The sequence below is a fragment of the Aedes albopictus genome, chromosome 2 (assembly GCF_035046485.1).
Source record: "Aedes albopictus strain Foshan chromosome 2, AalbF5, whole genome shotgun sequence".
NCBI classification, from domain to species: domain Eukaryota; kingdom Metazoa; phylum Arthropoda; class Insecta; order Diptera; family Culicidae; genus Aedes; species Aedes albopictus.
The window spans coordinates 330,022,597-330,166,775 of record NC_085137.1 but is presented as its reverse complement, the minus strand read 5'-3'; the positions used below and the strand labels follow the sequence as shown (position 1 = coordinate 330,166,775).

At 39.8% G+C, this 144,179-nt stretch overlaps 2 protein-coding genes across 4 annotated transcripts; one reads left to right on the top strand and one right to left on the bottom strand.

Moving 5' to 3' along the window:
- Window positions 1–35,354: 35,354 nt before the first annotated feature.
- LOC109398042 (transcriptional activator GLI3) lies at window positions 35,355–128,173 on the bottom strand. 2 transcript variants are annotated; one of them, XM_029874699.2, is made up of 4 exons: window positions 127,961–128,173; window positions 39,284–39,952; window positions 36,707–36,980; window positions 35,355–36,587 (listed from the first exon to the last, which is right to left on the bottom strand). In XM_029874699.2, the coding sequence occupies exons 2-4, from the start codon at window positions 39,949–39,951 to the stop codon at window positions 35,784–35,786; spliced, it is 1,746 nt and encodes a 581-aa protein (XP_029730559.2). In that variant the 5' UTR covers window position 39,952; window positions 127,961–128,173; the 3' UTR covers window positions 35,355–35,783. The 2 variants fall into 2 exon arrangements, with proteins under 2 accessions (XP_029730559.2, XP_019525944.3); XM_019670399.3 differs by lacking the exon at window positions 127,961–128,173 and having other exon boundaries at window positions 39,284–40,130.
- On the top strand, window positions 87,206–111,709 carry LOC109398043 (cilia- and flagella-associated protein 44). Of its 2 annotated transcripts, XM_029874673.2 has the most exons (9): window positions 87,206–87,497; window positions 87,557–88,029; window positions 88,423–89,920; window positions 89,980–90,618; window positions 90,677–90,784; window positions 106,848–106,883; window positions 107,518–107,701; window positions 107,769–109,070; window positions 109,129–111,709. In XM_029874673.2, exons 1-9 carry the CDS (start codon window positions 87,391–87,393, stop codon window positions 110,563–110,565), a joined length of 5,784 nt encoding a protein of 1,927 aa, XP_029730533.2. In that variant the 5' UTR covers window positions 87,206–87,390; the 3' UTR covers window positions 110,566–111,709. The 2 variants fall into 2 exon arrangements, with proteins under 2 accessions (XP_029730533.2, XP_062708509.1); XM_062852525.1 differs by lacking the exon at window positions 106,848–106,883 and having other exon boundaries at window positions 87,207–87,497; window positions 109,129–111,707.
- Window positions 128,174–144,179: the final 16,006 nt, after the last annotated feature.

The following is a 144,179-nucleotide window of genomic DNA, read 5'->3' as shown; positions in this document are numbered from 1 at the left end:
GAAATAAATCAGAAAAGAATCTCTTCAAGAATCGCCGAGGAAATTCCTTAAAATATTCCTATTGGAACTTTCTATGGAATTCCTGTAGAAATTCCTGAGGGAGCTTCTTGAAGGGTTTATGATTACTTGTTTGTGGATTTTCCGAAGAAAATTTGGTTAAATTTTTAAAGAAATCCATTGAAAAATTTTAAGAAATAATTACTGGAGGAATCTCTGGAATAACTTTCAGGGGAAACTTTGGGGATTTATAAAGGTTGCAATGGAGTATTTTTTAAAAGAATCTCTGAAAGCAGTCCCTTGGTGAATTTCTTTAAAAATCATGGGAGGATTTTTTCTAGGATCTCTTGAAAAATTTCGCAAGGGAATGCGGAGGTTTTTTTTCGGTACTCACTGGGGAGTTGATAAGGAAATCTATGGATAGTTGGACAAATTTCAGAAGCAAACCGTGGAGAAAATTTTCAAATTCCTGGAAGATTTTTTTTTCGAGGAACACCTGAGGAAATTACTGTAAAAATCTCTGAAGGAAATTCTTAAAGAATCCATAGAAGATTTTGTAAGGTTTGACTAGAAGAAATTTCTGAAGGAATCTTAAGACTATTTTTCTCTTTTGAAAAACTTCCCGAAGACCTCTTTCAACAAACCGGTTGAATTTCCTAAAGAACTTTCTGAAAAAAAAACAGGGATGACTTTTTGAAGCAATCTATGTGAGTTTTTCTTAAAGAAAATTTTAAGAAATTTCAGGAGGGTGTTCACGATAATGGAATTCCTGAAGGAACCCCTGTAGGAATATCTTAAGCAATCTCTGAAGGAAATCTGCCAATGAATCCGAGGAGAAAAGTCTCTGGATTATTTTAGGAATCCCTGGTGAAATTGCTGAAGGAATCCCTGTACTTGTTATTCCTGAAAAAGTTCTAATAGAATCTTTGGAGGGTTTTCTAATTGCCGAAGCAATTCTTAAAAAAAATCAAATTCAATTTCTGCCAGTTTTTTTTCCAAGATTTTTTTGTAAAACTATCACACAAATTTTGTGTCCTTGATAGTGGACTTTCTGGAGAAATCCCTGGAGGAATTTCTAAAGCGATTCTCGCAAAAATTCCCACATATATGAATCTTTTGAGGATTTTAGGAAGAATCTGTAAAGGATTTCCTGCGAGTTTGTGGAAGAATTCTAATGGAATTTTTTGAAGAAATCGATGAAACGATTTCTAATAGATATTTTAGTAGAATCCCAGGAAATATTACTTAATCTATATATATAAAAATGAATTTCCGTCTGTCTGTCTGTCTGTCTGTCTGTCTGTCTGTCTGTCTGTCTGTCTGTCTGTCTGTCTGACCGCTATGGATTCGGAAACTACTGAACCGATCGGTGTGAAATTTTGTTTGTGGGTATTTTTGGGACCGGGGAAGGTTCTTAGCTTGGTGCGAGACCTCTCCGGTCTCTGGAACGGGGGGCTCCCATACAGATGACTTCACCGGGGACGTCCATATGAAGCTATATGTAAAAAACACAGTAAGCAGGCAGAACGACGTTTGCCGGGACAGCTAGTCTATATATATAAAAATGAATTTCTGTCTGTCTGTCTGTCTGTCTGTCTGTCTGTCTGTCTGTCTGACCGCTATGCATTCGGAAACTACTGAACCGATCGGTGTGAAATTTTGTGTGAGGGTATTTTGGGGACCGGGGAAGGTTCTTAGCTTGGTGTGAGATCTCTCCGGTCGCGGGGGCCTCCGATACAAATGACTTCGCCGGGGACGTCCCTATGGAGCTGCATGTCAAAAAACACAGTAGGCAGGCAGTACGACGTTTGCCGGGACAGCTAGTATATATATAAAAATGTAGTGACATACGTGAGACCACGCATAACTTGCGAACGGAGGGTCCGATTTGGGTCGTCTTAGTATTGTTCTGTAAGTTTTCACTCAAGGAAGGTTTATGAGGCATAAAACATGGACAAATTGAGAGTTTTTGGAAATCGAATTTTTATACAGGCTAGGGACTTGATACGTCAAAAAACGCAGTAGGCAAGACAAAGTTTGCCGGATACAGCTAGTTACTTAATAAATATCTAGAGGTATAGGGTTTGACGACTGGGAACTCGATGGAAAGGGGGATGGCTCTCTCAGTCTTCGAATCAAGAACGATTTTTACCTACATTCCCGACGTATCGGCCTAGGGATTTGGCCATTTTCAAGGGTCGTTTTTTGGCTTTTGAAAAAGGCTAAAACCGTAGGCACAGACAAATAGACGTATCACTTGAAACAAATTGCGATAAAAATCATCGTCACGAAAAGATAATCGCCCAATGCTAACCAGGCTGTGTTACGCAAACCACTCAGTAGGTGGTGGTAGTGGGCAAACGTGAAGCAGGAGCAGGATTTGCGAACTACAAAATATTTGAACTAACCGTTAAATAGGGTAACGATGAGAAGTGAGTAGAGTGAGACGTCTGTTTGTCTGTGCTCTAGGCCAAAACGTCGGGAATGTAGTTGAAAATCGGTCTTGAATTAAAGACTGAGATAACCATCACCCTTTCTATCTGGAGGTATTCTTAAGCAATTTCTGGACTAAATTTTTGAAATAAAATTGTATGTTTCAGGGGCTTCATGGAATTCTTGGAGCTTCAGAGAACTCAGAGAAGTTTGAGAGAGTTTCAAGAATTTTCTGGGTTGTTTATGAATGTTTCAGGTGCCTTTCTGGGGCATTTCATGGATGATGCGTTTTAGGATGTTCTAGGGGGATTCAGGCAGTTCCAGGCCGCTTCAATGAAATTTCAGAGAAGTTTCATAATGTTTTGTAGAAGTTTAACCTTCCGTAACTCGCGCGGTTGGTCAACACCGCCAGCACCACGCTGATGCTGAATACAAAAAGCGAGATTGTTTCAACGTGTTGTACAAAATACAACAGCGCGATCACTCGAGGGTTAAGGAGATTCATGGGACTGCAGAGTTGTTTAAGGTTGTTCCAAATGGGTTTAGGACAGGTTTCAGGGGTGTTCTAAGTTTTATAGGATTCATTTTGGTTTCAGGTTGGGATGTCAAACAATTCCAGAAGCGTTTCAAAGGGTTCCAAGGGGATTGAAGGGCCTTTCAATTGCATTTCAGGGCCATTTTAGGGGATAAGAGGAAATGCGAAGAAGGCCCCAAAACTCCCCTCAAACCATATAAAACCCCTACAAATACCTCAAGCAGTAATCAATAACAAACCAAAAATTCATTAAGGTATATTGTTGTCGGTTGGTATCACAATAGCTGCACAATATCAAAACAAGCTAATTTCAATACCAGGATATCCACCCAATACTTTGTCTTGTTATTATACCTGACATTAGAATGCTTCAGATAGATGATCGGGTAGCCCCTCGGTGAAAAAGTTCATGAAGTCAATTCTAATCCGACCGCCATACTGGTGACGTCGCGTGTGTGCGATGTAGTATATTTTTTTTTGAATAACGTTGCAATTTCGATATTCTCTCAACTCTAAACCCTTTCGTCTTACATGTATAAGTTTTACGTTCCAGCTCGTGTAGACAACAGACCACATATAACGCCCAGCGGAGAATATTCCGTTTACTCCGACAAGAGAAGGAACTCCGGCCCACCCTGAGGGGCTTACAAAACGCCTAAGCAGCTGACGCCACTAACCACTAACGGCCACGAAGCCCATATGATCAAGTTTTTTTTTTCACGAAAGACACATCCAGAATAAGATCTGCGTATTTGGAGATTTGGATCCCAATCTGCAAAACTTATGACCAGACGAATTTTTCGACAATTATTCTTCTCTCACATTCATAATTTTACTATCGGAGATGAACCAGCCTCGGGCTGAAAATCCCCTTAATAAAGATATTGTGCATTTTATTCGCAAAGACCATTGTAGCAGTGTATGGAACGCGCAATGTACATATTCCCATTTGGCCTTGCTGTTTGATGAGTTAGTCCCAAAATGCTGTTTGACGCTGTTTCTCAGCTCTTCTGTGGCTATCTGCAAGCACCCGGTCGATCCATGTCTGGAAAATGGGATCTACATACTATATAGCAGTCAAGTTGGCTGCTGCGACCAGGGATTTCAACAACTTGCACCAAGTTACAAATAAAGGTAAAAAAAATCGAAGCCCATATGATTCAGAGGTTTTTTTTTTTATAATTATTCGAAACTTGTATTTGAACATTAAATAAATGATAGTTAACTACTGCAAAATAAATCCCATTTTTGTTTCCATGATAAAAATAAAAAATTTCATTAACTCCGAAGATTTATTAAGATTAATTTTTCAAAACACCGCAGCTGTTTTTCAAGAAACCGTGTTGTATTTTTCCACACAGGAAATTCATTCGATCCGTCAGCGAAAGTACATGCAAACTCAGTGTCTAGTGGATACTCCCCTACCACTACGAGACCGAACAGACATGGCATGAAAAATGATTGAGACGACCTTGAAAGTGAGTGGAAATGTTAAAATCACAGGTAAACTTCGTTATGTCGGGGGCGGCAGGCTCGTACCTCCGCTGTTCTGCAGACACCCGAATGAAACGAATAATGGTGCTCGTCGAGTCGGAGCTTGCAGACAGACGCAGGATATTGAAGCGGAAGCACACCATCGCACCCGAGCCCGTCGTCGTCGCACCGGCGAAGAGTGAAATTGAAAAGGGTCATCCAAGTGGATGGGGGTGGTGGCGCACAGTCATATCCTTTCCGCTGCCCTTACGTTCGTGTCTAGTATGCATGTCTGACTTGGTTCGGCGTGTCCGTCGCTGTCAGCCTATAGAAATTGGGGAGGGTTTAGTGAAATGACTTCTCCGGGATAGTATAAAATCGTCAAAAGTACACTTTTTCACTTAAACGTATTTCAAGTTTTCTTACATGCCATTTATCTAGTAAAAGTGCTTAAAAATTAAAATGATTTGTTGATAATGAGTAATCTGTAGAAGTATGTATTACGTTAGTCCGTATGTATTTTGTGCACTACTACCTCCAACCCAGACGACCTAGCGGATGTGGATGTAGAATGGGTGGAGCCAAGAGATCGTCTGAAGGGGAAACGAGTTGAAGGTTAACATTTCATCGGTTGGTGCTATTTATCGTTGGATCATTATTTCTATGACGACATCGAGACACGTCTACCAGTCTGTCAGAAAAGGAGGCACCAACGACAGACTTTGGATGTCATAAAAGTTGATCGTGATACGATGCTCTTTGATGGGTGTCCAGGCGAAAAACTATAACGATGTGCTGAAATGACTGTCGATAAGCGGTATTAATCATTGAACTGTGTAATTTATTGCATTCATTGGCGAAAGTGAAGAACAGTCCCTGTTGGATGCACATTTATAAGAATTCGCCAGACAGTGAACATTCTCTGCAAATGTGGAAAACATCAATCACACTTATCGCTATTAAAATGTTTAGGTAGGTTGATTTATTGTTCATTATCATAGTCATGAACGCACAGATTGATTGAATAAACTAGGTTTCTAATTCTATTCTTAAGCTTTTAATTAGAGATATCAAAATCGAATTCTGAACTAACTACATTAAGGGGCTGTCCATAAACCACGTGGTCATTTTTTTGGGACTTCTCAACCAACCCCCCCCCCCCCCTTGGTAATTTGTCCATACAATTTTTTTTAATCGTCCATACAAAATGCTCATAGGCCGAACCCCCCCCCCCCCCCCCTCATGACCACGTGCTTTATGGACAGCCCCTAAAACGATTCTAACACGCACAAAAAGGACTATTTTGGTCTTATTTGGTTCAATAAAGTGGGATTGCTGGAAGCGCTGAGCTACGGAATCGTCGTGGAGGAACGTTTAAAGGAACTTCACATATAAGAGTAGGACAATCGATGTTACTATTGAGGAGATTAAAGACGAACAATCACTGAAATTAAACTCTTCTTACCGCCAAGGGTTCCAAATTGAAGAATTAGAAATGGATAACTTGAAAGATTTGCTGGATCCGACCGTGGAAAGTGTCGCAACGCAAACCGCAAATACGTTGTACACGTTCAATTCATAACGTTTGCGTTAGATTCTACGGTGTCCAGACGGGAGCAGCATTTGCTCCGAACTAGTACGCAGAACAGTGTTTTCAATGCGTAGACATCGGTGAAATTCAAAGCGTGTCGATGAATAAACCTAAAGCTGATTACGCGTTGGCAATAACAAAAAAACATGCTCGTTGAACCGGACTTTTGAGTCGATGAATACTCCAAAGTAGCCAAAAGACTGGACACGCACTACAGCCTACCGGAAAAAAAATATTCTTCAATCACTTAACCTAATTTACAGCTCTATTGTCCACTAGGGCACTGCGTGAGCGATTCCAATTGGAAGCTGTACATTAGTATGGGACAAACATCAAATTCTTGCTCCAGTCGACTTTTTTGATTCCATTTAGGTCCCATATGAACTGTGCAAAATTTCAGCGCAATCGGTGAAACTATAATTTAGCGCAAGCGGTTCAAAGTTTTCATAGGATTTACTATGGTAAAAGTTACACTTTCAGATAAAAAATCCCAGAGGGCGTCCCTCGACTCCTTAATTCAAATCGATCAATGTTTCTTGTAGAAAAATCAATTATGAAACTTTCCTTCGAAGACCGCAAAACAATTGGATGCTTGTGGAAAAAGTTATTGATTTATTATCGATTAGTGATCCAATGAACGGCTTTTTGTTTTGTTTTATTAGCAGCACTGTAGCTGCTGCCTTGGCTGCTGCTGTTTCTGGGGGTGGTGATGCCTCCCGCCACCCCATGCAACAACGGCAGCAGCAGTGCTGCTGATAAAACAAAACAAAAAGCCGTTCGTTGGATCACTAATCGGTAATAAATCAATAACTTTTTCCACAAGCATCCTATCGTTTTGCGGTCTTCGAAGGAAAGTTTCAGAAATGATTTTTCTACAAGAAACGTTGATCGATTTTAATTATGGAGACAAAGGGCGACCTTTGGGATTTTTTGATTGAAAGTGTAACTTTTCCCATAGTAAATCCTATGAAAACTTTGAGCTGCTTGCGCTAAATTATAGTTTCACCGATTGCGCTGAAATTTTGTACAGATCATATGGGACCTAAATGGGATCTAAAAAGTCGACTGGAGCGAGGATCTATTTTTTCCATACAAGCGTGTCCCATACTACTGTACATACCCTTTGTACAGCGCCTAAATGTATTCTATTTTAATTGTACTATATCGAACTGGGTGCCGCTGCACTACTTTCACGTTCTACCCTACCATGGTAGAATGATGAGCACGAGGATGTTGATGTGTGACTGTTGTTCCTGTTTCCAGTCCGATGTGGGGTCCATTATGGGTTGCCGTTCGCCAATGTCCAACTATCCGGGTTCATTTGAGCCATGGGCTCAGAAGAGGGTCCAGTGTCAGCTGCTCTCAGGGGGAAAGAGCAACTGACGAAAGTGCCGAGGCTGGGATCGAACCCATGACCATCTGCTTATAAAGCAAACGTGTAGCCACTGAGTACGTCACGGGCCCCGCCTTACCGGAAATAATGTAGTGTTGATTGATATCCGAAGTGTTGCGGTGAGTGGAAGATTGAACCTTGCACTTAAATACTTTCATTGATGAGCATCCTGTGTCAGCGCGCCACACCAGCGTGTCTAAATCCCCTTACGTTGCCACGCAGTCTAACGTTGAGGTAATAATACGCGGTATGTTTACAGTTTCAAATCGTCAGCAAAAGCCAGCTTACAACATGCAAGCAGATGGTACAGGTCGTTCACAAAAATGATAAAAAGTAAAGGACCTAAAACACTGCCTTGAAGTACTCCCGAGGGAATTCCGAGGTTGCACGAATACGCTGAATTAACTGAAACGCATGCTGAACGGTTCGAGAGATACGAAAACAGCCATTTTGTCACCCAGTTTTGAATTCCACGCGGTCATCTCTTCAACGATTGTAAAATAGGGGGCTGTATCGAAAGCCTACGCAAAATCAATGTAGATCATATTGACCAGGCGATATGATTGCACCTCGCGTGATAGTTCAATGGCATATCACATCAAATTTGTTGTGGGCTAGTTGTTCCGTATACGATTCTGTGCAGGAATTCGTATATGACCGGCAAGGCGGTAGTTTACAGCGCATTGTGGACCAGCTTCTTAAGAACTTTGTTCAACCAGCATAATAGTGTGACTCCACAAAAAATTTTCACACGATTGAAATTCCTAGATTTGCGAACACTATATCATCGCTTTTTTTTAAGGGCCCATATAGCCGAGGCGGCAAACGCACGGGTATTCAGCATGACCATGCTGAGGGTGACGGGTTCGATTCCCGGTCGGTCCAGGATCTTTTCGTAAAGGAAATTTCCTTGACTTCCTTGGGCCTGCCACACGATATACACATGCAAAATGGTCATTGGCAGAGGAAGCTCTCAGTTAATAAGCTGAGAAGCAGGCTTGGTCCCAGTGAGGACGTTACGCCAAGAAGAGAGAGAGAGATATCATCGCTTTTCCACGCAGACAGAAATTTCCTTTGTGTAAGCGAGCGGTTGAATATGTCCGTTGGGGTCACAAGTCAAGTGCAATAGTGCAGTTCCTAAACAGCGCAGTGCACGTGGGAGACCGTCAGCTCCTGGTTCTTCTTCGGCGTCAAAATCTTCGAAAGTCCTGACCACTTCCTCCACAGACAGCTGAATGCTTGGAATGCAGATATCAAATATCGGTATATCTATAGGTATACCTATGGCGAGATTACAGCCGCTGTGAAGCTCCAGAAGGAGGAGAGATCATTTTTCACACGGGATTGGATACTAAACCGGAACCTATCTTAAGTAAAGTGCACCCATTTCGTCATATAGAAAACAAAGCTAATAACCGCTATTTATTTTGTTTTTTATTCATGTATTTTTTTGTTAGGAGTGAACATTCATGGTAACAAAAGAAACGGAAACAATCGGAGCTTAAGGACAAGATTTTTAGAATCCCAAAATGGCTACCAGAATGGCCGACTTTTGCACCTACTCACTATTTTAAGCGCACAAACCTCTAGAAAACCCAGACCAGTGCACTAGATCTTCTTATTTTAAGCTGATGCCAAGTGAACAAGACTAAAATAAAAATTATATGTACGTTCTCTCTCGTTTGTCGGGTGAAGATCACTGCGTCCAGATTTTAGAACTATTGTGATATACCCTTTTGCTGTGAGGTACGCAAGTTATCTTAGTAACATGTTTGTCACTGAGATACCTTGGAATCAACTGAACTCAAGACCATCTATTATTGATGAATAGAGGTCCTGAGTTACAGTATGTGACTACCCCATTCTGGCGAGACTAGCTTTATGAAGCCAACTACGTCCTTGGGAGATAAGATCCATATGTCAGCAGGCCCTAAAAAGGGCTTGCTGAGAACTTTGAACCTACGTTGGGTGAGTGCACTGCAATAGCAGAGGATGTGTTCTGATGTTTCCCACTCCTCGTCACAGAAGCGGCAATTTGAGGTTTGGATTGCTCCGATCTTTTGTAGATGGTATCTGCAGGGGCAGTGTCTAGTAGCGTGGGTCATCGGAACCGTTTCCTCCTTCTATGCCCAAGGTAGTCGAGGAAATTTCCTTTACGAAAAGATCCTGGACCGACCGGGAATCGAACCCGTCACCCTCAGCATGGTCATGCTGAATACCCGTGCGTTTACCGCCTCGGCTATATGGGCCCTTACACTTTGCGTATTGCAATTGAAATTTGTATGGGATTTTGTATGGGAAAACATACTTTTTTGCATTTTTGTCATAAGTTGAAAAAGTTTGTCTGAAACTTTTTAACCGATACTGTAAAATGATAGCCTAGGATGTTTTGAAAAACTTTGTCGAAGACCGCAAAGCGATCCGATGCTTGTGAAAATAGTTACAACCAACGAACCGCATGCATATGTTTATGTTTTAACCTTCCAGGACGCGCGCCATCAAGCAACCGAAACTTCACCGCGCTCGCGCTGCATACGAAAAGCGAGGTTTTTTGGTAGTGTTGCACTTTTTACAACAGCGCGCGCGCTGAAGGGTTAACATGTAAAGGAATAACAATAGCAACAAAATCATGGTGTTTCGGCAAGCAATGCCAACGCTATAACTTTCTGCATAAACATCAGATCAATTCGCAGTCTTCGACAAAGTTTTTCACCCAAGTAACACACTTGTCACAGAAGAGTCACGGCGGCGCAGGTTTTTGTTGCGCAGAAGTTACTGTGACTTACTTCTACCAAGTAAGTGTTTATTTGTTAGAAGAAAGTCACAGTGACTTATGCGCAACAAAAACCTGCGCCGTCGTGACTCTTCGGTGACAAGTGTGTTACTTGGGCAAGACACCCTACACTGAGGATACTGTTCGTATGCTTTTCATAGTTTGCATCTTATGAATCAGTAATTTTTATTTTTTTCATCATTTCATAGTTCTCGTATGCTTTTCATACATTGAAAAACGAAATCCATAAGACTTGTCGTATGAAAAATCTCATAAGAGGAATCGTATGAAAATCATAAGATGTGTTATGAAACACCATTGCTAAAAAACAACAAAACCTTTTATTGGCTTCTAACCACTTCAACTTCCGAAGCGTCGATGGGCGTATGAGTAAAGCACGCACTCGCCAACCTTGACGTTCCTGGTTCGATTCCAGGTTGCGATTTTTTTTAATTTGTGTAAAATATTTCATAAAAGTATGTATGATAGTCATACGACATACTTTCAGATTTTATACGTTATCGGTATGGTTTTCATATGTGAGTGTTATGAAATTTATACAGTAACAGTATGACAATAATAGTTGGCGCTTTGAATCCAAAATCATAGTTCGTAACTATGATTTTCACAAGAAATTCTTGTGGCAAAAAAACATAGTTGATTCGTATGATTTTCGGAGTTGCAGTATCCTCAGTGTAGGCTATGTTTTCACTTTATCGGTTACATGGTTTTAGAAAAATTCGAGCTTGTCATGAGAGAAATGCATAAAAGTGTGTTTTCCCATGTAAAATCCCAGACAAACTTCAAACGCGATGCGCAAAACGTAGACATAACCGATCGTGCCCAAATTTTGCACACTTATTTGGGTCCTGAAATGGGACCAAAAAAGCTTTGATCTGATGGGATACCATTGTTTTTTTTTTCATATAAACGATGACCCACTCTAGGTCCAGTTATTAGACCGGTGTAGATGTTGAGATCCCTTTTGTTGAGACCTAACAGTTGTTGGGTTTTCTTGGGGTTAATTGTTACGAGTTTTTTGGATTGGCTCGTAGGGGACTGCATTCCAGTTTGATGTGATTTGATTGATCATATATATGATCAGTTCCATTTTTACAGAGCAATCTGAGATCCCGCAGAAGGGCTCAGGGCCAATGAACCTTTCATTAGATCCATTCCTGGCTAGCTCATCAGCAATCTCGTACGTTATATGTACGTTCGAGAAACGCAGACGAGAACTGTACTTATTTTCCACGTCACGGAGGAAGCTTCTGTCGTCAGTAGATTTTGAGGAGAAAAAGCGAGTACGAGCCTTCCGTGATGCGATGTTTCAGACAACGCAGCTCGAAGTCCCTCACGTGTTGTTGGGAACTGATCGAGTAACGTGTCGTGAGGGTACACCGTAATTACCGAGAGTCTCATGGTGCTTGTCGTAAAAAGTCATAAGAGTTTCGTAATCTTAGCTGTCCATGTTAATCTCCCATCTGTCAAAGGATAACGAAGCATGCAGCTTAACAAAGTCACATCGCTGGAAGTTTAAGCTGGCATCGATGATTACGTCATCAATTACTGTAGATAAATCGCGTGTTGACACCAAGTAGAACAACAAACGGCTTGTGATATTTATCAACACTCATGAGTGGAACAGGCATGCTTGATATAATTTGGTAGAATAAAAAACACTAAGTCCAGGAGGTGACCATGAACTTTGACTATGTTGTTGATTTGCTGCAGACCGGGAGCGAATACCGTTTCGACAAGTGTCATTTTTTGTTCGGACGATTCGTTCGAAGGGGCATATGCATTGATATCTTCATTTAGCTGTCAGATGAGGTTAGGAAGGTAATAGCGTAATAGTCACCTAGCACGCCTGACATGGCATCAGCGATATGCTGAATAGGGCACGTACGAACTAGATTTGTAATATGTAATGTGCTAAATTTTAGCATGATGATAAGGTTCCATTTCTGCAGTAAAATGGTTCAAAAAGCGTGAGTATTATGAAGACTACTAGAAATATCCTGGACCCCTTGGCTTATCTTGGTAAAGTTAACTGAGGTGCGTAGAAGACTCAAAGCCATTGCATGCTCCTACCACCTCTCAGGGTTCATTCAAATATTACGTAACGCAAAAGTTGCTAATTTTAGACCCCCTCCCTCCCCCACGTAACAACTTTTGTATGGAAATTTTTGAAATTTTGTATGAAGCGTAACGCAGTGCTGGACCCCCTCCCTCCCCCCTTAGCGTTACGTAATATTTGAACGAACCCTCATGTAACCGCTGTTCTCGACCAGTACACTTTGAACTGCAGAAGCAGGGTGGCAAAGCCCATCAAAGAGCATTTCCGGCTCAACGCATGAATCGCGTAGACGCATTTTTTTTCAATTCAAATAAAATTTAGCGTATGGATGAGATTCTATCTAAAAATGTTTTACATACTTTTTATTTTGCAATATTATTCACCTAACTTTTCAAAATGGCGTGTGAAAAAAAAACCTAATAATTTTCTTTAAAAAAATATAGCTCTAAAATAGTTTGTTGGTTTGAAATTATGTCTTCGAATATGTTTGTGGATATTTGAGGGACTTTTGGCACAGAGAACAGACATTTAGGCTCGAACAAAAATACGTCGAAATCGTGTGTAAAGGATTTAAGTGTACCTCAACGCCATCAACGGAGACTGCCCCACTTATAAACTCGATTTGACCACACGATAGTAGTGTTTATCGTTAAAACACGCTAGCCCACAAAGCAATACGAGCGCTCAAATGCTATAAACGGTGAACACTGAAAACAAAAATGACAATACGACAGTGTAAGTGATGAGATGCTAGCGCCACGCAACGGTAGCATAACCACATACTCTGATATGACTGTTACAAAGTTTTACACAAGGCAGAAAGCAAAGATACACGTCTGTTCTCTGTACTTTTAGAAAAAAAAAAATCAGAATGCAATATTCATCGCGGATCTATGTTATGTGTCATATAATTTCAATTTTTCAGCACCCTTCGATTTTTTTTCATTTTTCTATCTAAAGAAATCTGATTTTCAGTCACAAATTTGCCCAGTAGCCCAGAATGGTCAAATACTTTCAACATTTTTTCGCAAATTTTAATTTTTCATCAATTTTTAAAACGAGAAAAAACTTAACAATTTATCGGATTTTTTATACCTAAAATAGACTCTACGTACGTGGGAAACTTTATCCCACGTGGCCAGGTGGTTGTAGTCATGGCTAGTAGCTTCCAACGGTTAGCCAACATAATCTTAAATCACGCATACCAGAAACCTAAATATTATCGAACATGCATGAACCTAAAATCTTTTTTCATTGGGTTTCAGCTTATGGTCTAACCTTTCCGAATAGCCTTTGTTCAAAATATTCTATCGGTGGAAATTGAAATAAATCAAGTTTGAAGATTTTCAATCAAATGAGGTATATTCAGAGCATAATTTTGTTGATCATCCCGAACTGCAAACAACAAGGCATCGTGCGTAACCTGTCACATACCCGATGGTCTCTTCTTAGTTTTATGAACATTATATTCACTTGTCATTTCTCCGGCATCTGTGTTATATGATCAGCCCAAGGGGGTATGCCGTGGTTAATTAGTTCTTTTTTTTATTTTCTGGGCTTCGTGGTCATGCGGTTAGTGGAGTTAAACGTTTAGGTGTATGTGTAGTAAGTCATGGAGTACAAATCGTAGTAAACTGTGGTGGCGAGCGGACGTGTTCCAAACTCCTGACGTTTGTTTTTTTTCGCTTAACAAAATCCAGCTGAAGAACAAAGTGTTTCAAGATTACCGGCCTGATGGAAGCCATAAACTCTACCCGAAACTCGATGGTGAGAAAGATGGCGTTCGTTAGCATACGTGAGTTCTTGCTGCATTCCTGGCGTGGAGAAATGGAAATTTGCAGCTCTACGACTCAAGGAAAGGACGTATCAACAAGCGAATCTTCTTTGATGCATTTGTAGGAGAAGGAATGGTAAGACGCAATCCTCCAATTTGAGAGCGCGAGTGGTAAGTGATCGACCATCGGAACAGTAAGAAGAATGTGCATGATGTGAGGACATGAGTCCTGTTCAACGATGTAGGTGGGCATTGCTCGGAGTTGCTGCATCCTGCCCTTACCTATTTCTCAACAAACGGGTAAGAGCAGGATGTAGCAGTCTTGAGCGGATTCAGCCTGCGTCGTTGAATAGGACTCTGATTTCGCGCTCGTAAGGTGAATTTGCTGCTTCGTAGTACTAGTATTTTACAAATTCACAAGCCACAGAATCCATTGCAAAACCTGTGAACGAATATCTTCATTGGTGTATAGCAGCAGAAGTAAGTGATAATTGAACAACCAAATATTGATATAATTTAGTGATACATATCAATCTAATTATACCTCATTCCCTATGTTTTATTGTTTAGATATTTGTTATAACATTGTACGATTTCCATTTTTAAATTGCGGGTTTACACACATACACACGGAGGGGTAGCCTAAGGGAGTTAAATGAACTGATGACCGGACTCAAGTTCGTGGAGTAGCCAGTCTTTTGTCATGAGTTAGCAACTCTATGTTGACTACCGAAGGAATTCAGGAATTTTAACTCACCCTGCTACATCAAACCATCAGGCAGATAATTCCCTCCCGGAATGATTCTGCAGTCATAGGTAATCCTTGCGCTGATGGTGGGTACACTTTTATCATAATCATAATCATAATAATCATAATAATGTGTAGTAAGTCATGGAGTAAGACTCTGAATAAACTTTTCGTGAAATGAAAAATTCCTAACTAGCTTCTGTCTGTGATGATAGTAATATTCAGTCTGTTCGGCGTCTGGCTGAAGACGGTGTGAATTTCCATATTTGTTTAATATTTTAAGTAACATAAACATTCGCCGGTACGATTTCCACACCAGCCATCTTCTTTACCCCTACCACAATATCGCTGCTTTTTCCATCAGACTTTATTTACGTGGTTAGCTTAAGGGCTGTTCATAAACCACGTAGACCAAAATTTGGCCATTTCAGAACCCCGCTCCCCCCTCGTAGACTTTTGTCCACACAAAAAAAAAAAATGAAGTTTGTATGGAGCGTAGACTTTGGCCAGACAACTAACCACCCCCCTCCCCAAGTCTACGTGGTTTATGAACGACCCCTTAACTGCCGTAATTCTGCAAAGTGACGTAAGCGACATTTATAGTTTTGGCCCATTTTTTGGGTATCATGCATGAAACTCTTGCTCATCCTCTAAGTTTCTTTCCATAGATGATAGATTACGACTAGATCTTGCATTCTAATACAGCAGGCATACCACAGTGTTATTTTTACACCAGATGTTATATATAATTTACCAAAAAATATCGACATTTTGAATGGCGCTTACGTCACTTTGCAGAATTACGGCAGTTAAGTTATGCCATCGTCCTGCTTACAATTGGGTGGAAAACAACTAAGAAGCATTACCGAGGGCAGCAATGTGTGTGTGTGGTGAGGCACACAGTATACCAGAAGACAAGGCATGCTATTCAGCAATGTCAATTCTGGACGTCAACTTGTGACGTCATTCTTATCGTCCTTTTACTTGGATGAAATTGATGAGGAGCAATCGATCGTTCAAAAAGTCATTTTTGAACATATTATTTTCAAGAACCCAAATTTTAGTGAAAAATTGAAGTTGCTTTATGAAAAATTTCACTGCAACGTCAGAAAATATAGGGAATGATGTAGTCGAAATTTGAATAATTATAATCCAGTCATTTGGGCCACAACCATCATCAAGGTTGAAGTACTTATTTGGATGCCCACAGTTTTCACTCTGTATTGACCATAATGAAGCACCGGTGCAGCAGAAAAGCCATTATTTCGTTCCATTAATGTTTGGTTCTAAGTTTTTAATAAACAATTGGTATTGTATGACGCGTTTACTAAAGGAGAAACATCAGAGAATACAAATATGGCTGCCATAATGGCCGACTTGGACTCCTACTCACGATTTAACCTTGGATTTAACGTCACTACAATAATGGTGTTATATATGATCAGGGTGCGAAATAGAATCAAGGTGTTACACACAATATGAATTCCCAATATGGGGTTTCAACATGCTGTGGTGCTAACATCACCAAGTACTTAACATTGGGATTCTGGAGGAGGCTTTGATAAACGTATCGTATAACTGGAAGTTGGAGTGTTCGACTCTTTGGATGCACTGAATGTTGAATTTTTCGGCTAAGCAGTCAACAAACTCTTTCAACCATTTGGTTAGTTCAACAGACACAGAACAAACATTTTTTTTTCCTTTGAGATGACAAGAAACGTTGGCGAATCGTAAAGAAACGCATAACAGGAACCTAAGTATTATCAAACTTGCATGAACCTCAACTCTTTTTTTGGCATTTCACACCGTCTTCTGTCAGACGCTGAACAGACTGAATGCCACCATATAACCACCATATAACAGACGACACACAGAAGCTAGTTAGGAATTTTTCGTTTCACGAAAAGTTTCTTCAGAGTCTTACTCCATGACTTACTACATATACACCTAAACGTTTAACTCCACTTACCGCATGACCACGAAGCCCACAAAATGAAAAAAATGAACTAATTAACCACGGCAGACCCCCTTGGGCTGATCATACACTCTTAGAAAAAATCATGTAAATTTAAGTTCTCTTGGATGCACATAAAAGGAGCGGCCCGTTTGACACAAATTTACATCTTCTATCACAAATAAAGAGTCGTGCTAGCAATCGCTAAAACCGAATCGACAGATGCAACATATGAAAGTAAAATATTGAACTGGATTCGAACACTGGTCCGCTGATTGAGAGGCACGGACTATACCTCTCGGCCATATCACCGAGTTGAAGGGCAAGCGATAAATGTAAAACTGTTTCTACCTACCTGGTCAGATAGGTTTGTTGACATCTTGTGCAATCAACTCGAACTTACATGATGGATGTAAAATTCAGTCAAATTTGCCATTCAGTCATGAAATGCTTACGTACGTTGATGGTTTACATCACGTGTAAATTCCTAATTTTTTAAGAGTGTATAACACAGATGCCGGAGAAATGACAAGTGAATATAATGTTTATAAAACTAAGAAGAGACCATCGCACGGTGTCAAAATTTCGATTATTATCGAACATTCATAAACCTCGGATTTTTCTTCGAAAATGATAAGTATTTGGGCTATATATTCATAATCGGAAAACTAGAAAATATTTCATCGGCGAAAATTTTTCCATACATTTTGTATGGGACGTTTTTTGGGCTAAAATAGTAATGATTGATTTTTAGTATGGAAAATAGCGAAAAACTCATCTAACTCAAATTTTCCCCGATAGAATATTTTCAAATTTTGCATTTATAAATTATAGTCGAAATTCTAACATTCTATGAAGAAAAATCCGAGGTACATGAAAGTTCGATAATAATCAAAATTTTGACACCGTGCATCGGGTATGTGACAGGTTACGCACGATGCCTTGTTGTTTGCAGTTCGGGATGATCAACAAAATTATGCTCTGAATGTACCTCATTTGATAGAAAATCTTCAAACTTGATTTATTTCAATTTTCACCGATAGAATATTTTGAACAAAGGCTTTTCTGAAAGGTTAGACCATAAGCTGAAAACCAATGAAAAAAGATTTTAGGTTCATGCAAGTTCGATAATATCTAGGTTCCTGGTATGCGTGAAATGAGATGTAATCCAGATCATCGCAACTCTTCCAACGAGGTACTAATTTCGTTACTTCCAAACACTCGGGTTCCGCATGTAACTATGCAAACATTTTTCTTTTTTTTATTCTTCAATCACTTAACCTAATTTACTTTGTACAGCGCCTAAATGTATTCTATTCTAATTGTACTATATCGAACTGGGTGCCGTTGCGCTGCTTTCACTTTCTACCCTATCATGGCAGAATGATGAGCACGAGGATGTTGATGTGTGGCTGTTGGTTTTTCCTGTTTCCAGTCCGATTGGTGATCCATTGGGCTGCCGTTCGCCGATGTCCAAGTATCCGTGTTCATTTGAGCCATGGGCTCAGAAGAGTGTCAGTGTCAGCTGCTCTGAGGGGGAAAGAGCATCTGACGAAAGTGTCGGGGCTGGGATCGAACCCATTACCATCTGCTTATGAAGCAAACGTGTGGATCACTGCGCCACGGGCCCCGACAAACATTTTTCTTAATATTTTTGATTTTTCAAGTTCGCTGTAACCTAAGAATGGTTGGTGTAGAAAAAAATGCAAATTTTTCATTTGAATCTGTACGTAGAATCAATTTTGGATATAAAAAGTCTCAAAATAGTTTGCTTTTGCTTGTTTTCAAAAAAGTTAGAATCATCCTGAGCTATTTGAAAAATTCTGATGCTGGCAGTCAGATTTCAATAGAAAAATAATAATAAAATCGAAAGGTAAGGTTTTTGGAAAATGGATAATATAAGGCATCTCACATAGATTTGCGATAAATATTTCGGACGGTGTATTTTTTTTCTATAAGTGCTTCAAATATCCTCAAACACACCCCGTAACGTGGGTAGATCACCTTAGAATGGTGCGTTGCGGTGTAAGATCTACCAAATCAAATTTTGATCTTGATATTTACCGTATTTTTAAATATTCCAAGATCAAAGATGCTCTTTTCCTTGTGTTTTGTAGTATTTGTGTTTCAATGTACTGCTAATTAACATTTTATTTCAGCAGGATTCAGGTAAATGTATCGTACGATATAAATAATATTTTAAAAATATGTAACTGTGGCGTACTTACCTTACCGGTCAGGCTAAGGCCGGGGTGGCCTCTGCTGTACATAGTAGGCGCCTCCATTCCACTCGGTCCATGACTGTTTGTCTCCATTTCCGCACTCTGCGTAGGGTCCGCAGATCGTCCTCCACTTGGTCGACCCACCTAGCTCGCTGCGCTCCACGTCTTCTTGTACCGGTCGGATGACTCTCGAGAACCATTTTAGTCGGGTTGCTATCCGACATCCTGATGACGTGACCCGCCCACCGTAGCCTCCCGATTTTCGCGGTATGGACGATGGTTGGTTCTCTTAGCAGCTGATGCAGCTCGTGGTTCATTCGCTTTCTCCAAGTCCCGTCTTCCATCTGCACTCCGCCGTAGATGGTACGCAACACCTTCCGTTCGAAAACTCCAAGGGCGCGTTGGTCCTCTGCACGTAGGGTCCATGTTTCGTGCCCATAGAGGACGACCGGTCTAATCAGCGTTTTGTAGATGGTTAACTTCGTGTTACGGCGAACTATGTTCGATCGTGGAGTTCTGCGGAGTCCAAAGTAAGCACGATTTCCTGCCACAATGCGCCTCTGAATTTCTCTGCTGGTGTCTTTGTCGTCGGTCACCAGTGAGCCCAAGTACACGAATTCTTCAACCGCCTCGATTTCATCACCGTCGATATGAATTCGGGGTGGCGGGCGCGGTGATTCCTCCCTGGAGCCCTTTGCCATCATGTACTTTGTCTTCGACACATTAATGACTAATCCGATTCGCTTGGCTTCACTCTTTAGTCGGATGTACGTTTCCGCCATCGTCTCAAATTTACGAGCAATAATATCAATATCATCGGCGAAACCAAGCAGCTGAACGGACTTCGTGAAAATCGTCCCACTCGTGTTTATCCCCGCTCTTCTTATTACACCCTCCAAAGCAATGTTGAACGGCAAGCATGAAAGACCATCACCTTGCCGTAACCCTCTGCGAGATTCGAAGGGACTCGAGAGTGTCCCTGATACTCGAACTACGCACATCACTCGATCCATCGTCGCCTTGATCAACCGTATCATTTTATCCGGGAATCCGTATTCGTGCATAATCTGCCATAGCTTTTCTCGATCGATTGTATCATACGCCGATTTGAAATCGATGAACAAGTGATGTGTGGGCACGTTGTATTCGCGGCATTTCTGCAACACCTGGCGGATGGCGAACATCTGGTCCGTTGTAGCGCGTTCACCCATAAATCCAGCCTGATATTGCCCCACGAACTCTCTTGCAATCGGTGATAGACGGCGGCATAAAATTTGAGAGAGTATCTTGTAGGCAGCGCTCAGTAGTGTGATCGCGCGGTAGTTCCCGCAATCCAACTTGTCGCCCTTTTTGTAGATGGGACACACGATACCTTCCATCCATTCCTCCGGTAATACTTCCTCCTCCCAAATCTTGGTAATGACCCAGTGTAGTGCTGTCACCAGTGCTTCTCCACCGTATTTTAGAAGCTCGCTTGGTAGTTGATCTGCTTGTAACTGTGGCGTACGTATCACTAATATGTAGCTTATTTCACGTACGATGTTAATATTATTTTATATTTCAGATTATCAACCGAAGAATCTAGTAATTCAACCAAGTGCCAACAAGATTACGAGGAATCCAGGATGAATTGGGCAGACAACTGATTCGAAGCAGTCTAACAATGGTGTGCCTGAACGTTAACCAAGCGTATCCTTTGGAGTTTACCCTTCCACTAACAACACCCAAATTCCCGTGACACCTAGGCCTGAGAGATCGTAGAGTTGTCTACTTTTTTCATAGGTGTCCAAAGCTAACCATCCTTTCCCATTCCTCAACAGTCGCAAGGACGTGGCCAGGACAGTGCTCGACCATTGGAGGATTGCGCCAGTCTTGTCTAAGAGTCAGAGATTAGTCCCAAATCTTTGTGCTTTGGTTCGGACGGGAAGGAGGCAACCCTCATAACAGCGGTCTAGGACTGTACCACCTACGAATTTGTGCGACTCGCTTAATGCTAATGCTAAGTGCTTCAAATATCCTCAAACACCTTCGAAGACATCATTTCAATTCAACAAACCGTTTTCGAGTTATTTTTTAAGAAGAAAATTAGGAAAATTTTTCTTACGTTTTTTTTTAAGTTAGGTAAGAAATATGATTATGTGTTGATGCGATAGTAAGTGATTCACGAAATCCACCGCCTGGAAAAAAAATAACTGAATTGGAAACTATCGAGTCAAACTAACTGCTCGTTCTGTTGTTGTATTTATTCATATAAATTAAAACAACAAATAATGAAACACATTTAAAAATGTGGTTCACAAATGAAATAAAATTTAAAATTCTTCACTTCTAGTCACTGTGGTCGTTGAATTTTTGCATCTAATTATTGAACAACTTCTTCGACACCTTCTCCCCTGCAAAAATATGCAAACGAAGAGGCACAATGTTTCAATTTTCGTCTGCCTTTGCCACAGACACATTTATCGTCTTTCGGAACTGAAAGCAAGAATTTGGCTTATTAAATCAGTAACAAATTTTGAAAACGACGTATAATCAATGGTGTAGCATTGATTATACGTCGTTTTCAAAATTTGTTACTGAAATCATCATTATCAGCAGAACAAACGTCAGCAACGAACCGTACCACCACAGACAGACAATACCGTGGAAAGCTGAGAGCCTCCGTGTGCCAGACTGGCAAGGATTGCAAAATTGCTGCCATAGCCAGACGGAAAATAACTCAGTAAAGTAGCTACTACTACTGAAGTCGGGATTGCTTTTGGGGCAGTGTTCCAAATGAAGGGGTTGTTGTGGAAAAAGTGGTGGGTTCGTTTTCCATCGAATCGAGACAGTTTCCTAACGTTTTGAACTTAGAGCATAATTCAATTCACGACAGCAGATTTTTTTAAATGACACTATGTTGAAAACATGTCAAGTTCCAATGGAAACGATTATTATGTGAAAGAAGAATCTACTAGTGTCATCGCCGGTTAGTTTTCCCAGACATACAGAAGGATCACTCGTATATAAGTCTGCACCCAGTACATAGACACAGTATAATCTGCAGATAGTTGCACTTTTCAATTTTCCTCGGTGCATTTGCCAACCATCCGGTCTGATCCGCTAGACATCCACGAAGGACAACGATGTGCAAATGCAAAAGTTGAGCTCAGCTCTGTACCGATGTATGTAGCAGTAGCAGGTCTAGCGATGGAGTTGGCAGAGTCAGAAACAGTTCCAGATGAAGCATCCCGTTCCAACACTCGTGTCGTTATGCCACAAACAGGGTCGAAACTTTAGTAGTTGGGTAGGGTATCTTGCGGAATAACAGCAACGGCAGAAGCTTGGTGACAATGCGAGCACTTGATTAGGTTACTTTAACGTCCAAAACAACTGTACAGAATTTGGGTGCAATTGATAGCGTTCTGCGTTCCGCATTGCGTTTCAAATTCGTATGGGATTTTGCATGGGAAAGCATAGGTGCATTTTAGCATTTTTTTTTCGCTAGGGGCTGCAATTTTTCAGGGTACATGTAATCAATTGTATTAAAACACTACCTATGATTTACTAGAAAACTTTGTTGAAGATCGCAAAGCGATCCGACATTTGTGAAAAAAAGTTATTAGGTTAGTACACCCGATTCTTTTTTTTTTGCACGGGTCTAGTTTTTGCTATAACTCAGTCAATTTTCAACCGATTCTTATGAAATGTAGGCATGTAGGCACGATTAGTATTATCCGTGTATAAAATTTCATGAGAATCGGTTGAAAATTGACTGAGTTATAGCAAAAACTAGACCCGTGCAAAAAAAAAAAAAGAATCGGCTTATTACATATTATAATTACTTTAATTTTTTGCAACTCGACACTATAATTTCTATGTTTATACTAGCCATTTCATTAACGAAACGGCCTACTTTTCTGCACTATACCAAATAATTGCATTGTGCTAGTCGCAAGCACCATTCATTGGTTGTCTGTACAACCTCGATTGTTCTGGTAAATCACGGAGAAGCAACTACGATGTGTACGGTTATCTTTGGTTTGCTTGCTTTGCTTGCTTTGCTTGCTTTGCTTGCTTTGCTTGCTTCGCTTGCTTTGCTTGCTTCGCTTGCTTTGCTTGCTTCGCTTGCTTCGCTTGCTTCGCTTGCTTCGCTTGCTTCGCTTGCTTCGCTTGCTTCGCTTGCTTCGCTTGCTTCGCTTGCTTCGCTTGCTTCGCTTGCTTCGCTTGCTTCGCTTGCTTCGCTTGCTTCGCTTGCTTCGCTTGCTTCGCTTGCTTCGCTTGCTTCGCTTGCTTCGCTTGCTTCGCTTGCTTCGCTTGCTTCGCTTGCTTCGCTTGCTTCGCTTGCTTCGCTTGCTTCGCTTGCTTCGCTTGCTTCGCTTGCTTCGCTTGCTTCGCTTGCTTCGCTTGCTTCGCTTGCTTCGCTTGCTTCGCTTGCTTCGCTTGCTTCGCTTGCTTCGCTTGCTTCGCTTGCTTCGCTTGCTTCGCTTGCTTCGCTTGCTTCGCTTGCTTCGCTTGCTTCGCTTGCTTCGCTTGCTTCGCTTGCTTCGCTTGCTTCGCTGGCTTCGCTTGCTTTGCTTGCTTTGCTTGCTTGCAAAATCGGTTTTCGTACACATGTAGAGGATGGATCAAGGTATCTTCAGATTTTTTTTTTCGTAGTGGAAAATGTTTTTCGTTTTTGCAGAAACCATTTTTGAACGAAATTTCACAAAAAAATGGTTTTAGAAAAAAGCAAACTTTTTCAACACCAAAAAAATTCAGAAGATACATTGATTCATACTCTACATGTGTACGAAAACCGTTTTTGGAAATATGGCTTCGAAATTTAAAAAAAAATCAAAAACTGAAAAAATGAGGAAACGCTTTCAGTTTTGCCTTAACCCAAATTTCGTGTCTCGTATGATGCAGCACGAGGTCGTTTCCATTGAATCACCACGACTCGTGCTGTAAAAATCATCATTTTGCAACTCGTTGCTTAAATAACTATTAACTAAGTATCACCTAATGACCAATCGATGAAGTTTTGATCACAACCTGATCGATGTTTGGTTCGCTCCATTTGAGTTCATGAAATTTGAAAGTATGGCTTTGTTATACACGGTGTACAATAAGTTCGGATACACAATAAAAATGAATTTATTTGCCATCTGTAATTCAGATTTGCCGAGTGAATGTATTAATTGAAAGCTCACATAATACTGATCAAATACAGTATATGTTTTGAAATAAACTGTCCTTTATCCTTTTGTCATAATTGTAAATGTGTCTCAAGTTCCTTTCGGCCGGCACAAACGTCTTCCAATGGTATTTCGTCCAGTTTTTATTGAGTAATGGTGTTAAGTTAAATCAAATTAGGTTGTCGTCCTAAGCATAAGTGTTAGCAACTATGACCATACGGAATCCATCTATATATATAAAAATGCAGTGGCATACGTGGGACCGCGCATAACTTGTGAACGGATGGTCCGATTTGGGTCGTCTAAGTTTTGTTCTGTTAGTTTTCACCCAAGGAAGGTTTATGAGGCATAAAACATGGAAATATTGAGAGTTTTTGAAAATCGATCTTCCATACATTTGGTAACCGGGGATTTGGTCTTAGATAGAAACTTGAAACGTCAAAAACCCAGTAGGCAGCGAGCTATTAGTTTGATCTTGTAATATCAAATTTTGATATTGTTCAGATATTCCACGAACATTTTTTAGATATTATTTTCAGATCTTTTATCTCTTATGTCAATCAAACCAATATCACGTTTTGATCGTCAGTATTTCACCTCTACCCGGGTAGTAATCTATAAGATTCAGATTGGGTGAAATACGGAGTTATTTTATCTTGATCCTTAAAATTGCTAAAATTTTCGCTGTACCTGATTTAATGGTTTTTGTTTTGTAAAAAAGCAAGGCTGCGTTATATCTCAGTTTAACCCATAATTATCTTTTCCAAAACTTGAATATATCCCTATAATGGCAAATTTTAACCAAAATTGGCTTTATATAATGTATTTATACCTTTTTCATAGATTTAAGCTCATTTTGACTAAACTTGCACATTTATCGCCATATCATCACTGAAACAGCAGTGTGAAACTTTTGTCTATTAATTTAGTTATTTTAATTTAGTATAGTGAGATGTAAACTCAAAATTCAACGTTTAAGACTTCTGTAGCTTGAGCAACTTTTCGAAAATTATTCCAGCGTGCCGGAGCTAACAAACTTTAGACGCTTATACAAAAAAGTATAAAAAGACGTTATTCAAAACCATATACTGCATTGGATTAGTGCTATATGACCTTTCAATAAATACATTTTCTTTAAAATCTGAATTACATATGTGAAATTAATTCAAGTTATACGGTGTATCCGAACTTATTGAACACTGTGTACATATATTACCATTATTGTAAAACCATCTGCCCTACAAAACTCGGGACAATAAAAAAAAATCAACCGTCGGGATAAAAAAATAATCTTATATTGGTTGTCCTCGGTGTTTCAGGGCGAAAAACTCATCTATGTAAGTAGCGCTAAGTTTTACTTGTATAAAAAACCCAGCACTAAACGATCTGTGTAAATTCATGTAGGTATGTAGCAATAAGTTATGCTTTTCGATCGCTACTTCTCCCACAGCAATCGTCATCGTCTCAACTGTACGTTTAGTGTCGTGGCCATCATTGGCACATTTCGGCTGCTATCCTTCTAAGGATTAGATTCGAGACGAAAGCCATTGCGACACCTTCCCTTTGAACAAATCGTATGTCAATACTGCTTTGACACATTGGGAAAACCTACCGATTAAAAAAAATCGTAGTTCAATACTAGACATCTTTTAAGTGAAATTTCCACAACTTGGTATTCAGGCTTAAACAAATCCTACTGTAGCAATTACATCAACCTATTTTGGCCATAACTTATTTAACCGTTCCACTGTGCCTCTCTAGCACACTATTATTTATGGTACGCTCATAAATACACGACTCCTGTGAGTTTTCGATTTTATACGCTTACAGTCACTCTTGCTCAATTTTCCACCAGACACCGCACCGGGTGAAAACCTGCGGTGGAAATAAGGTGGAGAGGTTTATCGTTCCCGGGTGAAAATCCGTCAAAGGCGATTATCGAGAGCATAAAATACGGTGAATAGCTTTTTTGACTTTTCCAGTGTGCTTTGGTAGTGCTGGGGCAAAGTTACACACCATCGGGGTCACCGAGAAGTTTCATTGGATCTTTGCTAACTAGATACAGGGGGTGGCCAAAATGTTTGGGAAAGGCAACTTTTTTTCTCCCACAAAAAAAAATCAACATACTGTAACTTTTCATAAAGTGCATCAAATAATCACAAATGTTGACTATTTGTTAACCTGTTATATGTGTATTATTGGTACAAATTTGGGCTCGATTAATTAATTTTTCGCTAAGTTAGAACCGTTAGGGTAAAACGCTATTATTAAAACAACTAATTTTTGAACTGTCATATCTCGGAAACCAGTGAATCGAATTGAATGAAATTTTTATCGTTTATTAACAATAGGGGTGCTCACTAAACAGATTAAATAGCTGCGTAAGCCATGATTTTCTGCTTATTTGAAATGTTTCATGATTTCGCGAATTAAATAATCAAAGATTGCCATGGTGATCGCGATGTTTAATTAGTTCAATAAGTTTACGCTGTTAAGTGAATCCCCCTAATATATTGATACTTGATACGACGTTATAAAATGTAATATTTTCTCACGGCGACTTAAGTTATACCATATAAAGGAAAATAAGTCAAATTTACAATTCTACTAAAAAATTACTGAATGTGTTCTTCCTTCAATCTAAATAGGCTGTAATATATCTGATTATAGATATTTTGAAAACAGAAGTAGAAAATCTTTGTATATCAACACTAAAATTTATTGACATTGATGTAAAAAAATCACATTTTGTTTTGAGAAAAATCCAAAAAGTGTCAATCCAGGAATTCTTTTTTCAACATTCAAAAAGTATCTATTTTTAAATATTTGTGAAGCATTGATATATTGTTCATGTACGCTCAAAATTTCATTGAATTCGGTTCACTGGTTTCCGAGATATGACAGTTCAAAAATTAGTGATTTAAATATTAGTATTTTACCCGAACGGTTCTAACTTAGCGAAAGATTAATCAATCAAGCCCAAATTTGTAGCAATGATGCACATATAACAGGTTGGCAAACAGTCAAAATTTGAGATTTTTTATGCACTCTTTGAAAAATTATAGCATATTGTGAGAGAAAAAAAAGTTGCCTATCCCAAACATTTTGGCCACCCCCTGTACATAGGTACTGCGCTTGATGATGGAGAGCGTTTGTTGGTAGCTTAGTGAAATCGAAAGTTTACGTGACTCGAAAACAAAACTGTGAATAGCTTTGTTCAAAAAGTATGAATTTCTATCGAAAGCAGAATAAATTTAAGATGTATTTCACAAACCTAGTGATTCAATGCTTTTATCATACTAAACTAAATTATGAGAAACTTTGCAACACACGCCGAGTATTGTAGTATTAATATCATTATTTACAAAGAAAAACACTCTTATATGAATAAAAATTTAATAATATTTATCTTTTAATTACACTGCACTTCAATTCATTCATTTTCTTCCATTTCCACCACCACCTACAGGAAAGCTGGGAAGCGAAGGCAAACCTCCGGATCCTCCCAATGCTCCTACCAGCGTTCCCAACATGCTGGGATCGAATGGTGTGATAATCGCCTGGAAAGCTCCCAAAACCAGTGCCGGACGTATGCTCTGGCCGTCGGAAGATGAACCGCCGGGAAGTGAAGGGAAACCCCCTCCGATACCTCCGGTACCGCCGCTGCCTCCAATAATCCCCGGAGCGGACGCTGGTGGTTCAGTGCTGGCGTTTGGTTTCTCAGTGGTGAATGATGGTGGTTTTATATCCGGTAGTGGTCCAGCGCGTTCCATTCCATCGTGCTCTCGGGGCTCACCATCAGGCTCTGAATGACTTTCCACGTCTTCTGAATGTTTTATTTCGGAAGCAGAACAGATCGATGAAGCAAACAACACGATGACTATACATTTAATTTGCAAAGCAAACATTTTCTACTTTCTATGCACTCTTTACGGTTCCTATGGCAAATGTGTACTAACTCCAACGGTATTTTAGAAGGTTTTATGTAGACACTGAAACGAAAGTAACCTTACCTATACAGACTGCATGTGGCGCTATCAATTGTGCGGGAAGATAAAAATGCATTCATCGTATGCAGAATGAATAAAATACAGTAGCCATAAAATAAGCATAATGACGGTAATTATTTAGTTAAGGTAAATAGTAACATATGAAGGAGCAGATAAAAATACTGTGAGGCTATTACCCTATCATTATCACAATTATATGATGGTACCAGTGAATGTTCAGTTTCAAGACATTCTTTTAATTCAATAATTGAAAGGCGTTCATTTAGCGATTTCCGATTTTCCTTCCATTTCAAAATTATTTTTTAATAGTTTTTAATTATAAATTATGATTAAATCAACTGAAAAGCTTTTTGTGTAGCAAGGAAAGGCAAATTTCAATCGAAAATCAATATAGATAATTATTGCAAATGTGAAAGTCAATACATTTCAAATATTATGAATTGCAATATATCCTTTGTACATTAGTTGAATAACGAGAATATTCGTGAAAAAATATATCTAATTCATTCATTTTTATTGCTTAAGAAACGAAATCTAAATATTTCCAGGCATCTTAAAATATCAAACTGCTGTACCCAAATGCTCTGGCGATAACGTTCATGTTATCCGTGAAGCACATAATCTGATGTTACGTTACTACTGTTTTAGGTGTTACAACTGGCAGAAGGAGTGAAGCACATAAATTAGCCGGATTTAATTAAAATTGTACCCCGGTTGTTGAGTTCGGTTTGTCGCATTACATATTCTAGAGCGATGTTGAAGAGTAGGCATTGCACAGTGGTCCACGAACCAGATTTACGAGGATTTACGAGATGCATTCAGAGTTTTTAGACAAATATAGTCTTCTACAAAAACGTCCCTAATAATAAGGCCCTCTTTAAAATGTGCATGAAAATTAGGGTGGTCCATATTTTCAAAGAAATTTGAAACCAAACTTTTTTATTTGCAAGAATAGATATTTATTTAGAAAATATAGGCACATTTCAAGTATTTTTTTTCTTGAGTTACAAAAATATCAACCCTTTATGATATGTTTTATATCAACATTTTTTTTTTGAGTGACCCTCCGCTCTCCCCCACACCAAAAAGCTCGCATTGGAGCCCCCTGGTAGTGGACACTCAATTCTCAGCCATGGCATCACATTACAAAATTAAACAAATTATACTAAAGTAGTTAACATTGGCGTAACTAGGATTTTTTCCTGGAGAGGGCCCAGGGGGGGCCTGACTTGAGATGAATTTTAAGCGGGATGGGCGCCCGATATGTGAATATGCAAATCAGTATTGTAGTTTTGAGTAATCAAAATGACTGTTTTAGATTTGTTCATAGTTTTGTAAACTATATGAGTACGAACAATTCCTCCAAGATTTTTTTTTCCATAGCTTAATTCAGTGATTCCATCTTGGCTTCTTCCAGAAATTCAATCAAGAAATCATCTAGGGATTCCATTAGACATTTTTTCGGGGATTTGTCCTGTCTTTAGAGGTTCCTCCAGTAATTGTTCCAGTGCTTTTTTCGAAGTTTCCATCAGGAATTTCTCCAGAGATCCTTTAAGGTATTTCTGCAGGTATTCAGAGATTTCTACAGGGATATCTCCATATATGCCTTCCAAAATTCCACTAGAGATTGCTCCAATAATTACACCCGGAATGATTCGAAGTATTTCTGCAGGAATGTATTCCAGAAATTCTTTTAGAAAATTTTGCTTAATGATTCTTAAAAAACACTCCAAGAATTACTTGAAAAATTTGTACAAAAAAACTTTAGGGATCCTAGTTTTTTTTTATGTGTATTAACGAGATTTTTAGTCCTAGGCTAGTTCATCTCGGGACCCACGCTTTACTTCCCTTCCGAAGGAAGAACTCACATTTTGCGAGTTTGTCGGGAGTGGGATTCGATCCCAGGTCCTCGGCGTGATAGTCAAGTGTTCTAACCATCCCACCAGGTCCGCTCCACTAGGGATCCTAGTATTCCTTCAATAAATACTGCAGACATTGGTTTCATCATTTTTTTATCCAGGAATATTCCTACAAAAATTCTTCCAGATATTCGCTAAGAAAGCTCTCCTGAGATTCCATAAAGAGTTCCTAATGGGGCTTGCTTCCGGGATTTCTCATCGGGTTTCTTCAGAAATTACTACTACTAGTTAAGGCTGAGAAATAAATCCAAAGATGAAAAACATATTTGAGAGAACAAAACAACAATAAAAAATTTAAAAAGTGCTTCTGGTGGATGCAGTATCCTTTTAAAGAAGCACATTATGAACAAGAAAAACATTTGAACTAATTTAAGAATATGATTTAACAATATCATATTAACATTTCTTTTTTTGAATGCGAGCAAAAGATATTTTTATATTTGCCCCAACCCGTCATATTACTTTTTCAAAAAAAAGCTATGTTTTTTAGACAAGCACCTGTAACTATTGAACCAAAAGAGGTAACGACCATCTCATCGCACGAAACGACGCGTCTTCAAATGCTCTACAAGTGTTTCTTGGGAGATTTTGATGAAAAATCAAAACTGAAAAACTTAATACCAGAAAACCGGTTTTTTTGAACCACCCTAAGCTTATTCAGAAAAATATCTCTAGATCGGTCAATTTTAAAGTTAGATAAAAACTGTTTTCAGCAAACTTTATCAAAATTGATAGATCTACAACTTTCCCGAATAATGTATATCTTGCAAATAAAAAAGTTTGATTTCCAATTTCTTTAAAAATATGGGCCACCCTAATTTTCATGTACATTGGAAAGAGGGCCTTATTCTTAGGAACAACTTTGTAGAAGACCATATGTGTCTAAAAATTATTTGAAGGCGCTGAATGCATCTTTCCTCGTAAATCTGTTTCGTGGACCATTGTGCATTGGCATGAGTGTCACCCACTCTGAAAAGCCGTTCTCGTCATTTTTTTTTTTAAATTTCTTTGTATTTGTGAATTTTAACTTAATGCAAATTCTTCACACCGTTCTCGTCTATGATTTTTTATAATTATTTGTCTTACACAGTTTTTTACCGATTTTGGCAACACGAGGTGAATTTTATGTTGCCAAATTGGGGTGTTGCCAAATACGGTATTTTTTTGCGGATTATTTTCAACTTTTATACATCAATTTGGCTTGTATTTTAAAAACGGACTATTCACAAGTTATAAAACGATCCCTGTTGGCGACGTTCAAATATTACGTCATGATTTGTAAAATGGTTGATTTTGGAAAATTTAATGAATTTAGATTTTTTGAAAAAGAGTAAGGCTAAAATATTAATACATTAATAATAATTAATACAAACGGTTTTTCGGTCAAAATTTTTTGTTGCCGAAATCGGTAAAAAATTGTTACCAAAAACGGGTGTTGCCAAAATCGGTGAGAAACTGTACTGCCATAAAGTCTATAAACAGGTGATGCGTTCAGAACAGATTCACGGCTTTTAGGAGGATTTACCGTATGTGTAAATATGGTCTGGTCGACTGACCATTTATGAAGCCGGATTGATATCATCTTCACGAACTAATTCGTTTTAGGTGACAGACGACGATAGATGATCTGGGATAGCATTTTATATGCCATGCATTCTATCTGGAATTTCTCTAGCAATCTCTTCCAGGATTCCTCAGGGATTATTCTTCCAGAAGTTTTTTCAGGGAATCCTCACAGAGCTATTCCAGCGATTCCTTAACTGGCTCCATCAAGGATAGGATTCCTCCAGGTACTTCTTCATAGATTTCTTCCGAAATTTCTCCAAGAATTTCATCTGTGATTTTCCGGAAATGCCAGGATTCCTCAAAGCGTTCGTTCTAAATTCGTTCGAGTTTTTGGAATTTCTTCTGAGATTCCCCCAAAAAAATCCTGGAATTCCTGTAGGAATTTCGAAATCCCAGATGGAAAAAAGGAATTCCAGAAGTAGCTCCTTGAGAAATCTTTGAAAACACTGTTCGAAGAATTTCAGAAGGAATTCCAAATGTAATTACTGAAGGATTCTCAGAAATAACTATTGGAATAATCTCAGAAGTTATGATTGGAGGAATTCTCGAATTTAAGTATTGTAAAAAAACTTCATGAGAACCCCCAGAAGTTCCCAGGTTTCATCCAGGGTTTTATCCTGATTCCTTCAGATTTCTTCTTCTTTTCTTCTGGGATTTCTTCAGGAATTCCATGTAGATTCCATCCAGTAAATCCCTTCGAGATTCTTTCAGATATCTCTTCAGGAGTTCTTCTTAGCAAGGTCGCTGCTAGCATTCCACAAGAACTTCCTTCTGGAGTTTCTCAAGGAACTCATTATATTAAGGATTCCTTCTACTGACATTCCTACAAGAGCTCTTCCGAAGATTCCTTTAGAAATTACTCCTCCATTTTCTCCCGGAATTACTTTTTCTTCTATTTTCCACTCCTTTCTCTTTTAATATTAACCAGGTGTTGCTTCTGAAATTTCTCAAGGAATTCTGTCTTAGATTAATCCAAGTTCCTTCAGTAATTCATCGAGAGGTTTCTTCTGAGATTCGTCCAGGAGCTTCCTCTGGGATTCCTACAGGAATTTTTAAGGCCTGGATTTGTATAAATGTACCATTTATAATTCCTCTAGAAGTTACTTCTATATGTCTGCTAGATTTTTCTTCAGGGAATCTTTCCGGTATTCCTTCTATAACTTCTTCCAAAATTTCTCTATTTAATTCTTCCTGAAATTCTCCAGCACCTCTTTCTAGGATTGCTCAAGAAGATCCTATATAACTTCTTCTGGAATTCCTACAGGGTTTTCACCTGAGATTACTCGTGATTTTCTCAACGATTCTTTTGGAAGATCGTTCTAAAAATTGCTTAATCAACTAATCCGGATATTCCTTTCCCGATAGTACTTACCAGGATTTCTTTCGAAATTCCTGCAGGATTTGTCCAGGAATTCCATTTGAGAGTCCCCCAGCAGTTCTTTTTGGGATTTCAAAACAATTAATTCACCGAATGATTCCGTTCTTTTTATAATAATACGTGCTCACTTCTAAAAAGAATACAAAAATAAGAAACAAAACAATTAAATGTTTGATGCTTCTTTGAGATGCTTGGTTTGAGTAGAATGGAATATGTAGTGTCCTGCTTCCTGCTGAACTGCCCGTGTAGCTGTTGGCTTAGAATAGCACTACGGACCACCTGTTCCGGGGGTAAAAGTACACCAAACAGGTAACCCCAATCCAAGGTGTCAGGCGACCCGTGCTGAGGGATGAATGGTTCAGTGGGTTTAAAATATGCTCGATCTTTAACGGAGCCCGTAGCGTGGGTAGATCACCTTTTTGGGTTGCGTTGCGGAGAAAGATCTACCAAACCGAACCCTAGTCCTAACTGCTTCCAACTAGTGGAACAGCATAACTTAGTAATCAAAGGAAAACACTTTGGTCCTTATTACATTTCACACCTTGTTGAAAGTGATAGGTCTCGGTTTTAGGTGTGGCCGAGATAGATCTTGAAACAAGGACAAATGGATTAGTATTCCTAATCTTTCATTCAATATCGGTATCATTTCTTGACTTTATCGTTAGGGGATCCGATTTTGACTGAAAAATGAATGTGTTCGAAGCGGAACCTATCAATCAGAATCCTCCATTGCGATTAAGTTGAAAATGACTAATGTAACAAAACCGAATACTTTAACTTCTCAATGGCGATAAAGTAATACGACATGCACTATACAAAGGACACGGGATATACCACAATAGATCAAATTTTGGTCGCAGTGGTTAATGTTCCAAACAGAGAAAAAAATGCTGCTTAACAGATGGATCGGTTCTCTTGGGTGTGTTTAGAATTATTGAATTGTCGATGTTTGGCCAGTCACGCTAGCTTCTAAAATATTGAAATGAGGTAGCAATATATGTACTAGCGTGGGTCAGAGAGGTCGTTTATTCAGATCAAGGTTTTTTTTAATTCCATTTCGGGTACTGAGTGACTGTACGAAATTTGATCGCGATCAGTTATGCGCATCGCGATTAAAATTTGTATGGTTTTAATATGGTAAAACATACTTTTTCTCATTTTCTTAATAAAAGAATAAAACTATTCTGAAATTACGTAACCGATTATGTAAAAGTATAGCCTCGTGTGTCCTGAAAAACTTCGTCGAAGACCGCAAAGCGATCCAAGGCTTGTGACAAAAGTTATAACCTACTGATCGCCTGAGAGTGCTAAACATTTAACATGTATAGGAATAACATCATCAATAAAATCTCATTTTTTGGCCAGAATTGAAAAAAAGTATTTTTTTTTGGGCCTGGGTTTGTATAAGTGTGCCATTTATGATTCCTCTAGAAGTTACTTCTACATGTCTGCTAGATTTTTCTCCAGGAAATCTTTCCGATATTTCTTCTATAACTTCTTCCAAAATTGCTCCATTTAATTCTTCCAGAAATTCTCCTCTTTCTAGGATTGCTCAAGAAGATCCTATATAACTTCTTCTGGAATTCCTACAGGGTTCTCACCTGAGATTACCCGGGATATTCTCAACGATTCCTTTGGAAGTTCTTTTTTAAATTGCTTTATCAATTAATCCCAATATTCCTTTCCCGATAGTACTTTCCAGGATTTCTTTCGGAATTCCTGCAGAATTCGTCCAGGAATCCCATTTGAGAGTCCCCCAGCAGTTCTTTCTGGGATTTCTCTGGGAAGTCGCTTTGGTATTCAATCAATAAATCCTTCTGGGATTCCTCCAAAAAATTCTAACATTCTTCTAAGAACTTCTTCTGGGAATTCCAGCACATTATTCTGCAATTTTTTCTGAAATTTCCTTAGATGTTTCTAATTGATATCTTTCACGAATTTATCTCATGATATTACTCCAGGAATTCTAAATGGAATTCTGGAGATTTTCTTACAAGATTCATACAAGAATTCCTCGAGGAATTCCTTCAACAGTTTTTCAAAGAGTACTTTCAGCAGAATAAATCTTTTGTAAGGAATTCCTCTAGGAGCTACTTCTGGGTTTCCTCCAAATGTCGTAACAATAATTCTTTAAGTTATAGTGACATGTATTCTTAGAATACCATTATAATTTCCTTAACCAGGCTAACATAAATTCTTACCGGAATCCCAGTTAATTTCAAAACTGAATTTTCCTCAAAGTTATATCAAAGCTTGTCATCAGTATGCTATTTAGAATTCACATGATTTTCCAGATCATCTATATGGGCATAGAGCTCATGCATGAGTGATATAGAAGCAAACAACAAAATATTCAATAGATTTGTATATTTATCATAAGAACAAACTCTGCAATCATCACATGCTTTTAATTTATAATCTCATGTGTTACGCAAAATTTCCCAATAGGTTTGAACTAACCAGATTAAATTTCAACGACACAAGGTATTTATTGATTGGTTGTGAAAATGCTTACACAGTCAACTTTCGTTCATTTCACTAAACTCGTGGCTCACTTGGGGACTTGTAGTTACCTACCGGGAATCGATTTCAACTGTCACAACAGAAGCTAGTGACTTACAATGTTTCAATGTTTCACCTTAAGAAGCGGCATTTTTGTAAGATTTCCATTTGATGAGAGCACCTAAACGTAGCCTAAACAAGCTAGTTCAATGAACTATATATTTAGCTGCATGAAGAACACAAATGTATCGATCCAAGGCCAAAACATATCCCTCAATGTTATCGATGATGTATACTGAGATCCATTGGTCCATCAACCTCCATGGCATGTACTCCGGTAATGCGAGTGTTGTTCAATCGGCGTATAGCACTGCACAAATCATCGTCTTCTACGGCCGTTGGTAACAAACCCTCATCGTCTCCCTTTCCACAATGTATAGAGGTGGATCCAGACTCTAGGAAGCCTTTCGAGATGCTACTACCTGGCTGATGGCGATATTCCGGTCCAGGTTCATAAAGGAACTGCCCATCGTATCGGTCCTCTAGGAATCTATCGGTTACGTTCAGCAGAGGGGACAGCGATGCTCTTCCCCGATATCCCGACGGCCAGTCATCGGCAGGGCCCGTGGGCTTTCGGCTCGGGAAGAAACGATAGTCATTGAAGATTAATTTTTCATCACACTTGTCGACGTTGACGACATCAATTAGCACATTATTATCTTCGCTGTCGCCCAGCTCCGGACTGCTGGCGGTTGTGGTCGTACTAGATGCTCGGCTGTCGTCGGTATATGAGTTATCGCTTGCCATCTTGCAGGGACTTCCAGAGCTTTGACTGCGGTATCGTACCGAAGGATAGCTAGCCGGATGAGGGTGAATGAGATGGAAATTAGAATCTGTGGGCTCTGGCGGCAGGGATACTAGCAGGTTGATATGTTTGAAGGTTTTCACGTGCTTTCGCAACGATGATGGATCGGTGTAGCGCTTGAGGCATCCAGCGACTTTGCACATGTATGGCTTATCGTTTGAATGGGTGCGTGTGTGTTTGAACCGGTCTGAAGAATTAGAATAAGCTTTGAAGCATCCCTGCAAATGGAGAATAACGATTCAGTTAGACTTAGTATTAAAATGAAAGTTTCAATTCCAAAATAATCCAGAATTCCTAATAAATTCAGACAATCAAATCGCAAGAATATGAAACCTACCTCAACCGGGCAAACGTATGGTTTTTCGCCTGAGTGAGAACGAAGGTGGATTTTCAGGTTCTCCGCTCGCGAAAAGCATTTTCCGCACTTTCCACATTGGTGCGGTTTTTCTTTGGTGTGGGTACGAACGTGCACCAGCATCTTGTAGCGGGCATTGAAGCCCCGATCCTGGCGTAAACAGTTTTCCCATCGGCAGTAGTACAAACCGCCGAGCCCGACGACGGCATGCTTGGCCGTGACATGACTTGCCAGATCTTCCAGTTTGAAGAACACGCTGTAAATGGAAACGAGAACAGAAACACAAAACCGTGATTAGCTTGCTTATCGTGTTGGCGAGGGGGGAAATCTGTCTTCGTGGGTTATAAAACGTATCATGCATCACGGAGAAACACATTCGCACGTATGTATGATAACTTTACATGAGGGACGAAAGATAGTGAAGATAAGTGAGTCACAGATGGAGAAGTGACAGGCTTGGGAACCCAAGATCTTCTAGATTTTCTACTGTTCAGCAGAGTGCTCCTAGTCTAGTTCTATTCTTTTCCAAACAAAGGACTATTATTTCTGATTTAGATTTTTTCTTGATAGAACAAAACATAGATCAATTGATGCTTGCTTTCTAATATAGTGAATTTAAGAGTACATTACTTGCGGTTCTGTGACACCATTATTTTCAATCTGCAAGCAGTAAAGTAATAAACCATTAAGGTCTTAACATATTCGTCTGAATAAAAAAAAGAAAATCGCATTTCGTTCCCAGTGCACTTCCCGAAAAATACGACGCAAAACATGTGTCGGCCATTTTGTATTTGAGACTCATCTACAAACTAGTGATTATCTTGAATTTTCGCGTTATTTTATATAGGGGATTGAACACGAATGCCAACTTATTTGGTAAAGTGTCTTTAATAAAATATAATAAAAATAATATAGGAGAAATTACCTATTCTCGGCCGTATTGATCTCTTCGTCTTTGGGTTTTTTTTAAACCTATTGAACTCAGAGTTGGTCTCAAATCCTTCCCAACTAAGCTGAATTATATAGCCAAGTTTCAGGCAATTTGGCTGAAAAGTACCCCGCATGACGAAGAGAACAAACCTGTCGATAATACCCATTGTCACCATAGTACTCTTTTTTAGACTATGCCCCTATGTTCATCTTATATCAAAGATAAAAAGGTGATATCAGAAAATCTCTTAGAAATTAATTTTAGGTATCAAAAAAAAAATGCTAAAATAAAAAATATAGTGATTCAGAAAAAGGTGCTCTTTCATATGAAAACAAAAATCAGTAAATTTTTCAAAATTCCAAAAAAAAATTGTTTCAAAAATAGTAAGTTATGAACCATTATGTAGAAATATATATTCTAGGAGCCATCTGGTAATCTTACACCCCTTAATTCATTCTATTCAAAATCAAAACGATTAATTTGCCGAATGATTTCTTGTTCTTTTTATTATAATACGCGCTCACTTCTAAAAAGTATATAAAAATAAGAAACAAAACAAACACTTCTTCAAATGCTTGATTTGAGTAAAATGGAATATGAAGTATGCTGCTGAACAGATAAAACGGTTCTCCTAGGTTTGTTCAGAATTATTAAATTGTCGATGTTTGGCCAGCCAAACAAATATGAGTACACTAGTTTCTGAAATAATGATCACAAAAATCTTATGAAATCGACACACAATGCACCGGATCTTCTCATTTTAAACTTATTACAAGTGAGCAAGGATAGAATAAAAATAACACTATTGTTAGACGTTTACTTTTTGAGGTTTGTGAGTTTGAGGCTCTGATACAGTGTTGAACTTGGATTCCAAGACGTTTGTCCTTAATATGGCATTGGTACCACCGACGAACCGACGTGACAGTGGCGATTCAAAACTGTCCCCCTCAAATTTAACGGTCGACCAGCAAAGCGAGCGATCGCTTCTGTCAAATCAGCGCAGACGCGAACCGTTTCCTATATGAACACACGGGGGTTTGGTGTCGAGCTATGCAATCATCGCGAGCCGTTATAGAGGTGGCGATAGTGTTCGGCTATTTTTCATCATGGCGTCGCGGACAACAAATTTGAATTTATTTGTTCTAGCTGTCACGTCGGTTCGTCGGTGTTGGTACTCTAATACTGAATGAATTGAGAGTTATTCATAAGCCACATTATTAAGTTATTAACATCTTCAACTGTCTCCGAATTTGCCTTCATTCCTGTCTTTAGCGTTTTGAACGATAATGTACTCAGTGTAGTATTGTCCTTCAGGTACACCTAATCATCATTTCTCAGGTCATCGACTGCGTTGCATTCAACCAACTTTACATCTAATTTCAAAGCTATTTTCGATCTTCCATAGCACTTCCCACGTCATGTTAGTCCAATATTATTACAACGCTTCTCCGGACAGTCTATTCCTATCACCACCACTATCAGTGCCCGCGCTTCCCAGTTCCAATTAAACTGGTTCGCACAGGTTACACACCCACTTCCGTCGACTGACTGTTATCACACCACACTTTAGCACACCATGCAAACAGTAGCGCCCCGTCTAGCGCTAGGCAAAGGCAAAAGGTACTCACCAATAGCAGTTCTCCCACTTGCACACGAACCGGTCGATTGCACGGGAACCCTCCTCTCCGAGCAGGGGCACCACTTGCTGGTTTTCCACCTTCATGATAACGGAATTTCGTGCTGGGAATAAGCGCCCCTCATTACTGTCACTGGCATGGCCGTCACCAGCATCGTCATTGTTACGATTATTGCTCCACCGGCTATTTCCGCCAGCCAAATTATAGTTGGCGCCACCGTTGTCCCCGTTCAGGTCCGATGGTAATCCGTATTGATCGGCGACCGCATCGGTTGCAGCGCTGGTGTCATTTCCGGCTAGAAAGTTGCTGCCTCCCTCGCCGGGCGTCGTGTACAATAGTGGTGGCGTGTGCGGTGGCGATAATGGCACTGATGTAATTTCCTCCTTCCCAGCTGCATTCATGTAAAAATACAACGACTGGCCATGGTCGATGGGCCCCAGCATTCCGGACGAGGATGCTGATCCGGCAGATGAAGCCGTCGTTGGGGATGAAGAACCCGTTGAAGTCTTTCTTGTTGGGGACTGCATTGCTCCAAGACCCGATGGGGGTACGTAATCGTACTGGTGATGATACGGCGGAGTTATTGGAAAGTATCCGAGTCGATCATTTGTCACGTTCACCGACTGCGATGGCAGGAAGTACAACGGCGATAATCCCATTCTGTAGGGAAAGGTTTCTTTATTTATTAACATTTCACTGTCTTTTGCACACGCGAGTTAGTAATTTTGTTTGATGTAACTGTTTGATCGCGGATTGAACTGGTTAGGCTTAGAAGTCAATCAAATCAACTAAACATGACGAACTGCACCGCGTAATGTCTATAGTATTACTAAAATGGGAGCGTTTGGATGAGTCCCGTTATAAGTTCATCCAGGCCTTCGAGGCGGTTTACTCAGCGAGAGCTCGCGAGGCGCTCGAGAATAGATAAGGATTGCAAGCCACCTAGTGAGAAACACATTGGTTCAAGCTGTTTTGTAGCTGTTTTAATGTGTGAAATATTTAGTTTTTTTAGTCAAAATTTTGAAGGAATGATGAATGAAAACAAGTAAATAAAATCCTTGTATGAAGAATAGTATATCAGGGAAGCTTTAAGTACTACAAACTGAACTATATTTTCGACCACAGTAGAGTTCCTTCAGCATGGTTTACTTAATACATTTTATCACGAACACCGCTGTGTAACAAATATCGTCAGAAATACGACACAGACGTATTTCATGAAATTTCATAAAATACAGCATTTAACCCAACGTGAATATGTACCACTTCTCGAAATCGAATTATCCCGCATAGTACTCGCCGGACGAATTTTACTAAGAAATCCCCCGCGGCTTATCAGCACCTACAGTTCTTTCGGAATGAGCGGGCAAAGTATTCGACTGTATGTATTGTACACTGACGAAGTTTGCAACCTGCCCGCCCATCTAGTCCTTCTCCCATGGTGGGCCACCATAATGATGTCATTCACGTCTGGAAACTGAATGATCAAGGCGTGGGTGAAACAATTCGGGAATGGCGGGTAAGCCGCGACATCCTAGAACTTTGTAGGGAATGCTGTAGAATATGCGGCGCCATGTGACGGAATTACTTTTCGAGGAGAATGGAATGGAAATAAGGAAGACATGTTTGTGAGGTACCCCAAAGTAAAAATCTTCAATTTGTCCCATGGATCAAAGTTAAACGATCTTTTCTTTACACTCGCATTAAAATCTTTAGACTTACTCCGTGAAATGTATGATTGACAGCTTTTGAAGATTATTACCATGGGTCACAGAGGTTGTTTTTTTTTTCAGATCAAGTTTTTCTTGTTTCCATTTCGGGAGCTGTGCAAAATTTGATGGCAATCATTTATGCCTACACATTTGTATGGGATTTTATATGAAAAAAATAACATTTTAATTTTTCTTATAAAACATTAAAACTATTCTGAAAGTTTGTAACTGATTACACTAGTTTACAAAATAAAACGAAAGTCGTGAAGTTCTGTCAACGACCAAAATTTTTGAAGCAAAATTTAGCGCTGATCTTGAAACCGACCTTCAAAAAATTTTATGTAGAACAGCTTTTGAGTTTTAGCTCAATATCGAGCTTTACAACTTTTCAAAATATGTAGTTTACTAAAATTCAAATACATTGCGTTTTGTTCAACCAATTTGAAAACTTTTTCCATAAATTAAAAGCTGAATACAATACCATTCGATCATCTGAATACAGGTTTTGCGTCAGATCGATGAAATTCAAGATATGGGCGAGTTTTTGGGAAGATATCCTTAAATATTAGCAAAATTCCCAAATGTATTTTTTTAATATGAAAAAAAAAAACAATTTAAAAATTATTTCTCGACGTTTATTTGACATATCAGACATCTACGTTACAGTTACAGTAAAAATTTCAGCTCAATCGGAGCATTGATTACGGAGAATAAGATGTTTGAAGTGAGCAACTTTGCTTAAAAAAAGAAAAAAATCGATTTCAAATCATTAACCTTGGAAAGTTGAAAAAAATCCGCTCTACTGTGTTTTTTTCTCTTTCGCGTTTTCGAACTCAGGGCATGATTCTACACCAAAAATGATCATCAGCTTACCGAGTTCAAATATGCTGTAACCTAGTGTTATGTAACAGTATAGCCTCAGATGTCCTGAAAAACTTTGCAAAGCGATCCGAGTCCTGTGACAACAGTTATCACCTGCTGATCGTCTAAAGGTGCTAAACATTTAACCCTTCTAAGATGTTAGGGTTTTTGCCCCACGATAGCGTAGTGCACGATCAGCGTGCCAGTCTGGGTCATATTGACCCCAACATCCTACGTGGGTTAAGATGTAAAGGAATAACATCAATACACTTAATCCTGTTTTTACACGACTTTTTTACGCGATTTTTTTACACAAACTTTCGTGTAAAAACAGAATTGGGTTTGATCTTGTACCGACTTTTCGAATCCTCTAGGCAGAATACCCTCTTCGAATGTGTGTAATCAGTTTCATACCTTTTAGTAAGCAAAATAATTATCATTTGACCGATACGCGTATTTCGACTACAAAGATTACTAGTGATAGTCGAAATACGCGTATCTGTCAAAGGATAAGCAAAATAGGGCGGAATTGAAAGGTACGAAACTGATAACAATCATTCGAAGAATTGGGTTTATAAATTTACAAAAAATCATTGATATTTTGATTTTATACGAAAAAACATCTTTATCTGAGCCATTATGATTTTTTTCAGATTTTTTAAACTTTGTTTTGATACTAAATCAAATTCAAGTAGATTTTTTGAAATCACCTTTTGACAGCTGGGCAACTGCTTGACAGCTCCACCCAGTACAAAATACAATGTGGGTTGCTTCGACAATAGCTCCCATATAAACTTCGAAGTGATTTTTAAATAAATTTCCGAGCTCCAAAATTCATGAAAATTTGGATTCTCTAAGAACATCACTTCAATATTATCATAGAATTTTACCAAAATAACAAGCTTGGTTGAATGGCCAAATTTTGTGATTCAAAGAATACAAAAAAGGTACTGGTTGGGCAAGGGAAGAACTTTCTAGAATCATATACTGCTCAAAATTGTAGCATAGTAGCTCAAAATTCACGAATTTTTACTAGTATTTAATTCTAACAAAAGTCATACTAAGAACAACAACTTGGAATTTCTTTATGAATTCCTCCAGGGACACCTTCAGAAATTCTCCCAGGTATTTTGTCAAGGACTTCTCAGGGATTCCTTCCGGAATTCCTCAAGGGACTCCAGTAATTTTTCCTTCGTGATCGTCTTGCGGGGCTCCGAAAGTGGTTGTTTCTGTATTTGTCCCATGAAATTCTCCAGGAATTCCTCCCATAAACTTCATAAACTTTTTGCAGATACTTCTGCAAGGATGCATCATTCTTCCAGAAATGTGTCCAGGAAGTTTCCGACAGCTTCCTTCAGTGATTCCATCATGAATTCCTCCAGAGATTCCAGCAAGGATTCCTCTAGGGATTTTGCCAGACATTCCTCCGGGAATTGGTCCTGGGATATCTTTAGAGGTTTCTCCAGTGATCGTTCCAGTTCTCATTTGTTTTCTTCAGGAATTTCTCCAAGAATTCTAAAAGGAATTTCATTAGAGTTCCTTATAAGTATTTCTGCAGGTATTCTTTCATAGATTTTTTCAGGAATTTCTCCATATATTTCTTCAAAAATTCCACGAGAGATTATACTAATAATTCCATCTGAAAAAATTCGAAGTATTTCTGCAGAAATTTCTTCCAGGAATTCTTTCAGAAAGTTTTACCAGAGATTATTCAAAAATTAATCCAGGAGTTCCGTATAAATGATGTACATAAAATTATTTAGGAAGTCATTCAAGAATTCCTTCAATAATTCGTTCAGAAATTACTGGAGACATGGATTCCATCAGGTTTTTTACAGGGATTCCTACAGAAATTATTTGAGGAATTCATTGAGAAAGCTAACTGGTGATTTCCCAAGGAATTCTTCATGGTATTGCTTTTGTGATTCCTCATTTTTTTAAGATATTTTCCCGGTTTTCAGGATTTTTTCAGGAATTCTTTCTGAGATTCCTCCAGGAAATCCTTAAAGGATTCCTACAGGAATTATTCCGGGAATTCGCTAAAAAATTCCTTTAAGAATTTCTCCGGAAATTCTTCTAGGAATTCCTCCAGAGATTATTCCAGATATTCCTCCATAGATTCCTTCACGAGTTCCTACATGCATCCCTCCAGGATTCCTCTTGGAAGTCTTTTAGTGATCCTGGAATTCCTTCAGGGATTCCACCAAGAATTTCTCTAGAGACTCACCCAGGAATTCCTAAAGGCATGGCTCCAAGAACTTTTTCAGAAATTCCTCCAATCATTTCTCCAAGCATTCATTTCAGGAATTCCTCCTGGATGACGACTGAGCCCCAAACAAATGAACTGGATAAAAAAAATCTCTCCAGGAGAGTTCTTCCAGGAGTTCCTCCAGGAATTCCTCCAGAAATTTCTCCAGGAAATCCTCAAGGCACTCCTCCAAGGATATCTCTATGGATTCCTCCAAGCATTCCTCCAACATTTCATACAGGAATTTCTTCATGGACTCCTACAGGAATTACCCCAGCAATTAATCAAGGAATTCCTTCAGGACTTCCTTCATAAATTCCTACAGCAATTCCTCCAGAAAATCTTTCGAAAATTCTTCCAGAAAATTTTCCTCGAATTCTTCTAGGAATTTTTCCAGGAATTCCTCCACGGTTTCCTCCCATCGTTCCTGGATTGCATGCGTCTGAGCTGATAAAATAGTAAGTGAACCCATCCCTGACCTCCAGGAATTCCTGCATGAACTCTTCCAGTGATTGCTCCAGGATTGCATCCAGGAATTTTTCCAGAGATTCCTCCAGGAATTCTTCCAGGTATACTTTCAGAAAATCCTTTAGGATTTCCTCCAGGGATTTATCCGGGAATTCTTCCGCAGATTTCTCCAGGAATTTCTCCAGGGATTTCTCTAGGAATTCCTCCAGAGATTACTCCGGGAATTCTTCCAGGGATTGCTTCCAGAACTCCTCCCAGGATCTCTTCAAAAATTCATTCAGGAATACCTTCAGAAATTTCATCATCTTTTCCAGGAATACACCCATGAATTTCTCCAGGGTTACCTGAAGATTTTTTTTTATTACTTAATTACTTAAATTTCTAAAAGAATACCTCCAGCGATTTGTACTGGAATTCTTTAAGGACAGACTTGTTAGAATCCCAAAATAACCGCCACAATGACCGACTTCGGCACCTACTCACGATTTTGAGCGCACAAATCTCTTCGTAAACAAAACCAGTGCACCTCATCTTCTGAATTTAAGCTTATTACAAGTGAGCAAGAACAGAATAAAAAAATTCACAGTTGTTTGAAGCTTGCTTCATGAGATTTGTGCGTCTGAAGTTCCAATGCATTGCTGAAGCGGGATTTCAAGACGTTTGTCCTTAAGATAGTTTCAAAAGGATGCATACATGATCCTGGAAATTCTCCAAAAAGTCATCCAGAAACTATTTCACAATTATCTCTAAGAAATCTGTTAGCAGATCATCCATGGATTTGTTCGGGGCACCTTCCATGAATTCCTTCAAGAATACCCCATGAATCCTGGAACGCTTTATTTTCTTCAAGAAACCCTTCAAAAAGTTATTCATTTTTTATTTTTCAGGAACTCCTCCAGAAACTCATGTAGGAGCTTTTCCAGGGTTGTTTTGAGGGTTTTCCGTTAGAAGATCCTTCAGAAACTTTCAGAATTTCTAAAAGAAGTTGCGTTCAAATTTTCCAGGAATCCCTACAACAGTTTCTTCAGAAGCTTATTCTGTGATTTCATCAAAAAATTCTTAGAAAAAGCCCTCCAAATTCATCTTTGGGCAACCTTTAGTATACTGTTTGCTGGTTTTCATAAGAAACACGGTAATATGTATGTATTATCGTTAGGCATCAAAACTCGATGTCTATACCTAGCTAACACAAAATCTTATATGATGTTCAGACGCGCCAACTTAGTCAAATTATTAGAGGGGGGCAAAACCTGATTTTTCTGATTTTTTGTATGGGAAAATCGAAAAAGCGTCAAATATTGGGGGGCGAGAACATGCTTGCCCCATCCCCCCCTAAGTTGGCGCCTATAATGATGTTGCATAGGATACTAAAGTGGAGGCCATATGCGTACATGCTTCCAAAGTGTGCGTATATCGCCTCCACTTTTGCATCCTAGGCAGCATCATATACGATCATGTGTTTGCTGAATATGACTTAGTTTAATTCTCTCATCCAATGCCAACAAAAGAGCCCAAGTTTCTCTCAAAGTAGTTGTCACCTGAGCCAACATCATCAGCTCTAGATAGATTGCCTCTCCGCTCCATAACCGACCCGAAAGTCAACAAACAATAAAACTAGAATTGCGTCTGCAAAAATCCGACATTTCCAGTTTACAATACAAACAATTGCAATTACACACGGCGCGTTACAGTTTGCCTTATCAAGATTATGACGACTATGTACTTGCAACTGTCTCAGTCCAGCGGAGCGGTTTGCCCTCTATTTACTAATGAAGAGCAGACAGGATGATTGTTTTAGTAATCAAACATTACCCTGTACGCTTGCTTACACTTAATGCCGGCCAGACAGTCGCACCCCTTGCACTAGCCCCTCTCTGAAGCAATACCTTCTTGGTGGTTCCGGAGAGACGTAGGGTTTGGCGACCATAGGAATGGTTTAGTGGGTACGAGGAGAGAGTAGTCCTGGATTTTACTTTTGTTGTAGAAGACGGCCTGTCAGACCTACACTACCCTAACCTTCTGTTAGGGTGTCTGTTGAGCAGATTATCCCCCTATGGTTTAGAAGGAAAAAAAAAAAAAAAAAAAAGACAGTCGCACCCCGGCCAAGTTTATGGCGCAGTACGCAAGCCACCCAGCGAGGATGTAAGGCTCGAGTGCATCACAGCTTTCCTGTGAAGTTTCGTTGGTTGGTCGTCGGCTGTTCATTCAGGAAATGCAACTTCTCCAACCAACGTGGATCGGTACGACATGAGAGATTTACGATCTTAAGTCGTCCGAGGGACAGTACAGTATACTTAGTTACATTTGAATGGTTCCCAGAACCGAGATGTTCAGAAACATGTGAACGCCTTGTGATTAGTTAGACCGTAAATGCGTAATTGCATTGAAGCAATTAATATACTCTGTGCCGGTGCCCATTGCCTTCGCCCCATTATTAGTTAAATATTCTGATGCGGCACCGACAAATGATGCGCCTGTGGTTTACCCAACAGACGAAGTCCCTTGATAGAACCGGATTTTGTTTGGGTTTTCGGACAGTTGCGGTTATCAGGACTTTGCGCTTATGTACACATATGCGCGAGTGCTTGATGCTTGTTGTTTACATTACGATGTGGCCTATGAGTGACTGACACTTTTCGCGTAAGTCTTGTTCTGGCGCAGATTTTTAATCAGTAGGAGCGGCACTTCCACGAGCTAGCCGACTGTCGATAGAGTAAATTAGTAGAATTAAATAGAAACTTGTATGAAAGCAATAGCTATTTTTTAAATAATATTTTAGGCACATAAAAAAATCCACACTGTGGATTTTTATTTTGCTTCTACACCTTTGTTTTAAACATTCAACAAATTATCGAAGTGCTCATTCTAACTGGCTGTTACCATTTTATTGTTTATCAACAAATGTCCTTCCGAGTTATTGCACACAGCGAGTACAAGCGTAGCCTTATGCCGCGAACTAATAACAGTTGCATGAAACCTCCGCATATCGTTCTGATCCATGCTCTCCTGTACTTTAGCAATCACATACACTTCGCGCTGCAGTTTCTTGCTGTGGTGAATTCGTTCCTCCTCTATTCTCCAATCCTATCTTTATCCAGGTTCTGATGATGCTGTGCACCAATCATTGGATATTGAAACGCACCGTTCTGTTGCTTATTGAACCAGTAACGCTACGACCATAACGTGGTCTATCTGGGAACAAGTACCACGTGGTACTTCACTTGGGTGTCGTAAAAGGTCTCTGGTATCAAGATTTCTCTTATTTTTTATATTTTTGATCAAATTATGTATTTTACGTAATTATTAGTTGAGGTACCATCTTCTAATAATAAACACAATTTCTATTGGATAAACTCCAACTTCTTACATTTAAATCGGAAATATTTAATGAACGAATGGTAGTTATGATTTCATTTCGTGATTTGTCATTTTGTAGAGGAAGCAAACGCATGTTTTGAGAACGCTAAAGCGTTTAGAAAATATTTCTTGAATTGGATGAATATTGCGTCATTCCAAAAAGCAGTTGAACAAAATGGCTTCGTATACTTGAACAACAATGGGGATAATACTCGAGCGGTATAAGAATGTGCATACCATGTAACATTGTTGATCGTCATTAATGAAGCAGTTTACAATCGATCAAAGTCTAATCAATACTCCAATAAGAAAAAAAAACCGCGCCACTGAAAGCGCTTATAACCGACTTTCACACAACGGACTGCGAGTGCCTTATCAGGGGGTATGTCCACTGTCCAGACAAAAGCAGAGAGTCATTGCAGTGCCGTGTCCAAACGAGCATCGGCTCTGTCTGTGTGGATCAGAGTTTCCGAACAATCCAGTTCGAACCAGTTCGATTTCTATGAGCCACACTCGGCTTATCACGACGAGCTGTATGCGGTTCGCCGTAATTAGAATGTAGAGCTCAATAAATTCCATTTCTGGTGTCATGATTGTGCATCTAGCTCAAGTTAGTGTCTCAGACTTAAGTAAAACCCACCTAATTTTTTTTTAATAAAATGAAGCATTGAGAAAATGCGCTCGGCACATTACACCTTTTTCAGAGCGATGTTGGAAAGTAGCCATAAGAGATCGTCACTTTGTCGCAGCCTGTATAGTCAGGTTCCCAGGAAAGCCGTTTTCTTCCAATTTTCCGTAGTTCTGTGCGATCGATACTCTCGTATGCCGCTTTGAAGTTGATAAACTGTTGGGCTCTAGCATTCACGGCATTTCTGGAGGATTCTCCATACCGGTCATATAGTCGAGACCGGCCGTCAATGAAGCCTGCTTGATAACTTCCCACGAACTCATTCGTTTTCGATGCGTCTGTTTCACATGTTAGGGACGGCTGATCAACGTCCGATGGCCAGTGAAGGAATCTAGACTCAACAGTGCATCATGGTCCTTTAGAAAGCTGAGGGGATGGTGTTCGGCTCTATGAGCGAGCCACAAAAATGGCGTGGAGAACGTAGGAACGGGAGACGTCGTCGGCAATGGTAGAAAGTAGAAACAACTATACCAGCGCAGCAGAGTATGGAAATAGTCCAACTCCCACACTGACAATACCAACAAAGCAGCAGTATAAGGATGGTATCGCAGCTAAACTCATTAAGATGGGCTAAGAAAAGTTGGCCGGCTGATAGCCAGGATCTGGGAAAACGAACAGCTACCGGAGGAGCGAAAGGAATTTTCAAGAAAAAAGACCATTTGGAATGTGAGAATTTCATAGCGATCTCCATTTTGAATGCTGCTTACCAAGTGCAATCCCAGATCATGTTCCATTGTCTGGCACCTTGAACTAATGAGCTCGTGGGAAGTTATCAAGTCGGCTTCATCGACGGCCGGTTGTCAATGGACCAGATCTTCACCGTACGGCAAATTCTCCAGAAATGCCGCGAATACCAGATTCAAACGCATCATCTGCTAATTGGCTTTCTTGGAAAGCTGACAAGACTGATCAAAGCAACGATGGACGCTGTGCAAAACTGCGTAAGGGTTTCGAGTGAGCTATGCAGTTCATTTGAATCTCGCCGGGATTGCGACAAGGTGACGGATTCCTCATGCATACTCTTCAACATCGCTCCAGAAGGAGTAATGCGACGAGCCGGGCACAACAGCCGGGGTACGATTTTCACAAACTCCTGTCAATTTATGTGCTTTGCGGACGACATGGACATTATCAGCAGAGCATTTGAAACAGGGCCGAACTGTACACCTGCCTGAAACGCGAAGCAGCAAAGAACGATCTTTGACGGTGTGCAGTATAATAGTGTGTGGCGAAGAAGGATAAACCATGAGCTCGCTGAACGCCAGCCAACATCCACAAGATCGCCAAAGTCGGAAAGATGCCGAGAACAGGTATGCTGTTTCAAGAATTCTGGATAACAACCCTGCAATGTTGGTGTGCACTACTTATCTGGTTGGTACAAGAAGGCGTGGAGCGCAGAGATCACGATGGGTGAACCTGGTGGAGCATAGCCTGGAGAGCATTGGGCGTGACCGAGTATGGAGAGCGACAACCACCGAACCGAGTGATTTCGCCTTATATTAACACTGCTTATAGTAGGGTGGGGCGGGGCAAGATGGGTCGCGGGGCAAGATGGGTCAGTGCCATTTTCAGGCGCATTACTCATGTTTTGATTATGTTAATAATTTTGTTAGATGACCAGCATGAATATACAAAAGTTTGGAGCATTAATTGAAAAATTATTCACTCTCATTGGAAATAAAAAATAAAATGGTTTTTAGCCATTTTTCTTATGCGATACATTCCATATAATCTCCATATAAACGGCCGCGGGGCAAGATGGGTCACCTTCAATTTTGAACGTATTTTTGGGACATTCAAAAGTTATTTATTTTTTATTACAAGACTATCTCATAAATGACTTCAATCAAGCGAAATGAACGCTCAAAATTATAACATAAAATTATGATAATTTTTTAGTGAAAACATCGATTTTCAAGTCGCCTTAGGACCACTCAAATCCTAAAGTTGTTTATATTCCAAATAAATTTATAAAATGTTTACTAGTACCTCTTGTTTACTCAGTATGGATATGGAGCATATATGAATGTGGAACAAATCTTATATTTTGACGTTTTTCGTTGAGAAAATGTGAATTACTTAAAAAGTGACCCATCTTGCCCCGCCTTCACGGCGCAAAATCGATCACTTTTTAAAATTGCTTGTTTTACATCATATTTTGTATTTAATGAACTTTTTATCGACTTTTAGCATAGCTAACTAGTGTATTAAAGAGTAGCGGACAAATACAAACCAATAAGATTTGTATTTACAAAGTTATGGTGATCCATCCTTAGGTGACCCATCTTGCCCCGCCCCACCCTATGTACCAACAGGGTTTTTGTAACGTAAAGTACCGACAGGCAGAAAAACGTGGAACTAATTTTTTTGCACATCCATATCTCAGCAGTTAGTGAACCAAATTTCAATCTTTTTGCGTTAACGGAATGCTACACTATCCTAGAGAGGTGTAGTGAAAGCCGATTGGAATTTCATGCAGCTTCCGGTGAGAATCAGGCGAAAACATTAGTTCCACATTTTTAACTTCTTCCGGTTTCGTTTTGTTCCCAGATCGGTTGTGAGTACCATGTCTTTGTAGCGAGTTCTTTCGGAACCTTGACAAGATAGCAACGTTCTGTCTTCGGCAAAGTTGTTCAGAACAACAACCACTTTCTGGTGATGGATTTCATAGTTCCGAATTTCCCCACCACGTGGCGCTAGTGTACATAGTGAGTTCCAGTACGACTTTGGTGGGATATAGCACGAGATTGAAGCCAGATAGGGAGGTACGATCTTCGGCAAAGTTGTTCAGGACTACGAGTACTTCCAGGTCATGAAGAGCATAGTTCGGAATTTCACCACCACGTGGCGCTGGTGTACATAGCTACTTCCGGTATGACTTTGGAGGGATATAGCACGAGATTGAAGTCAGATAGGAAGGTACGATCTTCGGCAAAGTTGTTCAGGACTACGAGTACTTCCAGGTCATGAAGAGCATAGCTCGGAATTTCACCACCACGTGGCGCTAGTGTACATAGCTACTTCCGGTATGACTTTGAAGGGATATAGCACGAGATTGAAGCCAGATAGGAAGGTGCGATCTTCAGCAAAGTTGTTCAAGACTACGAGTACTTCCAGGTCATAAAGAGCATAGTTCAGAATATCACCACCACGTGGCGCTAGTGTACATAGTGACTTCCGGTATGACTTTGGTGGGATATATCACGAAATTGAAGCCAGATAGGGAGGTGCGATCTTCGACAAAGTTGTTTAGGACTACGAGTACTTCCAGGTCATGAAGAGCATAGTTCAGAATATCACCACCACGTGGCGCTAGTGTACATAGTGACTTCCGGTATGACTTTGGTGGGATATATCACGAAATTGAAGCCAGATAGGGAGGTACGATCTTCAGCAAAGTTGTTCAGGACTACGAGTACTTCCAGGTCATGAAGAGCATAGTTCGGAATTTCACCACCACGTGGCGCTAGTGTACATAGCTACTTCCGGTATGACTTTGAAGGGATATAGCACGAGATTGAAGCCAGATAGGAAGGTACGATCTTTGGCAAAGTTGTTCAAGACTACGAGTACTTCCAGGTCATGAAGAGCATAGTTCAGAATATCACCACCACGTGGCGCTAGTGTACATAGTGACTTCCGGTACGACTTTGGTGGGATATAGCACGAGATTGAAGCCAGATAGGGAGGTACGATCTTCGGCAAAGTTGTTCAGGACTACGAGTACTTCCAGGTCATGAAGAGCATAGTTCAGAATATCACCACCACGTGGTGCTAGTGTACATAGTGACTTCCGGTACGACTTTGGTGGGATATAGCACGAGATTGAAGCCAGATAGGGAGGTGCGATCTTCGACAAAGTTGTTTAGGACTACGAGTACGTTCGGTTCATGAAGAGTATAGTCAGAATTTCACCACCACCAATTCATGACTACGAGTACTTCCAGGTCATGCAGAGCATAGTTCCGAAATCCACCACCACGTGACACTAGTGTACATAGCGACTTCCAATACGTCTTTAGTGAGATGTATCGCAAGATTGAAGCCAGATAGAAAGGTACGAGTCTATCTCCCACGTTCAAGGATCAAGGATCATTTCAGGAATACTTGGAGAGTATTCTCCAAGAATATCTACAGAAATACTTTCCGCGAATGTCCAAGGCGTTCGTCTAAGAGATTCAGTTCTAGTAGAATAAAGGTTTCAGTTTAATTATTGCAAAAGTTTTGATCTCATGGCAGATTTTTGTTTTCGTGAAAAATGTAAACTTCAGAAAGATTTTCTCATAATGATGATTCACATAAGTTTTAGCAAAGATATTCAAATAAATTTCTGGCTCCAACTTAATATTTATTATCCAGAATAATATATTAAACCAATGATCATCCGCAAATAAAGGGGGACATGTGATCAACTGCGCCACTCACTCGGGCACTCTGGAGAGGAATTTCCGAATAAATCACTGCATAAATTTCTGAAGGAATCTTTCGAGGACTTCGCGAACGAACTCTAGGAAAAAAATACTTAGCGATCCCTGCAAAACATATTCCGAAAGGATCACTAAAAACTTTCCAAAATACTCAATTGGGGAGTTTCATCATGAATCTCTGAAAGAATCGCTAAAATTTATTGTAAATGAATCGCAGAAAGAAGCTCCAGAGTGTTTTGAAATTAAATCGCTAAAGTTTTCGAGTTCCGGAAGAATTTCTGAAGAAATCCTTGGGGAAAGAAAGCGCTAGAGGGTGGGTTCATGAATGAAAATACAAAGGGGCATCTAGAGGAACTCCAGAATCCCTGTTAAAAATTCCCTGTAGAAAATATTGAAGGTATGCTTGGATGAATTTTTGAAGATATCTCTGGAAAATCTCCTGAATCCCTGAAAAGATTTGCAAAACAATACTCAAGGATCCCAAATGGAATCACCCAGATGATTTCCCGAAAGAAATCTTGGAAATACAGTATTGTTTCGATTTTATCACGTCCCTTTTCAAAAACACTTTTAAATATTCTACAAAATCTATACGCATTTTTATAATTTTGAACGTTGTACAACACGCCTTCATCATTCATCTTGAAGAAGAGGGGAAACACTTGTTCTTCAATGTAACAGTAAATTAATGAAAAATAAAGGACTGATGTGTGGAGGGCGTGATAAAATTGGAACATTACTGTAATCCAGAAAGAGCCGCTAAAGGAATTTTCAAAAAAAAATCATTAGAGGAATCCCTGGAATAATTTGGCAAAGAAATCGCAGGAGAATGAATATTCGAAGGAATCTTTGGTGGCATTTCCGAAGCAATCTCTAAAAAAATCCTAAAGAATTTTTGGTGAAATTTTGAAGAATTTTTTGAATACATGGAACAATTTTTGTATGAATTATTTAACTATTTCTTGGAGAATTCCTGGAAGAATATTTCAAGAAATTCCAGAAGCAATTCCTTTACTGGAAGAAATTCAGCTGGAACCTCTGGAGGGATATCCGAAGGGTGTCCGTTTGGAATTTTAGCAATAACGACTGCATAAATTCCTTTGGGAATTCCACGAATGAATATTCACAGGAATCCTTGGAGTAGGAATTTCTTGAAAAATATTATGAGGAATTCCTAGAGGAATTCTTTGAAAAATATCCTTGAATTCCTGGAGACATAATGAATAGGCGGGTTAATTCCAGAAGGAATCACTGGAGAAATGCTTGAATAAATTTCTAAAGAAATTCCGGTAGGAATCTGTGGAACAAAAATCCCTTATAAAATTCTCGAATACATCATTGAAAAAAAAATCCCATGACAAACCCTGAGGAAATTCCTTGTCGGTTTTCCTTGAGGAATTCTCATACAAATAGCTAGATAAATTGTCAGAACAATCCTCCGAGTGAGTCAGAGAAGTCCCAATCTGGCATAATTTCTCTTGCAAAGCTCTTAAAAATCGTGTCTGAAGTTCTTTGTACATTATCACAACGTGGTGGTGAAATTCCAAACCCGGTAGTGCTCGTAGTCCTGAACAATTTTGCCTTCCCATCATACTTGAAGATCGTGCAATACCTCATTAAATTCGTACCGGAGGTAAGTATGTACACTAGCGTCACGTGGTGGTGACGTTCGGAACTGGAAGTGCTTGTAGTCCTGAACAACTTTTCCGAAGATCGTACCTTCCTGACGGGCTTCAATCTCGTGCTATATCCCACCAAAGTCGTACCGGAAGTAACTATGTACACTAGCGTCCGTGGTGGTGGAATTTGGAACTATGCTCTTTATGACCTAGAAGTATTCGTGGTCCTGAACAACTTTGTCGAAGATCGCACCTTCCTACCTGGCTTCGATCTTGTGACATACAGGTACTCTTCGATATAACGTACAAAAAAAGTTTTCTCTTTGTACGTTATATCGAAGTGTACGTTATATCGAAGCAGAGGAAAATTTAATATGTTTTATGCTAGTATTGATGTATTCGACGTGAAATTAATCCTAAATAATGATTTCGGTGAAACTCACAAACCCAATAATGAAAAACTTGAGTTTTGACGAAAAAGTCATTTCGTTTTTTGTGCTTCGATATAACGTACATTTTGCTTCGATATAACGTACACTAAATTTTTCCCTAAATTTCGCTAATTCTGGGTAACAAGGCTAATGCTGCAACAAAACATTGATTTGAGTGATTTCGTAGTTTATCTAAGGGTTATTCGTGGGAAAAATAACATGTTTCAATGTTGTACGTTATATCGAAGCAAAATGTACGTTATATCGAATTCGCTATATCGAGGGTACGCTATATCGAGGGTACGTTATATCGAAGAATGCCTGTATTTGTTTCTCTAAAGCTATACTATCTGTCTTCAATCTCGTGCTATATCCCAACAAAATCGTACCGAAACTAGCTATGTACACTAGCACCATGTGGTGGTGAAATTCGAAAATATGCTCTTCATGACATAAAAGTACTCGTAGTCTTGAACACCTTTCCTGAAGATCGTACCTTCCTGTCTGGCTTCAATCTTGTGATACATCTTACCAAAGTCGTACAGGAAGTGAACATGTACACTAGCACCACGTGGTGGTGAAATTCCGAAACAAGTTCTTCATCACCTAGAAGTACTTATAGTTCTGAACAACTTTGCCGAAGATCGTACATTCCTATCAGGCTTCAATCTCGGGCTATATCCCATCAAAGTCGTACCGCAAGTCACTTTGTACACTAGCGCCACGTGGTTTTGAAATTTGAAACTATGCTCTTCATGACCTAGAAGTACTCGTAGTCCTGAACAACTTTGCCGAAGATCCACCTTCCTATCTGGCTTCGATTTCGTGCTGTATCCCACCAAAGTTGTACCTGAAGTAGCTGTGTACACTAGTGCCAGGTGGTGGAGAAATTTAGAACTATGTTCTTCATGACCTAGAAGTACTCATAGTTCTAAACAACTTTGCCAAAGATCATACCTTCCTATCTGGCTTCAATCTCGTGCTATATCTCACAAAAGTTGTACCGGAAGTCACTATGTACACTAGCGCCACGTGGTGGTGAAATTCTAAACTATGCTTTTCATGGCGTAGAAGTACTCGTAGTCCTGAACAACTTTGCCGAAGATCGCACCTCCCTATCTGGCTTCAATCTCGTGCTATATCCCACCAATGTCGTATCGGAAGTCACTATATACACTAGCGCCACATGGTGATGAAATTTGGAACTATGCTCTTCATGACCTGGAAGTACTCGTAGTCCTGAACAATTTTGTCGAAGATGGTACCTTCCTATCTGGCTTCAATCATGTGATATATCTCACTAAAGTCGCACCGGAAGTAACTATGTACACTAGCGCCACGTGGTGGTGAAATTCTGAACTATACTCTTCATGAACTGAAAGTACTCGTAGTCCTAAACAGCTTTGTCGAAGATCGCACCTCCCTATCTGGCTTCAATCTCAAGCTATATCCCTCCAAAGTCATACCGGAAGTAGCTATGTACACTAGCGCCACGTGGTGGTGAAATTCCGAGCTATGCTCTTCATGACCTGGAAGTACTCGTAGTCCTGAACAACTTTGCCGAAGATCGTACCTTCCTATCTGGCTTCAATCTCGTGCTATATCCCACTAAAGTCATACCGGAAGTAGCTATGTACACTAGCGCCACGTGGTGGTGAAATTCTAAACTATGCTCTTCATGACCTGAAAGTACTCGTAGTCCTGAACAACTTTGCCGAAGATCGTACCTCCCTATCTGGCTTCAATCTCGTGCTATATCCCACCAAAGTCGTACCGGAAGTCACTATGTACACTAGCGCCACGTGGTGGGGAAATTCGGAACTATGAAATCCATCACCAGAAAGTGGTTGTTGTTCTGAACAACTTTGCCGAAGACAGAACGTTGCTATCTTGTCGAGGTTCCGAAAGAACTCGCTACAAAGACATGGTACTCACAACCGATCTGGGAGCAAAACGGAACCGGAAGAAGTTAAAAATGTGGAACTAATGTTTTCGCCTGATTCTCATCGGAAGCTGCATGAAATTCCAATCGGCTTTCACTACACCTCTCTAGGATAGTGTAGGATTCCGTTAACGCAAAAAGATTGAAATTTGGTTCACTAACTGCTGAGATATGGATGTGCAAAAAAACAGTTCCACGTTTTTTTGCCTGTCGGTACTTAGCGTGTTAAAGGTGATGTTGGGCAAATAAATGTCTATTTTTCTGTATGCGTAATCTGCAAACTCTACCAGACAGAGTAAGTACTCCTCTTCCTGATATTGGTGGTGTATTGTGTAAACGAATGAAGGTTTGGAAGAAGTTGTTTCAAAAGGAAGTTACGCCCTTTTGAAATGTTGGTGCTCAATCGATTGCAAGATCTGTGATCACTGTGGTCCTACGTGGAACTGCAGAGATACTGCTTGGATTTCTGAAGACTTTCAGTGAAGTTTTTGAAAATGCATTGCCTATTCATTTATTGGTGTTGTGAATATTCTTGATAAGTTCGCAAGAAGATCGTCTCAATATTACTGACAAGAATTTTGAATGGTTTCTTCCATCATTCTTCGTCCCCCGTAACGTGAGTAGATCACCTTGAAATGGTGCGCTACGGCGTAAGATCTACCACATTAAATTTTGATCTTGCAATTTTTTAACAAATGTAGCCATGCTCCTGTAGGAACATTCCAGGATCAAGATTTGTCGTACTTTTTTCTGTGTTTGTGTGTTAAGTGTTTACTGATAATGAACATTTTGTGTCGGGAGTTAAAATATGGTGCAGGATCGTAATATATCGTAATAATTATCGTAATAATTATCGTAAGGTATATATCCGTTGCAAGCGTATCACAAAAAGCTTATTCAATGAAAAATGTTAATACCATTTTCTATTCCAGATTTTCGGTCACCTGCAGCGACTAAAACGGAAAAACAAACCAGATGAATAATGCAGGCAGCTGTCACAACACAACTAAGTGCACCTGAACGTTTACCAAACGTATCCTTTAGAGATTACCCTTCCACTAACAACACCCAAATTCCTGTGACACCTTGGCCTGAAAGATCGTAGAGCTGTCTACATCTTTCATAGGTGTCCAAAACGAACCACCCTTTCCCATCTCTCAGAAGTCGCAAGGACCTGGCCAGAGCAGTTCTTGACCATTGAAGGATTGCACCAGTCTTGTCTTAGAGTCAGATATTACCTAGTCCCAAATCTTTGTGCTTTGGTTTGGACGGGAAAAAGGCAACCGGGCAACCCTCATAACAGCGGTCTAGGGCTGTACCACCTACGAAGTTGTGTGACTCGTTTAATGCTAATGCTGATTCCTTCCATCATTCTTCGCAATTGTCTGAGAGAGTCCTTGTTGTTTCTTTTCAACTCAAATTTGATTCCTAATAAGAATTATGGTATCAGTCTTGCCATAGATTACGTTTTAATTTTCGATATAGTTTTTATTGTACATAAAGTATGTTCAAAAATAATTGACGAGCTTAGTGGTTTAGTGGCTGCCACTTCGGATTCATTTACAGAAGATTCTGGGTTCAATACCTGGCACGTCCCTTTCCACTTACTTTGTACAAAAGATAGACAAAATGATCGGGACAGGCAAAATTTTCACTTTTCAAAAAATATTCAACTAGCTGTAACTTTTCGAAAAGTGCATCAAATATTTTCAAATTGTTACTGTAAGTTCATCAACTAGTTGTGTATCAGTGGTTCAAGTTTGGAAAACGTCGGACCATTCTTCACAAGTTATAAAGGTTCTTGTAAAAGGCAAAATTATCCTATAGCCAACTTTGAGCTGTTATATCTCCGGATTCAATTAACCGAATGCAATGAAATTTTGACCATTTATGACTTATATAATGAGCAATGAAAAACCATTGACTTAACTTAATATTTTTAACACGAAAGAAAATTATAACGATTAAATTATTTTTCTAATAAAACACCAAATTAGGGTAAAAGCTCCCTTAGTGGAGGTAGTACCAATAGTGGTGGTAGTGACAATTTAGCACTATTTCGACCAAAAAGCTTGTAAATGACATTTTTCATAGATGTATCATACCTAATTAATAACATTAATTCAGTTTTGTGTTCAGAATTTGTCGAAAAACCTATTTTAAACAATTGCTTTCCTTAATTTTTTTGCTCCTTTGCACCTATAGTGGTGGGTTCCATAAGAATTCAATGGGATGCGCCACTATAGGAACCAATGTTAAATTTTACCTCCATAATAGGAACCGTGTACCTATAGTTGGTGCAAGTGATTTATTAGCAGAAACTGAAATAAACAATGGTTTTCACATTTTTCCTAGCAAATTTAAGTGGAAAACTACCGATTAACGTTTTCAGACTTTTTATTTTGTGGTATTATCAATTTTATTCAATTTTTTTACTACAAGGAGCTACTAATAGCACCACTATTGGTACATTTACCCTATCCAAAATATCAACATCGTATCAAAATTCAAGATGCAAATTATAGTTCATTCAATTTCCCACTTATTGACTTATACAGGGTGTTTGGTTCCGGGTTTTGGATATTTTCAGGACTGATAGGTCTTGATGAGAGATGAAAAAGTTCCCATGGAACATAGGGTCGGAAATCACTGCTAAGTGAGTTAATCACATTTTAAGTTTTTAATTTTTGGTTATCTTTGAAGTCCTATATCTACTAAACTATCAATCGTACAAACTTTCTCAGCGCACGAATTGAAAGCTAATTACTTCTACTTTCTTAGTCTCTTGGACGTAAACTTTGTAAAAATAGTTTAAAAGGCCTTAAATTGAAAAATAATGCAAAATTGGTCGAAAAAATCGACTCTTTTTTGGACATTTTTGATGATTTGAATATGAAAATAAAGCTTTTGTTAAAAAAGTTCTTCTACAAAACATGCACGAACTTGTTCCCTAAAAATGTTTCTTTGACACCAAAACTTTATCTTTTGTAGTTAAGCCAAAAAATGTTTTTGAAAATAACGTTCCAAATTGCATTAACTTCATGCCAAAACAATGGTCATCACCCTATCCGTCGTGCGTTCGTGTGCTGTTGCTCCACGGCATGAGGACGACTACTGCTGCTGGCTTGGCTGCTGGTGATGTCATCGCATACAGAAAACGAGCTCGCTCTTTGTCGCGTCACATCTCCGCCTGTGGAATCATTCGAGGCGGAGTTTGGATTTGCGCATACTAAGTGGGACATGCAGTTAACTTGTTTTTCGACGGAGCGAAAGGAAAGCGCCGACGAAAGTGTATTTACAAGAGCAACCATTTAAATCCTTCGCACTCGTAGCTCTGCTGCGGTGCTGTTCAGATGGGGTGTCTGTGCGTGCGGCAATTTAGAGCATGCACTTATTTGATGCATTTCATTTTTTTTGTATGATGAGCAAGGATAATGATTCTTCTTATTTCTTGTATAACATTCTCACTGGGACAGAGCCTGTTTCTCAGCTCAGTTGTGAAACATACAGCAATAAATTCCTTTGGAACCAATCATGGGGGATCCTTGGGAAATGATACCTTTGGGGAATCTAATCAACAAGTTGGTAATTTTAGGAGAAGTTGGGGATTCTTAATGGACATCGGGGATTTTTTGGAGATATTGGGGATTTTTAAGGAACGTTGGGGATTTTTAGGAGATATTGGGGATTTTTAAGGAACATTGGGGATTTTTAAGGAACGTTGGAGATTTTTAGGAGATATTGGGGAGGATAAAGGGAACTTTGAAATCATGGAGGTCCTTGGGAAATGATACCTTTGGGGAATCTTATCAACATGTTGGACATTTTAGGAGATATTGTGGATTCTTAAGGGACATTGGGGATTTTTAGGAGATATTGGGAATTTTTAAGAAACATTGGGGATTTTTAGGAGATATTGGGGTATCTAATCAACAAGTTGGATATTTTAGAAGAAGTTGTGGATTTTTAAGGAACATTGGGGATTTTTAGGAGATATTGGGGCGGGTGAAGGGAACTTAGGAACCATAAGGGTCCTTGGGAAATGATACCTTTGGCGAATGTAATCAACAAGTTGGACATTTAAGGAGAAGTTGGGGATTCCTAAGGGACATTGGGGATTTTTAGGAGAAATTGGGGCGGGTAAAGGGGACTTAGGAACCATGGGGGTCCTTGGGAAATGATACCTTTGGGGAATCTAATCGACAAGTCGGACATTTTAGGAGAAGTTGGGGATTCTTAAGGAACATTGGGGATTTTTAGGAGATATTGGGGATTTTTAAGGAACGTTGGAGATTTTTAGGAGATATTTTGGAGGGTAAAGGGAACTTAGGAATCATGGCGGTCCTCGGGAAATGATACCTTTGGCGAATCTAATCAACAAGTTGGACATTTAAGGAGAAGTTGGGGATTCTTAATGGACACTGGGGATTTTTAGGAGAAATTGGGGATTTTTAAGGAACATTGGGGATTTTTAGGAGATATTGGGGCGGGTAAAGGGAACTTAGGAACCATAAGGGTCCTTGGGAAATGATACCTTTGGCGAATGTAATCAACAAGTTGGACATTTAAGGAGAAGTTGGGGATTCCTAAGGGACATTGGGGATTTTTAGGAGATATTGGGGCGGGTAAAGGGGACTTAGGAACCATGGGGGTCCTTGGGAAATGATACCTTTGGGGAATCTAATCGACAAGTCGGACATTTTAGGAGAAGTTGGGGATTCTTAAGGAACATTGGGGATTTTTAGGAGATATTGGGGATTTTTAAGGAACGTTGGAGATTTTTAGGAGATATTTTGGAGGGTAAAGGGAACTTAGGAATCATGGCGGTCCTCGGGAAATGATACCTTTGGCGAATCTAATCAACAAGTTGGACATTTAAGGAGAAGTTAGGGATTCTTAATGGACACTGGGGATTTTTAGGAGAAATTGGGGATTTTTAAGGAACATTGGGGATTTTTAGGAGATATTGGGGCGGGTAAAGGGAACTAAGGAATCATGGCGGTCCTCGGGAAATGATACCTTTGGGGAATCTAATCAACAAGTTGGACATTTTAGGAGAAGTTGGGGATTCTTAATGGACATTGGGGATTTTTAGGAGAAATTGGGGCGGGTAAAGGGGACTTAGGAACCATGGGGGTCCTTGGGAAATGATACCTTTGGGGAATCTAATCGACAAGTCGGACATTTTAGGAGAAGTTGGGGATTCTTAAGGAACATTGGGGATTTTTAGGAGATATTGGGGATTTTTAAGGAACGTTGGAGATTTTTAGGAGATATTTTGGAGGGTAAAGGGAACTTAGGAATCATGGCGGTCCTCGGGAAATGATACCTTTGGCGAATCTAATCAACAAGTTGGACATTTAAGGAGAAGTTGGGGATTCTTAATGGACACTGGGGATTTTTAGGAGATATTGGGAATTTTTAAGGAACATTGGGGATTTTTAGGAGATATTGGGGAGGGTTAAGGGAACTTAGGAACCATGGCGGTCCTTGAGAATAGATACCTTTGGGGAATCTGATCAACAAGTTGGTAATTTTAGGAGAAGTTGGGGATTCTTAATGGACATCGGGGATTTTTTGGAGATATTGGGGATTTTTAAGGAACGTTTGGGATTTTTAGGAGATATTGGGGATTTTTAAGGAACATTGGGGATTTTTAAGGAACGTTGGAGATTTTTAGGAGATATTGGGGAGGATAAAGGGAACTTTGAAATCATGGAGGTCCTTGGGAAATGATACCTTTGGGGAATCTTATCAACATGTTGGACATTTTAGGAGATATTGGGGATTCTTAAGGGACATTGGAGATTTTTAGGAGATATTGGGAATTTTTAAGAAACATTGGGGACTTTTAGGAGATATTGGGGTATCTAATCAACAAGTTGGATATTTTAGAAGAAGTTGTGGATTTTTAAGGGACATTGGGGATTTTTAGGAGATATTGGGGAAGGTAAAGGGAACTTAGGAATCATGGGGGTCCTCTTAGGAAAAGTTGGGGATTCTTAAGCGACATTGGGGACTTTTAGGCGATATTGGGGATTTTTAAGGAACATTGGGGATTTTTAGGAGATATTGGGGCGGGTAAAGGGAACTTAGGAATCATGGGGGTCCTCTTAGGAAAAGTTGGGGATTCCTAAGGGACATTGGGGATTTTAAGGAGATATTGGGGATTTTTAAGGAACATTGGGGATTTATAGGAGATATTGGGGCGGGTAAAGGTTACTTAGGAATCTTGGCGGTCCTTGAGAAATGATACCTTTGGGGAATCTAATCAACAAGTTGGACATTTTAGGAGAAGTTGGGGATTCTTAAGGGACATTGTGGATTTTAAGGAGCTATTGGGAATTTTTAGGAGATATTGGGGCGGGTAAAGGGAACTTAGGAACCATGGGGGTCCTCTTAGGAAAAGTTGGGGATTCTTAAGGGACATTGGGGATTTTTAGGCGATATTGAGGAGGTTAAAGGGAACTTTGAAATCATGGAGGTCCTTGGAAAATGATACCTTTGGGGCATCTTATCAACATGTTGGCCATTTTAGAAGATATTGCGGATTTTTAAGGAACATTGGGGATTTTTACGAGATATTGGGTAGGGTAAAGAGAACTTAGGAATCATGGCGGTGCTTGAGAAATGATACCTTTGGGGAATCTGATCAACAAGTTGGTAATTTTAGGAGAAGTTGGGGATTCTTAATGGACATTGGGGATTTTTAAGGAACATTGGGGATTTTTAGGAGATATTGGGGCGGGTAAAGGGAACTTAGGAACCATGGGGGTCCTTTAAAAATGATACCTTTGGGGAATCTAATCAACAAGTTGGACATTTTAGGAGAAGTTGGGAATTCTTAAGGGACATTGGGGATTTTTAGGATATATTGGGGATTTTTAAGGAACATTGGGGATTTTTAGGAGATATTATGAAGGGGAAGAGGGAATTTAGGAATCATGGGGGTCCTCTTAGGAGAAGTTGGGTATTCATAAGGATCATTGGGGATTTTAAGGAGATATTGGGGAGGGTAAAGGGAACTTAGGAATCATGGGGATCCTTGAGAAATGATACCTTTGAGGAATCTAATAAACAAGTTGGACATTTTAGGAGAAGTTTGGGATTCTTAAGGGACATTGGGGATTTTCAGGAGATATTGAGGAACACTGGGGATTTTAAGGAACATTAGGGAATTTTAGGCGATATTGGGAAGGAGAAAAGGGAACGTAGGAATCATGGGGGTCCTTGGGAAATGATACCTTTGTGGAATCTTATCGACAAGTCGGACATTTTAAAAGAAGTTGGGGATTCTTAAGGAACACTGGGGATTTTTAGGAGATATTGAGGGTTTCTAAGAAACATTGGGGATTTTTAGGAGATATTGGGGAGGGGAAAAGGGAACTTGGGAATCATGGGGGTCCTCTTAGGAGAAATTGGGGATTCTTACGGGACATTGGGGATTTTTAGGCGATATTGGGGAGGGTAAAGGGAACTTAGGAATCATGGGGGTCCTTGGGAAATGATACTTTTGCGGAATCTAAACAACAAGTTGGACCAGAGATGCCAGATTATTTCCACCAAAAATCTGTATCAATACAGATTTTTCTGTATCGCCGTTTTCAAGGGTATAGCAGATACCTAGATTTCAAAAGAAACTAATAAAAATGTACTACATTTTGACGGTTTAACATTTTTACGGGTTTTTATTTTTCTAAAATATGTGTGAAAATGTACAATTTTTTAATCATTTTTAAAGAATAATCAGAAATTTATAAAGTTTCCATTGAATTTATCGAAAATAACTTCAATTTTTATGCTTTCTGGAGAAATCTTTATCTAATTTCAAATATCTGTATCTTTCTGTACTCTGTATCTTGTCTGTACATAATGTAAAAAATCTGTTTAATACAGAAAAATCTGTATATCTGGCATCTCTGAGTTGGGCATTTTAGGAGAAGTTGGGGATTCTTAAGGGAGAATGGGGATTTTCAGGTTATATTGGAAATTTTTAAGGAACATTGGGGATTTTTAGGAGATGTTGGGGAGGGTAAAAAGAACTTAGAAATCATGGGGGTCCTTGGGAAATCTAATGAACAAGTTGGACATTTTAGGAGATATTGGGGATTTTTAAGGAACATTAGGGATTTTTAAGGAACATTGGGGGATTTTAGGAGATATTGTGGAGGGTAAAGGATACTTAGAATCATGGGGGTCCTTGGCAAATGATACCTTTGGGGAATCTAATCGACAAGTCGGACATTTTAGGAGAAGTTGGGGATTCCTAAGGCACATTGGGGATTATAAGGCGATATTGGTGAGGGTAAAGAGAACTTAGGAATCATGGCGGTCCTCGGGAAATGATTCCTTTGGGGAATCTAATCATCAAGTTGGGCATTTTAGGAGAAGTTGGGGATTCTTAGGAAACATAGGGGATTTTTAGGAGATATTGGGGATTTCTAAGGAACATTGGGGATTTTAAGGAGATTTTGGGGAGGGGAAAGGGAACTTAGGAACCATTGGGGTCCTTGGGAAATGATACCTTTGGGGAATCTAATCAACAAGTTGGACATTTTAGGAGATTTTGGGGATTTTTAAGGAACGTTGGGGATTTTGAGGAGATATTGGGGATTTTTAGGGAACATTGGGGATTTTTAGGAGATATTGGAGATTTTTAACAAACTTTGGAGATTTTCAGGAGATATTGGAGATTTTTCATGACGTTGGGGATTTTTAGGAGATATTGGGAACTTTTCAAGGAGCGTTGGGAATTGTGAGAGATTGGGAAGGGTTATCGGAACTTAGGAATCATGGGGGTCCTTGGGAAATGATACCTTTGGGATTCGTTAGATTTAGTTGGACATTTTAGGAGAAGTGTGGGATGCTTCAAGAACATTGGAAATTTTGAGGAGATATTGGAGATTTTTAAGGAATGTTGGGGCTTTTTAGAAGATATAGGGGATTTTTTAAGGAATTTTGGGACTTTTGAGAAGATATTGGAGATTTTTTGAGGAACGATTGGGATTTAAGGAGATATTGGGGAGGGTAAGGGGAACTTAGGAATCATGGGGGTCTGCATGGGAAATGATACCTTTGGGGAACTTTAGCAACAAGTCGATCATTTTAGCAGAAGAAGGGGATTTTTTAAGAATAATTGGTAATTTTAAGGAGATATTGGAGAGGGTGAAGGAAACATAGGAATCATCATCCCCAATGTCCCTTAAGAATCCCCAACTTCTCCTTAAATGTCCAACTTGTTGATTAGATTGGCCAAAGGTATCATTTCCCGAGGACCGCCATGATTCCTAAGTTCCCTTTACCCTCCAAAATATCTCCTAAAAATCTCCAACGTTCCTTAAAAATCCCCAATATCTCCTAAAAATCCCCAATGTTCCTTAAGAATCCCCAACTTCTCCTAAAATGTCCGACTTGTCGATTAGATTCCCCAAAGGTATCATTTCCCAAGGACCCCCATGGTTCCTAAGTCCCCTTTACCCGCCCCAATTTCTCCTAAAAATCCCCAATGTCCCTTAGGAATCCCCAACTTCTCCTTAAATGTCCAACTTGTTGATTACATTCGCCAAAGGTATCATTTCCCAAGGACCCTTATGGTTCCTAAGTTCCCTTCACCCGCCCCAATATCTCCTAAAAATCCCCAATGTTCCTTAAAAATCCACAACTTCTTCTAAAATATCCAACTTGTTGATTAGATACCCCAATATCTCCTAAAAATCCCCAATGTTTCTTAAAAATTCCCAATATCTCCTAAAAATCCCCAATGTCCCTTAAGAATCCACAATATCTCCTAAAATGTCCAACATGTTAATAAGATTCCCCAAAGGTATCATTTCCCAAGGACCTCCATGATTTCAAAGTTCCCTTTATCCTCCCCAATATCTCCTAAAAATCTCCAACGTTCCTTAAAAATCCCCAATGTTCCTTAAAAATCCCCAATATCTCCTAAAAATCCCCAATGTCCATTAAGAATCCCCAACTTCTCCTAAAATTACCAACTTGTTGATCAGATTCCCCAAAGGTATCATTTCTCAAGGACCGCCATGATTCCTAAGTTCCCTTTAACCTCCCCAATATCGCCTAAAAATCCCCAATGTCCCTTGAGAATCTCCAACTTTTCCTATGAGGACCCCCATGATTCCTAAGTTCCCTTTTACTTCCCCAATATCGCCTAAAAATCCCCAATAACCCTGAGGAATCCCCAACTTTTCCTAAGAGGACCCCCATGGTTCCTAGGTTCCCTTCACCCGCCCCAATATCTCCTAAAAATTCCCAATAGCTCCTGAAAATCCACAATGTCCCTTAAGAATCCCCAACTTCTCCTAAAATGTCCAACTTGTTGATTAGATTCCCCAAAAGGTATCATTTCCCAAGGACCCCCATGATTCCTAAGTTCCCTTTACCCTCCCCAATTTCGCCAAAAAATCCCCAATGTCCCTTAAAAATCCCCAACTTCTTCTAAAATATCCAACTTGTTGATTAGATACCCCAAAGGTATCATTTCTCAAGGACCGAAATGATTTCTAAGATCCCTTTACCCTCCCCAATATCTCCTAAAAATCCCCAATGTTTCTTAAAAATTCCCAATATCTCCTTAAAATCCCCAATATCTCCTAAAATGTCCAACATGTTGATAAGATTCCCCAAAGGTATCATTTCCCAAGGACCTCCATGATTTCAAAGTTCCCTTTATCCTCCCCAATATCTCCTAAAAATCTCCAACGTTCCTTAAAAATCCCCAATGTTCCTTAAAAATCCCCAATATCTCCTAAAAATCCAAAATGTTCCTTAAAAATCCCCAATATCTCCTAAAAATCCCCGATGTCCATTAAGAATCCCCAACTTCTCCTAAAATTACCAACTTGCTGATCACATTCCCCAAAGGTATCATTTCTCAAGGACCGCCATGGTTCCTAAGTTCCCTTTACCCTCCCCAATATCTCCTAAAAATCCCCAATGTTCCTTAAAAATTCCCAATATCTCCTAAAAATCCCCAATGTCCCTTAAGAATCCCCAACTTCTCCTTAAATGTCCAACTTGTTGATTAGATTCGCCAAAGGTATAATTTCCCGAGGACCGCCATGATTCCTTAGTTCCCTTTACCCTCCCCAATATCTCCTAAAAATCTCCAACGTTCCTTAAAAATCCTCAATATCTCCTAAAAATCCCCAATGTTCCTTAAGAATCCCCAACTTCTCCTAAAATGTCCGACTTGTCGATTAGATTCCCCAAAGGTATCATTTCCCAAGGACCCCCATGGTTCCTAAGTTCCCTTTACCCGCCCCAATATCTCCTAAAAATCCCCAATGTTCCTTAAAAATCCCCAATTTCTCCTGAAAATCCCCAGTGTCCATTAAGAATCCCCAACTTCTCCTTAAATGTCCAACTTGTTGATTAGATTCGCCAAAGGTATCATTTCCCGAGGACCGCCATGATTCCTAAGTTCTCTTTACCCTCCAAAATATCTCCTAAAAATCTCCAACGTTCCTTAAAAATCCCCAATGTTCTTTAAAAATCCCCAGTATCTCCTAAAAATCCCCAATGTTCCTTAAGAATCCCCAACTTCTCCTAAAATGTCCGACTTGTCGATTAGATTCCCCAAAGGTATCATTTCCCAAGGACCCCCATGGTTCCTAAGTCCCCTTTACCCGCCCCAATCTCTCCTAAAAATCCCCAATGTCCATTAAGAATCCCCAACTTCTCCTAAAATGTCCAACTTGTTGATTAGATTCCCCAAAGGTATCATTTCCCGAGGACCGCCATGATTCCTTAGTTCCCTTTACCCTACCCAATATCTCGTAAAAATCCCCATTGTTCCTTAAAAATCCCCAGTATCTCCTAAAATGGCCAACTTGTTGTTTAGATTCCCCAAGGGTATTATTTCCCAAGGACCCCCATGATTCCTAAGTTCCCTTAACCCTCCCCAATATCTCCTAAAAATCCCCAATGTTCCTTAAAATTCCTCAACTTCTCCTAAAATATCCAACTTGTTGATTAGATTCCCCAAAGGTATCATTTCCCAAGGACCCCCATGGTTCCTAAGTTCCCTTTACCCGCCCCAATATCTCCTAAAAATCCCCAATGTTCCATAAAAATCCCCAATGTCCATTAAGAATCCCCAACTTCTCCTAAAATGTCCAACTTGTTGATTAGATTCCCCAAAGGTATCATTTCCCAAGGACCCCCATGGTTCCTAAGTCCCCTTTACCCGCCCCAATTTCTCCTAAAAATCCCCAATGTCCATTAAGAATCCCCAACTTCTCCTAAAATGTCCAACTTGTTGATTAGATTCCCCAAAGGTATCATTTCCCGAGGACCGCCATGATTCCTTAGTTCCCTTTACCCTACCCAATATCGTAAAAATCCCCATTGTTCCTTAAAAATCCCCAGTATCTCCTAAAATGGCCAACTTGTTGTTTAGATTCCCCAAAGGTATTATTTCCCAAGGACCCCCATGATTCCTAATTTCCCTTTACCCTCCCCAATATCGCCTAAAAGTCCCCAATGTCCCTTAAGAATCCCCAACTTCTCCTAAAATGTCCAACTTGTTCATAAGATTCCCCAAAGGTATCATTTTCAAAGGACCTCCATGATTTCTAAGTTCCCTTTACCCTCCCCAATATCTCCTAAAAATCCCCAATGTTCTTTAAAATTCCTCAACTTCTCCTAAAATGTCCAACTTGTTGATTAGACTCCCCAAAGGTATCATTTCTCAAGGACCGCCAAGATTCCTAAGTAACCTTTACCCGCCCCAATATCTCCTATAAATCCCCAATGTTCCTTAAAAATCCCCAATATTTCCTAAAAATCCCCAACTTCTCCTATAATGTCCGACTTGTCGATTAGATTCCCCAAAGGTATCATTTCCCAAGGACCCCCATGGTTCCTCAGTTCCCTTTTACCCGCCCCAATATCTCCTAAAAATCCCCAATGTTCCTTAAAAATCCCCAATGTCCATTAAGAATCCCCAACTTCTCCTAAAATTACCAACTTGTTGATCAGATTCCCCAAAGGTATCATTTCTCAAGGACCGCCATGATTCCTAAGTTCCCTTTAACCTCCCCAATATATCCTAAAAATCCCCAATGTTTCTTAGGAATCCCCAACTTTTCCTAAGAGGACCCCCATGATTCCTTAGTTCCCTTTACCCGTCCCAATATCTCCTAAAAATCCCCAATGTTCCTTAAAAATCCCCAATATCGCCTAAAAGTCCCCAATGTCGCTTAAGAATCCCCAACTTTTCCTAAGAGGACCCCCATGATTCCTAAGTTCCCTTTACCTTCCCCAATATCGCCTAGAAATCCCCAATAACCCTTAAGAATCCCCAACTTTTCCTAAGAGGACCCCCATGGTTCCTAAGTTCCCTTCACCCGCCCCAATATCTAATAAAAATCCCCAATGTTTCTTAAAAATTCCCAATATCTCCTAAAAATCCCCAATGTCCCTTAAGAATCCACAATATCTCCTAAAATGTCCAACATGTTGATAAGATTCCCCAAAGGTATCATTTCCCAAGGACCTCCATGATTTCAAAGTTCCCTTTATCCTCCCCAATATCTCCTAAAAATCTCCAACGTTCCTTAAAAATCCCCAATGTTCCTTAAAAATCCCCAATATCTCCTAAAAATCCCCAACGTTCCTTAAAAATCCCCAATATCTCCAAAAAATCCCCGATGTCCATTAAGAATCCCCAACTTCTCCTAAAATTACCAACTTGTTGATCAGATTCCTCAAAGGTATCTATTCTCAAGGACCGCCATGGTTCCTAAGTTCCCTTAACCCTCCCCAATATCTCCTAAAAATCCCCAATGTTCCTTAAAAATTCCCAATATCTCCTAAAAATCCCCAATGTCCCTTAAGAATCCCCAACTTCTCCTTAAATGTCCAACTTGTTGATTAGATTCGCCAAAGGTATAATTTCCCGAGGACCGCCATGATTCCTTAGTTCCCTTTACCCTCCCCAATATCTCCTAAAAATCTCCAACGTTCCTTAAAAATCCCCAATGTTCCTTAAAAATCCCCAATATCTCCTAAAAATCCCCAATGTCCCTTAGGAATCCCCAACTTCTCCTTTAATGTCCAACTTGTTGATTAGATTCGCCAAAGGTATCATTTCCCAAGGACCCTTATGGTTCCTAAGTTCCCTTTACCCGCCCCAATATCTCCTAAAAATCCCCAATGTTCCTTAAAAATCCCCAATTTCTCCTAAAAATCCCCAGTGTCCATTAAGAATCCCCAACTTCTCCTTAAATGTCCAACTTGTTGATTAGATTCGCCAAAGGTATCATTTCCCAAGGACCCTTATGGTTCCTAAGTTCCCTTTACCCGCCCCAATATCTCCTAAAAATCCCCAATGTTCCTTAAAAATCCCCAATTTCTCCTAAAAATCCCCAGTGTCCATTAAGAATCCCCAACTTCTCCTTAAATGTCCAACTTGTTGATTAGATTCGCCAAAGGTATCATTTCCCGAGGACCGCCATGATTTCTTAGTTCCCTTTACCCTACCCAATATCTCGTAAAAATCCCCATTGTTCCTTAAAAATCCCCAGTATCTCCTAAAATGGCCAACTTGTTGTTTAGATTCCCCAAAGGTATTATTTCCCAAGGACCCCCATGATTCCTAAGTTCCCTTTACCCTCCCCAATATCGCCTAAAAATCCCCAATGTCCCTTAAGAATCCCCAACTTCTCCTAAAATGTCCAACTTGTTGATAAGATTCCCCAAAGGTATCATTTTCAAAGGACCTCCATGATTTCTAAGTTCCCTTTACCCTCCCCAATATCTCCTAAAAATCCCCAATGTTCCTTAAAATTCCTCAACTTCTCCTAAAATATCAAACTTGTTGATTAGATTCCCCAAAGGTATCATTTCCCAAGGACCCCCGTGGTTCCTAAGTTCCCTTTAACCTCCCCAATATTTCCTAAAAATCCCCAATGTTTCTTAGGAATCCCCAACTTTTCCTAAGAGGACCCCCATGATTCCTTAGTTCCCTTTACCCGTCCCAATATCTCCTAAAAATCCCCAATGTTCCTTAAAAATCCCCAATATCGCCTAAAAGTCCCCAATGTCGCTTAAGAATCCCCAACTTTTCCTAAGAGGACCCCCATGATTCCTAAGTTCCCTTTACCTTCCCCAATATCGCCTAAAATTCCCCAATAACCCTTAAGAATCCCCAACTTTTCCTAAGAGGACCCCCATGGTTCCTAAGTTCCCTTCACCCGCCCCAATATCTCCTAAAAATCCCCAATGTTCCTTAAAAATCCACAACTTCTTCTAAAATATCCAACTTGTTGATTAGATACCCCAATATCTCCTAAAAATCCCCAATGTTTCTTAAAAATTCCCAATATCTCCTAAAAATCCCCAATGTCCCTTAAGAATCCACAATATCTCCTAAAATGTCCAACATGTTGATAAGATTCCCCAAAGGTATCATTTCCCAAGGACCTCCATGATTTCAAAGTTCCCTTTATCCTCCCCAATATCTCCTAAAAATCTCCAACGTTCCTTAAAAATCCCCAATGTTCCTTAAAAATCCCCAATATCTCCTAAAAATCCCCAACGTTCCTTAAAAATCCCCAATATCTCCAAAAAATCCCCGATGTCCATTAAGAATCCCCAACTTCTCCTAAAATTACCAACTTGTTGATCAGATTCCTCAAAGGTATCTATTCTCAAGGACCGCCATGGTTCCTAAGTTCCCTTAACCCTCCCCAATATCTCCTAAAAATCCCCAATGTTCCTTAAAAATCCCCAATTTCTCCTAATAATCCCCAATGTTCCTTAAAATTCCTCAACTTCTCCTAAAATATCCAACTTGTTGATTAGATTCCCCAAAGGTATCATTTCCCAAGGACCCCCATGGTTCCTAAGTTCCCTTTACCCGCCCCAATATCTCCTAAAAATCCCCAATGTTCCTTAAAAATCCCCAATGTCCATTAAGAATCCCCAACTTCTCCTAAAATGTCCAACTTGTTGATTAGATTCCCCAAAGGTATCATTTCCCAAGGATCCCCCATGATTGGTTCCAAAGGAATTTATTGCTGTATGTTTCACAACTGAGCTGAGAAACAGGCTCTGTCCCAGTGAGAATGTTATACAAGAAATAAGAAGAATCATTATCCTTGCTCATCATACAAAAAAAATGAAATGCATCAAATAAGTGCATGCTCTAAATTGCCGCACGCACAGACACCCCATCTGAACAGCACCGCAGCAGAGCTACGAGTGCGAAGGATTTAAATGGTTGCTCTTGTAAATACACTTTCGTCGGCGCTTTCCTTTCGCTCCGTCGAAAAACAAGTTAACTGCATGTCCCACTTAGTATGCGCAAATCCAAACTCCGCCTCGAATGATTCCACAGGCGGAGATGTGACGCGACAAAGAGCGAGCTCGTTTTCTGTATGCGATGACATCACCAGCAGCCAAGCCAGCAGCAGTAGTCGTCCTCATGCCGTGGAGCAACAGCACACGAACGCACGACGGATAGGGTGATGACCATTGTTTTGGCATGAAGTTAATGCAATTTGGAACGTTATTTTCAAAAACATTTTTTGGCTTAACTACAAAAGATAAAGTTTTGGTGTCAAAGAAACATTTTTAGGGAACAAGTTCGTGCATGTTTTGTAGAAGAACTTTTTTAACAAAAGCTTTATTTTCATATTCAAATCATCAAAAATGTCCAAAAAAGAGTCGATTTTTTCGACCAATTTTGCATTATTTTTCAATTTAAGGCCTTTTAAACTATTTTTACAAAGTTTACGTCCAAGAGACTAAGAAAGTAGAAGTAATTAGCTTTCAATTCGTGCGCTGAGAAAGTTTGTACGATTGATAGTTTAGTAGATATAGGACTTCAAAGATAACCAAAAATTAAAAACTTAAAATGTGATTAACTCACTTAGCAGTGATTTCCGACCCTATGTTCCATGGGAACTTTTTCATCTCTCATCAAGACCTATCAGCCCTGAAAATATCCAAAACCCGGAACCAAACACCCTGTATATACTTGTGTTTTGAAGGAAAGTAACTACATAGCCGTCGATAAATTGAAAAAGTAATGGAATGCATATTAAAAAAAGACCAATTTACTAAAAAAATCGTGAAAAAACTGGAATCGCTATAACTTTTTCTCTTGTTAAAAATTTCAAGTTTTGTCAAATGTTTTCCAGAGCTCATTATATAAGTCATGAATGGTCAAAACTCCATTGCAATCGGTTCATTGAATCCGGAGATACAACAGCTCAAAGTTGTCTATCGGATAGTTTTACCTTATTCAAGAATCTTTATAACTTCGTGGAGAATGGCCCGATCTTTTCCAAATTTGAACCACTGATACACAACTAGTTGATAAACTTACAGTAAAAATTTGAGAAAAATTGATGCACTTTTCGAAAAGTTACAGCTAGTTGAACAATTTTTGAAAAGTGAAAATTTTGCCTGTCCCTATCATTTTGTCTATCCCCTGTATCTTCCTATCAACTTTCTCTATACTTTCTTCTCTACATATACATCTCATACACACACGTATATTCACAGCCATCGCTACAACTAAAAGCAGATTGAAAAAAAAACCACTTCCTTCCCTTCCAACTGTCACAGCAGAGTGTAAATCTATTATACACACTCAGTTTTATTTCACGAGCTCGGCTGTGCAAATCTCGGTTTCTGAATTTTAACCGAGACTCAGCTAACAAGATGGTAGGTTGCTTAGCAACAGGGGTTGTTATACTTATTCTCGGCATTTTTAAGCTGAGATCTCACTAAAACATTTAGCTGAATAGTCAGGCTGTGCAAATCTCGGCATTCATAAACCGTGATTCGACATTCTAAATTAAGTGTGTATAACGCGTACAAGTTATGCAACCAAGCGAACCGTGCCGCTTCACAGTAATCTTCACACAATCTATCACTTTACGTCTGGCATCCAGGCATCAATGCGTGAACCCACATTCGCATGACCTTGTGCAGAAACAGAGAACTAGGCTTGACAGTAACTCCCTCGCGAGAAAAAGAGGAAGCGATCGAAGCGATCTCGGCGATTTTCTAAGGAGTGAAAATAAAACTCAGAAATCACAATGCAAATCCTCAACAGCACCGAGCGCGCGCTTGTCGCGCAGCGAAGAGTTCGTCCGACACTCATAATTGCTTGTTGTGTTTCTCACGCCAACTCCCACTCAAAAAGCTCTCGGGAGTTCCACTCCCATACAAAGAAAGACTCTCGAGGCAAAAATCGCACTCCGATACCCGAAATAATCATCGGCTCTTTTATCGTTTCCATCATCCTCTTTCCGTTTTTATTGCCTTTCTGTTTGAGGTTCGTTCACTCCCTCGTGATGAGGCAGAGGCAAAACACAGCTCTAGAGCATGCTGCAAAACTCTTTTGATTTCTAGGCGGATTTTCAAGCCTGCAGAGAACTCAACGGCTTGTTGGCAACAAGGGGTTGCAATCATCATTTCTCTCTATCCGCTCATTGTCCTGCAACCTGACGTAGCAGGCGCCATGAACCTCTGCACGAATTTGCCCTGTCCTGCTCACTCCCACAGAAAATTTGAAAACAGCGCGCACAGTAAAAGTCACATTTGACTTTTACTGTGCGAACTGTTTTCAAGTTTTCTGTGGGAGTGAGCAGTACGCCAGATTCGTGAAGAGGCTCATTGTCGCCTAAACATAGAAGATAATCAATACTGGTCCCCAGCAGCTATCTCACTGATTCCTTGTATCAGTGTAGATGGCTGGTCTGTCGGTACTGGAGTAGCAATTACGAGTGTCAATCAATTTTCATTTCTTTGTTTTTTTTTGCATAAAGTGTGTTCATACTTAAGGTGAATTTTCAAAAGCACAGATCTTAAGAACCAAGTATCGCATCGAGCTGAACAGTTGATCGATTGACCATCATCAGCGGGTGACCAATCGATCAACTTTTCAGCTCGATGTAATGTTTGTTTCTTAAAATTTATGCTTTTGAAAATTCGAGGTGTGGCTTCGTACTAAGTATAATCACATTAACTTAAAAATAATGCGAAAGCAGAATTTAAAAATGATTTTTTAAAGTGTACTGGTCATGGCTTCGTGGTGCAAAGCTTGTCATATGGAACTGAGTGGGACAGGGCAACTTCAGCTACGATAGACGGATACTTTTTAGATAGTCGAGGAATTCGTCTACCCCAAAATAAATTTGCTGAAGAAACCAACATGATTTGACTTCAACAATTTTTTCTATAACATTTTTCGTCTTGGTGCATTTTTATTGTCAAAATTCAACCTATTTGTAAATTTTGTAACAATACTTATCGCCGAACTTTTTCAGTATTTTTTTTATTGAAATGTTTTGTAGTTTGTCACAGAAAAATTAAAACAATCGGTTGAGAAGTAACTGAGATATGGCTATCTAAATTTGACTAATTTGTATGGGAAAACGGCTTTGATGCATTTTGATTGGCGATACTGTTGATGTTCGTGGTCAGTACAAAATATTTGTAATAAGGTGTAAGGGGCTGTCCATAAACCACGTGGTCATGAGGGGGGGGGGTTCGGCCAATGACCATTTTGTATGGACGAATAAAAAATTTTGTATGGATTAATGACCACGGGGGGGGGGGGGGGGGTTGAGAAGTCCCAAAAAAATGACCACGTGGTTTATGGACAGCACCTATGCTTTAAATTAGTGTTTTTTAATACTACAACATAACATCATGTTTTTATTCACAGATATTTGCCTTCTTCAAAATGTGACAAGGTTTAATTGATTTGTCTTTATTAGAGAGACTTTCAGCCCTTGGCTGGTTCGTCTCTGTGACAAGGTTTACAAGACTTCAATTATTTTTGTTTGCAATAATTACACCCAATTAATGATACGTACAATAATGTAGGCTACCATTGTTATTGGAAGCTCCGAACAATAAATCAATCACCTCAGTGGCTTATATGTATCATAAAATAAATTATCGAAGAAAATATAAATCCACATCAGCATTGAAATTTTGCTCCATCGACTGACCATTCACAAAGTTCATGATCAGAGCATAATAATTGTGCACGACAAAATTCAGTCAAGTAGAAAAAAAATAACTTCGCCTCCATGGGAACGCTGCAAACTGTTATTTATATTACTGATAAATGAAGATCCCATTTCAATTTAAATGAAACCGGAATCTTAAATTTCCTCAGTATTTTTGGTCTGATATCACAAGAAAACTACCAGAATATGCTTCTACATAGGCAGCAAAATATTGTGAATTCCAGCCAGATTAGATTTGGATAACTAATTGAGAAATGTCATAGAGTTCTAAGAACTTAAATAAGACTTATTAAAGCTATTGTTGGATCGGTAAATAAAAAAGGGAATAAAAAATGCAAAGACCAACATTTTAAGTGTCCAATCTCATGAATGAACCCCGACAACGACGTACCTACCTACATACCTCCGAAGCACAGTTCTTATCAAATTTCACTCAAAGGAGGTCGCCTTGCTAGATGAACAATTGCGTGTGATTATAGTAAAGCCAGTCCAGCAAGCGGTGTGGCGGGTGCATCGAAAACTTCCATCCAGTCTGTGAACCGGATTGAGGCAGTTCCCCACGAATGGATTGCGCGCGATAACACTTCATCCGCCTGATAATTCACAACATAAACAATTCCATTCCGTTCCAGACAATCGCTTTGAACCTTTGGGCTGTGCCTATTCTGTACTTCTACTGCTGCAGAACACCCAGCGCTGATAAGGTGAGCGAACCAGCTGGGAATCACGTATTGATGGGGTGATGATGCCAAACTGCTGGTGCTTATTTCCAGCAAAACCGAAAATATTCTATTTTGAGTTTTTTGCCAAGTCAGGTTCGGATCGCACAAGCCTGACCCTGACGGTATACCCAATAAACTGCTTCTTCTCCAGAATGCTTCTCCAACAAAACGTATGACTTTCACGCCACACAGTGGAGTGTGTGTACTTTGGGTCTCCGTAGCTGATAAGACTGTATATAAAAAAAACTGACGCGAACCGGATCGCAGACGGATCTTATTGGGGGGTAAACCGACGTTGCCAGCTAGGAAAAATACCTATCTCGGTTCGTATTGTTTGCTTGTAGGGAACCACTACACATGTCATGTAATTAATAAAAAAAACAGTATCCACATACTATTCCGCTCGACCATCTGTACATGATTGAATTGCTTGATACAAAGTGTAGTGTGAATACGTATAGCTCTCTCTCTCTATAGAATCGATTGAGTGGGCTCTTAATAGCTTTGCTCCTTTCAAATCTCCTGGGGCAGATGGGATTTATCCTATTTTGCTTCAGAAGGGATTTGATTATTTCAAACATGTTTTGAAAAAACTACTTGTTTGCAGTTTTGCTACAGGGTATATTCCCAAATCCTGGAGGGATATTACTGTAAAGTTTATTCCGAAAGTGGGTCGTGCGTCGTATGAAGAAGCAAAGAGTTTCAGACCTATCAGTTTGACCTCTTTTCTTCTGAAATGCTTAGAACGCATTGTGGATCATCATATCCGTGATGTTCATCTGGCCAACGTGCCTCTTCATGTGAACCAACATGCCTACCAATCTGGTAAGTCCACTGTGACTCTTTTACACAAGGTTGTTTACGATATCGAGAAAGCATTCGCTCAAAAGCAATCTTGTTTGGGTGTTTTCTTAGATATCGAGGGTGCCTTTGACAACGTGCCTTTCGATGCCATATTGGAAGCCGCACGGAGTCATGGTATATCTCCAATGATTTCCAATTGGATTCACCAAATGCTCAAAAACCGATATCTCTTCTCGACATTGCGTCTAGCAGGGATTAGGAAATTGAGTGTTTGTGGATGCCCCCAAGGGGGAGTCTTATCACCGCTTTTGTGGAATCTCGTAGCAGATACGCTATTGAGGCAACTCAATAATCGCGGTTTTCCTACTTATGGTTTTGCCGACGACTACCTAACATTGTTAGTTGGTATGTGCATCAGCACCCTTTTCGACCTGATGCAAAACGCCCTTCAGGTAGTTGAGGGTTGGTGTCGCCAATATGGCCTTTCGGTTAATCCGAGTAAAACATCTATTGTTCTTTTCACGGAAAGGCGAAACCGTAATGGCGTTCGACCTTTGCGTCTCTTTGATTCTGAAATCGATGTGACTGAACAGGTAAAGTACGTTGGAGTCATTCTTGATTCCAAGCTTTCCTGGACACCTCACATTGAGTTCAGAATCAAGAAAGCTTGTATGGCCTTCGGGCAATGCCGGCGTACTTTTGGTACAACTTGGGGTCTAAAACCCAAGTATATCAAATGGATTTACACAACTGTGGTTCGGCCAATATTGGCTTATGGATGTCTTGTGTGGTGGCAAAAGGGTGAAGTGAGAACGGTCCAATCAAAATTAGGCCATCTCCAAAGGATGTGCTTAATGGCGATGTCTGGAGCGTTCTCTTCAACTCCTACGGCAGCGCTAGAAGTTCTCTTTGACGTTGCCCCACTACACATTCATCTCAAACAAGAAGCCCTTTCTTGCACTTACCGGTTACGGGTACTCGGTCTACTAGAGGAAACTCCTGTGAACCGCAGTTCAACACACACCTCGTTGTTTCCACTTTTGGTGAATTGGGACAAAATTGTCCTTGCTCCAAGTGATCTTACAATTGCTTGTAATTTTCCATATAGGACATTTTCCACGAAATTCCCTTCCCGGGAAGAGTGGACATCTGGTTATCTGGAAAGAAGTATTTCAGACGGCATCGTATGTTACACTGATGGCTCCCTTCTCGAAGGTCGAGCAGGTGCTGGTGTTTATTCTCGTGAGCTAAGGCTGTATCAGTCTTATTCACTTGGTAGACACTGTACCGTTTTTCAGGCCGAAATCTTTGCTCTTATGTGCGGAGTGCAATCAGCACTTCAGCAGCACGTAATGGGCAAAGTAATATACTTCTGTTCAGATAGCCAGGCTGCTATTAAAGCACTTGCTTCGGCCAACTCCAGGTCGAAGATAGTTATCGCTTGTCGAACTCAAATCGAGGAGCTGAATTCAGCAAACGCTGTTCACCTTCTATGGGTACCTGGTCATTCTTCCATCGCTGGAAATGAATTGGCTGATGAGTTAGCTCGCTCTGGAGCATCACATGACTTCATTGGCCCTGAGCCAGCTATTCCAATATCGAAGTGTTGGATTAAGCTTCAGATTCACACCTGGGCTGTCACTCAACACAGACAATATTGGAATAGTTTGGAGTCATGTCGTCAAACCAAATTGTATAGTGCTGAGCCATCTCTACGGGTGGCGAAGTATCTAACTAATCTGTCTAAGCAGAATTGCAGCATGCTGGTCAAAGCATTGACTGGCCACTGCCGACTCAGCTATCACATGGCGAATATTCAGCAAGCTGATTCATTTGCCTGTGATAGCTGTGAATCCGATTATGGAACTTCGTATCATTTGATATGTAACTGTCCAGTTTTCGCGCAACTGCGTTTCCGAGTATTCGGTAAACACTTATTAAGTGAAACTGACTTCAGAAACCTGAATCTTCAGGATATTCTGTTGTTCTTAACCCGCTGTGGTAAAGAGCTATAAGCTCTCTTTCGCTTTATGCGTTATTACAGTGCCCTTTTCAGGGCGCTGTTTGAACCCATTGTGGTACGCTTGTGCGTTAGTACCCTCTTCCAGGGTATTTTTCCTATTTCCCTACCTGTCCCTATCCCCATCCAAATCCTTTTTCCTTCCTTTTCCCTCAGGTAGATGATGAAATAGGCTGTTATTTTGGCGATGGCACAAATGTCCCAAATGGAGGATAACGTGCCTCTGGAGCCGGCCTTCTGATACCTGATACCTGGGTCTCCGTAGCTGATAAGACTGTATATAAAAAAAACTGACGCGAACCGGATCGCAGACGGATCTTATTGGGGGGTAAACCGACGTTGCCAGCTAGGAAAAATACCTATCTCGGTTCGTATTGTTTGCTTGTAGGGAACCACTACACATGTCATGTAATTAATAAAAAAACAGTATCCACATACTATTCCGCTCGACCATCTGTACATGATTGAATTGCTTGATACAAAGTGTAGTGTGAATACGTATAGCTCTCTCTTTATCTGACTGATTGAATAGAATAATCAAAATTCCGCTATTGATGCAGCCGATGTATCCTGAGAGAGGCCATCTCAATAAAAATAAAAGCTAAAACAATTAAGAAGGAATAGATGAAATGTTACTCTTTTGATAAAATGCTTAAACAAAATAGTAGCTCTACAGTAGGCAATGTGACAAATATTGTTTTCAAACTATGGTTAAAATATATTAAATAGCATGAAACGAACTCACCAAATCACATGCATCCGCGCATCGCTCCGGCGCTGACAAGATGCAAGTTGTACATCAATCGCTTTTCGAAAAGAGCCAATCCGCTAAAATGAGTCAGATTCCGCGGTGGCTAATTCCGAGCAGATCAGAGCTACACTCAGGCAAATAAACCCAAGATTATCATAAGGTCTAACTTATGAAATGGCATTTAAACAATTCATAACGGCTAGAATGAATTTCATAATGTCGGTTTATGGCGCAAAATCGACTCACAGTTTGGCTTTTATGCACATTTAGCAACGCGAAATTCTCAAGCGTCGATAGCCGCGTGGGTTAGGCTCGAGCTCAGTGATCTCGACGTTCATGGATCGATTCCAGTCTTGCATCATTTTACGATTTTTCTGCTCTTTTCATAAGTTTATCTTATGTAATTAGGTCATAATAAGCATGTTCAATCTTCATAAGGCATTCTTATCCTAAGTAACAATTTTGATTTTATCGAAGTTTTTTAGCGATTCAAAAACCCTAAACATAAAACCATTGATGCCGACTTTAAAGTCATCTCGAGTTCTAATATGCCTCCATAAGCCCACGTTCTGACTAGTTGGCCCAGTCTTATTACGATCTACAGGACTTTCGTATGCAAACCGGCTTAGGATTTCAGGTTGTATCATAAGTTCTATCGTATCCCCGATACAACCTTCTAAATAAAACCAACTTCTGACTTGTCAAACATTTGTTTTGTTTATTTCTCACTAATGTTCGATCTTCAGAATAAATGCTTGGTTTTTTTTATACAGCCATCAATTGGAAAGATGTCGATCCGGAATTCAGATTTGTTTTCCCATTTAATACGTGTAAGGAGACATGCCACGGGAAATTTGTGGTGAATGTGACTGTGATAATGACAAAAAATAAGTGCGCCACACAAACTATGCATTAATTGGAAGTTAAATGCATTTAATTTACTCGATGGACTTGAGTGCTTAAAAGGGTTTTTCAACATAGTGGAGTTTCAAAGACATTATGTAATTTTTCTGAAAATAAGCATGATGGAAACATGTTCAATCGTTAAGTTTGATCTCAAGCTGTACGTAAAATCATAATATTTAGTAGTGATTTTTCTGTATTTACATAAAATATCCCAGCTAGGCGACATATTTTTCTGATAAAACTCAGTGTTCCTACAAATTCTTCCAATAGGATTAACCCTCCTGAGGTGGTCATATCTGAGCCCATGACAGAACTAGCGGTTTTATCACAGCATTTTTTGGTTTATGTTACGGCCACGAAATGTTGGTTTATGCATTGCCTCACAATTTTGTGTATTTGTTTACAAAAAAAAATCTCTCCGAGAATAACCGCAAATGAAAGTTTTATTGAAATGTGGTATAAAATAAGTGATAAAACCAATCCATGACTACTTGCTAGTCTTCAACTGAAGATGTTTATAGCCGAAGTTATATGATAGTTTTATGGAATGCCAAAGGTGCAAAGTGAAAAACTACCACATAAAACTAATATAGAACAACTAGCATTTTCACATGCTCGTATAAAACCAGGATGAAACATGAATAAACCTTCAAGGCATGTTGATTGCTACTTGGGTATGGCATCCATACTTTACAGTTATGGCTAAATTTCAAGAGGTATTTTGATAAATTTCGGTAGTTTACTTCGCTGAGTGTAAACGTAAAAAGTGGTAGGCCGGATCTGCCTCTTCTACACACTGTGTGTCACTGCACTGGTCACGCTATGCACACAGGAGCATTTCCAGCCCAATCAAGAAAAAATTGGCATTTCACTCTATATTTTCCAATTTATTTTGTTCAAGCGCTGAATTTCGTAAATCATTTACTTTGGCAACAGCACATAACCAGTTTTATCACCTAGCATTCGAATGAAGCGTATGAAAAATACCTAATTTTCTTCTTCAAAAAGTTATAACTCGAAAACGATTTGTTGGATTGAAATAATGTCTTCGTAGATGATTGAGGGTATTAGAACAACTTTTAGAATCAAGTACACTGAGAATAATATTCATCGCGCATCTATGCTGGATGTCATATATTTTCGATTTTTTAAAAACCTCACCCTTCGGTTCCACCCTCAAAATTGGCCAAGTAGCCCAGGATGATCAAATGCTTCTAACTATTTTTTTATCGAATTTTTATGTTTCATCTATTTTATAAACGAGCGTTAAGGTAGGAAATCTCGTTCATGCACGCATTCCAAAATGGCAGAACTGCGCAAAGTTGTGACCATACTTTCTGGGACATCCTATAGAACACTTTGTAATTATATCGTACGACAGCACATCAAACTTTTAATGAACGTTGAGCCGTAGATCAAAATTGAGATCAACAGCTTCTGGATAAGGCGAACATTTTTTTTATTGCTATCATTTTATTTTGACTATGAATATTGGACAAAACACCGGTCCAATTTCATACAAAATGGCCAAATTTGACGATATGGTACTCGGATTTTAGTAAACCGATTTAGCTGAAATTTTGACAGCTAATATGAAAGTACGGGAATTTTTATTAGTATTAAATTGATCGAGTTCTGCTCACTACTTCAAAAGTTACAGATATACGGTGCGACAAAACTCTAACACCAGATTTTTATTATGATTATTTGTGACCAGTTCAATGAAAATGTCCCAAGTTTAAATGGCATCCTTATTTTTGTACTTGTTTATCAATCATCCAAGTATTACATACTCTCATATATCATTTGGTAATGGCAATCTAAAGTGGTCCTATTATTTTAGCGTTTCGTTATAGACACACTTTTGATGTAGTGAACAAAGCTCATTCAAATAAATACAAATCAAAATTAACGTAAATCCATGGCGACTGTCAATATTTCAGCCAAATCAGTTCACTAGAAACCGAGCATCACATCGCCAAGCTTGGTTATTTTGTATGAAAAATGGTTGGTGGTCTTATTGAAACGAAAAATCATAACTTTTCATAATTCTGGCCGTGTTAGAAAAATGTTCATTCAAATCGTATCAAAGGATAACGAATAATAATAAATCACCAATGGAGATTTTTTGAATTTCAGCAAATGTCCTGCATCCACATTCCTCTTAGAATGAATCTTTAATTGTAGTGTCACGAGTACATCCTATCCGAAATTTTGCTAAAGATAGTTCATATACTCATGTACTCATCTCAGATAAGAATCGTAGATAAATGCCCTGAAGGTTTTTCAAGATGGTACAATTACTTTTTTATTTGTGGAAGAATTTACATCTACAAAAGAAAGAGCATTATCTGGATGAATACATTGATGATTCCTTGGAGAAGTGTTAGAGGAATCCCTGGGGGAATTATTGTAAAACATCCTAAAAAATAAAACTGCTGGAGGGAATCCCGAGGGAATCTCTGGAAATTTGAAGACTTTCCAAGAGGAATCATTGGGTAAATTTCTGGAGAAACCCTAACAGAAATTTCAAAAGGATATTCCTGGAAAAAAAAACTCGAATGAGCTCTGAAAAATTATAGGAGAAAATCCTCGAGGCAATCCCGAGCGAATCCCTGAAGAAATCTCTTGAAAAGTCTACGGAAGAATCCCTGACAAAAAATTCAAAGGATTTCTTGGAGAACGTTGTGATAGAGTACCTAGATAAATTCATGGAGGAATTCCTTAATGTATCCCTATAAAATTACTTAGAAAAATCAAAGACAAACCGATGAAGGAAACCTCTAGAAATCCTTGACGTAATCTAAAAAAAACCGTGGGTGTTTCTGAAAACATCCCTGGAGAAATTTTTGCGTGCATAACTGGAAACAACTAAATTTATGATGTAATCGTAGAAGGAATTCCTGAAAGAATCCCTGGCGGAATTCCTGGAGTAATAATTACAGGAATTTCTGTAGAAATTCTTTTAGAAAACCCTGGAGGAATTCTCCGGAAGAAATCACGGAGAAACTCCCCGGAAAATTCCTGGAGGAATTGCTTGGGAGGAATTCCCTAGAGCATGGTTTCCCAAACTGTGGGTCGCGACCCCCCAGGGGGGTCGCCGGCCTTCATCCAGGGGGTAGCGAGGGACAGTAAAATATGTTACTGTAACTAACAACAAATGAGGGAATTTCTATGGGGGGTCGCGAAAACTACGTTTGCTGGCAAAAGGGAGTCGCGTGACCTGAAAGTTTGGGAACCTATGCCCTAGAGCAATCCCCTGGAGGAATTCCTGGAGGAATTCTCTGGAGGAATTCAGTGGAGGAATTTCTAGAGGAATTTCTGGAGGAGTTCCCTGAAGGAATTCCCCGGGGAACTCCTGGATGATTTACTTAGGTGAATTGCTGGAGGAGTTCCCCGAAGGAACTGTTGGAGGAATACGCTAGCGGAATTCCCGGTTCGGGGAATGCGCTAGACGAATTGCTGGAGGATTTCCCGAAGAAACTCAAAGGAAAATTCCCGGAAGAAATACTGGAGGAAAACCTGAAGGAATTAGTAGTGGAATTCCTGAAGGAATCCCTGGAGGAATTACTAAAAAAAATCCCTGGAGGAATTCTTGAAGGAATCCCTGGAGAATTCCTGAAGGAATCCCTGTAGGAGTTCCTGAATGAATCCCTGTAGGAATTCCTGAATGGATCCCTGGAAGAATCCCTGGAGAAATCCCTGGAGGATATCCTGAAGGAATACCTGTAAGAATTCCTGAAAGAATACCAGGAAGAATTCTTGAAGGAATACCTGGAGGAGTTCTTGAAGGAATACCTGGAGGAATTCTTTAAGGAATACTTGGAGGAATTCCTGAAGCAGTATCTGGAGAAATTCCTACAGGAATTCTTGGAGGAATTCCTGAAGGAATCCATGGGGGAATTCCTGGAGGAATCTCTATAGGAACTCCTGGAGGAATCTCTGGAGGAATTTTTGGAGGAATCACAGGAAGAATCTCTGGAGGAATCTCTGAGGGAATTCCTGAAGGAATCTCTGGGGAAATTCCTGAATGAATCTCTGGATGAATTCCTCGAGGAATTTCTGGAGGAATTAATGATGGAGTTTCTGTAGAAATTCCTGAAGGAATCCCTGGAGTAGTTCTTGGAGGAATTCCTGGAGGAATCTCTGGAGGAATTCCTGAAGGAATCACTGAAGGAATCGCTGCAAGAGTTCCTGGAGGAATCTCTAGAGGAATTCTTGGAGAAATCTCAGGAAGAATCTCTGGAAGAATTTCTGAGGGAATACCTGAAGGAATCTCTGGGGGAATTTCTGAAGGAATTTCTGGAGGAATTCTTCGAGGAATTTTTGGAGGAATTTATGATGGAGTTTCTGTAGAAATTCCTGAAGTAGTTCTTGGAGGAATTCCTGGAGGAATCTCTGGAGGAATTCCTGAAGGAATCACTGGAGGAATTCTTGGAGGGATCTCTGCAGAAATTCCTGGAGGAATCTATGCAGGAATTCCTGAAGGAATCTCTGCAGGAATTCCTGAAAGAATCTCTGCAGGAACTCCTGAAGGAATCTCTGCAGGAATTCTAGGAGGAATCTCTGAAGGAATCTCCTGGAGGAATTTCTAAAGAAATCTCTGGAAGAATTCCTGGAGGAATCTTTGAAGGAATTCCTGGAAGAATCTTCCACACTAATAAATAATTCGCAACTTTCAATGAGTGATTTTTTATTTATAAATCGTAATCACAAATTACAGTAGACTCCAGCTTAATTATTTATCAAAATCTTCAATCATTTTCAAAACCGAATTATTATCATTATTATTATTATTATTTAAATTTCAATCAGTAAAGATTATGCTTTGCAAAGCATACCGTTTTGGAGATGAACCAGACGCGGGCTGAAAATCTCCTTCATAAAGCTAATAATAATAATGCATACCTACCGTTTTACGGGAATCACCTTCGTATCCCATGTCTGTCCGGGAACAACGTTTGAGCTGGTAGGCGGAACCTAGTTCGACAGGATTCGTCTGGAAAACAGTGGTGGTAAAAACTCCCCTGAGCAATCCCTACACCAACGCGTTCAACAAAGCAACTATAGCAACCGAGGCGCGTTGTTTATAAGCCATCTGAAATCAGAAGCAAAATCGACACCAAAATGTCACAAACTAGTCAAGGTTCTGTGAAAGCTAGTGAAAAATCTTTGATTTCAAAACCCATAAGAAGTTCGTCTTGCACTATCCCTTCGGAAATACTAGAATTTGAGTAAGTTAAATCTTTCAAAAAGCCGCATTTACCTACCATAGTTTATTACTCTTTCAAAGCTACTCCTATGGATATGACTGCAAACGGCCCTTCAACTTGTGCAAAATTGACGACGCCACGCTCGTCTTCGCCTCCGGTAATTTGATTCATTTTTTCGACGTGGCAACGCAAACCGTAACCACCCGGCGAAGTTCGACCGGCGGAGGAATCGGCTGCATTCAAACGAACCCCAACCCGGAGCTATGCCACTTGACCGTGGGAGAAAATGGAGACAATCCACCCATCATAATCTACCAGTACCCGGAAATGAACGTAGTGAACATTCTACAAAACGGAACAACCCAAGCGTACAGCCGTGTGGACTACAGTGCCGATGGGGAACTGTTGGTTTCGCAGGGTTGCGATCCGGACTACATGTTGACCGTGTGGAACTGGCGCGATGCGGAAATCATTCTGCGGTGTAAATCGTTCTCCAACGATGTTATAAACGTTATGTTTTCACCAACAGTTGCTGGGCACCTGACTTCCTGCGGTAAGTGGGGTAATGTGATTGGGAATGACATTTGTTACTTTATCGATATGAATGGTAAATGGCCTTTCAAAAGTATTCAAAGTGTTAACGACAAGCTGATCAATTTGATCGATAGTAGAAACTTTTTAAAAAATGGCTCATTTACATCGTAAAATGGTTTCAAAAGTTGAATCGTAAAACATATATGGTGTAAAAGGCCATTATCCCATTATCCATGAGTAACACATAAAGACATCAACTACCGTCTCCATTCGAGCTTCTTGAAACGCACAAACCCAAAGAAAATCTTATGAGTAAGCAATGAAACCTACAACTGCCAATTTACAAAGGGATATTAAGAAGAATCAAACAGAACAGTTAAACTGAATTTAAATACACTTACACCATTTTCAGGCCTTGGTCACATTAAATTCTGGAAAATGGCACAAACGTTTACTGGCCTAAAGCTTCAAGGTGAACTCGGCCGCTTTGGAAAGACTGAAATTTCCGACATCGTTGGAATTCTCCCGATGCCCGACGAAAAAGTCCTATCCGGTTGTCAATGGGGAAATGTTCTAGTTTGGGAAGCAGGGCTCATCAAAATAGAGGTTTGTCGCAAAGGTCGAAAGCCGTGTCATCAAGGTCCCATAACGCAGATTAGTGTACGGGACGGTGAAGTGATGACCTGCGGAATGGACGGGTTTATCAGAATCTGGTTTTGGGAAACCGTTGAGCTGGCTGATCCTCCGGATGATGATCGCGTAGTACAGATTGAGCCAATAATGGAGTATAGAATCGGTACTGATCTGTGGCACAGTGAGCTGATCTGTTTGATAAAGAAAGAAGGAGATTTCCAGTGGTATGCACAGGACGGCAATGGAGGAATTTGGGAATGCGATATAACACCGGCCTACAAACCAGCTGAACCAAAGCAACTACTCAAGTGTCACTCTGGCCCAATTATGGCAGTTCAATCCAGTCCAATTACACACCACGTAGCCACTTTGGGAAGTGACGGCAGGTTATTCATGTACGACTATTTACACCGAAAAATGGTATTCGAATATCGATTCAGCTCAAGTGGCCATGCCATGCTTTGGCTTCCCGTTACCCTGGAACCTTCTGGAATGATTATGGTGCTGGGTTTTGGAGATGGATTCATTCGTATTATTAAAGTTAACTTGAACGCATCAAGTACTGAATCACCCATTTGCATTGTTCAGATAATAAAATCTCATTCGGAGACAATTACAACATTGGCCATCAACCAGCGAGAAACTATATTAGTATCAGGCTCCGAGGATAAATCCATATTTGTGCACCAATTGATCAGAGGCACTTCCAATGTGACGCTAGAACCAATTGGCCTAGTATACACACCATCTCCAGTGTCTAATATTAACTGGAAACCTAACGCTTTCGCCACTGTCCTGATAGGCTGCCGTCATGGACAGGTACTGGAAGTAGAACTTCCTGAAACTCCAACGGACTACACCAATATATCATACCATTTGAAAGCTATCGACATAAGACAACTAACGTTTCAATCGGTGAAATCGGAAATAAAACGAAACATTCGGATCGCGGAAATTGAAGAACGCAAACAGCAGAAGCGAGCCAAGAAAATGAAGAGCTTGGAAAGAATCCGTGAAGAGAATCCAGGAGTAGAAATAAATGAAAACGCTTTTTTAGAAGACTCGGAAGACGAAGAGGAATTGGAGCAGTTATATATTCCAAAGATTCCGAATGCCGTGCTGTGGGTACAGTACACCGAAGAGGATACGCTGTGGCTATCAATGGCCGGCTACGACGCTGGATTTGTCTATGAGTACGAATTCGATGATGAGGATCCTGTATCTTGTACGCCAGTTCCGGGAGCAGAAGACACCGAGATTACCACGTATCTCTACGAGTAAGTCACATAACTTTGATCTATGAAATACTTATAGTACTACCTTCTCCCACTTACAGTCAACACTACCTGATTTTTGGAATGGGAGATGGCTCAATACGAGTGAACCGTACGAAAGAAGACTTTCGCGACTTGAATGAATACTTCACCCTCAATATGCATTACAACCTGAACGGGAAAGTTTCGGGACTGGCTTTCAGTAATGACAATCGATTTCTTTTTTCTGTCGGAACGGATGGCAACTTGTTTGCCTACAAGTGGTATTCTTCCACAGCACCGACAGCACCTCCGAAACCAAAATCTCAAGAAATGCCTATTCCATGCGTCGAAGACATTGAAGATCCTACCTTTTTGTCACTCGAACAGCAAAAAATCAAACAAGAAAATGACCGAAAAGCTAAGCTATTGAATGATCAGAAGAATGACATTTTAAATACCGTGGCAGACTACCGAAAGCAGTTCGAGCAAATCCTTGCTAGAAATCTTGCCCTCCCGGAGTCTCAACGATTCACAATGGAAGATTTCACTCTGGATGAAAGAATTACAGCGGACTTGAAACAAGAACTTGAGGAAAAAATGGACCTGGTCCGTCGGAAGACAGCATTCGATGTGGAAAAGGCAAGACTTTCTGGAGAGAAATTGAGAAAATTCTTTCTAGAAGAAATGGAACACGCACCGATCGAAGTTCTTGGAGTTAGGTAAGATTTTTTTTTAATGTGTATGGTGAACAAAAAATAATGCTGTCAATTGTTACAGAATTTCAACTTCAGTGAAGTCATTCAGGATTGGTAAGCTGAATGATGAATATTATCAAACTGTTGCAGATTTGGAACACCGAATCGAAGAAGAAGAAGCAAGAAGAAGGTTAGTTGCCACATGCTACATACTAGTTATTGAAATGATTTCGTAGAGATTTTCCGACGATATTGATTTCCGAACAGGTGGGAAAATCTAACGAATAACATATTCAGTTATTGCTTATTGAATTACTGAAGAGCAAAAACTGATACTTGTTTGATTGAGATAAGATACTAACTAAAAGTTTTAGTAACTAGAAGATCAGAAAAAATATCTACATCTAGTATAGTGTTCAATAATAACTCGTTCAGATATTACAAGTTTAAAACAATATCAGACAAGATTTAGAAAAAAAGCCAACGCCCATCATCGAACCATTCGACCTTCAGATTCGAAGGCGGCTATGCTTACCACTCAACTGTGGCTCATTGTTGGTATTATGAGGAGAATAGGATTCCACAATTCAGATAGGGGCTCTTAGGCTGCGGCTTATTTTTCAAAAGTTGTTGAAACCTGGAATTCGTAAGCTCTTTTGGATTCAAATGACACAAAAAGAGAAACCTCTGAGTTTAATGTCGAATTCGTTTATTTGCACCGCCTGCACCGCTTTGCCACCGGGTGTAGCAAACTTGCACCGAAACCGTTCGTTTATTCGCAGGTACTGTTCTGTTTTGACACTCGATTGGCACCGGTGCAAGAAAATGCTACACCCAGATTGAGCTCGGTGTAGCAGGTACAAAGCTAGTTTTACCAATACATGCATATCGCTGAACTTGTATCGTGGTTTTGTTTTGGTAGGAATGATGATTTTCTTTTCGGCATTAGGTAAATAATTTTCTTGAATCATTTGTTTATTTTGAGATGTTTTGTTTCCAAACAGCAAATCTGTGCATTTAAATATTTAAACTTGATCGGCTTTCAACTTCTGAGGAATCTTAAAAATTTATCGGTGAAATGAAATTTCAAAGAGTTGCTACAACGTATATTTTTCCTATCACTATTTTTTTTTGTTATCGCAAATATTGCTAATTTAGAGAAAACTTTCCGTTTTACGGTAGAACGAAAAGCTACCGCAGCTGTCAGACTACTGATTTTCACTGAGGTATCATCGATCTACCTTAGCGAGCCCTAGCGATGCCTTGGATAGCCTTGGATACGACGCCGATGATCATTGTTGGTTGTTGGTTTTCAGTTCAAATCACCTTGCAAGCATGCTTTGATTTGGCCTTCAGTTTCAATGATAGGATGATTTTCAAGCCTGCGGTAGGACTTTGACAGCTGCGGTAGAACTCGACGGCTACCGCAGAGTGGAAATTTTTCTAAAAATCCGCAATATGAGGATATATTTTCAGGGGAAATCACACTTCCTTTGCTAACCGCATCTAACAACTGCTCAGTTAGCAGCGGTTCACGACGTTTAGGAATGAATAAACGCGGATTTTACGGTTAGAAAGAGATAAGTCATTGCCCTTGATGTTTAAGAGAAATATGAAATATTTTTACCATTAAAAATTTCTGTCCCAGGGTGATCTATTATTTATGAAAATTTTTGACTTAATAACAGCCCAGAACAGAATAAAAAAATTTAATTCTGATTGGACTAAAATATTACTGAAGTAACATTTTGTAGCTACAGAAAATTTCGAAAACCGTACATTCTAATTTTTTTTCAATTACCTACGGCAAATATCGATTTTTTTAAAAATACATTGAAAGTCAAACAAATGTCACAAAAGGATGGTTAAAGAGTTTTTAAAATCAGTTGCGTTTCAATAGCGTTATGTTTTAAAAAGCATTCATTTTTTTTCGTTTTACGTTGTAGCTAACCGTTTTCTATTGAACTGCCTTTAACACTGTTAGTGTTAAATTTGTGTACGTTTAAAATTGTATGTTAGCATTTTTTTACCAACGAAAATGTTTAAATTCTGTAATGTTGTTTTTAATTGCAAAAGAGTATTAAAACATTGGATAATAATTGTCAAGTATCATTGATCTACAGACAATGGACTACCCGCTTTGAGCGCAACCACAGTTGATCAGCAGGAGTAAATCAATTAATTTTGTATGGCGAAATGCATCTATACTTGAATTACTTGAAATACAAAGCTTTTCCCGAAAAAAATATTTGGTAGGCTTAATAGTGGTTACCATTGTGCACAACCACTACCAAATATTTTTTCGAATAATGTGTTCCACTTTGAAGAATTTGCCTTTAGATGGTATTCGCCATACAATATTTTTGCGATTTACTTTTAGCGATTTTTCGCGCATAGAAGCTAGCGCCACATTGGTCGATGCGGTGAGTAGGAAAACAGCCGATGTAGTTAATTCATTGATCATTACAAGTTTATCATGTACAAGTGGATTACTGAAAACTTTTAAAATTGTTGAATTGGATGAAGTAAAAATATAAATAAATTGAAATAATTTTGTTCATCACTGAATCATGAAAACATTGATTAGGTTTATTTTCATTGACGCTCTCGCCCGCTCTTACTAATTCCATCATAAGTTGCCAACAAATTGCACCGAAACCGTTCGTTTTTCCGGTGTCAATTGCTACACCGGTGCAGTGCACCGTCGGGTATAAACGAATTCGACATAAGCCAAAAATATTGAGATTTAGAGGTCGCGCAATCGCTTCAAAGTTGAATTTTTGAGTAACAAAAAGGTGTTTTCATTTCAAGTGCCATAAATTTCTCAATTTTCAACCGATTTCCAATCTTTTTTTATGAATTAAATTTCGAATAAACTCGTAGAACATCATTTTATTCCAAAGTCACGCAACTTTTAACCGTTTGACCAATTTTAAATTTTTTAGCTTGCTTTTGTAGATATTTTTGTTGCCTAAGAATGCTGTGAATAAACAGTACCTTTAAAAAATCGTTTCAAAATAGATAAATACCAAAAACCGCCCAAAAACACGTATTTTTTTTTTGGAAAAACCAGATTTTTGGCAAAATTTTAATTGTTTTCATGCTCAATTTCGGGCTCAAAGTGAAAAATTTATTCTCAATAATCATATGGAATATGGGGTCTCCAGTTAGCCTAGTGGTTTGGGCTATGGATCGCCAATCCGGAGACGGCGGGTTCGATTCCCGTTCCGGTCGGAAAAATTTTCTTAACTCCCTGGGCATAGTGTATCATTGTACTTGCCACACGATGTACAAATTCATGCAATGGCAGGCAAAGAAAGCCCTTCAATTAATAACTGTGGAAGTGCTCAAAAGAACACTAAGTTGAAGAGAGGCAGGCCAAGTTCCTATGCGAACGTCGAGCCATAAAGAAGAAGAAGAAGAAGAATCATATGGAAGCCTTAAACTTTAGTTTTTGGAGTGTTCTGAATCAAAATAGTAGTTTACGCAACAAGGTGCAGAATGACGATTTTTACATCACGAGTCGTACATTTATCCAACGAGGCTTGCCGAGTTGGATAATTACGACGAGTGCTGGAAAAATCAAGTTCTGCACCGAGTTGCGTTCAACGTTTTTTGCAATTTCATAAATTACCCTTGAGGATAGTTTTTAACAAAACTTTTTCATCAAACTGCCCACTGATGTTCATAGCCATGCTTAAGAAAATCTGAACATAACAGATTCCACTGTGCAGTTGTTACAATTTTACAAAACTGCGTACAGAAGGCAGCAAGAAGTTGACCAAAACTGAAAACAGTGCTGTAATGGTTCATTACGTAACGCAAATCAGTGCTGTAATGAACCATTACAGCACTGTTTACTTAGTGTGGGAAAGTAGGCCTTTTCCTGTCAGATTTGCGTGAGGTAAAACAGCCTATTACGATGAGAAATTGCAAAAAATATATTCATGTTCGAAATGCGAGGAGAAAAAATTTGAAAAAAAAATATCCTCCAATGTGTTCCATATCCCTAAATATGATGCTAAGTATCTGGTTTAGAATTAAAAATTGCAAATAATCGTAAAAAACTTCAATTTTGCATGAAAAAATCAAGTTTTAAGGCATGATTTGGCAGTTTTTGGTGAAAAGTATCATAAAAATGACTACTTTGATGAAAAGTTTGTTTGAGACAAAGATAGGCAACAAAAATATCTACAAAAGCAAGCTAAAAAGTTTAAAATTGGTCAAACGATTAAAAAGTTATAGGACTCTGAAGTTATAATTTTTTGTAAAAAGAAGAGAAAAATAAATTAAACCTTCAAAAACTCATATTTTGCGTGCCTTTGGAAGAAAATGATGTTCTCCGAGTTTATTTGAAATTTAATTTGTGAGAAATTCATAAAAAAAAGATTGAAAATCGGTTGAAAATTGAGAAAGTTATGGCACTTGAAGTGAAAACACCTTTTTATTACTCGAAAATTCAACTTTGAAGCGATTGCGCGACCTCTAATTCTCAATATTTTTGGCTTAAATTCAGAGGTTTCTCTTTTTGTGTCATTTGAATCCAGAAGAGCTTACGAATTCCAGGTTTCAACAACTTTTGAAAAATAAGCCGCAGCCTAGGGCTCATGTCATTTCACTAACATTGAGTCATCTCTTTCAGTGCATGTGTTCTATTTCGTTCAGAAGAACTAAATTTGTTCTTATACATATAGAAATGTTTAGATAATTCGACAAGAACAAAAAGTAATATCACATCACTTTGAGGTATTAGTGCGATATTCATTAAATCTTTGAATCCCTGGGCTTGGATTATATCTTCCAGGAAGCTTTACATGCCTGAATGTAGTCGATGTGCTTTGCAGTAATGATTGGAATAGCTGAATGTATAATCAATGGCAAACAATTCTGTAAAAATCAGACCTTCAAGTCATCTGATATTGTTATACTGATCATAATGCTGCATAGTATATCGAACATTTATCGAAGTCATTTATGTGCCGGGAAAATATAATTCCAAGTTGGTGAGAATATTACAAACTGAGGGAGGGTAATAGGCCCAGTCAGACCCCTGAATGGGCAATGTGGGTTAGTGTATGGGAATGCCATTGAAGGTTTGTAATATTCTCCGAGGCTTTCGAAATCCAACAGGGCGCGTCCCCGGGTTGCGGATAGGGGAAAAGGGAGATTTTTCGCATTTGTACTGTAGTCAGCCAATGTGGTATTATCTCCTATGGTGTTGTAGTGCGAATGAATGATCTCATTCTATGGGAATTCGAACCTTGTAATGTATTGTTTATTAACTCCAATTTTCTAAGCTTGACAAGGTTTTGAAGACAAACATGTGATGAGAGAATTGCCTAATAGGAAAGTCACATCAGCAAAGCTTTTACACAGTGTTGAAAAACTCATTTCGTCATATCTAAATTCAATCACCTACAGCTCATTTTAGAAGCTGAATCTGAGAATACGGTATATGAAAAACTTGTGCAGCTAGACCAGTTCTGCAAGAAAGTCACGGAAAAATTGCTATTTTTCGAATATTTAAGGTAAATGTCACGGACTACCTTCGAAAAATCCCAATGATATTCACCGTGAATATCATTTGGCATTTTTCGAAGGTAGTCCGTGACATTTACCTTAAATATTCGAAAAATTGCAGTTTTTCCGTGACTTTCTTACAGAATTGGTCTAGCCGCACAAGTTTTTCATATACCATATTCTCAGGTTCAGCTTCTAAAATGAGCTGTAGGTGGTTGAATTTAGACATGATGAAATGAATTTTTCAGCACTGTTTTACATATGCAAATGCTATCCATGGGGTCATGTCTAGCATTTAATATGTATGACAAAGACTGATTCTTACCTAGCAGGGGTACTACAAGACCACGCGGACAATTCGATTAAAGGCTTGATTGGGGATAATATATTTTCCAGAACTGAAGGGACATTTTTTCCGGGGTGACTGGCGAGTCGGAGAGGGTAGAAGTTTCCGTTTGTTATAATTGACAAAATAAACAATCGGACGCTTTTTCTTTCTTTGAGTTGCTTGGTATTTTGTGGATTATTGTTTTTTGGTTTTGGAAGGTATGCGATTCACTATTGAGCCTTAAAATTTATTTTGCATCTGAATAGCATTGATATTGTCAAGTCTGTACCAACACCCTAATCCCACACCAAAATACCCTTTTCCTATCCCATGGCGTTTATGTGGTCAGCAAAGACTATTCAGCCATTACCCCTCCTTATCATCGGCTTTGGACTGACTTGCGCTCTCATTGCCCCACCAAATGCTGCAAAATGAAAATGAAAATGAAAATGATATTCATTAAATCTTTGAACAAATCATTAACATTATATCGAGATATGACATCAAAAATGGTTCGATTTGAGATATGATTTAGATATTCTCGTCTACACGAGTAGCGCACCGTTCATAAGATACGTAACGAAAAGGATCGCAGACATACATCCCATTAATACAAAAGACGAGGGGATCTAAAAGTGTAAAATTTATTATAACGTATTTAAAATACACTGAAACTTCAATTTATACGCCTACTTGATTTGCACCAAACTCAATTTACGACTCTTTCGGGTTCTGCACCGGCAAGCCTCGATGGAACTTCCAGTACGTAAAGATAATAGGGGGATTCACTTACACGCTAACGCCGCTCAGCACTAAAGTGCATAATTTCCAGACTACACCAAAAATGTGTAACCCTTGCGCATTCACAAAATCAACTCCTGTATCCGCAAAATCGCTTAATTCGCAAATATTTTTGTACAGCAATCTAGCTAGGTTTACTAGTGACCTTGAAAAACAAAAAAAATATCGACATTTCGCATCTAGACGAGTGTACGAGCTGTTTTTGAGAATGTGTAACTGTAACACATTTTTGTGTGGTCTGGAAATTATGCACTTATGAGTAGGGCTTACACATTTTAGTGCTGAGCGGTTTTACTGTGTAACTGTGTAAACCGCTGATCAATTGTTGTCCTGATTAAACGTCGTGATCACCAAAGCAATCTTGGATTATTTGATTCGCAATTTCTTGAAACATTTCAATAATCAGATAATCATGGCTTACGCAATTCTTTAATCTGTTTGGTGAATCCTCTAAACATACCTGGTCTAACTGCAATAACAAAGGAGATAGCTTTCACTAAAATGGTGATAAAGGTTTGTTTAACCCTCTAATACCCAATCCCGCCTTTAGACGGGGTATAGTTTGAGCATTTTTGTAATTTTTGTTTCGTGGAGAATCAAAAATTTTATATTTTTAGCTGATATTTAGGACTGTTTTGTATATCTCAAAATGGTTTTTGGTGTATTTTAAGGGCGGACGGGACGGTCGAGGAAATATCCTCCATTGCTCTGTTGCTACTAAGATGGTAATCTCAGATTCTACTTCATATAATGGAACAAAAATCTATCATTGTGTATGCTCACTTGCAGTGCATATGCTGATTGTTTTTCAGCCTCATCTGTGCGATAGAAATCGAGATTACCATCTTCAAAATCGCGAGGCAAATTGTTAGAAAGAGAGGGAAGATAGGAAAAATAACACAGCGTCCCGATTCACCTTAAAGCGTATTTACATTTTTTTAAAAATCATTGAAAAATTGATGTTTTAGTCACCTTTTAGAAGTCATTGTTTATTTTGTATTGAATCGCTACAATTAACATATTTTAAAATTTTCCCAAATCATTCTGCCCTAGTTTAATAGTTTAAGGGAATCGAATACATTCTAAAATTATTTTCCTTAAAATTACACGGAAAATAAAATTTTATATGAAAAAAATTTAAATTAAAAATGGTGGGGGCTGGCTCATCGAATCTTCCGGTCCGCTTTAGTGCTTTATGCATCATTGTGGCCAGGTGTTGTTCTAGTTTTTCCAGCTGTATTGTAAAGCATGAGCGGTGATCCTTGGCATCCTTGTGAAATTAGGGGACTCGGAATGTTGATTGACCACCGATTACTGCTGGCAGATGCAGTGGAAAGTTTGTCTTAATACGTATCAATCGTCTCTGACAAGCGAGAAAAAACTGACTTCACTGATTACCTGTCTCTGAGCCAAATCTGGTATAGAGTCTTCAGTATCCGATTAGTCGCTTCATGTTTGATGGGGGCTTTCAATCCAAGGGGGTTACACAGTCGCTATCCGAATGAAGAGAACAATATTCCGCGTGATATATCACAAATCAAAAGAGGTGCGGTACATTACGTGGAATGGAGATGCTGAATTGGGTATCAGACCAAGTCCCTGCTGGGTGGCGCGAAATAGATGAGCCATAGACAATAGAATCGTCAATGTCGTAGGGCATAGTATGTGACTATTGTCGAAACAACATTATTTTTGGTCATTGTCCAACCAAATCATAAGCGGCGCATAACTATGTTAGGGTCAAGATTAGGATGAAATCATTGGTAAAATATAATAACACTTTTCAGTTTGTGTAGTTAGTTGAGCTAGAGTTAACTTTTTTATTGAGACATTTTCTGTAGGTTTATTCTGGATTACAATACATTAGCTACCCTTTAACTGAATTATTTTATAACAGTAAACAACATTATTCCTTCTTGATAAACAATGTATTAACAAAAGCATTTCAATGTGGACATAGAATTGCCAAACTATACATCTGATCAGATATTTTTCCGGTATTAAATTTGGGGTGGCGAGTTAAACACTTACGGAAAATAGTTTTTCAATGTCAGACAAACAACACATGAACACAGCTACCAATGAACCAAACCTTCTCTACTGTCTTCCTATCCTCAATTGAACTTATCTGACACTAGTTAGGATTGACTGTGGAAGATCCGGGTTTCTAATTCTGTGTAGGACTTGTTAAAACGGGATGCCTGATATGTACTGCGGACAAATGGGCTGGAAGTACTGAGCAATCACATTACTGTCGTACTAATCATATTAAATGCATGCTTTTCTACTTACATCCCGAACGTCGCCAACCGGCAAAGAGGACATAACGAAAAAACGCGAGATGGCTCTAACAAAACTAGAAAGGCGATGAAAATGGTCACCGATGCAACGATATGGAAACAAAATAGATGAGAAATTATCGACCAAATCATAATCTATGAACATATCGCTAATGTTCTTTATCATTCTTTCTTTTTCTCGTTTCAGCAACAAAATCGAAACCTCTCTACTATCTCTTCATTTTCTGCCTCTTCCCATCCTATTCCCACATCTTCCTATATCCTCTACCCCATCTATTTAATGTATCTGACACTTGTTGGGACTGGTAGCGCCAGCGCCTGCCTGTGGAAGATCCCGGTGTGCTAATTCGGTGTAGGACATGTTAACGGGGGAGGCTTAGTAGGTCCACATCTGCCCACAAGCAGATGGGCTGACAGTTGTCGGCCTGGGTGTGGACTGAGCAATTACAATTACAATTACAAAAAAATTTAAATTAAAAATATTTCAACAATAATCATAAAATCTCAAAATGTTTTCATCTCAAAAAATCCGTACCCCAAATAGGCTTCCAGGAAAAATATAAAAGTGTGGGGATGTTCAAAAATAAAAATTAGAAAAATCAAAAACTGAAATTCACGAAATCGAGAATTAAAAAGAATCATCTTCCAAAACATGTTTAAATCGATTTTAGATGACGAAAAATGATATTTAGATCAAAATCAAAAATTTGGGTATTAGAGGGTTAAAAAAACACAGGGATTAGCCTTAGCATTAGCATTAAGCGAGTCGCACAAATTTGTAGGTGGTACAGTCCTAGACCGCTGTTATGAGGGTTGCACAGGAATCTCCACAAAAATCGTACAATGTAAAAAATGTGTGAACACCGAATCGGGATCAATAAGCATCATGCAATCAGCTATATTTAATAGACTACAATCAATCTCGTCCTTCAAATCACATTTCTTCGGTAATTCATTTGGCAACTGCTTGTACAATTCATTTAGGAGTATATTGTGAATTATTTTAACAATTTCAACAGCAGTCGGATTTGTCGGGGCCCGTGGCGCAGTGGTCCACACGTTCGCTTCATAAGCGGATGGTCATGGGTTCGAACCCAGCCCCGGCACTTGCAATTTTTCGTCAGTTGCTCTTCCCCCCGAGAGCAGCTGGCACCTGACCCTCTTCGGAGCATATAGCTCTAACGGACCCGGAATTTGGATATCGGCGAACCGTAACTCATAATGGACCCTCAATCGGACTGGAAAAGGAACAGCAGCCACACATCAGCATCATCGTGCTCATCTTTCTACCATGGACAGGGTAGAAAAGTTGAAGCAGAACAAGACACCAGTTCGATATAGTTGAATTAGAATAGAATACATGTAGGCGCTGTACAAAATGTAAGTGCAGCGTCCAATTGGAATCGCTCACGTAGTGCCCTAGTGGACAAAAGAGCTGTAAATTAGGTTAAGTGAGTAAGAATAAAAAAAAAAAACAGCAGTCGGAACTTGTTACAGAAGTTATTTTTCTGTTATTTATATCTCAAGATATTTTGTAATTTTTTTGTTTATATTAATGTTTGTTTTTGTATTTTATTTTTGGGATTTTCCTAATAATTACTTCGAAAATTCCTTCGGTAATTCCATCAGTAATTCTTTCGGAAATGCTTTTGGGATTTTTTTTTCGATAATTTGGTATGATTTTTCTGGAAATTCCTTGGGATTTTTTGAATTTTCCCATTTTTGTATTTTCGGAATTCTGACGGCATTTTCTGCGAGAAAACTTTTGGTAATCGCTTTTAAAATTCTTTGCAGAAGGAATTAAAAAAATCTTTCGTGAATTCCTTCTGCAACTTCGAAAGGTTCTTCTGAAATTTCTTCGTGATTGCTCGCGGATATTTCTATTGAAAATTCTTCTACAAATCCAGTCGAATCTTTTTTCAGATTTTTCTTCAGGAATTTCTACTGCAACTATGGAAACTTTCTCAGCGATTCAATTGAGAATTTATCCGGCAGTTTTTCGGAAATTTCTTCAGCTTCTTTTCTGCGACAGTTTCTATAAGAATTCCTTTGAAAATTAATATGGCAATTCAGATTCCTTCGACTGTTGCTTTGGAAGTGGCAACTCCTTAGCTACTCCCTTCTGAAATAAATTTGTTTAAAAATTACCTAAGTGGAAATTATCGAATTTCCGAAGTAATTGCATGAGAAATATTTAAAAAAAAATCACTGAAGGATTACCCCAGAATCTGTGTAAAATAGTTCCAAAGAACATTGCCAGAAAAATGTGGAAGAATTCAAAACATTGCCTTGGAAATTTTTAAATTTAATTTCTAGTACAATTGCCATGGAAGCTACACATACATACATACATACATTTATTTGTTCAACATCATTAAGACAAGACATAATCAACAATAGTACGCCACAATACTCGGTTTGTGGCTGCCGCTCTCCATCCTCGGTCGCGCCCAATGCTCGCCAAGTCACGCTCCACCTGGTCCGCCCATCGTGCTCTCTGCGCTCCACGCCTTCTTGTGCCAACCGGATCCGTTGCAAACACCAGCTTTGCAGGGTTGTTGTCCGGCATTCTTGCAACATGCCCTGCCCAACGTATCCTTCCGGCTTTGGCCACCTTCTGGATGCTGGGTTCGCCGTAAAGTGCAGCGAGCTCGTGGTTCATCCTTCTCCGCCACACACCGTTCTCCTGCACACCGCCGAAGATCGTTCTTAGCACGCGTCGCTCGAAAACTCCGAGTGCTTGCAGGTCCTCCTCGAGCATGGTCCATGTCTCGTGCCCGTAGAGGATCACCGGTCTTATCAGCGTTTTGTACATGGTGCATTTGGTGCGTGGGTGAATCTTTTTCGACCGCAGTTTCTTCTGGAGCCTGTAGTAGGCCCGACTTCCGCTGATGATGCGCCTCCGAATTTCTCGGCTCACGTTTTTGTCAGCCGTCAGTAAGGATCCGAGGTAGACGAATTCCTCCACCACCTCGAAAGTATCCCCGTCTATCGTAACATTACTACCCAGACGGATCCGGTCGTTTTCGGTTCCGCCTACCAGCATGTACTTTGTTTTTGAGGCATTCACCACCAGTCCGACCTTTGCTGCTTCGCGTTTCAGGCGGGTGTACAGTTCTGCCACCGTTCCAAATGTTCTAGCGATAATGTCCATGTCGTCCGCAAAGCACACAAATTGACCGGATTTTGTGAAAATCGTTCCCCGGCTGTTGAGCCCGGCTCGTCGCATAACACCTTCCAGCGCGATGTTGAAGAGTAGACATGAGAGTCCGTCACCTTGTCGCAGTCCCCGGCGAGATACGAATGAACTGGATAGTTCACCCGAAACCCTTACGCAGTTTTGCACACCGTCCATCGTTGCTTTAATCAGTCTAGTCAGCTTCCCAGGAAAGCCGTTTTCGTCCATGATTCTCCATAGCTCTGCGCGGTCGATACTATCGTATGCCGCTTTGAAGTCGATGAACAGGTGGTGCGTTGGGACCTGGTATTCACGGCATTTCTGGAGGATTTGCCGTACGGTAAAGATCTGGTCCGTTGTCGACCGGCCGTCGATGAAGCCGGCTTGATAACTTCCCACGAACTCATTTGTTTTAGGTGACAGACGACGGAAGATGATCTGGGATAGCACTTTGTAGGCAGCATTCAAAATAGTGATCGCCCTGAAGTTCTCACATTCCAAATGGTCGCCTTTCTTGTGAATGGGACAGATTACCCCTTCCTTCCACTCCTCCGGTAGCTGTTCGGTTTCCCAGATCCTGACTATCAGCCGATGCAGACAGGTGGCCAACTTTTCTGGGCCCATCTTGATGAGTTCAGCTGCGATACCATCCTTACCAGCTGCTTTGTTGGTTTTGAGGTGGTGAATGGCATCCTTAACTTCTCTCAGCGTGGGAGTTGGTTCATTTCCGTCCTCCGCTGCACTGGCGTCGTCGTTCCTTCCGTTGCCGTGGGCTCCCGTGCCTACGTTCTCCACGCCGTTCAGGTGCTGATCGAAGTGCTGCTTCCACCTTTCGATCACCTCACGTCCGTCCGTCAAGAGGCCTCCGTCTTTATCCCTGCATATTTCGGCTCGCGGCACGAAGCCGTTGCGGGATGCGTTGAGCTTCTGATAGAACTTCCGTGTTTCTTGGGAACGGCACAGCAGTTCCATTTCTTCACACTCCGCTTCTTCCAGGCGGCGCTTTTTCTCCCGAAAGAGGCGGGTCTGCTGTTTCCGCTTCTGTTTGTAACGTTCCACGTTCTGTCGAGTCCCTTGCTGCAGCATTACCGCCCTCGCTGCGTTCTTCTCCTCCAAAACCGTTCTGCACTCTTCGTCGAACCATTCGTTCCGTCGATTCCGTTCCACGTACCCGATGGTGCTCTCGGCTGCGTCGTTGATGGCTGCTTTCACTGTACTCCAGCAGTCCTCTAGAGGGGCCTCATCGAGCTCGCCCTCGTCTGGCAACGCGGCTTCGAGATTCTGCGCGTATGCTGAGGCGACATCCGGTTGCTTCAGTCGCTCTAGGTTGTACCGTGGCGGTCGCCGGTACCGTACATTGTTGATGACGGAGAGTTTTGGGCGCAGTTTGACCATCACCAGATAGTGGTCGGAGTCGATGTTGGCGCCACGATAGGTCCTGACGTCGATAATGTCGGAGAAGTGCCGTCCGTCAATCAGAACGTGGTCGATTTGGGATTCCGTCTGCTGTGGTGATCTCCAGGTGTAACGATAAGGGAGGCTGTGTTGGAAAAAGGTGCTACGTATGGCCATATTTTTGGAGGCGGCGAAATCAATGAGTCGTAGGCCGTTTTCGTTCGTCTGCTGGTGGGCGCTGAACTTACCAATCGTCGGTCTGAATTCCTCCTCCTGGCCTACCTGAGCGTTCAAATCTCCTATGATGATCTTGACGTCGTGGCTTGGGCAGCGATCGTACTCGCGTTCGAGCTGCGCGTAAAATGCGTCTTTGTCATCATCAGTACTTCCGGAGTGTGGGCTGTGCACGTTTATTATGCTGAAGTTGAAGAATCGGCCCTTGATCCTCAACCTGCACATTCTTTCGTCGATCGGCCACCAACCGATCACGCGCCTCTGCATATCACCCATCACGATGAAAGCTGTTCCCAGCTCGCGTGTGTTGCCGCAGCTCTGGTAGATGGTATGATTACCTCTAAACGTTCGCACCATGGATCCTGTCCAACACACCTCCTGCAGCGCTACGATGCCGAACCCGCGGTCCTTCAGTAGATCGGCGAGTATGCGGGTGCTCCCAATGAAGTTGAGAGATCGGCAGTTCCACGTACCGAGTTTCCAATCGCAAGTCCTTTTTGTTCGCTGGGGTCGTTGCCGTTGGTCTCGGTTCGTATTATTCTGTTGCTGATTTTCCGCTACAATGGTTTTTTACGGCTGGCTCGTAGGGCCTGACACCAACCCCCTACTTTCCGGAGGGCCATAGTGCACAGTTGAGCTTAGAGTCCTTCCCTGGCACTCGGACGTAGATCAGCCGCCCCTAACATGGGGATCAGACGCTGTTGTGAGCCGCTCCTCCTGGAGAACAGACGCTCAGGTTTGCCGAAGCAAACCCCCCCTTTCCTGTCAGCCTACGACCAAAGTTCCCACCGGGGTTGGTTACCCGATCTTCCCTAAGGTTGCTCATAGTTTCCGGCCGGTACCGCGTGGAGGTAGGGATAGGAGTTGCTGGGCAGAGGCTAGTGGATCACAATGGGATCTGAATTGCGCAGCATACCCAGCCTTTACCGTGGAAGCTACACATGAAATTAAAAAAAAAAAAATTTCAAAATGTAAAATGTAAATACTTAGGATTTTATTTGATAATTGTTTGGGGATGATGTCAGGAAACTAGTTGCCCATATCGGCTAAAAAAGCTAGCTCTGATAACTGTCTCCGAATAATTTTCAGATGTTTCAAATCTTTTAAAATTAGCTATGACAACATTTTTGTTTATGCACTTTATTGTGATATTTCTTGAGATAGCTTTTTTTTCTTTATGTGACATCCAGTGATCTCGGAGATTTGCGAATGTTGAAATATTCTTCAATTATCAAATCATCTTTAGAACTTCCATTCTGCCAGAATACTGGTAGGATGGGAAAAGTTCAGAGAATTGTTAAAAACAATTTCGACCCAACACTAATTACTACACATTTTGGACAAGTTGACTACATCGTCGAGCCCATCGTGAATATTGGTCCTAATAGGGAGAAAGTTGGGAAGGGGTACAGGCTTTGATATTAGCTGTCCTGTAGCTCACCTGGTCACTCCACTAAAAAAAGTTTTTTCTTTGCTTCATCAATACTGGCAATCAAACATCAGAATATGTGTGGAGGTCCTATAACAGTTCACCGAATTCCATTACCTCGAAAACCATCTCCTCGAAAACCAATACCCAGAATGGTACAGTACCCCAAACAGCCCATTTCCCCGAATACCAATACCCCGAATAGTCCATTTCCCCGAATAGATTATTACCCCGAAAAAATATTTTCCAATAATTATTGTCAAAGAAAACTTATGTCTGTGGAAAAATGGTTTAAATTTTCATTTAAGATTTTGCCTGCTTTTGTGCATCGGCTATTATTTCTAGACTTAGGCGTTAATAATAAGATTAGGATTTGGAGCAAATGTACGTACTACAGATTTTTCCTTCTTTTATCATAGGTTGTTGTTTCGTCTTATATTCTTATAGTGATTAGTACTTGACGAGTTTCACATTGTCCATGGAAGTCTATTTATTCAAAATGAACTATTGCTTTATACCCTCAGTATTCCCAGGCTCGAAAGAATGGCACTTGAAAAAAGAAAGAAAATATCTGATATTAAATTTTATACTATTTGCATTTAATGTCAGTGCAGTGCCAGTTACAAATATGTAGTGGAAATTATTTCTGCGCATCTGAAATTCTCTGGGAAAAGTTTTGTGTATTGAAAAACATTGTTTTGTAGGGACATGGCATTCGGGGTAATGTATCATTCGGGGAAATGGTTTTCGAGGTAATGTATCATTCGGGGTAACGGCTTTCGGGGTATTGGTTCTCGGGGAAGTGGTATTCGGGGTAATGCTATTCGGAGAACTGATAGGAACCTCAACTACATCTTTGGTCCGATCGATATTTCAATCAATTTCATTTCATATTCACCATAAATATTTACCTAAGCTGTATGAACATCTTTCCAAAAACCGGATATCCCAGAGTAGATCGTTGGTGTCCTTCTGATCATCTTAAAATGCTTTAGATCTACACATAAATAATGCTTTCTAATGTTTACTAACATTTATTAACTGGACAATTATTTCTATTTTTCAAAGGCGGTTCATGGAAATGTGCAAATCACCGGAGGACAGGTTATATTTACATATTGAGCTTTCTAAAGTCTATGCATGATTTTGCCGTTTTCAACCGTTTGATTGAATTTGCACGATAGTCTTGTTTCTTTAAGGTCGCTTCAACCGATTATTATATCTATTGTGACATACAACGTAATATATTTTGTAATATTTATTAGCACCATCTTGAAACTGCAACGCACAGTATTTTTAAATAGACAATTAGACACTGTAGACAAGGTGTAACCGTTTTTTTTGCTTGTTTTATTTTTTGAATTCACTGTAGTTTAGAACAGTACGATGGTTTTGATATCAAACATGCTTTGGAAATCAATGACAAATAAATGTACGAGAAAAAACATATTCCGCCATGAAAAAAATCGAGAGATAACCCCGATTATTGAGCCTAGGATAATAATTAAAAGTAGGCATGAGAGCCCCTCAGCTTGTTGCAGTTTCTTTGAATTATGTGCTTCAACCAATTTGATTGAGTATTTAATTTTGTTATTGAAAATGTATAACATTTAGAAAAGTATTCAATATAAACGCATATTTATTACAGTAGCATTACTAGCAAACTTGTAGACTTACCCATCTTTTAGAAATTAGTATTCTTCTGCTATACCATAAATAAACTCTGATAAATTTTCAGAATGGTAAAACCTGCAGATCATGCCAAATTAGACCATCGTGAAGACTCCCAACAAGACAAGAAAGAATCATTCCTTGATGGCTTAACACAATCGACGATTGATTTCAAGCTGGAAACTAAAATGCGTCGTTTGCTGGCAAAATACCGTGAGAGAAAGTCCAAGGAACGTATTCGTAAGGTGGAGGTAATCAAAATGGTTTCATGTAGTATTAAATAAGCTTAAAATTAAAACTATGTCACACTGCCAACAGTGGGAAGAGTTAAAGGGTCGAAAACCGGATCCAAATGTCAACCATCCTGAAGATGATGCAGCCATCAAAGAGGCCATCAGTACCATCGGAGACTACAAACTAAAAACGGACCTTGAATATGAGCCAAACGAAGAAGAACTGGAAACTACACTGACCAAGTACCGCGACCTGTTGCAAGTGAGGAAAGAGATGTGCACAATTCGCAGCAACTACAATGAGGAAGTGTTTGCGCTGAGAGATAAAAAGAAAGCTCTAAAGGAATACGTCGAGCAGAAAAGGCAAAAGCTCATAGACATTCATGAGGAGATTCCTGAACAACAGCGAAAAATGCCTCCAGTTGAAGTCACTATCAATATTGCTGTAGAATATCCTGAAAATGAGCTTGAAATGGCGGAAAATCTGAAGTCGGAGAAAGATATCCCTGTGGTGGTTAGAAGAAGGCGAATGGATTTGGGTAGCACCGAATACGCCGAACGAATGCAGAAATATGCTCTGGGGTTGGCACCGCATCCAAATGGTACTCCTTACACACCGTTGGGAACCGAATGGGAAAAGGAGCTGAGAGAAATGAGATTGATGAAAAAGTTGTTTAAGCAGGATAAGATCATCGATAAAATTACGAGGAAGATTGATGATTTTGACCGAGAACTAACTGAGCTTTCCGAACGCCGAATGAAGGTCGAAGTGGACGCCAAGTACTTGGAAATTTATCAATTGACGCTTTATCAAGAACTATGGATTTTGAAAGACTTTGAAAAAATAGAACGTAAGATGATCAACACCGTGGAAGAACTCACCCTAGAGCGAAATAGTCTGCAAAATTTAGTCGTTGAATCTAAGCAGTACATAGAACAATCTAAGCAGGAAATGGAACAGATTAGATCAGAGCAAAAGTCAATATTTCAACAATTTACGGCCAGTTGTGCAGATAACAGTTTTTCGCCATTCCTCAAACGTATCTACAAGAAAAAGTACAAGCCGTGCAAAATCAACAATGATAAAGACGAGACCGAATCCTCGAGTGAGTACTCTTCCGAGGACATCGATGCGTTGGAGAATGCTGTCGATACAGAGGTCAGTAAGATATTCCTTGACGAGCAACCGTGTCCAATTGGATGCGACCCGGAACTGTATGAGCTAACTATCAAATTGAGAAACGAGAAGTTAGAATTGGAAAAGAGATACTACGAAGAGAACAGAACACTAAACGAAACCATCAAAACCATGGAAGGATACAAGATGAAGCTGGTTTACGTAGAAGCACGACTTAATGACAAGAAGCGAGAGTTGCTGAACTTCAGGGTAAGTAGTTTGAAAATAGTAAATGTTGTACAAAAATTCAACTATTTTTAAATTTTAGCGAGAGAAACAAGCCAGATTGAATGATATAGACACACTTGTCATACTGAAGATGGATCAAATGCAATATTTCAGAACGGAAACTGAATTCTATGATATCGCGAATAGTTTGCTATTCAACAATGAGAAATTGATGAAGCTGTATGCTCGGGTTGGTCAGCTGGCTATGGAAACCCTAGAAACTAAACGAAAGCACCGCATCAACGTTGTACATTTGGCACGAATGCGCACGGATATCAAATACATGGATCAGCAGATTATCGTACTCAGAGATGAAATCAATCAAGCGATGATCAAAAAGTTTGGAAGAATAATCAATCTGGATGAGTTAGAGGAAACTATACTGCGGAAGTTTGCTTTTGAGATGAGAGCTAATATGGATGACGTAAAGAAGAGCTATGCAGAAAGGACGAGGGATTTGAAAAACCTTTACTCGAAGAAACAACAGGAGCTAACAAAAGTGATTCAGGAAGGAACAGAAAAACTGCATATTTTGACCGTCTTACAAGAAGAATATAACAATTTAACGAAAATGCTGGCACATCAGAAAAAGTTAATGGAGAAGAAGGACCAAACTCCAATCAACTATGAGTCTGATTTGGCAAAACTCAAAGAAATAGCCAAAGCTCAGAAGGAACAAATCAACATGCTGCAGCGAGAAATTCGAACGTTGAGTATGAAGTGTAAGCCGCTAAGTTCAGATACCGCTCAAATCATGGAGTCGTTGCAGCAAGGAATAAAGCCTGGAAAAATAACGGATGATTCTACTTATCCAAACGTGATGGATTCAGCCCCTCCCAGTACAAGAGCAAGTTCACCGGATAACTTTTTGTACAACGAAATTTCATCTCTGGTCGACGATTTCCTGGTTGATCATTTAGGAACATTTGTCCAAAAGTCGGACATTAAACGAGTTGTCACCCACTTGTCTCATTACCTGTCCAACATAATTGCCAACTTTGCACCAGAGCATGCTAGTGACCTTCTCCCACATATTATCGAAAACTTCAAGTCATTCATTCCGGAGGAACTTTTGTTAACCATCCCTCCGCAGTCCATAGCCGAGTTGATCGAGAACATATTCCGTACATTCAAAGAGGGCTATGACATCGATACCAAGGAGATCCTCAACGAGATCATCAATAACAGTTTGGAGATGGTTCCTCCTGCTTCTCAGAACTACTCGTACAACATCCTGGCGGATATTCTCAAGCAGGTTCTGTCCACCCTCCATATCACTGACATCAACCATCCGGAAACGGTCAACTTCATTGCGAACGGTCTTCGGAACAAACCGGGAATCGATCCACCGGCTGTCAATGTTGAACAACTTTCACACGAGCTACTACAGTATGCAGCCGAGAACATGGTAGACGACGTCAGTCAAGACACCATCAGACATATCATCGAAGGGATTCTACAGGTTAGCGCTAAGTAACATAGTAAGTTATCAGTTTGAAGTAAATTGTGAAGCTAATTTTTCTACGCAGTGTTTGAGTGAAATGAATCATTTTCTTGTAACCAGATAGAACTGGAGTGTGATTCAAATCAGCTGGACTAAGGTTATATTGATATAAATCATGTGGACTCCGTCACTTGTGAAATTTTATTATTGCTTATCACCTAAAAGGGGATAACCTACTAGAACTGGACTTTTCCTATAACTGTTATCGTACAACAAGTCGTAATCTGTGGAAATCTTCGCTTATTGGAAACTCTCAATTATTCATTCACGTCAACATTCACCTCGTATTTCTTTCCATGGGTTCAAATTGTTTGTCACTTGGTGATAGCAGCTTTCTTGTCCGAACCTTTTCCCGGTGCAAAATCATCATGCGCCCACACCGTGCCTGTGCGCGTGATATCTTGGTGCGCAGTAGCGCACACCATTCGCCTCGCAAACAATGAACGATTCTGTGCCCGTAAGCTTGGTAGTGTGATTGAGCATGTTCGTTATCAGCAGCCAGGAAATGAGCACGCACCATTTGGCGTGATGTCAATCGCTGTCTGCGTTGGGAAATTTGAGGACTCTCCGCACAAACACCTATGATAGATCGGCGAAAAGCACTGGTTCCAGCTGGATCAGATTACACTTGTAAAATTAATTACAATAAAAATACCGGATTATGCCAGATTTGTATTCGGGCTCATTCCATATTCTGGTAGAATTCCATCGAAAAAAATTGACCCTCTTGATCTGCCGGGTTATCAGTCGTTTTTTTTCAGCTTCAGCGCAAGCTTATTGACTGCGATGTTCATGGACAAACCGAATTTTTGCCAAGTCATTCAATTAAGCCATACCAACGTACGGACGGGCACATGATTTCCTGTTGTGTACATACTGCATTCGTGTTAGATAAGACAATAATGGTCAGATAGGGAGACGATGGAAAGTTTTTTGCGCATCTATCCATGGACAAAAACAAATTTATTTTGAGACCATGATGCTCAAAGAATGATAGGAATTAAATTTATAAGGCTTGTGACCTCGAAAATGTTGGAAACTTTGAAAACTGAAGGTGAATGAAAATGAAACATTTTGAACGAATTTTTGGATTTGAAAAAACTGCTGAGAATCATTTGAATATCTTATTTCAAAATATTTACGACGTACAATCGGGGCTAGAAAAGTTCTTTACAACGGAATGGAATGTACATTTCAGGGTGCGAACGTTTAGAGGTACTACAGGCATACCTCGATAGTACGTACACCACCGCTTCGTTTAGTGTACGTACTATCGAAACGTACGTACTATCGAATCACTTTTTTTTTGCAATTTCTCATCGTAATAGGCTGTTTTACCTCATGCAAATCTGACAGGAAAAGGCCTACTTTCCTACACCAAATTAACAGTGCTGTAATGGTTCATTACAGCACTAATTTGCGTTGCGTAATGAACCATTACAGCACTGTTTTCAGTTTTGATCAACTTCTTGATGCTTTCTGGCTGCAGTTTTGAAAAATTGTGACAACTGCACAGTATAACCTGCTATAATCAGATTTTTTAAACATCGCTATGAGCATCAGTATGCAGTTTGATGAAACATTTTGTTCAAGCGGTAATTTATGAACTTGCAAAAAACGTTGTACGCAACTCGGTGCAAAACTCGATTTTTACAGCACTCGTCGTAATTACCCAACTCGGCAAGCCTCGTTGGATAAATGTACGACTCGTGCTGTAAAAATCGTCATTCTGCACCTTGGTGCGTAAACTACTAATTTCAAATTTTAATTTCAAATCAAAGAAATCTAGAACGTTAGGATTGCCAAAAAGTTACATGTGGCCTAAGGGTCCGTTTATTAATTACGTAATTTTGCTTGTTTGGGATCCTATCTTTATTGGAAAAATCTTCTTGTGCTCTGGGGATGCTTCGTAGTGGCATCTCGTCTCTGGGAACTTATATTGATTTTTTTTTGAGTTATCTTTGAGAACCATCCAAACTGGTCTGGATATAATTAAATTGATCTAGATCAGTTAAATCTTGTTATAGAAACATTCCAGATGTATTTTCTCCTGCAATATTTATTGCCGTGATATTTTCAAAATCTTCTGAACATTGCTTCTTCTAGGACTCCTCCAAGAGTTTAAATTTTTACGAGAAGGGATTCCTAGAGGTATCCCTGAGATCTTGGAGGAGTCCCGGAAATCTTGGAGGAATTCAAGGAAAAATTACTTGATGAATCTTAGAAAGAATTCCTGTAGGAATCCCGGAATGAATTTCTGGAGGAATCCTGGAATGAATTCATGGAGAAATCCCGGAACGAAATTGCTGCAGGTATACTGGAAGAAATTCCTGAAAAAATCCTGGAAGTCCTGAAAGTATTACAGAAGAAATTCTTGGTGAAGTTTCGGAAGGAATCTCTGGAGAAGTTTCTGACGTTTTGTGACCTTTTTGTTTACGTTTCGGACTTCAAGAGATTTCTTCCAGAATTTCTCAAGGAGTCCCCGGAATCCTCCAGGAATTTCATTCGAGATTCTCCGAATAGTTTCTTTTAGGATGTCTCTGGATTTATTTTTTTGGGCTTCCAGATGGTAATCCTAGAAATTCTAGCAACTTCATCCAGAATTTCTTCTGGAGTTCTTTCGGAAATTGTATCAGAAATTCTTACCGAGATTCCTTCAAAAACTTCTTGCAACAATCCGTAAAGATTTATTCCTGGATTTTCATACGAGATTCTTCCCGGAGTATGTTCTGGGAAATATTCAGGAATTCCTTCTGAAATCCTACAAGATTCCTGACAAGAACTCCATTCAGTATTCCTCTTAAAGCTTCTCCGAGATCCTTCCAGGAACTTCGTCCGGCTTTTTTTTTTTCGGGAGCTATTTCTGATTCAAGTATTCCTTCTGGGATTCCTACAATAATTTCACCAGGTAATCTTCCTGGGATTTTTCCAGGATTCTTTTGGAAATTCCTTCCGGGATTCCTCCGGGAATTTCTTCTAGGTGATTGTCAGTAATTAATTTTCAGGAACTTCTTCCGGGATTCTTCTTAGAGCTTCTTCTAGGAATTCTTTCAGAACTGATTCCGGGATTTCTTCGAGAACTCTTTCCAGGAATCATCTAGGGACTCTTTTTTGGTTTCTACCAAGAGCTCCGTCAGGAATTCCGACATACCCTTCTGGAATTCTTTCAGTTGTTTGTAATGGAAACCCTCCTGGAGTTTATTATAATTCTTTTAGAGTATTTTGTTTATGGAATTCCTCATATAGTTCCTGTAGGATTTCCTTGAATAAACACAGGAAAAAGCAACTTAGTTATAGCTTCCTGAAGAACCACATAAATCCTAGAGGGATTCTGGAATAAGTTTTTGGAGATACCTGGAAGAGTTTCAGGAAAAATGACTAAGGTAATCCTAGAAGGAGCAATGCTGAAGGAATCTCGGAATTAATTTCTACAGAAATCCAACAATCTCTGGATGAACCTCGAGGAACTTCCTGGAACAATCCTGGCAGGAGCTTTTGACGGAACCCCAGACGGAACCGCAGAATCTCTGAAAAAAAAAACTCCAGGAAAACCCCAGAGGGAACTTCTGAAGGAATCCTAAATTAACATCCGGAAGAATCTCATTAAGAGCTTACGGAATCCCAGAAAAAATCTCTGGAACAAATTTATACAGAAACCACGAGGGAGTCCCGGATGGAATTCTTATGGAATCAGAGAAGGAACTCCATGAGGTGAGCCACCATGCCACCATCAAGTTATAAAACAGCACACGCACGCATACCCCACATTTTAAATTAAATCCAACCACTCATGATAAGCTGGCGAATGTTTTTTTTTTTTTAATCCGAGAGCTAACGCTTTTTTTAAGTCCGAATCGTAAACAATAAAGCCACGAAACGGCAAAAACTAAGAAAATTTTCCTTAGCAACCGCGGCTTGCAGTGCCCTACGGTAGTCAAACATGTTTTTTTCCAAACTCATGGAAAACTATCAAATATTTTATACGTATAGCAAAAAAAACGTTAATTGTTGGAAAACGAAAAAAAAACAAGTAAGTGAACTGAAATCAATGGTTTGGATAAGTAACTTGATGGGTTTGATTCATGTTTTGGAGAGCATTCTTCGCCCATATAGCCGAGGCGGTAAACGCACGGGTATTCAGCATGACCATGCTGAGGATGACGAGTTCGATTCCCGGTCGGTCCAGGATCTTTTCGTAAAGGAAATTTCCTTGACTTCCTTGGGCATAGAGTATCTTCGTGCCTGCCACACGATATACACATGCAAAATGGTCATTGGCAGAGGAAGCTCTCAGTTAATAACAGTAGAAGTGCTCATAGAACAAAATCCGTGTAATAGGAGTCTGCATAACACAAATTCATACTATCGGAGTCTCTGCGGACGTCTACGCTACACACTGGGGCAGAACTGAAAATACATGGAAAAAACTTCTAGCTCGTCGAGATTTCGAGATACTCATTTGGTGTCTTCAGAGAAAATATTTCTATGGACATGGTCGATATTCTGAGCGGTAGTCAATTTTTCTTACGTTATTCGCATAAAAGTCCTATAAGTCATTTTGGCCAAATTGCATTTTAGCGATATGGTGTCTTCGGCAAAGTTGTTCGGCTATTTATGCTGAAAAAGTTTGCTGAAGACGTCAAATTTCCAAAGCCTACTATTCTTTTGCTCAATAGGAGCTTGATTCCATGGTTGTTGGCATTCTGACAGGAAAGCTGGACCATTCCACCATAACTGATTTTTGATCAACGCCTTCGCGGAAGAGCCTCTGGAAATTGGATCAGCAGGATTGTCCCCGGAGCTGACATGATACCAATCGTTGATAGAAGTCACTTCGTTGATTTTGCTAACTCTGTTGGTGACGAACTGTGGCCGCCGTTTGGATGGGTTTGCTATCCAATCCAATGTAACCGTAGAGTCAGTCCAATAGTACTCTCCATGGATTTTAACCGTGGTAGCTGCCTTAACCTTCGTCATCAACTCTACTAACAGTGTTGCAGCTCTCAACTCCATTCTAGGTATAGTCGTGTTCTCATCCGTATTTTTCTCACTTGAGGGTGTAACCCGTGACTTCGAACACAGAAGCTTGACTTGTACACCATGGTTTGTAACGGTTCTGACATAAATTGCCGCGCCGTATGCTCTTTTTGCCGCATCCGAAAATCCATGTAGCTCAATGGTGTTGTTGGGACAGGGTTCTGTAGCGGAGATTCGCCTAGGAAACTCGATGTTTTAAATGCCAGACATTTGAGCAGAAAACCATTTCCACTTGCTTGCAATTGCATCTGGCAGCAACTCATCCCAACCCAGATATCTTGCCTTTTTTTTTTTTTTTTGAGCCCAGATATCTTGCATTAGAAGCTTTCCATGCACAATGACAGGACACAGAATGCCTAGTGGGTCATACACTTTCTGTATTTCCGATAAAACCGAACGCTTTGTTATTTTTGCATTCATCTGGAGTTCGCTATGAAATCCAAAAACATCCGATTCCGAGTTCCATCTTAGTCCTAGGATTTTGATCTCATTTGTCTCCTGACTATTATCAACCACGGTTAGACAATTGGACTTCCATTTGTGAAGCTTGAAACCGGCGCCACTCAAAATCGTTGTAATGTCTTCCTTCATCTCCATAAGCTTCTCTGCGTCATCAAGGCCAGTCAACATGTCGTCCATGTAGAAGTCCATTTCAATCACCTTACTGGCTTCTGGAAAGGCTGCTGCGGACTCGACTGCCAGCTGTTTGAGACATCGTGCCGCTAGATACGGAGCTGAACATGTACCATATGTTACAGTATTGAGGCGGTACGTGTCAACTGGATCTTCGCTCGAGAATCGCCAAAGAATCAGTTGTAACTGGGAATCATCTTCATGGACTAAAATTTGTCTAAACATTTTTTCCAAATCGGCTATCAAAACAAACTTCGGAAATCGGAAACGGATTAGGATGTTGAACGTGTCCTCTTGAATGGCTGGTCCAGTCATCAAAACATCATTGAGCGATAACCCACTGGATGATGGTGCTGACCCGTTGAAAACTACCCTTAGTTTTGTGGTGGTACTCTCGGGTCTCAAAACAGGATGATGAGGACTGTAGAAAATGGGCCCACTTTCCTTAAGTCTTGCCAAATCATTTTTGCTCAGCTTTGACATGTGTCCAAGAGCCACATATTCCGATACGAAACTGCTGTATTGTTGATGCAATACTGGATTCGCATCGAACCTTTTTTTCAAGCTTTAAGAATCTCGCTAAAGCCAATGTTTCTGAATCGCCAAGTTGATCTGCATTTGATTTTCGTGGGAGACGAACTACAAATCGTCCATCCTTCGAACGAGTAGTCGAGCTTGTAAACAATTGCTCACACAAGGATTCCTCTTCAGTCCACCTAGGGGACAATATGTTGTTTGCAGATTCATTTATGATCATCGTTACTTCTCGGTTGGCTTTCATGTAAGCAGGACCTCCGCCAACCACCCAGCCCAATGCAGTATTTTGAATGTGCGGCAATTCTTCTCCAATTTGCTTATTGCCGCTCCGAATGATATCAAAGACCGTTGACACACCTAGCAGCAAATCAACAGGTTTGCTTAAATGGAACGAAGGATCCGCCAAATCGATGTCCGAAAGATTCCATTGGTCCGTGTTGATATCCTTAGGTGGAACACATCCTGTTATCGTTTCCGTCACTAATACTGGTACTGTTCGGCGATAGCTTGACACACGTGATGTGATGCAAATCATTGCCCTCTCATGGATCGCCTGTCCGCATTGACCAAAACCCTGTACATTGACCCTCGTGGCATCAGTAGACACCCCCAATAGGTTCAACAACGATTTAGTGGCAAAGTTAAATTGTGAGCCTGAGTCGAGTAATGCTCGACAGAGTATTGGAGCCCGATCAGTGGTATTCACCCGTACCGATGCCGTGGGAAGTATAGCTTCTTGCGTTGATTGATAAGTCGTTGCGATTTGTGCTGTTTAAAGATTTATTTAACAAAAGAATTAGTGTTTTACTTCTCTACACCTATGCCATCTGTTCGTTACTCACGTTCATCCTGATCAGCTTTCTTGACATCGTAATGTGTCTCTCCCTTTCTTTCTCGATGGATCGAAGTATGGTGTTTTCCGTCACATTTCAGGCACCCCCTGCTGCGACATTCCGCTGCTGTGTGGTTCGACTTGAGACAGTTGAAGCATAGCGAAAGACGCTTAACCATTTTGTGCTTTTCCTCCAACGATTTGGCTCGATACCGGTTGCAGCTCCCTACAAAGTGATCTCCTCTACACACCGCGCACGTCTGTGGTGGTTTTGTGATTGTCAGGGCTCGTCCTTCCTGTTTAATCCGCTTTGCAGGAGGAAACGTTTCACTGTACGATTTCCTCTTCAAAGGTATCGCGTCCAGCATTTGGCATCGATCGGACACAAAGTTTTCCAGCATACTGTACGACGGAGGCACACTTCCCGAAGAGGCAGCTTCCCATTCACGCCGTGTCAATGGGTCTAGCTTATTGGACATCAAGTGAATGAGGATTGCATCCCATGATTCAACCGGTTGGTTAAGGCTTTGCAAGCACCGCAGGTGCTTTTGTGCTCCATCAAACAGGTTACGTAGTCCGCTCGCAGATTCTGTTTCGACCGCTTTCAGTTCAAATAACTCCCTTGTGTGTTTTTGGATTAGGAGCTTTGGATTGTTATATCGCCGCACTAGCATGTCATAAGCAACCTCATAGTTTGCGTCTGTTGTGGGTAGCGAGTCGATCAATCCAAGTGCTGCACCACGCAATGACAGCTTCAAATATTCAAATTTTTGGAAGTGGCTAAGCTGGCGCGCGAGTGAATGAGGGCATTAAATTTATCAAACCACTCTAGCCAGCTCTCGCCTGCTCCAGAAAACACAGGGAGATCCACCATCGGTAAGCGAACGCTATCTCTACCCGCATTCGACGCATTTTCAGTTTTCATGCTCTTTATCAGCTTTTCGAAGGAGCTCAATCCCGCTATGTACCGCATCTCCGTTTCGTCGCGGCTTTGGATTTCATCGGGAAGTATCTGTTCCAACATAGTTTGATGTTGGTCGTAGTTTCGGTAGCCGTCTTTGAGCATTTCGCGCCTTGTTTCCAGCGAAAATACGTCCCCTTGGAATGCCGAAATGTTGTTGACGATATTTTGGACGCGGGACATGGCATGATTCCGCTGCGCAATCAATCGATTCAGCTCTTCTTGAGTGATGTACAGAATTGTCTCTGTTGAAGTGGACTGCTCGTCCTCCACTTCCACGTTTGCGTCCCGATCTATTTCTTCCTCCATGATTACCTGTCAGATTAAAAACCAATTTGTTTTTAGTGTTCACAGCCGCCCTTTTGGTTTGAGTTCAGATATTGACTAATCGAAAGTGTCATCAACATGAGCAAAGTATTGTATAGGTGACATGGCAAAAATGATCCCGTGTGGATCGCACAAGCATTCACCGAATGAATGTACGAACCCATGTGTTCTATTTCAGGTTAGAATCTCATCCATGAATGAAGTTGTTCCAAGTTAATGAAAATTTCAAACGCCGTTTTTTGTGGTCGTCAGTCACATTGCTTATAAAACTTTTCCCACAACTGTCACGATTCCCGGTGAATCTAATGATTATTGGCGACAAAGGCCTTGATCGCCATGTTGTTTGATGCATGCAAACCCACGTGTTTGGTCACCATGCGGGAGAATTCGGACAAATTTCTTTTTGAAACGATCCCCGTTGGATCAAAACACTTGGAGTAATTGCACAAATTTAGTTAAATACATTTGCGTCACTGGTCTGAACCCTCATGTTCCACCTCCATTTTCACTTCGTTTGTAGGTGCCACAAAGTTTGACTATGAATTTATCGCCACGTTATTTTTTGCGAACCCATGTGTTCAGGCAAAATCCCTTTCTGCATCTAAAATGATCCCCGTTGGATCAGACTGCTTGGCAAGACATTTGTTTCACAGTTGAACCCACGTGTTCAACCTCAATTTTCACTAAATCCACTGCGATTGTGGATCGGGGGAAATTTTCACCGTGTCGATGCTTTGACCCAGGCGTCAAACAGTAATTTTCGACCCGGTGTCGTACATTTTATTACAACCTTACGGTTGGAATGGAAATCAACTTACCAAATCGCCGAAAAGATCCGGTTCGAAGGACCAAAACGTAAGTTTTTCTGCGGACCCAAATGTCGACGATCCGTCGCGGTCAACGTCTGAGACCAAAAGAGAATGAATCAACGTCAGAGCATAGTTAGGATGGTTGAAAAAGTAACATAGAACAGACATACGGTTCATTTCGTTCAACGGTGTACAAAGATGAACTGTTAGGATGAACTATATAGCTAGGGGTGTGATAAGCAATTCAAACTGCACGTTATGTCAGTACTAAAATCGACCAGGCTTTATTGTAATCGCTAACAAACGTCCTATATACATTTTGCGTGATTTTCGGGAACTTTCTATATAAAATCAATGTATATTTTATTTTTTACAACTAATTTCCTCGATATATGTTTTATTTTAGTATTTTTCATTATTATAACTCGAAAACGGACATTAAATTTGTTTAAAAACGTATTTTAATGAAAAATATCGATTTTAGGTAGGTATTTTATAAATCGGTCAATATCTCAAGAAATGTAGGCTTTGGTAATTTGACGTCTTCAGCAAACTTTTTCAGCATAAATAGCCGAACAACTTTGCCGAAGACACCATATCGCTAAAATGCAATTTGGCCAAAATGCTTATAGGACTTTTATGCGAATAACGTAAGAAAAATTGACTACCGCTCAGAATATCGACCATGTCCATAGAAATATTTTCTCTGAAGACACCAAATGAGTATCTCGACATCTCGACGAGCTAGAGGTTTTTTCCATGTACTTTCAGTTCTGCTCCAGTGTGCGCTAATGCAGCAGAGGACGGAAATGAGCCAACTCCCACGCCGAGGGAAGCTAAGGATGCCATGCACCAACTCAAAACCAACAAAGAAGCTAGAAATGATGGTATCGCATCTTAACTCATCAAGATGGCTAAGAAATCGGCCACCAGTCTGCACCGCTTGGTAATCAGGATATGGGGAAACGAATAGCTACTTGAGGAGTGGATGGAAGGAAGGGGTAATCTACCCCATTCACAAAAAATGCGATTAGTTGTAATGTGAGAGCTTCAGAGCTATCACCTACAAAGCGCTAACCCAGATCATCTTCCGTCGTCTGTCACCTAAAAATAACGAATGAGTTCGTGGGAAATTATCAAGTCGGCTTCATTGACGGCCGGTCGACAACGGAGCAGATCTTCACCGTACCAGAAATGCCGCGAATACCAGGTCCAGGTCATAATGCATAACCTGTTCATCGACTTCAAAGCTAGTTATCGTAAGTTAATTGAAGAATACATATTGCAAAACAAATAACATAAAAATATTTGTGCAAATCAATATCATAATGTCCATTTTATAGGGCTCATTTTGGTATCATAATAGCAAATTTTATTGAACTGGTACATTATGCAACTGAAATAGGTTACATAATGAAAAATCCCTGGCCAAGATCGCAGGGGTTGAGTGAAGGAGTTTCATTTTAATTATTGTAATTAGTGTTCTTTAGTGAAACATATCACCTTTTTAACACTTTAATGCGCCTCCAACGGTTCATCACGAACCGGCTGCTACAGATGGAGTATGGCTGATCATATGCATCAGACATGCTCGATAAACACGGAGGAACCGCCGGGGCTCAGTAGAGTCTATTCCCAAGCAATAGTTCCGAGTCGGTTGGATTTGAGATGGTTTTGATGATCGTTACAAATCCTAATAAAAGCATTCTAGGATTTTTGACAGGTTTTGGAACCTTTAACACCCAGCTGACTTCAAAATGTTGTCTGGGCTCTATTTCCCACATTTCTCGGTTGATTTTGATTAGTAATTTATTGATGTCATAGTCGTTTTTTTTCGATTTTTTACAATGTTTGTTGGTCATATTTTCTTTAAAAAAAAAGCAATTAAAATCGACCGAAGAAATAATACATAGTGGAAAGGAGATTTGCAGCACTTTATTGTGCTGATAGATTCGAAGCTAACGTGCGAACACTTAAACGCATTGTTGACGTCAATGCGTTCAACGTGACATTTTGGACAAAAACTGACTGCTTTTGTTAACTGAACAACGTTACTTGTATATGACTAGGTTGACAGGCTACACTTGAGAAAATGGCATGATTTATTTAGGTAGGACCGATAGGACAATTGAACGAATTTGAATATTTTTTATAGTATTTGTAGTGCGATAAATACATAATAGACAAGCAATCTTTATTATTTTAAAATTTTGTTGCAATCAACTGACCAACTTGACGAATTTATGTTTAAGTATCTTCCAGATGGTATTATGACACCAACAGAAAAATATCAGAAGTTCTTTTACATGTTTACATGGTTAAATGGGAGCGACCACGTGCTCCATCGTGCAAGACACAAAATTTGGATCAAGCAAGTCGTGCTATAACCGTCACAGTTTTCAAGATCTAGCTGTGGAAACTGAGGTCACACTGAGGTTGTCAATCAAACAATTGCATAATTGTTCATAATGCAACCGAAATGAGTTGCATTATGATCCATAATGCAATTGTTTGGTATCGTGCGGAAAAGTAAGCCGTCACCTTACCGAATCGGCAAGTATAAAATATAATTTCATAGTGCCGAGTTGCAAAATAGTTATTTATGTAACGAGTTGTCCAAATGTATCATATAAGCCTTTTCTTTGAAAAATTATAACTCAAGAACGAAGCATCGCAGAAACAAAGTTTTTAATGAAAATGAAAGCAAATTTTCTCAGGAATCAAAACAAAATATGAAGTAGAAACAATTTTCCACTAAATTTTCCACCGTTGAGAAAATTCAAAAGGAAAACCCGGAAAAACTATTCCCGAACTCGCGGAAAATTTCCAAAAAAATAATTTTGAGAAGGTAATTTAGCTTTGATCGCTAAAATTTTTGGAAAGGACTTTCTTTCTTTCTTGAGTTATGGTCAATTTTGTGAATGTACGCATTTATTAAAGACCGGTCCAGAAAGTATGGACGCAGTAAGAAAATATTGGCATATCAAAACTATTGATGACTAGTTCTTTTTGAAAGCTACATCCTGTTGGTCAACCTATTTTCTCAACATTTGTATAGCGGTGTTTGCGATTCGAACAGTTCGTTTCAAAATACATGAACTTTCAGCAGAACATCAACGAAAAAAATGTGCACAAACGATGTACAGAGTTTGAAAGGTCACTTAGGAAATGAACAAAATATGGTGGGAGTAAATGAGAAAATCGTGCAAGCAGTAATCAGCAACCACGGTGGGGATAACACGTTTAAGCATATGCAGAAATTGGGTAAAAAATGAAGATCCTGCTAACCCTCGTTTGGAAAAACAAATAATGAAGGTGTTTGAGCACAAGAAAAAACCTTCTAACTTATACAAAGCGGGGTATGACCAAAAAGTTACCATTTCGAATTCCAATGCTCATCGTCGATCCTATAGTAAGCAGAAACAGTCCAAACGAAGCCTGAAACAAGAACCATTAATTAGACCCAGAAAACTGAAGACTAGCTGCGTCCATACTTTCTGGGGCAGTCTTTAAATGGTCATTTTTCACATGATTGGCCATAACTCAAGAACGAAAAACAAGTGCATTCGAAAATTTCAGCCATCAAAGTTTAAGGCTTTTTACAGCATCATCAGCATCGGCAGCCATGTTGGATATGTGGCTCGAAATTTCAAAGTGATAATTCTTTGCTTCCAAAGCGAATATTCGTAGGAAAAAGTATCATCCGCAGTGATTGCGATGATATTTTTTCTGCTGCGTTGCTGCAGAATTGACAGTTTTTTATCACTTTCAAAACGCGAGGAAAATAATCATTGTGAAGAAAAAAGTCAATGATTTGTTTGAAAGCTAAGTGAAGCATCATGACACCTTAAGAAACTACCTACTCAAAAATATTTTTTTGAAAATTTCCCGCGAGTTCCGGCATAGTTTTTCCGGCTTTTCTTTATGAATTTTCTCAACGGTGTAAAATTTTGCGGAAAACTTTTGCTTTTCATATTTTTTTGGATTTCTGAGAAAATTTACTTTCCTTTAAAAAAAAAACTTTGTCTCAACGATGCTTCGTTCTTGAGTTATGATTTTTCAAAGAAAAGGCTTATGTGACACATTTGGACATTATTCAACAAAATAGGCCATAACTCAAAAACGAAAAAGAAGTGCATTCCAAAAAAATCAGCAATTAAAGCTTATGGAATAACCTCCCCAAAAATATTTTTTTGTAATTGCGTTGCGTTTTCCCCTACTTTTCACTCGCGGTTGTAACGTTGAAACGGCCTACTTTTCTTCACTAAAACAAAAGTGCCGAAAAGTACTACTTTTCGGCACTCTTAAGAGTGCTGAAAAGTAGCACTTTTCGGCACCTTTGTCAGAACCCACTTTTCGATAAATTTCGTTGCTACCGTAGACACAGCTGCTACATCTACTTCCTCTAATGAGTTCGAATTCGAATCAGGACTATCCAGATTCAGATTTAAGACTGCAGATCAGCGTAGAAGCAGCAGCTGAAGCTACTTTTGCTCTTGCCTATGGTGCGGTTGCGGTATGACGACGACAGGAGTTTGCAAATTTCTGACACCTATCCTGTCATAGCCTATCTGATCAAACAAAAGCACCAAGCTGACGCGCATGAATGCTGCCACGTGGTTCGTCTTGATACATGTACGAGTAGCAAGATTATACCAAGGAATATACTGGATGAGTATTTTTTGCAATTACAAAAAACTTTGTATGCAACTCGTTGCAAAACTCGATTTTTTCAGCACTCGTCGTATTTATCCAACTCGGCAAGCCTCGTTGGATAAATGCACGACTCGTGCTGAAAAAATCATCATTTTGCAACTTGTTGCATAAATAACTATTTCGATATTTTTTTACGAGTTTGGGCGTTATTTTTTCGGCTTTTCTCTGCGAATTTTCTCAACTGTGGAAAATTTTGTGGAAAACTTTTTCCAGTTCATTTTTTTTTTTTTTTGATTTCTGAGAAAATTTGCTTTCATTTTTTTTTAAAAAAACTTTGTTTCTATGATACTTCGTTTTTGAGTATGATTTTTCAAAGCAAGTAGTGTCAGGGGAAAACAAAGAATTTCCACGTGAGTTTTCCTGAAAAATAGACAACCCTGAATTTCTCTCATTTTTTTTTTTTTTTTTGTTCATATATCCATGAGTCCTGCCTGTGGAAAAAGTTTTTACTCCATTTTTGGTAAAATTCATCATCATGATAAGAAAAAAATATGTTCTGTTGTAGTTTATCCTACTATTTTTGTAGATTTCAGAATATATTTCCAGGAGAATTATGAGTTCTGCTTATCTTTAGGAGTGGAGTAGTTTGGAAAACACCGGAATAAGGCGAAACAATCGTTAAATCCCCTTTCCATTTTTTAGGGTTAGCCACTGCCAAACTCCTAACCCCCATCCCAAGAGCCACAATTTAAGGAACCAAATTTCAGTATAAAACACATTCAGAAAAAAAAAAAATCAGTTGCGCCACTATTGCTTAGTTACGACTCAAATTGAATGTACATGGCATCAATGTTTACAAAATGTGAGTGTCAAATAACAAAAAAAAAGTATAATTGATCGTCAAAAGCCCTTCCCACAGTAAATTTTTGGCTATGCTACTGTACCGAAATAACTCGGTTTCGTTTATTTTAATCTTTTTTTTTTTGTTTCAATAATGTGTGTTTTTTCTTAAGGCGGAAGCATTTCCTCATTTTTTGGTTTTTGATTTTTCATTCAATAACAAAGCAATAGGGGTACTCACTAAACAGATCAAACTGCTGCGTAAGCCATGCTTCTGCTTCTGCTTCTGCTTATTTGAAATGTTTCATGATTTTGCGAATGAAATAATCAAAGATTGCCTTGGTGATCGCGACGTTTAATCAGTTTAATCGGTTTACGTTGTTAAGTGAATCCCCCTAATGTTTTCAAAATCGGTTTTCGTACACATGTAGAGTATGGATCAAGGTATCTCCTGATTTTTTTTTTGTTCTTGGTGGGAATTGTTTTTCGTTTTTGCGTTTTACAAAAAAAAATTGTTTCTGCAAAAATGGAAAACATTTTCCACCACGAAAACAGTTCAGAAGATATCTTGATCTACACTCAACCAAAATATCTTAGGAAGATCATAAATTGAACCTTATGATTCAACAAAAATAAGAAGATTATCAATTTCATTACGAAACTTGTGAAATTTGGATAGTCTAGAATAATATTCATGGAAATGCCTTATGAAATACATCAGCGTAACCGATCTAAAAATTTTATAACTTAATCTTATGTCTCTCATCACTTTGGCTGATGTGAAAAAGTCATAAGGCAAACCTTATCAAATCAGAAGTGGACATGGCGGAATACGTTGTGAAGGAAGTCACTCTGATAGCATATCTTTCCTCTGATGTACCGGCTAAGTAGACAGAAATCTTCCAGCAAGTGCGATCGGTTGACCATCGATCAGGAAAACTTCGAGCGAGGATTGGCACAATCTGAGAACAGCCCAGCTGGGGGATCAATTTTAAATTGGAGGGTCAGAACCGTAAGTCATTTGGAAACAAATTCATTTTATCAATTTTTATTACAATCCTTTAATGTCTTTACAGAATCTTGTTGGTGTTGACGGCGACGGAAATTGCTGAGATATCGGAACCCGAACCCTTGACCAAATCAACAGATTGCAATGACCCGTCATCTGATCGAATATTTTAGACTAATTGTGTGCAGTCAATCCCGAGGTCTACCCTGTGAAATAAACCAATTCAAAATAGATACAGAAGCCTTTAAAATATCACACCCTACCATGGACAATATGCAATTCATCGTCACTCTTCTTCTTCTTTCTTCATTCATGCAACGCTAGTTCGCCTGTATGTAATTCGTCTTGAACAAATTATGAACTTCATATTCATATGAATAGAGAATCATAACTACGAATTATGAATTTCAAAAACGAAATGCAGAGACTATACGGTTTTCATAATAAAATCTTAAGAATTACACGCTTCTACAATTCATATCGAAACAACTATGACCTTCATATGCCAAAAGCACAGATAATCATAAGATTTTTCTACAACTTTTTTCACAAGAAAATCGATTCTCATAAGATGAACGTATGATATTCATTCTGAGCTAATCACTATCTAATTCATAAGGTAAACATTGAAAATTTATAGAGATACCTTATAGCAAAAAAACATAAGGTATTCTTACGACATTTGCTAGATTTTTTGGCTGAGTGTATGCTCTACATGTGTATGAAAACTGATTTTGAATTTATTGCTTCGTTATTTGATAAAAAAAAATCAAAAACCCAAGAAATTAGGAAATGTTTCTAGTTTTGCCTTAAAGCTAATTCTACACTTACATTTAGTTCATATTTTTTTCTAAAAAAAAAAATATTGGGCCCCAGATGTTTTGAACATTTTTAAAGGGGGTCGCCACTTCAAAAAGGTTGGGAACCCCTGTCATAGAGCGACCTTCTAAAATTCATCCGAATCATTATTGATTATTTAAAGGCCGTTTCATAAGATGGGCCTTATGGAAATCTTAAGGTTATTTGGCTAAGTGTAGGCTAACTTTAGCTCGAACTTTAGATTGTTGATCACGTATTTGGTTTTTCTTATACTACTGGCCTGCGATGTTTTTTATATTGTGCCGCAAAATTTCACTGTTCCTTAAACAAGCAAAAACACCTTAACCATTAGGTCTATTTTGAACAGTGAAAGCCATAAAATCCATTCATATCGATTGAATGGTTCATGGAGATATGATGAATGGTCACGGGACAAAACCCACACAATCGGCGCACACCTGCATTAAAATACTGACAAACCAACGCGAACACGACCTCTTGTTACCAACAACTGATAGCAACAATCCAAACACACAAAGATACCATAAATTTCTGATCATTCCACTCCTGATGACTGATGCAACATTTGCGAATTATTTCATCAGAATAATTTTTTGTTAGCAAATTTGAACATACGACATGATCGTGTTGGTTTTGGTTCTTATCACCGGACAGACGGGTGGAGGTAGATTAACCCAGAATACTAATTTGGATTCTGATAAAATTGTGACAAAGAGCAGAGGAAAACACCCAGAAAACAAAAAATAATAATCCAAATAGCCACCTAGTCGTTTCCCTACTTTGTGGGAGGTCGTACACCTGATGGAGGCAGTTCGTCACATTGAACGTTTTAAATCACTTGAATCAACACTGATAAGGAAAATCGCATAATTTAGCTGCTCACTTACCAGGGCAGAGTTGGCCAACCGGATTTGTCCATTTTTCGCTTTTGTTTTTTACGACAGTCATCTACCAAATCACCGCTTATCACTGCACTAATAAACAGCCAATAGATTAATCCCTCACGAGCGGAGCGCCAATGACCTCCGACCGGTTCGACATGAATCACGCTACTCATTAGCCGCTTGGAGGATGGGAATTTTGTCAACTGGTGCGGCTCGATTGCACTTGCCACACGCGCCGATTCGAGTACGGATCAACTGAATAATGTACCATTTTGCCGTGCCGCATGTCCGTCCAACCGCCCGCCAGTCGCGTTCGCCGCAGAACACAGTCACTTACCACGCGCGCATGAGGAAAACCCGCGGGAAATAAAAATAAAATCTGATCTCGATCCCACGCGAATGCAGCGCATAGAACGCGAAGAGCCCATAGGAGGAGACGAAGAGAACAGAACCTAAACGCAAGAAAAGGAAGAAACGTCTTCCCGCTGAATAGAAACTGAAGATGACGAAAATGATCAATATTGGTGTAGCTGGTAGCGACTCGAGGAAAATATACGGACCGTTGAGGCCACCCCCTGGGTAGGGTTTCGTCACTCAAAATAAAACATCACGTTTGGTGCAATGCAATTACAATGACAACGGACTTAGGTGACAATGACAAGACAATAATAACACAGGTTTATAGTTCCGAACGGACCTTTGAACCCGGGGAGGTAAGAATATTTGGTCGAATCTACACCGAAAGATGCATCTGTCTCCATTGGATCCGATCCTGTGCCAATCGTTTGCAACCCCCCTGGACGTTGAGTGCTCTTAGGTCTGTTTCAACTGCAAACAGACATATTGTGCGCGGCATGCAATAGAATGGCCGGCTCTACTGAATATTATGTGTAGTCCTGTCGTTCCTCCGGCATCACCTTACTACGTGACCAGCCCAACACAACTTCCAACCGTGTTTTATTATATTGTCAATAGGAGAGATTGTGGAGACTTGACCCCTGGGAAGTATACAGTATCGGTCAATAAAAATGCACAAAAGCCGTTTTCCCCTAACAAACAGGTCAACTTTAGATTTCCATACCTCAGTTCTTTTTAAACTAATTGTTTTCATTTTCCTGTAACGAACTACAAAACGTTTAAATTTTTAAAAACTATTGAAAAAGTTCGGTGATAACCTGTGATAACTATTGATGCAACAGTTACAGACGGTTATATTTTGACAAAAAATGCACCAAGACAAAAAATATTAAGGTACACCGGGGCAAGTTGAAACGGGTGGGGCAAGATGAAACGCGAAGTTATGAAATAGATTTCAATACAATTTGGAAATTTATCCTTCGCTAAAAGATTGTTTGAATCAAAAACTATGTGTTATGGCAATAAAATTGTTTATCATCATTAGAAAACATTATGATAACCCGCTGTTTCATCTTGCCCCACCCATTTCAACTTGCCCCGGTGTACCTTATAGCAAAAAACGCTGAAGTCAAATCATCATTGGTCTCTTCAGCAAATTTACGCGTCATTGAAAAAGAAACATATTTGCCGAAGATACCACAATGCACAATGGATCGTGGAAAAAAAATAATAAGGCCTGAATTATTAGTTTTAGTTACATCCTGTCTTCGAGAAAGTTTCTTCATATTTTTTGAGCATTTTTTTATAATGTTTTTTTTTGCATTTTTTTATGTGTATTTTAACTTACATGCTAATTCTACACTCTTTTTATAATGTGAAATTAGTGTGGTCCAAATGGTTCTCAAGATCAAAATGTCAACTTGTCTTCGTTTTCGTATACATCTACAGATTGTTGTACAAAGTTGAAGAACACCTAATTCTGAATAACTTTGCCGAAGAAATCATATTGCTATCTCTTATGGTTTCAGACATGTTATTTTTTAATGAAAAAAAATTAGGGTGACACACCAAAAAAAATTTTATTTCGATAACTTTTAGACATTGATTTTATTAAATAACTTTGTTTTGACCAGGAACAAAAATCTCTTAGAAGAGACGATTTTCTTCCCATATGTTTTGATTGGTTGATTTTTTCAAAATATAGAGTGTTTCATAAATTATGAATACACTTTGTTTATTAAATCTAATCTTAGATCTAATGATTTTACCAACATCTTTCAGAGTATAGCATATTGTACTCCATATTTTAATATATCCTTTCAATTGTCTTGATATTTTGAAGAACAGTCGAGTTCTCTAACAAACAGCTTAATTTTTCAAATTCGCATTTGCACAAAGGTGTTTAATGATTTCAACATTATTCATCACTAAATACTAAAAACTATCTGAATGTTTATCACATTCGCTTTCTCAACAAGTTGTCTAACCTTGTTGTCTAACCTTGATCAAAATTTGGGAAAAATCTATAAAGGCATTTCCACAACATTTTTTCGGAGATCAAGTGTCTTATTTCTAAGGTTTTTACGGAACATAAGAACTACTAGACAGTTTCTTAGCTTTCCTGAACGCATTTAATCTAAACAAACTTTTTTTCAGCTCATTCGATCATTCAGATGGCAAAGCTTGTCATACTATAAAAACGAATGAAGTAAGCAGTAATTAAGACATTCGTTTGCTTAACGTTTGTGTCTACTGGTGTTGTTGAGAAATTTAAAACAAAAAAAATGTTGATGATTAACCTGGGCTTGTTAGGGGAATATCTGTAAAATAAAAGAAAAACGGGTTAAGTACGGTTCCTTTGAATTCCACTAAGAATTTGCATCCTTTGACAGATACGTATTTCGACCTCAACTGTAAGGTCGTCTTCAGTGTCTTGTACTTGACTCGACTCAGTCGAGTCAAGTACAAGACACTGAAGACGACCTTACAGTTGAGGTCGAAATACGTATCTGTCAAAGGATGCAAATTCTTAGTGGAATTCAAAGGAACCGTACTTAACCCGATTTTCTTTTATTTTAAAAAAAATGTATTGAGAAGGCCCGTAATGGTGGTTATTGGTCAAATGTTCCAGTAAAAATTACTCTTACCAACCGAGAAAAATATCTTTTATTATTGATGCAGCAAATTTTATTGTGTTTGGAAATTAAATATTTTATCTGTGAGATTTTTTTTCTACTATGTTACATTTTTTGCCCACTTTGTGCAACATACAATTTTAATCATCTAGTTTACAGAGCCCTAGTTTTTAATTTGTACCAGAAACATCAACAAAATTGGTATTATTTGAATCGTTAGCATGTTTACTATAAGAGCTAGAAGAAACATGGAGTGTGCAACAATAGGCGAATTTTAAGCCGTGCAACAATTGGAAAATTACCCTAGTTGACTTGAATTTGATCCAAAAAATTTGGATTTTTTATGGTTAAGATACAACCATTTTCTATTGTAATAGTGACATTCACAACACATGCTGTCGTGGAAACCATCGGGTCTTGTTACTCTATTGTTTTAACTACCATTCATTTGCGCATGATGCAACGATACATTCTGTTGTATTTCTATGATTTTTTTTGCAATCCGAAGAACCTTAAAAATTAGAATTTCTGATAGAATATATTCTGGAACATCCTAATGTACGTATTATGTTAGATATTTTAAAACAGTATGGTCACAGACAAACAGACGTAACACTTGCGAAATTTCCATCGACCACGCTTTTAACGATCATTTTAAATTTTCATAGTTGTGGCTTTCACAACTAGAGGCGCGCGCATCGTTTTTCTATGCGTTTGACGTTTCACACTAGCGCCTTCTGTTGACGATATGGCACAATACAGTGATTCGTGCAACTTTTCCACCAGGTGATGGTAGTGTGAACTGGGCGATGGATTTCCATGAAAATCGTTCAAGGTGTTACGTCTGTTTGTCTGTGGTATGGTCTTATGAACCATATTTGTCAAGAGTTTAAATAATGTCGTAACTTGTTTTGAGCATATCTTTGATGGATATAATTTTGTTTCTTGTGGACATACGAGCCCGTAAGCTGTGAAATTTGCAAGTGTTGTAGAAAAACAGGGGTTTGTGCAGAAGAAAATGACACGAATTTCACAATCAGATCTAAATTTCATCTAAAAGAAATAAAAACAGCTAATTTCATATTTTTCCCACAAAATACAATAAATAAGCTTCATTTGCTTCTTACAACATTTTTTTTCTAGGTCAAACCAGGTCAAACCGTTTTTGATCTGCAGCTGGTTGATAGTGTACCGATTCTAAAGTGCGCAGGCTTTATAAGTGTTGAACAAACCACTTTTAAGCAAATTTCAACTTAAGAAACTGTTATTCAACTACTTCTGTTTCTAGGGTAATTTCTTGCAAACTGTTTGGGCGCCATCCACAAATTACGTAACGCTCTAGGAATAGGGGGCAGTATGACCGAGCGATACGGTCCATCCAAAACTTTTAGAGTGTTCATACAACAAAGCGTTACGAGGGGGGGGGGGGGGGGTCGAAAATGGTCGAACTCAGCGTTACGTAATAAATGGACGCTGCCTCATCAGGCTACCTAAAAAGCCGTGAATTGGGTTTTTAAATTAAGAAAAATATATCGATTTTTTGATTTTATACGAAAGAGCACCTTTTTCTGAGCCACTATGATTTTTTACAGATTTTTAGAACGTTATTTTGGTACCTAAAATAAATTTCAAAGAGATTTTTCAAAATCACCTTTTGACAGCTGGGTAACTGTTTGACAGCTCCACCCAGTACAAAATGCGACGAGGGGTGATTCGACAAATCGCTCCCATACAAATTTCAAATTGATTTTTAAATAGGTTCCCGGGCACCAAAATTGATGAAAATTTGGATTTCGGCTCAGTTTGACATGCAGATTCAGAATATGAAATTATCTCAACACCACAAAAGAAGCCAATTGTCGCATGCATGGATTTAGTTCATTTTTACATTTAATCAATTCTGGCAGGACTCCCGGGCCTTCTATCAAAAAGTCATTTTTAGAGTGAACACTTAGTGTACGAGAAAGGCAAAAATGGGAAGTTTCTTTCATCGATTTACAAACTACATGCTGTACCTTTTCAATTTTTTTTTGTCAATGTTTGTACTTCACGAAACAAATGTTTATGCGAATATGATGGTACATATTTTGTAAACAGGGAACGTATTTCAACAACTCAACCAATCTATGCCATAAGTATCGATGATGAAAAACTTAATATATTGTTTATCCTTCGAAGTAATAAATGCATTGAACTTCCTATTATCACTGGGTGTCTGTGATACAACTTCCGCTAGTTCAATACGATGCTCCACGGGAACACAATATCCACCCGGCGCGACGGACGAGCTTGCAGCAAACAATGAACCACCGGCGGATGAACTCATTTGCGTCACTCCTACACCATCAGCACTCGATAAGCCAAATTCCAGCTCCGGTTGGGCCGACTCCTTTGCTGATCCAAAATACGATGGCCTTGTGAAAAGAGCAACAATCTTGCGATCGTGGCAAAGCTTCTTCAGCCGAGTGTGTAGCGATCGCAAATATGTATCCATTCGAATCAGATTCTTTTCGGTACATTTGTTCCAATAGAAGGCAGAGATCGAATCGATCAACAAATATACGCTAAGAGGATTTTTGATGAACACTTCGTTCAATGTTAGTAGCGAAAATTCAAACTCATCCAAAGTGAAACATTTGATGATAGTCAAGCGCGAAAACGATTCCTGCCTGATTTTGCGAATTTCCTGTCGGTCGATGTTGCGATTAGCTGGTTGCGAACAGTTGATGATTTGTTTCTCCATCACGTTCAAAAGCCGCGCCATATTCACATTGTTATCACAGTCGATGAACACAGCTCCGACGCCGTGCCCTCCGCAATCTTCGGGAAGTATTATTTTAGCTACGAACTCCAAAATCAAACAGGATTTACCGCAGTTTGATTCGCCGAATATTTCCACCATCTCGCCTTTCAATGGTCCCCCATCGGGGAACACATTCGGGTCCAGGCATGTCACACTAGACGATAACCGGGACGATATTCGGTGAACAATTTGCACACCCGTTTCAACTTCGCACATTTTACTGTCTCGAACATCGACGATATCACATTCACTGAACAAGGTATACCTACGGATTTGTTTGTAAACAAACCACGCGTCTGTTAGGCAGCCATTTTAAGCTAAGTTTCCTGTTGCCAAGTAGAGCAGTCAAGTAAAATTCCACCTTTTTCCGCAAGTAATTTTGACAACTGATCCAGTATGGAGAGAAACGTTACTTTTCCTTACGGAATAGTAGCACGGACTATTTTTTCGCACGGAAAAGTGACAGCTCCATTTGATTCGCACGGGAGGCGTTACGAGTGTTACACTTTTTCCTTACTTGCTATCTGCGAACTGCTCAAGTAATTTTGAAGCGGAATAAATAATTACTTGACCATTTCTTGTCCTATCTTTTTACACAGTACGTACGAAGTGGAAACTAGCCATTACCTGAGGTTCGAGCGTTTGAGCCTGCTGTTTTCGAAAGAAAAATAAATCTTGTAGGGTATCGCGCTACTTGGGCGGTGGCTTCTATATTCGTCTGTTTTCCACTATAACTCATTCCATTTTGAACCAATTGACTTGAAATGTTGTACACGGGTAGATACTATACCTATCTCACTGCATTCCAAAAATTGTGTCAATTGGTTCAAATTTGACTGAGTTATAGTGGAAAACAGACGAAAATAGAAGCCACCGCCCAAGTGGCGCGATTCCCTATTTATTTATTTATATTTTACTGAAAAAAATGTTTAGGACCGTTCATAAACCACGTAGATTTTTTTAGGGAGGGAAGGGGTCTAGCCAAGGGTCTGGCCAAAGTCTACGCTCCATACAAATTTATTTTTTTTTGTATGGACAAAAGTCCACGAGGGGGGAGGGGGGTGTCTGAGATGGCCAAGTTTTGGTCCACGTGGTTTATGAACAGACCCTTAGAGTATGTGCAACGATGTCATCATTTATATTTCTAATAACAATGAGGAAAAACCCAAATAAATCCACCTAGTGGTTATATGTAGTGCCTTTCTCGTCGAATACCTATATATCTTTCCGTCGACGTAAGCCAAAGTGTTCTGAATCCTAGTAGTAGTACAGACCTTACCTTACCTTACCGGTCAGGCTAAGGCCGGGGTGGCCTCTACTGTACATAGGAGCCGCCTCCACTCCACTCGGTCCATGGCTGTTTGTCTCCAGTTCCGCACTCTGCGTAGGGTCCGCAGATCGTCCTCCACTTGGTAGACCCACCTAGCTCGCTGCGCTCCACGTCTTCTTGTACCGGTCGGATGACTCTCGAGAACCATTTTAGTCGGGTTGCTATCCGACATCCTGATGACGTGACCCGCCCACCGTAGCCTCCCGATTTTCGCGGTATGGACGATGGTTGGTTCTCTCAGCAGCTGATGCAGCTCGTGGTTCATTCGCCTTCTCCAAGTCCCGTCTTCCATCTGCACTCCGCCGTAGATGGTACGCAACACCTTCCGTTCGAAAACTCCAAGGGCGCGTTGGTCCTCTGCACGTAGCGTCCATGTTTCGTGCCCATAGAGGACGACCGGTCTAATCAGCGTTTTGTAGATGGTTAACTTCGTGTTACGGCGAACTTTATTCGATCGTAGAGTTCTGCGGAGTCCAAAGTAAGAACGATTTCCTGCCACAATGCGCCTCTGAATTTCTCTGCTGGTGTCGTTGTCGGCGGTCACCAGTGAGCCCAAGTACACGAATTCTTCAACCGCCTCGATTTCATCACCGTCGATATGAATTCGGGGTGGCGGGCGCGGTGATTCCTCCCTGGAACCCTTTGCCATCATGTACTTTGTCTTCGACACATTAATGACTAATCCGATTCGCCTGGCTTCACTCTTTAGTCGGATGTACGTTTCCGCCATCGTCTCAAATTTACGAGCAATAATATCAATATCATCGGCGAAACCAAGCAGCTGAACGGACTTCGTGAAAATCGTCCCACTCGTGTTTATCCTCGCTTTTCTTATTACACCCTCCAAAGCAATGTTGAACAGCAAGCACGAAAGACCATCACCTTGCCGTAACCCTCTGCGAGATTCGAAGGGACTCGAGAGTGTCCCTGATACTCGAACTACGCACATCACTCGATCCATCGTCGCCTTGATCAAGCGTATCAGTTTGTCCGGGAATCCGTATTCGTGCATAATCTGACATAGCTGTTCTCGATCGATTGTATCATACGCCGATTTGAAATCGATGAACAAGTGATGTGTGGGCACGTTGTATTCGCGGCATTTCTGCAACACCTGGCGGATGGCGAACAACTGGTCCGTTGTAGCGCGTTCACCCATAAATCCAGCCTGATATTGCCTCACGAACTCTCTTGCAATCGGTGATAGACGGCGGCATAAAATTTGAGAGAGTATCTTGTAGGAAGCGCTCAGTAGTGTGATCGCTCGGTAGTTCCCGCAATCCAACTTGTCGCCCTTTTTGTAGATGGGACACACGATACCTTCCATCCATTCCTATGGTAATACTTCCTCCTCCCAAATCTTGGTAATGACCCAGTGTAGTGCTCTCACCAGTGCTTCTCCACCGTATTTTAGGAGCTCGCTTGGTAGTTGATCTGCTCCAGCGGCTTTGTTGTTTTTCAACCGGCCAACCTCCTCCTCAATCTCTTGAAGGTCAGGGGCCAGAAGTCTTTCGTCCTGTGCACATACTCCTAGATCTGTTACCACGCCATTTTCGGTACTTGCAACGTCGCCATTGAGGTGCTCATCGTAATGCTGCCGCCACCTCTCGACCACCTCACGCTCGCTCGTGAGAATATTCCCGTAATGGGGCACGTTCGGTGTAGTACTAGATTTGTAGTAATGAGCTGAATTTTAGTATGGTGAGAAGGGCAGTTCTCTGTTTCTGCAATGAAATGGTACAAAAAGCGTGGGTATTATGATTCGTTGCCTAATTTGATGCTGTTTGAGCAAAACTTTGGATAACTATGTTGTTTATGTTGCAAGAAATGGAAAAAACAACAACACTGTTGCCCAAAGTTTTGCTCAAACAGCATCAAATTAGGCAACGAATCATAATACCCACGCTTTTTGCACCATTTCAGTGCAGAAACGAAGAATTGACCTTCTCACCATACTAAAATTCAGCTCATTACTACAAATCTAGTACTTCACCGATCTGTCCTATTATCTCGGCACATGTCGGCTTGTGGCACAAAGCCTCTGCGCGAGCGGTTCAGCTTCTCGTAGAACTTTCGTGTGTCCTTAGCGCGGTACAGCTCTTCCATCGCTTCGCGATCTCGTTCTTCCTGCTGGCGCTTCTTCATCCGGAAGACTGAGTACTGCCTGTTCCGCGCCTGTTTGTAACGTGCCTCATTCGCTCTCGTACGGTGTTGCAGCATTCTCGCCCATGCTGCATTCTTCTCGTTTTTCAACTGTTCACATTCGCCGTCGTACCAGTCGTTTCTGTGATTCGGAGTCGCGAAGCCTAGTGCTGTAGCCGAGGTACTACCTATGGCGGATCGGATGTCCCTCCAGCCATCTTCAAGTGTAGCTGCGCCAAGCTGCTCTTCCGTTGGTAGGGCCACTGCTAACTGCTGCGCGTAGTCTTGAGCCACTTCTACGTTACGAAGTTGCTCGATGTTGAGCCGCGGCGTTCGACTTCGACGCGTGGTGATAACTGTCGAAAGTTTTGAGCGCATGCATACAGCGACTAAGTAGTGATCCGAATCTATATTCGCACTGCGGTATGTGCGGACGTTGGTTATATCTGAGAAGAATTTACCGTCGATTAGAACGTGGTCGATTTGGTTTTCCGTTTGATGGTCGGGTGATCTCCAGGTGGCTTTGTGGATATCTTTGCGGGGGAAGAAGGTGCTTCGGACTACCATACCACGGGAGGCTGCAAAGTTTACGCATCGCTGGCCGTTATCATTCGATACGGCGTGCAGGCTGTTTCGCCCGATTACCGGTCTGTACATTTCCTCCCTTCCTACCTGCGCGTTCATGTCACCGACAACGATTTTCACGTCACGCGGCGAGCAACCATCGTATGTTTGCTCTAACTGCGCGTAGAACGCTTCTTTCTCGTCATCGGGTCTCCCTTCGTGTGGGCAGTGGACGTTGATGATGCTGTAGTTGAAGAAACGGCCCTTAACTCTTAACATGCACATCCTTGCGTTGATCGGCTGCCACCCGATCACACGTTGTCGCATCTTGCCCAACACTATAAATCCTGTTCCCAGTTCATTGGTGGTGCCACAGCTTTGGTAGAAGGTAGCCGCTCGATGCCCGCTTTTTCACACCTTCTGTCCAGTCCAACAAAGTTCCTGCAACGCCACGATGTCGAAGTTGCGGGGATGTAGTTCGTCGTAGATTATCCTGTCACATCCTGCGAAACCTAGTGACTTGCAATTCCATGTTCCAAGTTTCCAATCGTAGTCCTTATTTCGTCGCGTGGGTCTTTGCCGATTGTATCGAGTCGTATTTTCTCCTATGTTATTCGCAATGGGGATTTTTACGGGTGGCTTATTGGGCCTACGCCAACACTCCTGTCTCGCCGGAGGTCCATCGTGCCAGTTCTGTTTAACGTCCCAACCAACACTGGGACGACCACGCTGATGGGGCTACCACCTTGGATCTAGCTGGGCGTGGTGCAGCGTTTCTTACTCAGCCGCTGGATGCCAGAACAGACGCTGTTTGAGCCGCACCTCCTTGGTGAACAGACACTCGGATCGTACCTCCTCAATCTAGCTGAAGTCAGAAGGACAACAGTGCCCAGGCTGCACTACCAGCTAAGCACACAACTCTTAGCTGGCGGTCTTTGTCATCGCTTGACCCGTGGAAGCATGAGGTAGGAACTTGTGAGGACCAGAGCTATATTGGACGCTCTCCTTATCGACTCACCGTTTTGCAGCCCAAAATACAATGTCAAAATAGTAACATCAAGAATGTTTTTAGTGGTATTTTAATGGTACTTCACGCATGGTAATATTGACAATGTTTCAGTACAATTAACAGAATTTTGCATTCGGTTGAAAATTGTTGGTACAGTTCTTAATTTTACCATGGATTCGGTGGAAACAACAACAAAATTTATTTCAGTGTAGTATCAGGTCATCTGATTTTAAGGATTAGTAATGAAATAACATCATTTTAAAATTATTTTTAATTTTTAATGGTGTCTGTATGTGACTGTTGTTGAATCTCGACAATAAAATTTCAATGTTTTAAATTAATTATGTCATATTAAAAAATGATAAACGAATGGTAATCATTCGGGGCAAGTTGGCTACCTGTGGTAAGGCCTATGTCGCCATCCAAAAATCAATCTAAAGTAGCCTCAAAACTGTTATTGATGTTTAGAGATACTGCAAAACCACAGAAAATTGCTTTTACATATTAGTTGGGGCTGTTAACTACGATGGAGACCTCAGAAAAACTTTGAATTTATTTGCTGTTAAACGGTAATTGGTTTCATTGAATATTTTGGTACAGGGATGGAAAATCGTAGCTAAAACCGCCATAAGAGGGTTCGTTATAAGACGTTCAATTATAGTGTAATGCATGAAAAGAGTAGTAGTGTATAGACCATATCATAGAACATTTCCAAAGAAATTTCTATGAATTTTATTTCAAACATTATCATAAAGAAAATGTTGGCAAATGCCACACCATCTGTAGGCAAAGCGTTGCGGACGATTCGACCTTGGTTTATTGAACGTTGCTTAGGGCCGATTTCTTTACCTCGGCTTAACTCGTAAAGCCAGGCTTACCCATATAGTTAAACCTGGCTTAAAGCCTAAGCCAGGGTGAAGAAATCGGCCCTTAGGGATTAAAGCACACTATGTAATTGTAAAAAATTAGCTCTGTTGCCGTCTTGCCCCGATGGGGTGGCTATATTGCCCCGGCCATATGACAAAAATTCTATGTCGAAAGTGACATTTTTTCATTTTGCATTCGTAGTGCAAAATAAAATGTTTTTGTGTTAATAAGATACAGTATGACCCATAAAAAAAATGCGACATTCCATTTTTATGGCGGTATTTGATAATTTTAAATGAAATACTCCTAATGAATTAAACTTTCTTGGATTAGGATACAATAGGGAGGTCATTGTCATACAGGATCTCTAAAATTATTGTCAAAATATTCATTGGTTACGTATATGGGATACCTTATAATTGTTAAACAAATTCAATTTTCAGAGAAAAAAGAATTAAGATAAAAACTTTTAAATACATGGAAACCATGAAAAAATATGTACTCTTTAGTACGCCCACGCTTGAAAAATATTTTGAAAATAATTTCAAATGTTTAGGAACCAAAAGCTAAAAAAGGTGCTACATATTAACCCGTTTCGGTCCTAGTTGGGAATTTAATTTCAAAAAATCACCGTGACTTTATTTTCCAACCGATTTTTACGAAATTTTGAACGAAGGTTGCGCTACATCTCTAGTTGTATGGAAAAATATTAAAATGGTATTTTGGTCCTTGGGGTCTGAGTTATTAAAGGGGTTATATGGGTCAAATCGGGTCAAAAATGGACCAACTTCCTTTTAACCACTGATTACTTGTAAAAAACACATGCAATATGATTGCAAACATGTTCAATTATCTTTTTATTATTACAGACGCATAGTTTGAGTAAATTGGGATTGTCTGGTTTTGGTTCCGGATGTTCCGGGTCGCGTTTGGGGTGCGTTCGGAGGACACTTTTCACACGTTCCCTACACCTGACATTTTTTTCTCGCATAATTCTCAAAACAGGCTTGTCATGATTCATTCTTCATAATTTTGTATACTAAGTAGGTTGAAGGAATATTGAAAGGTTTTTTTGACATAGTGGTCGCCATCCCGGATGTTCCGGGAACCTGGGACCACCCGGGGATTTGGCCATTTTCCAAAAAGTTATGAAACATGGCTTGCGACATATCAATCTTCATGATTTTGCAAAACAAGTATGATAGAGAAGAATTTAGAGATTTTTGGATATATTGGCCACAATTCCGGATGTTCCGGGAACCTGAAACCACCCAGGGAAGTGGCCATTTTCCAAACAGTTATGAAACATGGCTTGCGACATATCAATCTTCATGATTTTGCAAAACAAGTATGTTAGAGGAGAATTTAGAGGTTTTTGGACATATTGGCCACCATTCCGGATGTTCCGGGAACCTGGAACCACCCAGGGAAGTGACCATTTTCTAAACAGTTATGAAACATGGCTTGCGACATACCAATCTTCATGATTTTACCAAACAAGTATGTTAGAAGAGAATTCAGAGGTTTTTGGACATATTGGCCACCATCTTGGATGTTCCGGGAATCTGAAACCACCCAGGGAAGTGCCCATTTTCCCAAACAGTTATGCAACATGGCTTGCGACATATCAGTCTTCATGATTTTGCAAAACAAGTATATTGGAGTAGAATTCGAATATTTTTGGACATACTGGCCACAATTCCGGATGTTCCGGGAACCTGGGACCACCCGGGGATTTGGCCATTTTCATAACAATTATGAAACATGGCTTGTGACATATCAATCTTCATGATATTGCCAAACAAGTATGTAAGAGTGGAATTCAGAGGTTTTTAGACATATTGGCAACCACATCTGGATGTTCCGGGAAAATGGCCACTTCTTTGGATGACTGCAAGTTCCCAGATTATCCGGAGTATTATCCAATATATCCACAACCATCTGGATTCTCCTCTTACCTACCTATTTTGCAAAATAATGAAGATTGATATGTCGCAAGCCATGTTGCATAATTTATTGCGGCATAGTCACTTCCCCGGGTGGTCCCCGGTTACCAGAATATTCAATTATTATTATTATTATTATTATTATTATTATCATTATCATTATTATTATTATTATTATTATTATTATTATAGAGTTTTGGCACTTCTCAGCAAAAATTGCTGGAAACTTTCACCTACCCCGGGCAATCGGAATGCCAAAGGGGATTAGGCTCTGTGGATCTCATTAGCCGGTTTTTTAGCTTATCCTAATGAGTCTGCTTTTGGATGTACTTTCAGTTGTGATGATTCAGGAACCGCCTAACTATACTACAGGTTCCAAGAATCACCGCTTTCAGGATGCTGTTCAGGTCCTTCTTCAATTCCAGCTCGTCTAGGGACCTCAGGAGAGATTTAGGGACAACTCCGGTTGCCGAGAGGACAACCGGAACTATACGGACGTCCTCCAGGTGCCACATCTGCTTCAACTCCTCCGCTAGGTCGTGGTACTTGGTTATCTTGCCGGAGAACGTTGATTGGACATTATGGTCTAACGGTACAGCGATGTCGATGAGAGTTACTCGCTTCATCCTTTTGTCGAAAACCACAATGTCAGGCCGGTTGGCACGAATGAGGACGTCCGTAATGATCTCGCGATCCCAGTACAGCTTTATGCAACTATTATTATTATTATTATTATTATTATTATTATTATTATTATTATTATTATTATTATTATTATTATTATTATTATTATTATTATTATTATTATTATTATGTCCAAAAACCTCTGAATTTTACTCTAACATACTTGTTTTGCAAAATCATGAAGATTGATATGTCGCAAGCCTTGTTTCATAACTGTTTGGGAAATGGCCACTTTCCCTGGTGGTTCCAGGTTCCCGGAACATCCGGGATTGTAGTCAATATGTCCAAAAACCTCTGAATTCTACTCTAACATACTTGTTTTGCAAAATCATAAAGATTGATATGTCACAAGCCTTGTTTCATAACTGTTTGGAGAATGGCCACTTTCCCGGGGAGTTCCAAGTTCCCAGAACATCCGGGATGGTGGCCAATATGTCCAAAAACCTCTGAATTCTCCTCTAACATACTTGTTTTGCAAAATTTTGAAGATTGATATATCGCAAGCCATGTTTCATAATTGTTTGAGAAATGGCCACTCCCCCAGGTGGTTCCAGGTTCCCAGAACATCCGGGATGGTTATTATTATTATTAGCTTTATTAGGGAGATTTTCAGCCCGAGGCTGGTTCATCTCCAAACATCCGGGATGGTGGCCAATATGTCCAAAAACCTCTGAATTCTACTCTAGCACACTTGTTTTGCAAAATCATGAAGATTGATATGTCGCAAGCCATGTTTCATAATGGTTTGGGAAATGGCTACTCCCTCAGGTGGTTCCAGATTCCCAGAACATCCGGGATGATGGCCAATATGTCCAAAAACCTCTGAATTCTCCTCTAACACACTTGTTTTGCAAAATCATGAAGATTGATATGTCGCAAGCCATGTTTCATAATGGTTTGGAAAATGGCTACTCCCTCAGGTGGTTCCAGATTCCCAGAACATCCGGGATGATGGCCAATATGTCCAAAAACCTCTGAATTCTCCTCTAACACACTTGTTTTGCAAAATCATGAAGATTGATATGTCGCAAGTCATGTTTCATAACAATTTGGAAAATGGTTACTTCCCCGGGTGGTTCCAGGTTTTCGGAACATCCGGGATGGCGGCCAATATGTCCAAAAACTTCCAAGTTCTACTCCAACATACTTTTTTGGTAAAAACATGAAGATTAATATGTCGCAAAACATGTTTCATAACTGTTTAGAAAATGGTCACTTCCCCGGGTGGTCCCAGGTTCTCGGAACATCCAAGATGGTGGCCAATATGTCCAAAAACCTCTGAATTCTACTCTAACATATTTGTTTTGCAAAATCATGAAGATTGATAAGTCGCAAGCCTTGTTTCATAACAATTTGGAAAATTGCCACTTCTCCGGGTTGTTCTAGGTTCCAGGAACATCCGGGATGCCGGCCAATATGTCCAAAAACCTCTGAATTCTCCTCTAACACACTTGTTTTGCAAAATCATGAAGATTGATATGTCGCAAGCCATGTTTCATAACAATTTGGAAAATGGTTACTTCCCCGGGTGGTTCCAGCCCAAGTAACAGAATTAGCTGAATAACAGTGTCTTAAGCTAAAGTTTGCTTAATAGTGGTTTGTTCCACTGTTGTACAGCAAAAATGTTTGTTGGGAGGTTTCCGGAACATCCGGGATGGCGGCCAATATGTCCAAAAACTTCCAAGTTCTACTCCAACATACTTTTTTGGTAAAAACATGAAGATTCATATGTCGCAAAACATGTTTCATAACTGTTTAGAAAATGGTCACTTACCCGGGTGGTCCCAGATTCTCGGAACATCCAAGATGGTGGCCAATATGTCCAAAAACCTCTGAATTCTACTCTAACATATTTGTTTTGCAAAATCATGAAGATTGATAAGT

Excerpts from the sequence above, each read along its gene's own strand:
- LOC109398042 (XM_019670399.3), bottom strand. The coding sequence starts at position 39,984 with ATGTTAATAAATAAAGAAACCTTTCCCTACAGAATGGGATTATCGCCG. Across the intron at positions 36,981-39,283 it reads AAGTGGGAGAACTGCTATTG|CGTGTTCTTCAAACTGGAAG; the intron begins GTGAGTACCTTT and ends TTCCATTTACAG. Across the intron at positions 36,588-36,706 it reads CATACGTTTGCCCGGTTGAG|GGATGCTTCAAAGCTTATTC; the intron begins GTAGGTTTCATA and ends CTCCATTTGCAG.
- LOC109398043 (XM_029874673.2), top strand. The coding sequence starts at position 87,391 with ATGTCACAAACTAGTCAAGGTTCTGTGAAAGCTAGTGAAAAATCTTTG. Across the intron at positions 88,030-88,422 it reads TGGGCACCTGACTTCCTGCG|GCCTTGGTCACATTAAATTC; the intron begins GTAAGTGGGGTA and ends CACCATTTTCAG. Across the intron at positions 106,884-107,517 it reads TGCAAATCACCGGAGGACAG|AATGGTAAAACCTGCAGATC; the intron begins GTTATATTTACA and ends ATAAATTTTCAG.